Genomic DNA, 144,179 nt, shown 5'->3' with positions numbered 1-144,179 from the left:
ACTTACCCATATATATTTATGGAGTTTAGTTTGCAACTGAGGAGTAACTTTGTGTTCCCAACAAGCTAGGTGAAGGACGGCTTTCAAACACACTTATCTCTCAGAATTGAGCATGTGGAGAGACGTTCGTTCACCTAGCACAAATTGAACCTGTTGCAGGAGAAACTGTTTATCTGGGTTCTGAGTGTGTTTCCTAGTGCCGGTTTGAAGTTCCTGCAGTTTTCACTGTAAAACACATTTGGAATTAGTACAACCCCATATATTTGTATGGAGTGTAGTTTGCAACTGAAAAGAAACTTTGCGTTCTCAACAAGCTAGGTTAAGAATGGCTTTCACACACAATTATCTCTCAGAACTGTGCATGTGGAGAGACGTTCGTTCATGTAGCAAAATGTTGACGGGATGCAGGGGAATCTATTCTCTGGTATCTCAATCTGTTTCCTAGTGCCTGTTTGAAGTTCCTGCATTTTTCACTGTAAACCCGAGTTGGAGCTAGTACCTCCCCATATATATGTATGGAGTGTAGTTTGCAACTGAAAAGAAACTTTGTGTTCCCAACAAGTAAGTGGAAGAGCGGCTTTCACACACAATTATCTCTTAGAACTGAGCATGTGGAGAGACGTTCGTTCACCTAGGACAAATGGAAGGTTTACACGAGAAATTTTACTCTGGGTTCCGAGACTGTTTCCTAGTGCCGGTTTGAAGTTCCTGCAGATTTCATTGTAAAATCGTGTTGGAGCTAGTACCTCCCATATATATTTATGGAGTGTAGTTTGCAAATTAAAAGAAACTTTGTGTTCCCAACAAGCTAGGGGAAGGACAGCTTTCACACAAACTTATATCTCAGAACTGAGCATGTGGAGAGACCTTCGTTCATCCAGCACAATGGGAACTGATAGCAGGGGAAACTGTTACTCTGGGTTCTCAGTCTGTTTCCTAGAGCCGGTCTGAAGTTCCTGCAGTTTTCACTGTAAAACCGAGTTGGAGCTAATACATCCCCTTTTATATCTATGGATTGTGGTTTGCAACTGAATAGAAACTTTGTGTTCCCAACAAGCTAGGTGAAGGACGGCTTTCACACACACTTATCTCTCAGATCTGAGCATCTGGAGAGACGTTAATTCATCTAGAACAAAGGGAAAGTTTGCAGTGGAAACATTTACTCTGGTTTCTCAGTGTGTTTCCTAGTGTCCGTTGGAAATTCCTGCAGTTTTCTCTGTAAAACTGAGTTGGGGCTAGTACCTACCCATATATATTTATGGAGTGTATTTTGCAACTGAGAAGTATCTTTGTGTTCCCATCAAGCAAGGTGAAGGACTGCTTTCACACACTCTTATCTCTCAGAATTGAGCATATGGAGAGGCGTTCATTCAGCTAGCACAAAATGAACGGGTTGCAGGAGAAACTGATTCTTGGGTTCTGAGTCTGTTTCCTAGTGCCGGTTTGACGTTTCTGCAGTTTTCACTGTAAAACTCATTTGGAGCTTGTATCACGCCATATATATTTATGGAGTGTAGTTTGCAACTGAAAAGAAATTTTGTGTTCTCAACAAGCTAGGTGAAGGATGGCTTTCACACACAATTGTCTCTCAGAACTGAGCATGTGGATAGACGTTCGTTCATGTAGCACAAAAGGAACGGTTTGTAGGGGAAACATGTACTCTTGTTTCTCATTCAGTTTCCTAGTGCCAGTTTGAAGTTCCTGCAGTTTTCCCTGTAAAACACAGTCGGAGCTAGTACCTGCCCATATATATGTAAGGAGTGTAGTTTGCAACTGAAAAGAAACTTTGTGTTCCCTAGAAGCTAGGTGAAGGACGGCTTTCACACACACTTACCTCTCAGAACTGAGCATGTGGAGAGAAATTCGTTCACCTAGGTTAAAGGGACGTTTTACAGGTGAAACTTTTACTCTGGGTTCTGAGACTGTTTCCAAGTGCCGGTTTGAAGTTCCTGCAGTTTTCACTTTAAAACAGAGTTGGAAATAGTACCTCCCCTTATATATGTATGGAGTGTAGTTTGCAACTGAAAAGAAACTTTGTGTTCCCAACAAGCTTCGTGATATACGGCTTTCACACACACTTATATCTCAGAATTGATCATGTGGAGAGACGTTCATTCATGTAGCACAAAAGGATCGGTTTGCAGGGGAAAGTATTGTCTGGTTTCTCAATCTGTTTTCTAGTGCCGGTTTGAAGTTCCTGCAGTTTTCACTGTAAAACCCAGTTGGAGCTAGTACCTGCCCATATATATGTATGGACTCTAGTTTGCAACTGAAAAGAAATTTTGTGTTCCCAAGAAGCTAGGTGAAGAACAGCTTTCACACACACTTATCTCTCAGAACTGGGCATGTGGAGAGAAATTCGTTCATCCAGCACAAGTGGAACGGGTGGCAGGGGAAACTGTTACTCTGGGTTTTCAGTCTGTTTCCAAGACCCGGTTTGAAGTTCCTGCAGTTTTCACTGTAAAACTGAGTTGGAGCTAGTACATCCCCATATATATGTATGGAGTGGAGTTTGCAACTGAAAAGAAACTTTGTGTTCCAAACAAGCTAGGTGAAGGACGGCTTTCACACACACTTATCTCTCAGAACTGAGCATGTGGAGAGATTTTCATTAATCTACCACAAAGGGAATGGGATGCACGGGAAACTATTCTCTGGTTTATCAATCTGTTTCCTAGTGCAGGTTTGAAGTTCCTGCAGTTTTAATTGTAAACGCGATTTGGAGCTGTTACCTCCCCTTATATATGTATGGATTGTGGTTTGCAACTGAATAGAAACTTTGTATTCCCAACAAGCTAGTTGAAGTATGGCTTTCACACACATTTATCTCTCAGATCTGAGCATCTGGAGAGACGTTCGTTCATCTAGCTCAAAGGGTACGGTTTGCAGGGGAAACTTTTACTCTGGTTTCTCAGTGTGTTTCCTAGTGTCCGTTGGAAGTTCCTGCAGTTTTCTCTGTAAAACTGAGTTGGATCTAGTACCTACCCATATATATTTATGGAGTTTAGTTTGCAAATGAGGAGTATCTTGGTGTTCCCAACAAGCTAGGTGAAGGACCGCTTTCACACACACTTATCTCTCAGAATTGAGCATGTGGAGAGACGTTCGTTCACCTAGCACAAATTGAACCTGTTGCAGGAGAAACTGTTTATCTGGGTTCTGAGTGTGTTTCCTAGTGCCGGTTTGAAGTTCCTGCAGTTTTCCCTGTAAAACCCATTTGGAATTAGTACAACCCCATATATTTGTATGGAGTGTAGTTTGCAACTGAAAAGAAACTTTGCGTTCTCAACAAGCTAGGTTAAGAATGGCTTTCACACACAATTATCTCTCAGAACTGTGCATGTGGAGAGACGTTCGTTCATGTAGCAAAAAGGTGACGGGATGCAGGGGAATCTATTCTCTGGTATCTCAATCTGTTTCCTAGTGTCTGTTTGAAGTTCCTGCGTTTTTCACTGTAAACCCGAGTTGGAGCTAGTACCTCCCCATATATATGTATGGAGTGTAGTTTGCAAATGAAAAGAAACTTTGTGTTCCCAACAAGCAAGTGGAAGAGCGGCTTTCACACACAATTATCTCTTAGAACTGAGCATGTGGAGAAACGTTCGTTCACCTAGGACAAATGGACGGTTTACACGAGAAACTTTTACTCTGGGTTCTGAGACTGTTTCCTAGTGCCGGTTTGAAGTTCCTGCAGATTTCATTGTAAAATCGTGTTGGAGCTAGCACCTCCCATATATATTTATGGAGTGTAGTTTGCAACTTAAAAGAAACTTTGTGTTCCCAAAAAGCTAGGTGAAGGACGGCTTTCACACACTCTTATCTCTCAGAACTGAGCATGTGGAGAGACGTTCATTCATCTACCACAAAGGGAAATTGTAGCAGGAGAAACTATTCTCTGGTTTCTCAATCTGTTTCCTAGTTCCGGTTTGAATATCCTGCATTTTTCGCTGTAAAACCCAGTTGGAGCTAGTACCTCCCCATATATATGAATGGAGTGTAGTTAGCAACTGAAAAGAAACTTTGTGTTCCCAACCAGCTAGGTGAAGGACGGCTTTCACACACACTTATCTCTCAGAACTGAGCATGCGGAGTGACGTTCGTTCACCTAGCACAAACGGAACGGTTTGCAGGAGAAACTTTTACTCTGGGTTCTGAGTCTGTTTCCTAGTGCCGGTTTGAAGTTCCTGCAGTTTTCACTGTAAAATCGATTTGAGCTAGTACCTCCCCATATATATGTATGGAGTGTAGTTTGCCACTGAAAAGAAACTTTGTGTTCCCGACAAGCTAGGTGAAGCTCGCCTTTCACACACACTTTCCTTTCAGATCTGAGCATGTGGATAGACGTTCATTCATCTAGCACAAAATGAACGGGTTGCAGGAGTAACAATTCTCTGGTTTCTCACTCTGTTTTCTAGTGCCGGTTTGAAGTTCCTTCAGTTTTCACTGTAAACCAGGGTTGGAGCTAGTACATTCCCTTATATATGTATGGTTTGTGGTTTGCAACTTAATAGAAACTTTGTGTTCCCAACATGCTAGTTGAAGTACGGCTTTCACACACATTTATCTCTCAGATCTGAGCATCTGGAGAGTCGTTCATTCATTTAGCACAAAGGGAACAGTTTGCAGGGGAAACTTTTACTCTGGTTTCTCAGATTGTTTCCTAGTGTCCGTTGGAATTTATTGCAGTTTTCTCTGTAAAACCGAGTTGGAGCTAGTACCTACCCATATATATATATGGAGTGTAGTTTGCAACTGAGAAGTATCTTTGTGTTCCCAACAAGCTAGGTGAAGGACGGCTTTCACACACACTTTTCACTCCGAATTGAGCATGTGGAGAGACGTTCGTTCACCTAGCACAAAGTGAACGGGTTGCAGGGGAAACTGTTTCTCTGGGTTCTGAGTCTGTTTCCTAGTGCCGGTTTGATGTTCCTGCTTTTTTCACTTTAAAACCCAGTTGGAGCTAGCACCAACCCATATATATGTATCGAGAGTAGTTTGCAACTGAAAAGAAATTTTTCGTTCTCAACAAGCTAGGTGAAGGATGGCTTTCACACACAATTATCTCTCAGTACTGAGCATGTGGAGAGACGTTCGTTCACCTAGCACAAATAGACGGATTACAGGAGAAATTTTACTCTGTGTTCTGAGACTGTTTCCTAGTTCCGGACTGATGTTCCTGCAGTTTTCACTGTAAAACCCATTTGGAGCTAGTACCTCCCCATATATATGAAAGGAGTGTAGTTTGCAACTGATAAGAAACTTTGTGTTCCCAAGTAGCTAGTTGAAGTACGGCTTTCAAACACACTTATCTCTTAGAACTGAGCAAGTGGAGAGACTTTCGTTCATCCAGCAAATTTGGAACGGGTAGCAGTGGAAAGTTTTACTCCAGGTTCTCAGTCTGTTTCCTAGAGCCAGTTTGAAGTACCTGCAGTTTTAACTGTAAATCCGAGCTGCAGCTAGTACCTCCCCTTATAAATCTATGGAGTGTAGTTTGCAACTGAAAAGAAACTTTGTGTTCCCAACAAGCTAGGTGAAGTACGGTTTCACACACATATATCTCTCAGATCTGAGCATCTGGAGAGACGTTCATTCATCTAGCAGAAAGGGAAAGGGTTGAAGGGGAAACTTTTACTCTGATTTCTCAGTGTGTTTCCTAGTTTCTGTTGGAATTTCCTGCAGTTTTTTCTGTAAAACTGATTTGGAGCTAGTACCTAAACGTATATAATTATGAAGTGTAGTTTTCAACTGAGAAGTATCTTTGTGTTCCCAACAAGCTAGGTGAAGGACGGCTTTCACACACACTTATCTCTCAGAACTGAGCATGTGGAGAGACGTTCGTTCATCCAGCACAATGGGAACGGATAGCAGGGGAATCTGTTACTCTGGGTTCTCAGTCTGTTTCCTAGAGCCGGTCTGACGTTCCTGCAGTTTTCACTGTAAAACTGAGTTGGAGCTAGTACCTCCCCATATATATGTATGGAGAGTATTTCGCAACTGAAAAGAAACTATGTGTTCCAAACAAGCTAGGTGAAGTGCGGCTTTCACACACACTTATCTCTCAGAATTGAGCATGTGGAGAAAAGTTCATTCATCTACCACAAAACGAACGGGATGCACGGGAAAGTATTCTCTGGTTTATCAATCAGTTTCCTAGTGCAGGTTTGAAGTTCCTGCAGTTTTAATTGTAAACGCAGGTTTGAGCTAGTACCTCCCCTTATATATGTATGGATTGTGGTTTGCAACTGAATAGAAACTTTGTATTCCCAACAAGCTAGTTGAAGTATGGCTTTCACACACATTTATCTCTCAGATCTGAGCATCTGTAGAGACGTTCATTCATCTAGCTCAAAGGGAACGGTTTGCAGGGGAAACTTTTACTGTGGTTTCTCAGTGTGTTTCCTAGTGTCCGTTGGAAGTTCCTGCAGTTTTCTCTGTAAAACTGAGTTGGAGCTAGTACCTACCCATATATATTTATGGAGATTAGTTGGCAACTGAGGAGTATCTTTGTGTTCCCAACAAGCTAGGTTAAGGACGGCTTTCAAACACACTTATCTCTCAGAATTGAGCATGTGGAGAGACGTTCGTTCACCTAGCATAAAGTGAACGTTTTGCAGGAGAAACTGGTTTCTTGGTTCTGAGTGTGTTTCCTAGTGCCGGTTTGAAGTTCCTACAGTTTTCACTGTAAAACTCATTTGGAATTAGTACCAACCCATATATTTGTATGGAGTGTAGTTTGCAACTGAAAAGAAACTTTGCGTTCTCAACAAGCGAATTGAAGTACGGCTTTCACACACACTTGTCTCTCAGACCTGCGCATGTGGAGAGACGTTCGTTCATCCAGCACAATGGGAACGGTTAGCAGGTGAAACTGTTACTCCGGTTTCTCAGTCTGTTTCCTAGAGCCGGTTTGAAGTTCCTGCAGTTTTCACTGTAAAACCCATTTGGAATTAGTACCACCCCATATATTTGTATGGAGTGTAGTTTGCAACTGAAAAGAAACTTTGCGTTCTCAACAAGCTAGGTTAAGAATGGCTTTCACACACAATTATCTCTCAGAACTGTGCATGTGGAGAGACCTTCGTTCATGTAGCACAAAGGTGAAGGGATGCAGGGGAATCTATTCTCTGGTATCTCAATCTGTTTCCTAGTGCCTGTTTGAAGTTCCTGCATTTTTCACTGTAAACCCGTGTTGGAGCTAGTACCTCCCCATATATATGTATGGAGTGTAGTTTGCAACTGAAAAGAAACTTTGTGTTCCCAACAAGATAGGTGAAGTACGGCTTTCACACACAATTATCTCTTAGAAATGAGCATGTGGAGAGACGTTCGTTCACCTAGGACAAATGGACGGTTTACATGAGAAACTTTTATTCTGGGTTCTGAGACTGTTTCCTAGTGCTGGTTTGAAGTTAATGCAGATTTCATTGTAAAATCGTGTTGGAGCTAGTATATCCCCATATATATTTATGGAGTGTAGTTTGCAACTTAAAAGAAACTTTGTGTTTCCAACAAGCTTGGTGAAGGACGGCTTTCACACACACTTATCTCTCAGAAGTGAGCATGTGGATAGACATTTGTTCATCTAGCACAAATGGAAACGTCTGAAGAGAAAATTTTACTCAGCATTCTCAGTCTTTTTCCTAGTCCCGGATTGAAATTCCTGTTTTTTCACTGTAAAACCGATTTGAAATTGTACCTCTGCATGTATATGTATGGAGTGTGTTTTGCAACTGAAAATAAACTTTCTGTTCCCAGCAAGCTAGGTGAAGGACGGCTTTCACACACACTTATCTCTCAGAACAGAGCATGTGGAGAGATTTTCGTTCACGTAGCACAAAGGGAACTGGTTGTAGGGGAAACTTTTACTCTGCTTTCTCACTCTGTTTCCTAGTTCCAGTATGAAGTTCCAGCAGTTTTCACTTTAAAACCGAGTTGGATCTAGTAACTCCCCATATATATGTAAGGAGTGTAGTTTGCAACTGAAAAGAAAATTTGTGTTCCCAACAAGCTTGGTGATGGACGGCTTTCACACACACATATCTCTCAGAACTGAGCATGTGGAGAGACATTCGTTCATCTAGCACAAAAGGAACGGGTTGAAGAAAAAATTTTTTTCAGCTTCCTCAGTCTGTTTCCTAGATCCGGATTTAAATTCCTGCTCTTTCACTATAAAACCGATTTGAGCTAGTACTTCCGCATGTATATTTATGGAGTGTATTTTGCAAATGAAAGTAAACTTTGTGTTCCCAGCAAGCTAGGTGAAGGACGGCTTTCACACACACTAATTTCTCAGAAATGAGCATGTGGAGAGACATTCGTTCACTTAGCACAAAGGGAACGGGTTGCAGGAGAAACTTTTAATCTGGTGTCTCAGTCTGTTTCCTAGTGCCAGTATGAAGTTCCAGCAGTTTTCACTTTAAAACCGTGATGGAGCTAGTACATCCCCATAAATATGTATGGAGTGTAGTTTGCAACTGGAAAGAAAATTTGTGTTCCCAACAAGCTAGTTGAAGGACGGCTTTCACACACACTTATCTCTCAGAACTGAGCATGTGGAGAGACGTTCGTTCACCTAGCACAAAATGAACGGTTTGCAGGAGAAACTGTTACTCTGGGATCTGAGACTTATTCCTAGTGCCGGTTTAAAGTTCCCTCAGTTTTCACTGTAAAACCGAGTTGGATCTAGTACCTCCCATATATATTTATGGAGTATAGTTTGCAACTGAAAAGAAAGTATGTGTTCCCAATAAGCTAGGTGAAGTACGTCTTTCACACCCACTTATATCTCAGAACTGAGCATCTGGAGAGACTTTCGTTCATCTAGCACAATGGGAACGGGTAGCAGGAGAAACTGTTACTCTGGATTCTCAGTCTGTATCCTAGAGCGGGTTTGAATTTCCTGCAGTTTTCACTGTAAAACCGATTTGAGCTATTACCTCCGCATATATAATTATGGAGTGTACTTAGCAACTGAAAAGAAACTATGTGTTCCCAACATGCTAGGTGAAGGACGGCTTTCACACACAATTTTCTCTCAGAAATGAGCATGTGGAGAGACGTTCATTCATCTAGCACAAATGGAACGGGTTGTAGGGGAAATTTTACTAAGTTTTCTCAGTCTGTTTCCTAGGGTCGTATTGAAGTTCCTGCAGTTTTCACTGTAAAATCGATTTGAGCTTGTACCTCCCCATATATATGTATGGAATGTAGTTTGCAAATGAAAAGAATCTTTGTGTTCCCAACAAGCTCTTTGAATTTCTACTTTCACACACACTTATCTCTCAGAAATGAGCATTTGGAGAGAGGTTCTTTCATCTAGCACAAAGGGGACGGTTTGAAGGGGAAACTATTACTCTGGTTTCTAAGTCAATTTCCTAGTGCCAGTTTGATGTTCCTGCAGTTTTCACTGTAAAACACAGTTGGAGCTAGGACCTCCCTATATATATGTGTGGAGTGTAGTTTGCAACTGAAAAGAAACTTTGTGTTCCCAGCAAGCTAGTTGAAGGACGGCTTTCACTCACATTTATCTCTCAGAACTGAGCATGTGGAGAGACGTTCGTTCACCTAGGACAAAGGGACGGTTTACCAGAGAAACTTTTACTCTCGGTTCTGAGACTATTTCCTTGTTCCGGTTTTAATTTCCTGCAGTTTTCTCTATAAAACAGAGTTGGAGCTAATACCACCCCATATATATGTATGGATTGTAGTTTGAAACTGGAAGGAAACTTTGTGTGCCCCAAAAGCTAGGTGAAGGACGGCTTTCACACACACTAATCTTTCAGAAATGAGCATGTGGAGAGACATTCGTTCACGTAGCACAAAGGGAAAGGATTGCAGGAGAAACTTTTAATTTGGTTTCTCAGTCTGTTTCCTAGTGCCAGTTTGAAGTTCCAGCAGTTTTCACTTTAAAACAGTGTTGGAGCTAGTACATCCTCATAAATATATACGGAGTGTAGTTTGCAACTGGAAAGAAAATTTGTGTTCCCAACAAGCTAGGTGAAGGACGGCTTTCACACACACTTATCTCTCAGATCAGATCATGTGGAGAGACGTTCATTCATCTACCACAAAGGGAACTGGTTGCAGGAGAAACTATTCTCTGGTTTCTCAATCTGTTTCCAAGTTCCGGTTTGAAGATCCTGCAGTTTTCGCTGTAAACACGAGTTGGAGCTAGTTCCTCCCCTTATATATGTATGGATTGTGGTTTGCAACTGAATAGAAACTTTGTGTTCCCAACCAGCTAGTTGAAGGGCGGCTTTCACACACACTTATCTCTCAGAACTGAGCATGTGGAGAGACGTTCTTTCACCTAGCACAAAATGAACTGGTTGAAGGAAAAACTGTTACTCTGGGATCTGAGTCTTTTTCCTAGTGCTGGTTTAAAGTTCCCTCAGTTTTCACTGTAAAACCAAGTTGGATCTAGTACCTCCCCATATATATTTATGGAGTGTAGTTTGCAACTGAAAAGAAAGTATGTGTTCCCCACAAGCTAGGTGAAGGACGGCTTTCACACCCACTTATCTCTCAGAACTGAGCATGTGGAGAGACGTTCGTTCATCTAGCACAATGGGAACGGGTAGCAGGAGAAATTGTTTCTCTGGATTCTCAGTCTGTATCCTAGACCCGGTTTGAAGTTCCTGCAATTTTCACTGTAAAACCGATTTGAGCTATTACCTCCCCATATATATTTATGGAGTGTAGTTAGCAACTGAAAAGAAACTTTGTGTTCCCAACAAGCTAGGTGAAGGACGGCTTTCACACACACTTATCTCTCAGAACTGAGCATGTGGAGAGACGTTCGTTCATCTAGCACAAAGGGATCGGTTTGCAGGGGATATTTTACTAAGCTTTCTCAGTCTGTTTCCTAGTGTCTTATTGAAATTCCTGCAGTTTTCACTGTAAAATCGATTTGAGCTTGTACCTCCCCATATATATGTATGGAATGTAGTTTGCAACTGAAAAGAAATTTTGTGTTCCCAACAAGTTAGGTGTATGTCGGCATTCACACACATTTATCTCTCAGAAATGAGCATTTGGAGAGACGTTCTTTCATCTAGCACAAAGGGGAAGGTTTGAAGAAGAAACTTTTACTCTGTTTTCTCAGTCTATTTCCTAGTGCCTGATTGAAGTTCCTGCAGTTTTCACTGTAAAATCCAGTTTGAGCTAGGACCTCCCTATATATATGTGTGGAGTGTAGTTTGCAACTGAAAAGAAACTTTGTGTTCCCAACAATCAAAGTGAAGGACGGCTTTCACACACACTTATCTCTCATAACTGAGCATGTGGAGAGACGTTCGTTCACATAGGAAATATGGACGGTTTACAGGAGAAACATTTACTCTGGGTTCTGAGACTCTTTCCTAGTGCCGGTTTGAATTTCCTGCAGTTTTCACTGTATAAAAGATTTGGAACTAGTACCTCCCCATATATATGTATGGAGTGTAGTTTGCAACAGAAAACAAACTTTGTGTTCCCAACAAGCTTGGTGAAGTACGGCTTTCACACACACTTATCTCTCAGAACTGAACATCTGGAGAGACGTTCATTCATCTAGCACAAAGGGAACGGTTTGCAGGGAAACTTTTACTCTGGTATCACAGTCTGTTTCCTAGTGCCGGTTTGAAGTTCCTGCAGTTTTCACTAAAAAACCGAGTTGGAGCTTATAACTACCCATATATATATGGAGTGTAGTTTGCATCTTATAAGAAACTTTGTGTTCCTATCATGCTTGGAGATGGACTGCTTTCACACACACTTATCTCTCAGAACTGATCATGTGGATAGACGTTCGTTCATCTAGCACAAAGGGAAAAGGTTGTAGGGAAAATTTTACTCAGCCATCTCAGTCTGTTTCCTAGTGCCGGATTGAAATTCCTGATATTTTCACTGTAAAACCGATTTGAGCTAGTACTTCAGCATTTATATGTATGGAGTGTATTTTGCAACTGAAAAGAAACTTTGTGTTCCCAACAAGCTTGGAGATGGACTGTTTCACACCCAATTATCTCTCAGAACTGAGCATGTGGAGAGACGTTCGTTCATCTAGCACAAAGGGAACGGGATGCAGGGGAAATTTTACTAAGGTTTCTCAGTCTGTTTCCTAGTGCCTTACTGAAGTTCCTGCAGTTTTCACTATAAAATCGATTTGAGCTAGTACATCCCCATATATATGTATGGATTGTAGTTTGCAACTGAAAAGAAACTTTGTGTTCCCGACATGCTAGGTGAAGGACGCCTTTGACACACAATTTCCTCTAAGAACTGAGCATGTGGAGAGACGTTCATTCATCTTGCACAAAGGTAACGGGTTGCAGGAGAAACTATTCTCTGGTTTCTCAATGTGTTTCCTAGTGCCGGTATGAAGTTCCTGCAGTTTTCACTGTAAACCCGAGTTGGAGCTAGTACCTTCCCTTATATATGTATGGTTTGTGGTTTGCAACTGAATAGAATCTTTGTGTTCCCAACAAGCTATGTGAAGGACGGCTTTCACACACATTTACCTCTCAGATCTGAGCATCTGGAGAGACGTTCATTCATCTAGCACAAAGGGAACGGGTGGCAGTGGAACATTTTACTCTGGTTTCTCAGTGTGTTTCCCACTGTCGGTTTTAAGTTCCTGCAGTTTTCTCTGTAAAACCTTGTTGGAGCTAGTACATACCCATATATATATACGGAGTGTAGTTTGCAACTGAGAAGAATCTTGGTGTTCCCAACAAGATAGGTGAAGGACGGCTTTCACACACACTTATCTCTCAGACCTGAGCATGTGGAGAGACGTTCGTTCACCTAGCACAAAAGGAACCGTTTGCAGGGAAACTTTGACTCTGGTTTCTCAATCTGTTTCCTAGTGCCGGTTTGAAGTTCCTGAAGTTTTCACTGTAAAACCTAGTTGGAGCTTGTACACCCCCATATAATTATGGAGTGTTGTTTGCAACTTAATAGTAACTTTGTGTTTCCAACAAGCTTGTTGATGGACTGCGTTCACACACAATTATCTCTCAGAACTGAGCATGTGGATAAACGTTCGTTCATCTAGCACAAAGGGAACGGGTTGAAGGGAAAATTTTACTCAGCATTCTCAGTTTGTTACCTAGTGCCGGATTGAAATTCCTGCTATTTTCACTGTAAAACCGATTTGAGCTAGTACCTCCGCATGTATATGTATGGAGTGTAATTTGCATCTGAAAAGAAACTTTGTGTTTCCAACGATTAAGATGAAGAACGGCTTTCACCCATGCTTATCTTTCTGAACTGAGCATGTGGAGAGACGTTCGTTCATCTAGCAGAAAGGAACGGGTTGCAGTGAAATTTAACTAAGCTTTATCAGTCGGATTCCTAGTGCCTTATTGAAGTTCCTGCAGTTTTCACTGTAAAACCGAGTTGTAGCTAGAACATCCCCATATATATTTATGGAATGTAATATGCAACTGAAAAGAAATTTTGTGTTCCCAGCAAGCTAGGTGAAGGACGGCTTTCACACACATTTATCTCTCAGAACTGAGCATGTGGAGAGACGTTCGTTCACCTAGGACAAAGGGACGGTTTACCGGAGAAACTTTTACTCTCGGTTCTGAGACTATTTCCTTGTTCCGGTTTTAATTTCCTGCAGTTTTCTCTATAAAACCGATTTGAGCTAATACCTCCCCATATATATGTATGGATTGTAGTTTGCAACTGGAAGGAAACTTTGTGTGCCCCAAAAGCTAGGTGAAGGACGGCTTTCACACACACTAATCTTTCAGAAATGAGCATGTGGAGAGACATTCGTTCACGTAGCAAAAAGTGAAAGGATTGCAGGAGAAACTTTTAATTTGGTTTCTCAGTCTGTTTCCTAGTGCCAGTTTGATGTTCCAGCAGTTTTCACTTTAAAACAGTGTTGGAGCTAGTACATCCTCATAAATATATACGGAGTGTAGTTTGCAACTGGAAAGAAAATTTGTGTTCCCAACAAGCTAGGTGAAGGACGGCTTTCACACACACTTATCTCTCAGATCAGATCATGTGGAGAGACGTTCATTCATCTACCACAAAGGGAACTGGTTGCAGGAGAAACTATTCTCTGGTTTCTCAATCTGTTTCCAAGTTCCGGTTTGAAGATCCTGCAGTTTTCGCTGTAAACACGAGTTGGAGCTAGTTCCTCCCCTTATATATGTATGGATTGTGGTTTGCAACTGAATAGAAACTTTGTGTTCCCAACCAGCTAGTTGAAGGGCGGCTTTCACACACACTTATCTCTCAGAACTGAGCATGTGGAGAGACGTTCTTTCACCTAGCACAAAATGAACTGGTTGAAGGAAAAACTGTTACTCTGGGATCTGAGTCTTTTTCCTAGTGCTGGTTTAAAGTTCCCTCAGTTTTCACTGTAAAACCAAGTTGGATCTAGTACCTCCCCATATATATTTATGGAGTGTAGTTTGCAACTGAAAAGAAAGTATGTGTTCCCCACAAGCTAGGTGAAGGACGGCTTTCACACCCACTTATCTCTCAGAACTGAGCATGTGGAGAGACGTTCGTTCATCTAGCACAATGGGAACGGGTAGCAGGAGAAATTGTTTCTCTGGATTCTCAGTCTGTATCCTAGACCCGGTTTGAAGTTCCTGCAATTTTCACTGTAAAACCGATTTGAGCTATTACCTCCCCATATATATTTATGGAGTGTAGTTAGCAACTGAAAAGAAACTTTGTGTTCCCAACAAGCTAGGTGAAGGACGGCTTTCACACACACTTATCTCTCAGAACTGAGCATGTGGAGAGACGTTCGTTCATCTAGCACAAAGGGATCGGTTTGCAGGGGATATTTTACTAAGCTTTCTCAGTCTGTTTCCTAGTGTCTTATTGAAATTCCTGCAGTTTTCACTGTAAAATCGATTTGAGCTTGTACCTCCCCATATATATGTATTGAATGTAGTTTGCAACTGAAAAGAAGTTTTGTGTTCTCAACAAGTTAGGTGTATGTCGGCTTTCACACACACTTATCTCTCAGAAATGAGCATTTGGAGAGACGTTCTTTCATCTAGCACAAAGGGGAAGGTTTGAAGAAGAAACTTTTACTCTGTTTTCTCAGTCTATTTCCTAGTGCCTGATTGAAGTTCCTGCAGTTTTCACTGTAAAATCCAGTTTGAGCTAGGACCTCCCTATATATATGTGTGGAGTGTAGTTTGCAACTGAAAAGAAACTTTGTGTTCCCTACAATCAAAATGAAGGACGGCTTTCACACACACTTATCTCTCATAACTGAGCATGTGGAGAGACGTTCGTTCACATAGGAAATATGGACGGTTTACAGGAGAAACATTTACTCTGGGTTCTGAGACTCTTTCCTAGTGCCGGTTTGAATTTCCTGCAGTTTTCACTGTATAAAAGATTTGGAACTAGTACCTCCCCATATATATGTATGGAGTGTAGTTTGCAACAGAAAACAAACTTTGTGTTCCCAACAAGCTTGGTGAAGTACGGCTTTCACACACACTTATCTCTCAGAACTGAACATCTGGAGAGACGTTCATTCATCTAGCACAAAGGGAACGGTTTGCAGGGAAACTTTTACTCTGGTATCACAGTCTGTTTCCTAGTGCCGGTTTGAAGTTCCTGCAGTTTTCACTAAAAAACCGAGTTGGAGCTTATAACTACCCATATATATATGGAGTGTAGTTTGCATCTTATAAGAAATTTTGTGTTCCTAACATGCTTGGAGATGGACTGCTTTCACACACACTTATCTCTCAGAACTGATCATGTGGATAGACGTTCGTTCATCTAGCACAAAGGGAAAAGTTTGTAGGGAAAATTTTACTCAGCCATCTCAGTCTGTTTCCTAGTGCCGGATTGAAATTCCTGATATTTTCACTGTAAAACCGATTTGAGCTAGTACTTCAGCATTTATATGTATGGAGTGTATTTTGCAACTGAAAAGAAACTTTGTGTTCCCAACAAGCTTGGAGATGGACTGTTTCACACCCAATTATCTCTCAGAACTGAGCATGTGGAGAGACGTTCGTTCATCTAACACAAAGGGAACGGGATGCAGGGGAAATTTTACTAAGGTTTCTCAGTCTGTTTCCTAGTGCCTTACTGAAGTTCCTGCAGTTTTCACTATAAAATCGATTTGAGCTAGTACATCCCCATATATATGTATGGATTGTAGTTTGCAACTGAAAAGAAACTTTGTATTCCCGACATGCTAGGTGAAGGACGCCTTTGACACACAATTTCCTCTAAGAACTGAGCATGTGGAGAGACGTTCATTCATCTTGCACAAAGGTAACGGGTTGCAGGAGAAACTATTCTCTGGTTTCTCAATGTGTTTCCTAGTGCCGGTATGAAGTTCCTGCAGTTTTCACTGTAAACCCGAGTTGGAGCTAGTACCTTCCCTTATATATGTATGGTTTGTGGTTTGCAACTGAATAGAATCTTTGTGTTCCACACAAGCTATGTGAAGGACGGCTTTCACACACATTTACCTCTCAGATCTGAGCATCTGGAGAGACGTTCATTCATCTAGCACAAAGGGAACGGGTGGCAGTGGAACATTTTACTCTGGTTTCTCAGTGTGTTTCCTACTGTCGGTTTTAAGTTCCTGCAGTTTTCTCTGTAAAACCTTGTTGGAGCTAGTACCTACCCATATATATATACGGAGTGTAGTTTGCAACTGAGAAGAATCTTGGTGTTCCCAACAAGATAGGTGAAGGACGGCTTTCACACACACTTATCTCTCAGACCTGAGCATGTGGAGAGACGTTCGTTCACCTAGCACAAAAGGAACCGTTTGCAGGGAAACTTTGACTCTGGTCTCTCAATCTGTTTCCTAGTGCCGGTTTGAAGTTCCTGCAGTTTTCACTGTAAAACCTAGTTGGAGCTTGTACACCCCCATATAATTATGGAGTGTTGTTTGCAACTTAATAGTAACTTTGTGTTTCCAACAAGCTTGTTGATGGACTGCGTTCACACACAATTATCTCTCAGAACTGAGCATGTGGATAAACGTTCGTTCATCTAGCACAAAGGGAACGGGTTGAAGGGAAAATTTTACTCAGCATTCTCACTCTGTGTCCAAGTGCCGGATTGAAATTCCTGCTATTTTCACTGTAAAACCGATTTGAGCTAGTACCACCGCATGTATATGTATGGAGTGTAATTTGCATCTGAAAAGAAACTTTGTGTTTCCAAGGATTAAGATGAAGAACGGCTTTCACCCATGCTTATCTTTCTGAACTGAGCATGTGGAGAGACGTTCGTTCATCTAGCAGAAAGGAACGGGTTGCAGTGAAATTTAACTAAGCTTTATCAGTCGGATTCCTAGTGCCTTATTGAAGTTCCTGCAATTTTCACTGTTAAACCGAGTTGTAGCTAGAACATCCCCATATATATTTATGGAATGTAATTTGCAAATGAAAAGAAACTTTGTGTTCCCAGCAAGCTAGGTGAAGGACGGCTTTCACACACATTTATCTCTCAGAACTGAGCATGTGTTGAGACATTCGTTCACCTAGCGCAAAAGGAACGGGTTGCAGGAGAAATATTTACTCTGGTTTCTCAGTCTGTTTCCTAGTGCCAGTTTGAAGTTCCTGCAGTTTTCACTATAAAACCGAGTTGGAGCTAGTACCTACCCATATATATATATGGATTGTAGTTTGCAACTGGAAAGCATCTTTGTTTTCCCAACAAGCTATGTGAAGGACGGCTTTCACACACACTTATCTCTCAGAACTGAGCATATGGAGAGACGTTCGTTCATCTAGCACAAAGGGAACGGGTTGCAGTGAAATTTTACTAAGCTTTATCAGTCTGATTCCTAGTGCCTTATTGAAGTTCCTGCAGTTTTCACTGTAAAACCGAGTTGTAGCTAGAACATCCCCATATATATTTATGGAATGTAATTTGCAAATGAAAAGGAACTTTGTGTTTCCAACGAGTTAGGTGAAGGACGGCTTTCACCCACGCTTATCTTTCTGAACTGAGCATGTGGAGAGACGTTCGTTCATCTAGCACAAAGGAAACGGGTTTCAGGAGAAACTTTTACTCTGGTTTCTCAGCCATTTTCCTAGTGCCCTTTTGAAGTTCCTGCATTTTTCCCTGTAAACACGAGTTGGAGCTAGTACCTCCACTTATATATATATGGATTGTGGTATGCAACTGAATAGAATCATTGTGTTCCGAACAAGCTAGTTGAACCATGACTTTCACACACACTTATCTCTCAGATCTGAGCATCTGAAGAGACGGTCATTCATGTAGCACAAATGGAACGGGTTGCAGGGGAACATTTTACTCTGGTTTCTCAGTGTGTTTCCTAGTGTCGGATGGAAGTTCCTGTAGTTTTCTCTGTAAAACCGAGTTGGGGCTAGTACTTACCCGTATATATGTATGGAGTGTACTTTGCAACTGAGAAGAATCTATGTGTTTCCAAAAAGCTAGTTGAAGGACGGCTTTCACCCACAGTTATCTTTCAGAACTGAGCATGTGGAGAGACGTTCATTCATCTAGCACAAAGGGAATGGTTTGCAGGGGAAACTTGTTCTCTGGTTTCTCAGTCAGTTTCCTAGTGCCAGTTTGAAGTTCCTGCAGTTTTCACTGTAAATCCGAGTTTGAGCTTGTACCTCCACATATATATTTATGGAGTGTAGTTTGCAACTGAAAGAAACTTTGTGTTCCCGTCAAGCTAGGTGAATGACGTCTTTCAGACACACATATCTCTCAGAATTAAGCATGCGGTGTTACGTTCGCTCACCTAGCACAAACGGAACGGTTTGCAGGAGAAATTATTACTCTGGGTTCTGAGTCTGTTTCCTAGTGCCGGTTTGAATTTCCTGCAGTTTTCACTGTAAAACCGAGTTGGAGCTTGTACCTCCCCATATATATGAATGGAGTCTAGTTAGCAACTGAAAAGGAACTTTGTGTTCCCAACAAGTTAGGTGAAGGACGGTTTTCACACCCAATTATCTCTCAAAACTGAGCATTTGGAGAGACGTTCGTTTATCTAGCACAAAGTGAACGGGTTGCAGGGGAAATTTTACTAAGCTTTCTCAGTCTGTTTTCTAGTGCCGTATTGAAGTTCATGCAGTTTTCACTGTAAAACCGAAATGAGCTAGTACCTCCCCATATATATTTATGGAGTCTAGTTTGCACCTGAAAAGAAACTTTGTGTTCCCGACAAGCTAGGTGAAGGACGCTTTTCACACATACTTACCTCTCAGAACTGAGCGTGTGGAGAGACGATCATTCATCTAGAACAATGTGAAAGGATTGCAGGGGAACATTTTACTCTGGTTTCTCAGTGTTTTTCCTAGTGTCGGTTGGTAGTTCCTGCAGTTTCCTCTGTAAAACCGAGTTGGTGTTAGTACCTACCCATATAGATGTAAGGAGTGTAGTTTGCAACTGAGAAGAATCTTTGTGTTCCCAACACGCTAGGTGAAGGCGGCTTCCACACACACTTTTCTCTCAGAACTGAGCATGTGGAGAGACGTTCATTCACCTAGCACAAAAGGAACGGGTTGCAGCTGAAACTTTACACTGGTTTCTCTGTCTGTTTCCTAATGCCAGATTGAAGTTCCTGCAGGTTTCACTATGAAACCGAGTTGGAGCTACTACCTCCCCATATATTGTATGTAGTGTAGTTTGCAAGTGGAAAGAAACATTGTTTCCCAACAAGCTAGGTTAAAGACGGCTTTCACACACACTTTACTCTCAGAAATGAGCATGTGGAGAGACGTTCGTTCATCTAGCACAAAGGGAACTGTGTGCAGGGGAAATTTTACTTAGCTTTCTCAGTCTGTTTCCTAGTGTCTTATTGAAGTTCCTGCAGTTTTCACTGTAAAACCGAGTTGGAGCTAGTTCCAACCCATATGTATGTATGGAGTGTAATTTGCAACTGAAAAGAAACTTTGTTTTTCCAACAAGCTAGTTGAAGGATGGCTTTCAACCACAATTATCTTTCAGAACTGAGCATAAGGAGAGACTTTCGTTCATCTAGCACAAAGTAAACCGGTTTCAGGGGAAACTTTTACTCTGCTTTCTCAGGCTTTTTCCTAGTGCCATTTTGAAGTTCCTGCAGTTTTCCCTGTAAAACCCATTTGGAGCTAGTACCACCCATAAATATGTACGGAGTGTAGTTTGCAACTGAAAAGAATCTTTGCGTTCTCAACAAGATATTTGAAGGGCGGCTTTCACACACATTTATCTCTCAGAACTGAGCATGCGGAGTGACGTTCGTTCACATAGCACAAACGGACCGGGTTGCAGGAGAAACTTTTACTCTAGGTTCTGAGTCTGTTTCCTAGTGCCGTATTGAAGTTCCTGCAGTTTTCACTGTAAAATCGATTTGAGATAGTACCTCCCCATATATATGTATGGAGGGTAGTTTGCAACTGAAAAGAAACTTTGTGTTCCCGACAAGCTAGGTGAAGGACAACTTTCACACATACTTACCTCTCAGAACTGAGCATGTGGAGAGACGTTCATTCATCTAGCACAAATGGAACGGGTTGCAGGAAAAACAATTCTCTGGTTTCTCAATCTGTATCCTAGTGCCGGTTTTAAGTTCCTGCAGTTTTCACTGTAAACCCGAGTTGGAGCTAGTACCTCCCCTTATATATGTATGGTTTGTGGTTTGCAACTGAATATAATCATTATGTTCCCAACTAGCTAGGTGAAGGACGGCTTTCACACACTTATCTCTCAGATCTGAGCATCTGGAGAGACTTTCATTAATCTAGCACAAAGGGAACTGTTGGCATGGAAACTTGTTCTCTGGTTTCTCAGTCAGTTTCCTAGTGCGGGTTTGAAGTTCCTGCAGTTTTCACTGTAAAATCGATTTGGAGCTAATTCTTCCTCATATATATTTAGGGAGTGTAGTTTGCAACTGGAAAAAACTTTGTGTTCCCAACAAACTAGGTGAAGAACGGCTTTCACACACATTTATCTCTCAGAACTGAGCATGTGGAGAGACGTTCTTTCATCCAGCACAATGGGAACGGGTAGCAGGGGAAACTGTTACTCTGGTTTCTCAGTCTGTTTCCTAGAGCCGGTTTGAATTCCTGCAGTTTTCACTGAAAAACCTAGTTGGAGATTATACCTCTCCATATATTTATGCAATGTAGTTTGCAACTGAAAGGATCTTTGTGTTCCCAACAAGGTTGGTGATTGACTGTTTTCACACACACTTATCTCTTAGAACTGAGCATGTGGAGAAACGTTCGTTCATCTATCACAAAGGGAAAGGGTGGAAGGGGAAATTTTACTCAGCTTTCGCAGTCCGTTTCCTAGTGGCGGTTTAAAGTTCCTGCAGTTTTCACAGTAACACCGATTTGAGCTAGAACCTCCCCATATATACGTATCGAGTGTGTTTTGCAACTGAAAAGAAACTTTGTGTTCCCGACAAGCTAGGTGAAGGACGCCTTTCACACACACTTACCTCTCAGAACTGAGCATGTGGAGAGACGTTCATTCATCTAGCACAAATGGAACGGTTTGCAGGAGAAACTATTCTCTGGTTTCTCAATCTCTTTCCTAGTGCCGGTTTGAAGTTCCTGTAGATTTCACTGTAAACCCGAGTTGGAGCTAGTACGTCCCCTTATATATGTATGGTTTGTGGTTTGCACCTGAATAGAATCTTTGTGTTCCCATCTAGCTAGTTGAAAGACGGCTTTCACAAACACATATCTCTCCGATCTGAACATCTGGAGAGACGTTCATTCATCTAGCACAAAGGGAACGGGTGTCAGGGGAATATTTACTCTGGTTTCTCAGTGTGTTTCCAAGTGTCGGATGGAAGTTCCTGCAGTTTTCTCTGTAAAACCGAGTTGGAGCTAGTACCTACCCATATATATATATGGAGTGTAGTTTGCAACTGAGAAGAATCTTTGTGTTCCCAACGAGATAGGTGAAGGACGGCTTTCACACACACTTATTTCTCAGATCTGAGCATGTGGAGAGACGTTCGTTCACCTAGCAAAAAGAGAACGGTTTGCAGGGAAACTTTTACTCTGGTATCTCAATCTGTTTCCTAGTGCCGGTTTGAAGTTCCTGCAGTTTTCTCTGTAAAACCGAGTTGGAACTTACACACCCCCATATATTTTTGGAGTGTAGTTTGCAACTTAAAAGAAACTTTCTGTTCCCAACAAGGTTGGTGATTGACTGTTTTCACACACACTTATATCTCAGAACTGAACATGTGGATAGACGTCCGTTCATCTAGCACAAAGGGAACATGTTGAAGGGAAAATTTTACTCAGCATTCTCACTCTGTTTCCAAGTACCGGATTGAAATTCCTGCTTCATTCACTGTAAAACCGATTTGAGCTAGTACCTCCGCATGTATATGTATGGAGTGTAATTTGCAAATGAAAAGAAAGTTTGTGTTCCCAGCAAGCTAGGTGAAGGACTGCTTTCACTCACACTTATCTCTCAGAACTGAGCATGTCGAGAGACTTTCGTTCACCTAGCGGTAAGGGAATGGGTTGCAGGAGAAACTTTTACTCTGGTTTCTCAGTCTTTTTCCTAGTTCCAGTTTGAAGTTACTGCAGTTTTCACTATAAACCCGAGTTGGAGCTAGTACTTCCCCATATATATTTATGGAGTGTAGTTTGCAACTTGAAAGAATCTATGTGTTCCCAACAAGCTAGGTGAAGGACGGCTTTCACATAAACTTAACTCTCAGAACTGAGCATGTGGAGAGACGTTCGTTCATCTAGCACAAAGGAAACGTTTTTCAGGAGAAACTTTTACTCTGGATTCTCAGCATTTTTCCTAGTGCCGTTTTGATGTTCCTGCAGTGTTCACTGTAAAACCCATTTGGAGCTAGTACCACCCCATATATATGTACAGATTGCAGTTTGCAACTGAAAAGAAACTTAGCGTTTTCAACAATCTATGTGAAGAATGGCTTTCACACACACATATATCTCAGAACTGAGCATGTGGAGAGACGTTCATTCATCTAGCACAAATGGAACGGTTTGCAGTAGAAACTATTCTCTGGTTTCTCAATCAGTTTCCTAGTGCCGGTTAGAACTTCCTGTACATTTCACTGTAAACCCGAGTTGGAGCTAGTACGTCCCCTTATATATGTATGGTTTGTGGTTTGCAACTGAATAGAATCTTTGTGTTCCCATCTAGCTAGGTGAAATACGGCTTTCACACACACATATCTCTCCAATCTGAGCATCTGGAGAGACGTTCATTCATCTAGCAAAAAGGGAACGGGTGTCAGGGGAATATATTACTCTGGTTTCTCAGTGTGTTTCCAAGTGTCGGATGGAAGTTCCTGCAGTTTTCTCTGTAAAACCGAGTTGGAGCTAGTACCTACCCATATATATATATGGAGTGTAGATTGCAACTGAGAAGAATCTTTGTGTTCCCAATGAGATAGGTGAAGGACGGCTTTCACACACACTTATCTCTCAGATCTGAGCATGTGGAGAGACGTTCGTTCACCTAGCAAAAAGAGAACGGTTTGCAGGGAAACTTTTACTCTGGTTTCTCAATCTGTTTCCTAGTGCCGGTTTGAAGTTCCTGCAGTTTTCTCTGTAAAACCGAGTTGGAACTTACACACCCCCATATATTTTTGGAGTGTAGTTTGCAACTTAAAAGAAACTTTGTGTTCCCAACAAGGTTGGTGATTGACTGTTTTCACACACACTTATCTCTCAGAACTGAGCATGTGGATAGACGTTCGTTCATCTAGCACAAATGGAACATGTTGAAGGGAAAATTTTACTCAGCATTCTCACTCTGTTTCCAAGTGCCGGATTGAAATTCCTGCTTCATTCACTGTAAAACCGATTTGAGCTAGTACCTCCGCATGTATATGTGTGGAGTGTAATTTGCAAATGAAAAGAAAGTTTGTGTTCCCAGCAAGCTAGGTGAAGGACTGCTTTCACTCACACTTATGTCTCAGAACTGAGCATGTCGAGAGACTTTCGTTCACCTAGCGGTAAGGGAATGGGTTGCAGGAGAAACTTTTACTCTGGTTTCTCAGTCTTTTTCCTAGTTCCAGTTTGAAGTTCCTGCAGTTTTCACTATAAACCCGAGTTGGAGCTAGTACTTCCCCATATATATTTATGGAGTGTAGTTTGCAACTTGAAAGAAACTATGTGTTCCCAACAAGCTAGGTGAAGGACGGCTTTCACATAAACTTAACTCTCAGAACTGAGCATGTGGAGAGACGTTCGTTCATCTAGCACAAAGGAAACGTTTTTCAGGAGAAACTTTTACTCTGGATTCTCAGCATTTTTCCTAGTGCCGTTTTGATGTTCCTGCAGTGTTCACTGTAAAACCCATTTGGAGCTAGTACCACCCCATATATATGTACAGAATGCAGTTTGCAACTGAAAAGAAACTTTGCGTTTTCAACAATCTATGTGAAGAATGGCTTTCACACACACTTATCTCTCTGACCTGAGCATCTGGAGAGACGTTCATTCATCTAGCACAAAGGGAACGTGTTGCAGGGGAACAATTTACTCTGGTTTCTCAGTGTGTTTCCTAGTGTCGGTTGAAAGTTTGTGCAGTTTTCACTGTAAAACCGAGTTGGAGCTAGTACCTAACCATATATATGTACGGATGTAGTTTGCAACTGAGAAGAATCTTTGTGTTCCCGCTAGGTGAAGGACGGCTTTCACACACACTTATCTCTCAGAACTGAGCATGTGGATAGACGTTCGTTTACCTAGCAAATATGGAAGGTGTTGCAGGAGAAACTTTTACTCTGGATTCTCAGGCTGTTTCCTAGTGCCATTTTGAAGTACCTGCAGTTTTCACTGTAAAACCCTGTTGGAGCTATTACCCCCCAATATATATGAATGGAGTGTAGATTGCACGTGAAAAGAAACTTTTTGTTCCCACCAAGCTAGGTGAATGACGGCTTTCACACACACTTATCTCTCAGAACCAACCATGCGGAGAGACTTTCGTTCATCTAGCACAATGGGAACGGGTAGCAGGAGAAACTATTACTCTGGTTTCTCAGTCTGTTTCCTAGAGCCGGTGTGAAGTTCCTGCAGTTTTCACTGTAAAACCGATTTGGAGCTAGTACCTCCCCATATATATTTACGGAGTGTAGTTTGCAACTGAAAAGAAAATTTGTGTTCCCAACAAACTAGCAGAAGAACGTCATTCACACACACTTAACTCTCAGAAATTAGCATGTGGAGAGACGTTCGTTCACCTAGCACAAAATGGTATGTTTTGCAAGAGAAACATTTACTCTGGTTTCTCGGTCTGTTTCCTAGTGCCGGTTTTATGTTCCAGCAGTTTTCACTGTAAGACAGGGTTGGAGCTAGGACATCCCTATATAAATGTATTTAGTGTAGTTTGCAACTGAAAAGAAACTTTGTGTTCCTAACAAGCTAGTTCAAGGACGGCATTTACACACATATCTCTCTCAGATCTCAGCATGTGGAGAGACGTTCATTCACCTAGCACAAAGGGAATGGGTTGATGGAGAAACTTTAACTCTGGGTTCTGAGTCCATTTCCTAGTGCAGGTTTGAAGTTCCATCAGTTTTCACTGTAAAATCGAGTTGGAGCTCGTACCTCCCCATATATATGTATGGAGTGATGTTTGTTACTGAAAAGAAACTTTGTGTTCCCAACAAGCTAGGTGAAGGACGGCTTTCACACACAATTATCTCTCAGAACTGAGCATGTGGCGAGAAGTTCGTTCATCTAGCACAAATGGAACGGGTTGTAGGGGAAATTTTACTAAGCTTTCTCAGTCTGTTTCCTTGTGACGTATTGAAGTTCTTGCAGGTTTCACTGTAAAAGCGATATGAGCTAGTACCTCCCCATATATATGTATGGATTGTAGTTTGCAACTGAAAAGAAACTTTGGGTTCCCAACAAGCTAGGTGAAGGACTGCTTTCACACACACTTATACCTCAGATCTGATCATCTGGAGAGATGTTCATTCATCTAGCACAAAGGTAACTGGTTGCAGGGGAACATTATACTCTGTATTCTCAGTGTGTTTCCTAGTTTCGTTTGGAATTTCCTGCAGATTTCTCTGTAAATACGAGTTGAAGCTTGTACCTTCCCATATATATGTATGGATTGTAGTTTGCAATTGAGAAGAAAATATGTGTTCCCATCAACCTAGGTGACAGATGGCTTCCAGACACACTTATCTCTCAGAACTGAGCATGTGGAAAGACTTTCATTCATCTAGCATAAAGGGAACGTGTTGAAGGAGGAACTATACTCTGATTTCTCATTCTGTTTCCTAGTGCCGGTTTGAAGATCCTGCAGTTTTCACTGTAAAGCCGAGTTGGAGCTAGTACCTCCCCTTATATATGTTTCTATTGTGGTTTGCAACTGAATAGAAACATTGTGTTCCCAAAAAGCTAGGTGAATGGCGGCTTTCACACACATTTATCTCTCAGATCTGAGCATCTGGAGAGACGTTCATTCATCTAGCACAAAGTGAACGGGTTGCAGGTGAACAGTTTACTCTGTTTTCTCAGTGTCTTTCCTAGTGTCGGTTGGAAGTTCCTGCAGTTTTCTCTGTAAACCCTAGTTGGAGCTAGTACCTCCCCATATATATGTATGGCTTGTAGTTTGCAATTGAGAAGAAACTTTGTGTTCCCAACAACCTAGGTGAAGGATGGCTTCCACACACACTTATCTCTCAGAACTGAGCATATGGAGAGACTTTCGTTCACCTAGCAAAATGGGAAGAGGTTGCAGGAGAAACTGTTTCTCTGGGTTCTGAGTTTGTTTCGTAGTGCCGGTTTAAGGTTCCTACAGTTTTCACTGTAAAACCGTGTTGGAGCTAGTACCTCCCCATATATATGTATGGATTGTAGATTGTAACTGAAAAGAAACTTTGTGTTCCCAACAAGTTAAGTGAAGGACGGCTTTCACACACATTTAACTCTCAGAACTGAGCATGTGGAGAGACGTTCATTCACCTAGGACAAAGGAAACTGTTTACAGGAGAAACTTTTACTCTGGGTTCTGAGACTGTTTCCTAGTGACGGTTTGAAGTTCCTGCAGTTTTCCCTGTAAAACCGATTTGGTGCTAGTACCACCCAATCTCTATTTAAGGAGTGTAGTTTGCAACTGAAAAGTAAATTTGTGTTCCCTACAAGCTAGGTGAAGGACGGCTTTCACACACAATTATCTCTCAGAACTGAGCATGTGGATAGACTTTCATTCATCTAGCACAAAGGGAACGTGATGCAGGAGGAACTATTCTCTGGTTTCTCATTCTGTTTCCTAGTGCCGGTTTGAATGTCCTGCAGTTTTCACTGTAAACCTGAGTTGGAGCTAGTACATCCCCTTATATATGTTTGTATTGTGGTTTGCTACTGAATAGAAACATTGTGTTCCCAAAATGCTAGGTGAAGGGCGGCTTTCACACACATTTATCTCTCAGATCTGAGCATCTGGAGAGACGTTCATTCATCTAGCATAAAGGGAACGGGTTACAGGGGATCATTTTACTCTGGTTTCTCAGTGTGTTTCCTAGTGTCGGTTGGAAGTTCCTGCAGTTTTCTCTGTAAAACCGAATTGGAGCTAGTACCTACCCATATATATGTACGGAGTGTAATTTGCAACTGAGAAGAATCTTCGTGTTCCCTACAAGCTAGGTGAAGGGCGGCTTTAACACACACTTATCTCTCAGAACTGAGCATATGGAGAGAATTTCGTTCACCTAACACAAAGGGAACGTGTTGCAGGAGAAACTTTTATTCTGGTTTCTCAGTCGGTTTCCTAGTGCCAGTTTGAAGTTCCTGCAGTTTTCACTGTAAACCCCAGTTGGAGCTAGGACCTCCCCATATATATGTATGGTTTGTGGTTTGTAACTGAGAAGAATCTTCGTGTTCCCAACAAGCAAGTTGAAGGACGGCTTTCACACATATTTATCTCTCTGACCTGAGCATCTGGAGAGACGTTCATTCATCTAGCATAAAGGGAACGGGTTGCAGGGGAACATTTTTCTCTGGTTTCTCAGTGTGTTTCCTAGAGCCGGTTTGAAGTTCCTGCAGTTTTCAATGTAAATCCGATTTGAGCTAGTACCCCCCCTTATATATAAATGGAGGGTAGATAGCAACTGAAAAGAAACTTTGTGTTCCCAACAAGCTAGGTGAAGGACGGCTTTCACACACAATTATCCCTCCGATCTGAGCATGCGGAGTGACGTTCTTTCACATAGCTCAAATGGAACGGAATGCAGGAGCAACTTTTACTCTGGGTTCTGAGTCTGTTTCCTAGTGCCGGTTAGAAGTTCCTGCAGTTTTCACTGTAAAACCGTTTTGAGCTAGTACCTCCCCATATATATGTATGGAGTTTTGTTTGCAACTGAAAAGAAAATTTGTGTTCCCTACAAGCTAGGTGAAGGACGGCTTTCACACACACTTAACTCTCAGAACTGAGCATGTCGAGAGACGTTCATTCACCTAGGACAAAAGAAACTGTTTACAGGAGAAACTTTTACTCTGGGATCTGAGACTGTTTCCTAGTGCCGGTTTGAAGTTCCTGCAGTTTTCACTGTAAAACCGATTTGGAGCTAGAACTTTCCCATCTATATTTATGGAGTGTAGTTTGCAACTGAAAAGAAAATTTGTGTTCCCTGCAAGCTAGGTGAAGTACGGCTTTCACACAAACTTATCTCTCAGAACTGAGCATGTGGAAAGACTTTCATTCATCTAGCACAAAGGGAACGTGATGCAGGAGGAATTATTCTCTGGTTTCTCATTCTGTTTCCTAGTGCCGTTTTGAAGGCCCTGCAGTTTTCACTGTAAACCCGAGTTGGAGCTAGTACATCCCCTTATATATGTTTGTATTGTAGTTTGCAAATTAATAGAAACATTGTTTTCCCAACAAGCTAGGTGAAGGACGGCTTTCACACACAATTATCTCTCAGATTTGAGCATCTGGAGAGACGTTCATTCATCTAGCATAAAGGAAACGGGTTGCAGGGGATCATTTTACTCTGGTTTCTCAGTGTGTTTCCTAGTGTCGGTTGGAAGTTCCTGCAGTTTTGTCTGTAAAACCGAATGGCAGCTAGTACCTACCAATATATATGTACGGAGTGTAGTTTGCAACTGAGAAGAATCTTCGTGTTCCCTACAAGCTAGGTGAAGGGCGGCTTTCACACACAATTATCTCTCAAAACTGAACATGTGGAGAGATGTTCGTTCACCTAACACAAAGGGAACGTGTTGCAGGAGAAACTTTTATTCTGGTTTCTCAGTCGGTTTCCTAGTGCCAGTTTGAAGTTCCTGCAGTTTTCACTGTAAACCCCAGTTGGAGCTAGGACCTCCCCATATATATGTATGGTTTGTGGTTTGTAACTGAGAAGAATCTTCGTGTTCCCAACAAGCAAGTTGAAGGACGGCTTTCACACATATTTATCTCTCTGACCTGAGCATCTGGAGAGACGTTCATTCATCTAGCATAAAGGGAACGGGTTGCAGGGGAACATTTTTCTCTGGTTTCTCAGTGTGTTTCCTAGAGCCGGTTTGAAGTTCCTGCAGTTTTCACTGTAAAACCGATTTGAGCTAGTACCCCCCCTTATATATAAATGGAGTGTAGACAGCAACTGAAAAGAAACTTTGTGTTCCCAACAAGCTAGGTGAAGGACGGCTTTCACACACACTTATCCCTCAGATCTGAGCATGCGGAGTGACGTTCGTTCACATAGCTCAAATGGAACGGAATGCAGGAGCAACTTTTACTCTGGGTTCTGAGTCTGTTTCCTAGTGCCGGTTAGAAGTTCCTGCAGTTTTCACTGTAAAACCGTTTTGAGCTAGTACCTCCCCATATATATGTATGGAGTGTTGGTTCCAACTGAAAGAAACTTAGCGTTCCCAACAAGCTAGGTGAAGGACGCCTTTCATACACACTTATCTTTCAGAAATGAGCATGTGGAGAGACGTTCATTCATCTAGCACAATGTGAACGTGTTGAAGGGGAATATTTTACTCTGGTTTCTCAGTGTGTTTCCTAGAGCCAGTTTGAAGTTCCTGCAGTTTTCACTGTAAAACCGAGTTGGATATTATACCTCCCCATATATGTATGCTGTGTCGTGTGCAACTGAAAGAATCTTTGTGTTCCCAACAATCTGTGTGTAGGACGGATTACACACACAATTATCTCTTAGAACTGAGCATGTGGAGAGACGTTCGTTCATCTAGCACAAAGGGAACGGGTGGAAGGGGAAATTTTACTCAGCTTTCTCAGTCCGTTTCCTAGTGCCGGATTGAATTTCCTGCAGTTTTCACTGTAAAACCGATTTGAGGTAGTACCTCCCCATATACATGAATGGAGTGTAGATAGCAACTGAAAAGAAACTTTGTGTTCCTAACAAGCTAGGGGAAGGACGGCTTTCAAACACACTTATCTCTCAGAACTGAGCATGCGGGTGACGTTCGTTCACCTAGCTCAAATGGAACGGGGTGCAGGAACAACTTTTACTCTGGGTTCTGAGTCTGTTTCCTAGTGCCGGTTTGAAGTTCCTGCAGTTTTCACTGTAAAACCGTTTTGAGCTAGTACCTCCCCATATTTATGTATGGAGTGTTGTTTTCAACTGAAAAGAAACTTTGTGTTCCCGACAAGCTAGGTGAAGGACGCCTTTCATACATATTTTACTTTCAGAAATGAGCATGTGGAGAGACTTTCATTCATCTAGCACAATGTGAACGTGTTGAAGGGGAACATTTTACTCTGGGTTCTGAGTCTGTTTCCTAGTGCCGGTTTGAAGTTCCTGCATTTTTCACTGTAAAACCGAGTTGAAGCTAGTACCTACCAATATATATGTATGGAGTGTAGTTTGCAACTGAAAAGAAACTTTGTGTTCCCAACAAGCTAGGTGAAGTTCGGCTTTCACACACACTTATCTCTCAGATCTGAGCATGTTGGGAGACGTTCGTTCAGCTAGCACAAAGGGAACGGGTTGCAGGAGAAACTTTTACTCTGGTTTCTCAGTGTGTTTCCTAGTGCCGGTTTGAATTTCCTGCATTTTTCACTGTAAAACCGAGTTGGAGATTATACCTCCCCATATATGTAGGCAGTGTAGTTTGCAAATGAAAGAATCATTGTTTTCCCAACAATCTATGTGAAGAACGGCTTACACACACAATTATCTCTTAGAACTGAGCATGTGGAGAGACGTTCGTTCATCTAGCACAATGGGAACGGGTGGAAGTGGAAATTTTACTCAGATTTCTCAGTCCTTTTCCTAGTGCCGTTTTGAATTTCCTGCAGTTTTCACTGTAAAACCGATTTGAGCTAGTACCTCCCCATATATATGAATGGAGTGTAGATAGCAACTGAAAGAAACTTTGTGTTCTAAACAAGCTAGGTGAAGGACGGCTTTCACACACACTTATCTCTCAGAACTGAGCATGCGGAGTGACGTTCGTTCACCTAGCTCAAACGGAACGGGATGCAGGAGCAACTTTTCTCTGGGTTCTGAGTCTGTTTCCTAGTGCCGGTTTGAAGTTCCTGCAGTTTTCACTGTAAAAACGAGTTGGAGCTAGTACCACCCCATATATATGTATGGAGTGTAGTTTGCAACTGAAAAGAAATTTGTGTTCCTAACAAGCTAGTTGAAGAACGGCATTCACACCCAATTATCTCTCAGAATTGAGCATGTGGAGAGACGTTCGTTCATCTAGCACAAAGGGAACGTTTTGCAGGGGAAATTTTACTAAGCTTTCTCAGTCTGTTTCCTAGTGCCGTATTGAAGTTCCTGCAGTTTTCACTGTAAAACCGTTTTGAGCTAGTACCTCCCCATATATATGTATGGAGTTTTGTTTGCAACTGAAAAGAAAATTTGTGTTCCCTACAAGCTAGGTGAAGGACGGCTTTCACACACACTTAACTCTCAGAACTGAGCATGTCGAGAGACGTTCATTCACCTAGGACAAAAGAAACTGTTTACAGGAGAAACTTTTACTCTGGGATCTGAGACTGTTTCCTAGTGCCGGTTTGAAGTTCCTGCAGTTTTCACTGTAAAACCGATTTGGAGCTAGAACCTTCCCATCTATATTTATGGAGTGTAGTTTGCAACTGAAAAGAAAATTTGTGTTCCCTGCAAGCTAGGTGAAGTACGGCTTTCACACAAACTTATCTCTCAGAACTGAGCATGTGGAAAGACTTTCATTCATCTAGCACAAAGGGAACGTGATGCAGGAGGAATTATTCTCTGGTTTCTCATTCTGTTTCCTAGTGCCGTTTTGAAGGCCCTGCAGTTTTCACTGTAAACCCGAGTTGGAGCTAGTACATCCCCTTATATATGTTTGTATTGTAGTTTGCAAATTAATAGAAACATTGTTTTCCCAACAAGCTAGGTGAAGGACGGCTTTCACACACAATTATCTCTCAGATTTGAGCATCTGGAGAGACGTTCATTCATCTAGCATAAAGGAAACGGGTTGCAGGGGATCATTTTACTCTGGTTTCTCAGTGTGTTTCCTTGTGTCGGTTGGAAGTTCCTGCAGTTTTGTCTGTAAAACCGAATGGCAGCTAGTACCTACCAATATATATATACGGAGTGTAGTTTGCAACTGAGAAGAATCTTCGTGTTCCCTACAAGCTAGGTGAAGGGCGGCTTTCACACACAATTATCTCTCAAAACTGAACATGTGGAGAGATGTTCGTTCACCTAACACAAAGGGAACGTTTTGCAGGAGAAACTTTTATTCTGGTTTCTCAGTCGGTTTCCTAGTGCCAGTTTGAAGTTCCTGCAGTTTTCACTGTAAACCCCAGTTGGAGCTAGGACCTCCCCATATATATGTATGGTTTATGGTTTGTAACTGAGAAGAATCTTCGTGTTCCCAAAAAGCAAGTTGAAGGACGGCTTTCACACATATTTATCTCTCTGATCTGAGCATCTGGAGAGACGTTCATTCATCTAGCATAAAGGGAACGGGTTGCAGGGGAACATTTTTCTCTGGTTTCTCAGTGTGTTTCCTAGAGCCGGTTTGAAGTTCCTGCAGTTTTCACTGTAAAACCGAGTTGGATATTATACCTCCCCATATATGTAAGCAGTGTAGTGTGCAACTGAAAGAATCTTTGTGTTCCCAACATTCTATGTGAAGGACGGATTACACACACAATTATCTCTTAGAAATGAGCATGTGGAGAGACGTTCGTTCCCCTAGCACAAAATGGAATGTTTTGCAGGAGAAACTTTTATTCTGGTTTCTCGTTTTGTTTCCTAGTGCCGGTATTAAGTTCCAGCAGTTAACACTGTAAAACATAGTTGGAGCTAGGACCACCCTATATATATTTATGGAATGTAGTTTGCAACTGAAAAGAATCTTTGTGTTCCTAACAAGCTAGTTGAAGGACGGCTTTTACACACACTTATCTCTCAGATCTGAGCATGTGGAGAGACGTTCATTCACCTAGCACAAAGGGAATGGGTTGGAGGAGAAACTTTTACTCTGGGTTCTGAGTCTGTTTCCTAGTGCAGGTTTGAAGGTCCTGCAGTATTCACAGTAAAACCGAGTTGGTGCTAGTACCTCCCAATATATATTTATGGAGTGATGTTTTCTACTGAAAAGAAATTTTGTGTTCCCAACAAGCTAGGTGAAGGACGTCTTTCACACACAATTATCTCTCAGAACTGAGCATGTGGAGAGACGTTCGTTCCTTTAGCACAAATGGAACGGGTTGTACGGGAAATTTTACAAAGCTTTCTCAGTCTGTTTCCTAGTGCCATATTGAAGTTCCTGCAGTATTCACTGTAAAAACGATTGAGCTAGTAACTCCCCATATATATGTATGGAATGTAGTTTGAAATTGTAAAGAAACTTTGTGTTCCCGACAAGCTAGGTGAAGGACGGCTTTCACACACACTTATCTCTCAGATCTGAGCATCTGGAGAGACGTTCATTCATCTAGCACAAAGGGAACGGGTTGCAGGGGAACATTTTACTCTGGTTTCTCAGTGTGTTTCCTAGTGTCTGATGGAATTTCCTGCATTTTTTCTGTAAACACGAGTTGGAGCCAGTACCTCATCATATATATGTATGGATTGTAGTTTGCAATTGAGAAGAAACTTTGTGTTTCCAACAACCTAGGAGAAGGATGGCTTCCACACACACTTAACGCTCAGAACTGAGCATGTGAAGAGACATTCGTTCACCTTGCAAAATGGGAAAATGTTGCAGGAGAAACTGTTTCTATGTGTTCTGAGTCTGTTTCCTAGTGCCGGTTTAAAATTCCTGCAGTTTTCACTGTTAAACCGTGTTGGAGCTAGTATCTCCCCATATATATGTATGGATTGTAGATTGCAACTGAAAAGAAACTTTGTGTTCCCAACAAGTTAAATGAAGGACGGCTTTCACACACACTTATCTCTCAGAACTGAGCATGTGGAAAGAAGTTCGTTCACCTAGCACAAAGGGAAAATGTTGCAGGATAAACTTTTATTCTGGTTCCTCTGTCTGTTTCCTAGTGCCAGTTTGAAGTTCCTGCAGTTTTCACTGAAAAACTCAGTTGGAGCTAGGACACCCCGATATATAGATATGGAGTGTAGATTGCAACTGAATAGAAACCTTGTGTTCCCAACAAGCTAGGTGAAGGACGGCTTTCACACACACATATCTCTCAGAACTGAGCATGTGGAGAGGGTTTCGTTCATGTAGCACAACGGGAACTGGTTGCATCGGAAACTTTTACTCTGGTATCTCAGTAAGTTTCCTAGTGCCTGATTTGAAGTTCCTGCAGTTTTCACTGTAAAACCGATTTGAGCTAGTACCTCCCCATATATATGTATGGAGTGTAGTTTGCAACTGAAAAGAAACTTTGTGTTCCCAACAAGCTAGGTGAAGGACGGCTTTCACACACACTTATCTCTCAGAACTGAACATGTGGAGAGACGATTTTTCACCTAGCACAAAGGGAACATGTTGCAGGAGAAACTTTTATTCTGGTTCCTCTGTCTGTTTCCTAGTGCCAGTTTGAAGTTCCTGCAGTTTTCACTGTAAAACCCAGTTGGAGCTAGGACCCCCCAATATATAGATATGGAGTGTAGATTGCAACTGAAATGAAAATTTGTATTCCCAACAAGCTAAGTGAAGGACGGTTTCACACACACTTATCTCTCAGAACTGAGCATGTGGAGAAAAGTACTTTCACCTAGCAAAATGGGAACGCTTTGAAAGTGTAAAATTTACTCTGGTTTCTCTGTCTGTTTCCTAGTGCCCGTTTGAATTTCCTGCAGTTTTCACTGTAAAACCGTGTTGGAGCTAGGTCCTCCCCATATAAATGTATGGAGTGTAGTTTGCCACTGAAGAGAAACTTTGTGTTCCCAAAAAACAAGGTGAAGTTCGGCTTTTACACACACTAATCTCTCAGAACTGAACATGTGGAGAGACGATCATTCATCTAGCACAAATTGAACGGGTTGCAGGGGAAAGAGTTTTTTTGGTTTCTCAGCCTGTTTCCTAGTGCTGGTTTTAAGTTCCTGCAGTTTTCACTGTAAAACCGATTTGGAGTTACTACCTCCCCATTTACATATATGAAGTGTAGTTTGCAACTTAAATGAAAATTTGTATTACCAACAAGCTAGGTGATGTACGGCTTTCACACACACATATCTCTCAGAACTGAGCATGTGGAGAGACGTTCGTTCATCTAGCAGAAATTGGAACGTTTTGCAGGAAAAACTTTTTCTCTGGTTCTCGGTCTGTTTCCAATGCCGGTTTGAAGTTCCTGCAGTTTTCACTGTGAAACCGATTTGGAGCCAGGACCGCACCAAATATATGTATGGAGTGTAGTGTGCATCTGAAAAGAAACTTTGTGTTCCCAGCAAGATAGTTGAAGATCGGCTTTCAACACACTTATCTCTCAGAACTGAGCATGTGGAGAAATGTTCGTTCACCTAGCAAAATGGGAACACTTTGCAAGAGTAACATTTACTCTGGTTTCTAAGTCTGTTTCCTAGTGCCGGTTTGATTTTCTTGCAATTTTCACTGTAAAAACGTGTTGCAGATTGGACCTCCCCATATAAATATATGGACTGTAGTTTGCAACTGAAAAGGAACTTTGTGTTCACAACAAGCTAGGTGAAGGACGGCTTTCACCCACATTTATCTCTCAGACTGAGCATAAGGGGAGACGTTCGTTCATCTACCAAAAAGGGAATGGGTTGCAGGAGAAACTTTTACTCTGGTTTCTCAGTCTGTTTCCTTGTGCCGATTTGAATTTCCTGCAGTTTTCACTGTAAAAACCAGTTGGAGCTATTACCATCCCATATATATGTATGGAGTGTACTTTGCAACTGAAAAGAAACTATGTGTTCTCAACAAGCTAGGTGAAGGTCGGCATTCACACACAGTTATCTCTCAGAACTGAGCATGTGGAGAGACATACGTTCATGTAGCACAAAGGGAAAGCGTTGCAGGAGAAATTTTACTAACCTTTCTCAGTCTGTTTCCTAGTGCCGGTTTGAATTTCCTGCAGTTTTCACTGTAAAACAGAGTTGGATCTAGTACCTCACCTTTTATTTGTATGGATTGTTGTTTGCAACTGAAAAGAAACATTGTGTTCCCAACAAGCTAGTTGAAGGACGGCTTTCACACACACTTAACTCTCAGATCTGAGCTTCTGGAGAGAAGTTCATTCATCTAGCACAAATGGAACGGGTTGAAGGGGAACATAATACTCTGATTTCTCAGTGTGTGTCCTAGTGTCGTTTGGAAGTTCTTGCAGTTTTGTCTGTAAAACCGAGATGGAGCTATTACGTCCCGATATATATGTATGGATTGTAGTTTGCATTTGAGAAGAATCTTTGTGTTCCCAACAACCTAGGTGAAGGATGGCTTCCACATACACTTATCTCTCGAAATGAGCATGTGGAGAGACGTTCGTTCACCTAGCACAAAGGGAATGGTTTGGAGGAGAAACATTTACTCTGGGTTCTAAGTCTGTTTCCTATTGCAGTTTGGAAGTTCCTGCAGTTTTCACTGTAAAACAGAGTTGGAGCTAGTACCTCCCCATATATATGTACGAATTGTAGTTTGCAATTGAAAAGAAACTTTGCGTTCTCAACAAGCTAGGTGAAGGATGGCTTTCACACACACTTATCTCTCAGAACCTAGCATGTGGACAGACGTTCGTTCATGTAGCACAAAGGGAATGGGTTGAAGGGGAAACTTGTTCTCTGGTTTCTCAGTCAGTTTCCTAGTGCCGGTTTGAAGTTCCTGCAGTTTTCACTGTAAAACCGATTTGGAGATTATACCTCCCCATATATGTTTGAAGTGTATTTTGGAACTGAAAAGAAACTTTGTGTTCCCAACAAGCTAGGTGAAGTACGGCTTTCACACACAATTATCTCTCAGAACTGAGCATGTGGAGAGACGTTCGTTCATCTAGCACAATGGGAACGGGTAGCAGGAGAAACTGTTACTCTGGTTTCTCAGTCTGTTTATTAGAGCCGGTTTGAAGTTCCTGCATTATTCACTATAAAAACGGTTTGGAGATTATACCTCCCCGTATATTTATGCATTGTAGTTTGCAACTCGAAGAATCTTTGTGTTCCCAACAAGCTAGGTGAAGGACGGCTTTCAGACACACTTATCTCTCAGAACTGAGCATGTGGAGAGAATTTCGTTCATCTAGCACAAAGGGAACGGGTGGAAGGGGAAATTTTACTCAGCGTTCTCAGTCCGTTTCCTAGTGCCGCTTTGAAGTTCCTGCAGTTTTCACTGTAAAACCGATATGAGCTATTACCTCCCCATATATATGAATGGAGTGTAGTTATCAACTGAAAAGAAACTTTGTGTTCCAAACAAGCTAGGTGAAGAACGGCTTTCACACGCAATTATTTATCAGAACTGAGCAGGCGGAGTGACGTTTGTTCACCTAGCACAAAGGGAACGGTTTGCAGGAGAAACTTTTACTCTGGGTTCTGAGTCTGTTTCCTAGTTCCGGGTTTAAGTTCCTGCAGTTTTCACTGTAAAATCGAGTTGGAGCTAGTACCTACCCATATATATATATGGAGTGTAGTTGGCAACGGAGAAGAATCTTTGTGTTCCTAACAAGCAAGGTGAAGGACGAATTTCACACACACTTAACTCTCAGAACTGAGCATGTGGAGGGACGTTTGTTCACCTAGCACAAAATGGAATGTTTTGCATGAGAAACTTTTATTCTGGTTTCTCATTTTGTTTCCTAGTGCCGGTATGAAGTTCCAGCAGCTTTCACTGTAAAAATGTGTTGGAGCTAGGACCACACTATATATATTTATGGAGTGTAGTTTGCAACTGAAAAGAATCATTGTGTTCCTTACAAGCTAGTTGAAGTACGGCTTTTACACACACTTATCCCTCAGATCTGAGCATGTGGAGAGACGTTCATTCATCTAGCACAAAGGGAACGGCTTGCAGGGGAACATTTTACTCTGTTTTCTCAGTGTGTTTCCTAGTGTCGGTTGGAATTTCCTGCAGTTTTCTCTGTAAACACGAGTTGGAGCTAGTACCTCCCCATATATATGTATGGATTGTAGTTTGCAATTGAAAAGAATCTTTGTGTTCCCAACAACCTAGGAGATGTATGGCTTCCACACACACTTATCTGTCAGAACTGAGCATGTGGAGAGACTTTCGTTCACCAAGCAAAATGGGAAGAGGTTGAAGGAGAAACTGTTTCTCTGGGTTCTGTGTCTGTTTCGTAGTGCCTGTTTAAAGTTCCTGCAGTTTTCACTGTAAAACCGTGTTGGAGTTAGTACCTCCCCATATATATGTATGGATTGTAGATTGCAACTGAAAAGAAACTTTGAGTTCCCAACAAGTTAAGTGAAGGACGTCTGTCACACACACTTATCTCTCAGAACTGAGCATGTGGAGAGAAGTTGGTTCACCTAGCACAAAGGGAACGTGTTGCAGGAGAAACTTTTATTCTTGTTCCTCAGACTGTTTCCTAGTGCCAGTTTGAAGTTCCTGCAGTTTTCACTGTAAAACCCAGTTGGAGCTAGGACCTACCGATATATAGATATGGAGTGTAGATTGCAACTGAATAGAAACCTTGTGTTCCCAACAACCTAGGTGAAGGACGGGTTTCACACACACATAACTCTCAGAACTGAGCATGTGGAGAGAGTTTCGTTCATGTAGCACAAATTGAAAGGGTTGCAGCGGAAACTTTTACTCTGGTATCTCAGTCAGTTTCCTAGTGCCGGTTTGAAGTTCCTGCAGTTTTCACTGTAAAACCGAGTTGGAGCTAGTACCTCCCCATATATATATATAGATTGTAGTTTGCTCCTGTAAAAGAAACTTTGTTTTCATAACAAGCAAGATGAAGGTCGGCATTCACACACACTTATCTCTCAGAAATTAGCATGTGGCGAGACGTTCGTTCCTCTAGCACAATGGGAACGGGTTGCAGGGGAAACTTTTAATCTGGTTTCTCATTCTGTTTCCTAGTGCCGGTATGAAGTTCCTGCAGTTTTCACTGTAAACAGAGTTGGATCTAGTAACTCCCCATTTATATGTATGAAGTGTAATTTGCAACTGAAATGAAAATCTGTATTCCCAACAAGCTAGGTGAAGGACGGCTTTCACACACACTTATCTCTCAGAACTGAGCATGTGGAGACATGTTCGTTCACCTAGCACAATGGAAACGCTTTGCAAGTGAAAAATTTACTCTGGTTTCTCAGTCTGTTTCCTAGTGCCGCTTTGAAATTCCTGCAGTTTTCACTGTAAAACCGTGTTGGAGCTAGGTCCTCCCCATACAAATGTATGGAGTGTATTTTGCAACTGAAGAGAAACTTTGTGTTCCCAAAAAACAAGTTGAAGTTCGGCTTTTACACACACTAATCTCTCAGAACTGAACATGTGGTGAGACAATCGTTCATCTAGCACAAAGGGAACCGGTTTCAGCGGAAACTTTTTTTTTGATTTCTCAGTCTGTTTCCTAGTGCCGTTTTGAAGTTCCTGCAGTTTTCACTGTAAAACCGATTTGGTGTTAGTACCAACCCATTTACATATATGAAATGTAGTTTGCAACTGAAATGGAAATTTGTATTACCAACAAGCTAGATGATGTACGGCTTTCACACACACATATCTCTCAGAACTCAGCATGTGGAGAGACGTTCGTTCATCTAGCACAAATTGGAACGTTTTGCAGGAGAAACTTTTACTATGGTTCTCGGTGTGTTTCCTAGTGCTGGTTTGAAGTTCCTGCAGTTTTCACTGTGAAACTGATTTTGAGCCAGCACCGCACCAAATATATTTATGGAGTGTAGTTTGCTACTGAAAAGAAACTTTGTTTTCATAACAAGCAAGATGAAGGTCGGCATTCACACACAATTATCTCTCAGAAATTAGCATGTGGCGAGACGTTCTTTCCTCTAGCACAATGGGAACGGGTTGCAGGGGAAACTTTTAATCTGGTTTCTCATTCTGTTTCCTAGTGCCGGTATGAAGTTCCTGCAGTTTTCACTGTAAACAGAGTTGGATCTAGTAACTCCCCTTTTATATGTATGAAGTGTAATTTGCAACTGAAATGAAAATCTGTATTCCCAACAAGCTAGGTGAAGGACGGCTTTCACACACACTTACCTCTCAGAACTGAGCATGTGGAGAAATGTTCGTTCACCTAGCACAATGGGAACGCTTTGCAAGTGAAAAATTTATTCTGGTTTCTCAGTCTGTTTCCTAGTGCCTGTTTGAAATTCCTGAAGTTTTCACTGTAAAACCGTGTTGGAGCTAGGTCCTCCCCATACAAATGTATGGAGTGTATTTTGCAACTGAAGAGAAACTTTGTGTTCCCAAAAAACAAGTTGAAGTTCGGCTTTTACACACACTAATCTCTCAAAACTGAACATGTGGTGAGACAATCGTTCATCTAGCACAAAGGGAACCGGTTTCAGCGGAAATTTTTTTTTTGATTTCTCAGTCTGTTTCCTAGTGCCGGTTTGAAGTTCCTGCAGTTTTCACTATAAAACCGATTTGCTGTTAGTACCAACCCATTTACATATATGAAATGTAGTTTGCAACTGAAATGGAAATTTGTATTACCAACAAGCTAGATGATGTACGGCTTTCACACACACATATCTCTCAGAACTGAGCATGTGGAGAGACGTTCGTTCATCTAGCACAAATTGGAACTTTTTGCAGGAGAAACTTTTACTCTGGTTCTCGGTCTGTTTCGTAGTGACGGTTTGAAGTTCCTGCAGTTTTCACTGTAAAACCCAGTTGGTGCTAGTACTTCCCCATATATATGTATGGATTGTAGTTTGCAATTGAGAAGAATCTTTGTGTTACCAACAACCTAGGTGAAGAATGGCTTCCTCACACACTTATCTCTCAGAACTGAGCATGTGGAGAGACGTTCGTTCACATAGCAAAAAGGGAAGAGGTTGCAGGAGAAACTGTTTCTCTGGGTTCTGAGACTGTTTCCTAGTGCCGGTTTGAAGTTCCTGCAGTTTTCACTGTAAAATCGTGTTGGAGCTAGTACCTCCCCATATATATGTAAGGATTGTAGATTGCAACTGAAAAGAATCTTTGTGTTCCCAACAAGTTAAGTGGAGGACGGCTTTCACACACACTTATCTCTCAGAACTGAGCATGTGGAGAGACATTCGTTCACCTAGCACAAAGGGAATGGTTTGGAGGAGAAACTTTTACTCTGGGTTCTAAGTCTGTTTCCTATTGCAGTTATGAAGTTCCTGCAGTTTTCACTGTAAAACCGAGTTGGAGCTAGTACCTCCCCATATATATGTACGGATTGTAGTTTGCAATTGAAAAGATACTTTGCGTTCTCAACAAGCTAGGTGAAGGATGGCTTTCACACACACTTATCTCTCAGAACTGAGCATGTGGACAGACGTTCGTTCATGTAGCACAAAGGGAAAGGGTTGAAGGGGAAACTTGTTCTCTGGTTTCTCAGTCAGTTTCCGAGTGCCGGTTTGAAGTTCCTGCAGTTTTCACAGTAAAACCGATTTGGAGATTATACCTCCCCATATATGTTTGCAGTGTAGTTTGCAACTGAAAAGAAACTTTGTGTTCCCAACAAGCTAGGTGAAGTACGGCTTTCACACACACTTATCTCTCAGAACTGAGCATGTGGAGAGATGTTCGTTCATCTAGCACAATGGGAACGGGTAGCAGGAGAAACTGTTACTATGGTTTCTCAGTCTGTTTCCTAGAGCCGGTTTGAAGTTCCTGCATTTTTCACTATAAAAACGATTTGGAGATTATACCTCCCCATATATTTATAAGTTGTAGTTTGCAACTAGAAGAATCTTTGTGTTCCCAACAAGCTAGGTGAAGGACGGCATTCAGACACACTTATCTCTCAGAACTGAGCATGTGGAGAGAATTTCGTTCATCTAGCACAATGGGAACGGGTGGAAGGGGAAATTTTACTCAGCTTTCTCAGTCCGTTTCCTAGTGCCGCTTTGAAGTTCCTTCAGCTTTCACTGTAATACCGATATGAGCTATTACCTCCCCATATATATGAATGGAGTGTAGTTATCAACTGAAAAGAAACTTTGTGTTCCAAACAAGCTACGTGAAGAACGGCTTTCACACACACTTATTTATCAGAACTGAGCATGCGGAGTGACTTTCGTTCACCTAGCACAAAGGGAACGGGTTGCAGGAGAAAATTTTACTCTAGGTTCTGAGTCTGTTTCCAAGTTCCGGTTTTGAGTTCCTGCAGTTTTCACTGTAAAACCGAGTTTGAGCTTGTACCTCCCCATATATATGTATGGAGGGATGTTTTCAACTGAAAAGAAACTTTGTTTTCCCAACAAGCTAGGTGAAGGACGGCTTTCACACACAATTATCTCTCAGAACTGAGCATGTGGAGAGACGTTCGTTCCTCTAGCACAAATGGAACGGGTTGTAGGGGAAATTTTACTAAGCTTTCTCAGTCTGTTTCCTAGTGCTGTATTGAAGTTCCTGCAGTTTTCACTGTAAAACAGATATGAGCTAATATCTCCCCATATATATGTATGGATTGTAGTTTGCAATTGAGAAGAAACTTTGTGTTCCCAACAACCTAGTAGAAGTATGGCTTCCACACACACTTATCTGTCAGAAATGAGTATGTGGAGAGACTTTCGTTCACCTAGCAATATGGGAAGAGGTTGCAGCAGAAACTTTTACTCTGGTATCCCAGTCAGTTTCTAAGTGCTGGTTTGAAGTTCCTGCAGTTTTCACTGTAAAACCGATTTGAGCTCTTACCTCCCCATATATATGTATGGAGTGTAGTTTGCAACTGAATAGAAACTTTGTGTTCCCAACAAGCTAGGTGAAGGACGGCTTACACACACACTTATCTCTCAAAACTGAGCATGTGGAGAGACGTTCGTTCATCTAGCTCAAAATGGAACGTTTTGCAGGAGAAACTTTTACTCTGGTTTCTCAGTCTGTTTCCTAGTGCCGGTTTGAAGTTCCTGCAGTTTTCACTGTAAAACCGAGTTGGAGTTAGTACCTCCCCATATATATATATTGAATGTAGTTTGCTACTGTAAAAGAAACTTTGTCTTCATAACAAGCAAGATGAAGGACGGCTTTCACACACACTTATCTCTCAGAACTGAGCATGTGGAGAAAAGTTCGTTCACCTAGCACAAAGGAACGCTTTGCACGTGTAAAATTTACTCTGGTTTCTTAGTCTGTTTCCTAGTGCCGGTTTGAAATTCCTGCAGTTTTCACTGTAAAACCGTGTTCGAGCTAGGTCCTCCCCATATAAATGTATGGAGTGTAGTTTGCAACTGAAGAGAAACTTTGTGTTCCGAAAAAACAAGGTGAAGTTCGGCTTTTACACACTCTAATCTCTCAGAACTGAACATGTGGAGAGACGATCGTTCATCTAGCACAAAGGGAACGGGTTGCAGCGGAAACTGTTTTTTTGGTTTCTCAGTCTGTTTCCTAGTGCCGGTTTGAAGCTCCTGCAGTTTTCACTGTAAAACCCAGTTGGTGCTAGTACCTCCCCATATATATGTATGTATTGTAGTTTGCAATTGAGAAGAATCTTTGTGTTCCCAACAACCTAGGTGAAGAATGGCTTCCTCACACACTTATCTCTCAGAACTGAGCATGTGGAGAGACGTTCGTTCACATAGCAAAAAGGGAAGAGGTTGCAGGAGAAACTGTTACTCTGGGTTCTGAGTCTGTTTCCTAGTGCCGGTTTGAAGTTCCTGCAGGTTTCACTGTAAAATCGTGTTGGAGCTAGTACCTCCCCATATATATATAAGGATTGTAGATTGCAACTGAAAAGAATCTTTGTGTTCCCAGCAAGTTAAGTGGAGGACGGCTTTCACACACACTTGTCTCTCAGAACTGACCATGTGGAGAGACGTTCGTTCACCTAGCACAAAGGGAATGGTTTGGAAGAGAAACTTTTACTCTGGGTTCTAAGTCTGTTTCCTATTGCAGTTATGAAGTTCCTGCAGTTTTCACTGTAAAACCGAGTTGGAGCTAGTACCTCCCCATATATATGTACGGATTGTAGTTTGCAATTGAAAAGATACTTTGCGTTCTCAACAAGCTAGGTGAAGGATGGCTTTCACACACACTTATCTCTCAGAACTGAGCATGTGGACAGACGTTCGTTCATGTAGCACAAAGGGAAAGGGTTGAAGGGGAAACTTGTTCTCTGGTTTCTCAGTCAGTTTCCTAGTGCCGGTTTGAAATTCCTGCAGTTTTCACAGTAAAACCGATTTGGAGATTGTACCTCCCCATATATGTTTGCAGTGTAGTTTGCAACTGAAAAGAAACTTTGTGTTCCCAACAAGCTAGGTGAAGTACGGCTTTCACACACACTTATCTCTCAGAACTGAGCATGTGGAGAGATGTTCGTTCATCTAGCACAATGGGAACGGGTAGCAGGGGAAACTGTTACTATGGTCTCAGTCTTTTTCCTAGAGCCGGTTTGAAGTTCCTGCATTTTTCACTATAAAAACGATTTGGAGATTATACCTCCCCATATATTTATAAATTGTAGTTTGCAACTAGAAGAATCTTTCTGTTCCCAACAAGCTAGGTGAAGGACGGCTTTCAGACACAGTTATCTCTCAGAACTGAGCATGTGGAGAGAATTTCGTTCATCTAGCTCAAAGGGAACGGGTGGAAGGGGAAATTTTACTCAGCTTTCTCAGTCCGTTTCCTAGTGCCGCTTTGAAGTTCCTTCAGCTTTAACTGTAATACCGATATGAGCTATTACCTCCCCATATATATGAATGGAGTGTAGTTATCAACTGAAAAGAAACTTTGTGTTCCAAACAAGCTACATGAAGAACGGCTTTCACACACAATTATTTATCAGAACTGAGCATGCGGAGTGACGTTCGTTCACCTAGCACAAAGGGAACGGGTTGCAGGAGAAAATTTTACTCTGGGTTCTGAGTCTGTTTCCTAGTTCCGGTTTTAAGTTCCTGCAGTTTTCACTGTAAAACCGAGTTGGAGCTAGTACCTACCCATATATATGTATGGAGTGTAGTTGGCAACGGAGAAGAATCTTTGTGTTCCTAACAAGCAAGCTGAAGGACGACTTTCACATACACTTAACTCTCAGAACTGATCATGTGGAGAGACGTTCGTTCACTTAGCAGAAAATGGAATGTTTTGCAGGAGAAACTTTTATTCTGGTTTCTCGTTTTGTTTCCTAGTGCCGGTATGAATTTCCAGCAGTTTACACTGTAAAACAGTGTTGGAGCTAGGACCACCTTATATATATTTATGGAGTGTAGTTTGCAACTGAAAAGAATCTTTGTGTTCCTAACAAGCTAGTTGAAGAACGGCTTTTACACACACTTATCCCTCAGATCTGAGCATGTGGAGAGACGTTCGTTCACCTAGCACAAAGGGAACGGGTTGCAGGAGAAACATTTACTCTGGGTTCTGAGTCTGTTTCCTAGTTCCGGTTTTAAGTTCCTGCAGTTTTCACTGTAAAACCGAGTTGGAGATTATACCTCCCCACATATGTATGCAGTGTAGTATTCAACTGGAAGAATCTTTGTGTTCCCAACAAGCTAGGTGAAGAACGGCTTTCACACATACTTATCTCTCAGAACTGAGCATGCCGAGTGACGTTCTTTCACGTAGCTCAAATGGAACGGGTTGCAGGAGAAACTTTTCTCTGTGTTCTGAGTCTGTTTCCTAGTGCCGGTTTGAATTTCCTTCAGTTTTCAGTGTAAAACCTTGTTGGAGCTAATACCTCCCCTTATATATGTATGGAATGTAGTTTGCAACTGAAATTAAACTTTGTGTTCCCAACAAGCTAGGTGAAGAAAGGCTTTCACACCCACTTATCTCTCAGAACTGAGCATGTGGAGAGACGTTCGTTCATCTAGCACAGAGGGTACGGGTTGAAGGGGAAATTTTACTAAGCTTTCTCAGTCTGTTTCCTTCTGCCGTATTGAAGTTCCTGCAGTTTTCACTGTAAAATCGATTTGAGCAAGTACTACCGCATATATATTTATGGAATGTAGTTTGCAACTGAAAAGAAACTTTGTGTTCCCGCCAAGCTAGTTGAAGAATGGCTTTCATACACAATTATCTTTCAGAACTGAGCAAGTGGAGAGACGTTCATTCATCTAGCACAAAATGGAATCTTCTGCAGGAGAAACTTTTACTCTGGATTCTCAGGCTGTTTCCTGGTGCCGGTATGAAGTTCCTGCATTTTTCACTGTAAAACAGAGTTGGAGCTTGTCCCTCCCCATATATATATATGGAGTGTAGATTGCTTCTGAGAAGAAACTTTGTGTTCTTAAAAAGCAAGTTGAAGGACGGCTTTCACACACACTTATCTCTCAAATCTGAGCATGTGGAGAGACGTTCGTTCACCTATGACAAACGGAATATTTACAGGAGAAACATTTACTCTGTGTACTGAGAATTTTCCTAGTGCTGGTTTGAATTTCCTGCAGTATTCACTGTAAAACCGTGTTGGAGATTATACCTCCCCATATATTTATGCAGTGTAGTTTGCAACTGAGTGAATCTTTGTGTTCCCAACAAGCTAGTTTGAGGACGCCTTCAACCACACTTACCTCTCAGAACTGAGCATGTGGAGAGACGTTCGTTCATGTAGCACAAAGGGAACGGGTTGCAGGGGAAACTTGTTCTCTGGTTTCTCAGTCAGTTTCCTAGTGCTGGTTTGAAGTTAATGCAGTTTTCACTGTAAACCCGAGTTGGAGTTTATACCTCTCCATATATGTATGCCGTGTAGTTTGCAACTGAAAGAATCTTTGTGTTCCCAACAAGCTAGGTGAAGGACGGCTTTCACAAACACTTATCTCTTAGAAGTGAGCATGTGGAGAAACGTTCGTTCATCTAGCACAAATGGAACTGGTGGGAGGGGAAATTATACTCAGCTTTCTCAGTCCGTTTCCTAGAGCCGGTTAGAATTTCTTACAGTTTTCACTGTAAATTCGATTTGAGCTAATACCTCCCCAATATATATGAATGGAGTGTAGTTAGCAACTGAAAAGAAACTTTGTATTCTCAACAAGCTAGGTGAAGGACGGCTTTCACACACACTTATCTCTCATAACAGAGCATGCGGAGTGACGTTCGTTCACCTAGCACAAACGGAATGGGTTGCAGGAGAAACTTTTACTCTGGGTTCTGAGTCTGTTTCCTAGTGCCGGTTTGAAGTTCCTGCAATTTTCACTGTAAAACCGTGTTGGAGCTATTATCTCCCCATATATAAGTATGGAGTTTAGTTTGCAACTGAAAAGAAACTTTGTGTTCCAAACAAGCTAGGTGAAGTCGGCTTTCACACCCACTTATCTCTCAGAACTGAGCATGTGGACAGACGTTCGTTCAGCTAGCACAAAGGGAACGGGTTGCAGGAGAAACTTTTACTCTGGTTTCTCATTCTGTTTCCTAGTGCCGGTATGAAGTTCCTGCAGTTTTCACTGTAAACATAGTTGGAGCTAGTAACTCCCCATTTATATGTATGAAGTGTAATTTGCAACTGAAATGAAAATTTGTATTCCCAACAAGCTAGGTGAAGGACGGATTTCACACACACTTTTCTCTCAGAACAGAGCATGTGGAGAAAAGTTCGTTCACCTAGCACAAAGGAACGCTTTGCAAGTGTAAATTTTACTCTGGTTTCTTAGTCTGTTTCCTAGTGCCGGTTTGAAGTTCCTGCAGTTTTCACTGTAAAATCGTGTTGGAGCTAGTACCTCCCCATATATATGTAAGGATTGTAGATTGCAACTGAAAAGAATCTTTGTGTTCCCAACAAGTTAAGTGGAGGACGGCTTTCACACACACTTGTCTCTCAGAACTGAGCATGTGGAGAGACGTTCGTTCACCTAGCACAAAGGGAATGGTTTGGAGGAGAAAGTTTTACTCTGGGTTCTAAGTCTGTTTCCTATTGCAGTTATGAAGTTCCTGCAGTTTTCACTGTAAAACCGAGTTGGAGCTAGTACCTCCCCATATATATGTACGGATTGTAGTTTGCAATTGAAAAGATACTTTGCGTTCTCAACAAGCTAGGTGAAGGATGGCTTTCACACACACTTATCTCTCAGAACTGAGCATGTGGACAGACGTTCGTTCATGTAGCACAAAGGGAAAGGGTTGAAGGGGAAACTTGTTCTCTGGTTTCTCAGTCAGTTTCCGAGTGCCGGTTTGAAGTTCCTGCAGTTTTCACAGTAAAACCGATTTGGAGATTATACCTCCCCATATATGTTTGCAGTGTAGTTTGCAACTGAAAAGAAACTTTGTGTTCCCAACAAGCTAGGTGAAGTACGGCTTTCACACACACTTATCTCTCAGAACTGAGCATGTGGAGAGATGTTCGTTCACCTAGCACAATTTGAACGGGTAGCAGGAGAAGCTGTTACTATGGTCTCAGTCTGTTTCCTAGAGCCGTTTTGAAGTTCCTGCATTTTTCACTATAAAAACGATTTGGAGATTATACCTCCCCATATATTTATAAATTGTAGTCGGCAACTAGAAGAATCTTTCTGTTCCCAACAAGCTAGGTGAAGGACGGCTTTCAGACACACTTATCTCTCAGAACTGAGCATGTGGAGAGAATTTCGTTCATCTAGCACAAAGGGAACGGGTGGAAGGGGAAATTTTACTCAGCTTTCTCAGTCCGTTTCCTAGTGCCGCTTTGAAGTTCCTGCAGCTTTCACTGTAATACCGATATGAGCTATTACCTCCCCATATATATGAATGGAGTGTAGTTATCAACTGAAAAGAAACTTTGTGTTCCAAACAAGCTACGTGAAGAACGGCTTTCACACACACTTATTTATCAGAACTGAGCATGCGGAGTGACGTTCGTTCACCTAGCACAAAGGGAACGGGTTGCAGGAGAAACTTTTACTCTGGGTTCTGAGTCTGTTTCCTAGTTCCGGTTTTAAGTTCCTGCAGTTTTCACTGTAAAACCGAGTTGGAGCTAGTACCTACCCATATATATGTATGGAGTGTAGTTGGCAACGGAGAAGAATCTTTGTGTTCCTAACAAGCAAGGTGAAGGACGACTTTCACATACACTTAACTCTCAGAACTGATCATGTGGAGAGACGTTCGTTCACTTAGCAGAAAATGGAATGTTTTGCAGGAGAAACTTTTATTCTGGTTTCTCGTTTTGTTTCCTAGTGCCGGTATGAATTTCCAGCAGTTTACACTGTAAAACAGTGTTGGAGCTAGGACCACCCTATATATATTTATGGAGTGTAGTTTGCAACTGAAAAGAATCTTTGTGTTCCTAACAAGCTAGTTTAAGGACGGCTTTTACACACATTTATCCCTCAGATCTGAGCATGTGGAGAGACGTTCATTCACCTAGCACAAAGGGAATGGTTTGGAGGAGAAACTTTTACTCTGGTTTCTCAGTCTGTTTCCGAGAGCCGGTTTGAAATTCCTGCAGTTTTCACTGTAAAACCGAGTTGGAGATTATACCCCCCCACATATGTATGCAGTGTATTATTAAACTGGAAGAATCTTTGTGTTCCCAACAAGCTATGTGAAGGACGGCTTTCACACACACTTATCTCTCAAAACTGAGCATGTGGAGTGACGTTCGTTCATCTAGCTCAAAATGGAACGTTTTGCAGGAGAAACTTTTACTGTGGATTCTCAGTCTGTTTCCTAGTGCCGGTTTGAAGTTCCTGCAGTTTTCACTGTAAAACCGAGTTGGAGCTAGTACCTCCCCATATATATATATGGAATGTAGTTTGCTACTGTAAAAGAAACTTTGTCTTCATAACAAGCAAGATGAAGGACGGCTTTCACACACACTTATCTCTCAGAAATTAGCATGTGGCGAGACGTTCATTCCTCTAGCACAATGGGAACGGGTTGCAGGGGAAACTTTTAATCTGGTTTCTCATTCAGTTTCCTAGTGCCGGTATGAAGTTCCTGCAGTTTTCACTGTAAACAGAGTTGGAGCTAGTAACTCACCATTTATATGTATGAAGTGTAATTTGCAACTGAAATGAAAATTTGTATTCCCAACAAGCTAGGTGAAGGACGGCTTTCACACACACTTATCTCTCAGAACTGAGGATGTGGAGAAAACTTCTTTCACCTAGCACAAAGGAACGCTTTGCAAGTGTAAAATTTACTCTGGTTTCTTTGTCTGTTTATTAGTGCCGGTTTGAAATTCCTGCAGTTTTCACTGTAAAACCGTGTTGGAGCTAGGTCCTCCCCATATAAATGTATGGAGTGTAGTTTGCAACTGAAGAGAAACTTTGTGTTCCCAAAAAACAAGGTGAAGTTCAGCTTTTACACACTCTAATCTCTCAGAACTGAACATGTGGAGAGACGATCGTTCATCTAGCACAAAGGGAACGGGTTGCAGCGGAAACTGTTTTTTTGGTTTCTCAGTCTGTTTCCTAGTGCCGGTTTTAAGTTCCTGCAGTTTTCACTGTAAAACCGATTTGGAGCTAGTACCTCCCCATTTACATATATGAAGTGTAGTTTGCAACTGAAATGAAAATTTGTATTACCAACAAGCTAGGTGATGTACGGCTTTCACACACACATATCTCTAAGAACTGAGCATGTGGAGAGACGTTCGTTCACCTAGCACAAAGGGAACGGGTTGCAGGAGAAACTTTTACTCTGGGTTCTGAGTCTGTTTCCTAGTTCCGGTTTTAAGTTCCTGCAGTTTTCACTGTAAAACCGAGTTGGAGATTATACCTCCCCATATATATATATGGAGTGTAGATTGCTTCTGAGAAGAAACTTTGTGTTCTTAAAAAGCAAGTTGAAGGACGGCTTTCACACACACTTATCTCTCAAATCTGAGCATGTGGAGAGACGTTCGTTCACCTATGACAAAGGGAATATTTACAGGAGAAACATTTACTCTGTGTACTGAGAATTTTCCTAGTGCTGGTTTGAATTTCCTGCAGTATTCACTGTAAAACCGTGTTGGAGATTATACCTCCCCATATATTTATGCAGTGTAGTTTGCAACTGAGTGAATCTTTGTGTTCCCAACAAGCTAGTTTGAGGACGCCTTCAACCACACTTACCTCTCAGAACTGAGCATGTGGAGAGACGTTCGTTCATGTAGCACAAAGGGAACGGGTTGCAGGGGAAACTTGTTCTCTGGTTTCTCAGTCAGTTTCCTAGTGCCGGTTTGAAGTTAATTCAGTTTTCACTGTAAACCCGAGTTGGAGTTTATACCTCTCCATATATGTATGCAGTGTAGTTTGCAACTGAAAGAATCTTTGTGTTCCCAACAAGCTAGGTGAAGGACGGCTTTCACAAACACTTATCTCTTAGAAGTGAGCATGTGGAGAAACGTTCGTTCATCTAGCACAAATGGAACTGGTGGGAGGGGAAATTATACTCAGCTTTCTCAGTCCGTTTCCTAGAGCCGGTTAGAATTTCTTACAGTTTTCACTGTAAATTCGATTTGAGCTAATACCTCCCCAATATATATGAATGGAGTGTAGTTAGCAACTGAAAAGAAACTTTGTATTCTCAACAAGCTAGGTGAAGGACGGCTTTCACACACACTTATCTCTCATAACAGAGCATGCGGAGTGACGTTCGTTCACCTAGCACAAACGGAATGGGTTGCAGGAGAAACTTTTACTCTGGGTTCTGAGTCTGTTTCCTAGTGCCGGTTTGAAGTTCCTGCAATTTTCACTGTAAAACCGTGTTGGAGCTATTATCTCCCCATATATAAGTATGGAGTTTAGTTTGCAACTGAAAAGAAACTTTGTGTTCCAAACAAGCTAGGTGAAGTCGGCTTTCACACCCACTTATCTCTCAGAACTGAGCATGTGGACAGACGTTCGTTCAGCTAGCACAAAGGGAACGGGTTGCAGGAGAAACTTTTACTCTGGTTTCTCATTCTGTTTCCTAGTGCCGGTATGAAGTTCCTGCAGTTTTCACTGTAAACATAGTTGGAGCTAGTAACTCCCCATTTATATGTATGAAGTGTAATTTGCAACTGAAATGAAAATTTGTATTCCCAACAAGCTAGGTGAAGGACGGATTTCACACACACTTTTCTCTCAGAACAGAGCATGTGGAGAAAAGTTCGTTCACCTAGCACAAAGGAACGCTTTGCAAGTGTAAAATTTACTCTGGTTTCTTAGTCTGTTTCCTAGTGCCGGTTTGAAGTTCCTGCAGTTTTCACTGTAAAATCGTGTTGGAGCTAGTACCTCCCCATATATATGTAAGGATTGTAGATTGCAACTGAAAAGAATCTTTGTGTTCCCAACAAGTTAAGTGGAGGACGGCTTTCACACACACTTGTCTCTCAGAACTGAGCATGTGGAGAGACGTTCGTTCACCTAGCACAAAGGGAATGGTTTGGAGGAGAAAGTTTTACTCTGGGTTCTAAGTCTGTTTCCTATTGCAGTTATGAAGTTCCTGCAGTTTTCACTGTAAAACCGAGTTGGAGCTAGTACCTCCCCATATATATGTACGGATTGTAGTTTGCAATTGAAAAGATACTTTGCGTTCTCAACAAGCTAGGTGAAGGATGGCTTTCACACACACTTATCTCTCAGAACTGAGCATGTGGACAGACGTTCGTTCATGTAGCACAAAGGGAAAGGGTTGAAGGGGAAACTTGTTCTCTGGTTTCTCAGTCAGTTTCCGAGTGCCGGTTTGAAGTTCCTGCAGTTTTCACAGTAAAACCGATTTGGAGATTATACCTCCCCATATATGTTTGCAGTGTAGTTTGCAACTGAAAAGAAAGTTTGTGTTCCCAACAAGCTAGGTGAAGTACGGCTTTCACACACAATTATCTCTCAGAACTGAGCATGTGGAGAGATGTTCGTTCACCTAGCACAATTTGAACGGTTAGCAGGTGAAACTGTTACCATGGTCTCAGTCTGTTTCCTAGAGCCGGTTTGAAGTTCCTGCATTTTTCACTATAAAAACGATTTGGAGATTATACCTCCCCATATATTTATAAATTGTAGTCGGCAACTAGAAGAATCTTTCTGTTCCCAACAAGCTAGGTGAAGGACGGCTTTCAGACACACTTATCTCTCAGAACTGAGCATGTGGAGAGAATTTCGTTCATCTAGCACAAAGGGAACGGGTGGAAGGGGAAATTTTACTCAGCTTTCTCAGTCCGTTTCCTAGTGCCGCTTTGAAGTTCCTGCAGCTTTCACTGTAATACCGATATGAGCTATTACCTCCCCATATATATGAATGGAGTGTAGTTATCAACTGAAAAGAAACTTTGTGTTCCAAACAAGCTACGTGAAGAACGGCTTTCACACACACTTATTTATCAGAACTGAGCATGCGGAGTGACGTTTGTTCACCTAGCACAAAGGGAACGGGTTGCAGGAGAAACTTTTACTCTGGGTTCTGAGTCTGTTTCCTAGTTCCGGTTTTAAGTTCCTGCAGTTTTCACTGTAAAACCGAGTTGGAGCTAGTACCTACCCATATATATGTATGGAGTGTAGTTGGCAACGTAGAAGAATCTTTGTGTTCCTAACAAGCAAGGTGAAGGACGACTTTCACATACACTTAATTCTCAGAACTGATTATGTGGAGAGACGTTCGTTCACTTAGCAGAAAATGGAATGTTTTGCAGGAGAAACTTTTATTCTGGTTTCTCGTTTTGTTTCCTAGTGCCGGTATGAAATTCCAGCAGTTTACACTGTAAAACAGTGTTGGAGCTAGGACCACCCTATATATATTTATGGAGTGTAGTTTGCAACTGAAAAGAATCTTTGTGTTCCTAACAAGCTAGTTGAAGGACGGCTTTTACACACACTTATCCCTCAGATCTGAGCATGTGGAGAGACGTTCGTTCACCTAGCACAAAGGGAACGGATTGCAGGAAAAACTTTTTCTCTGGGTTCTGAGTCTGTTTCCTAGTTCCGGTTTTAAGTTCCTGCAGTTTTCACTGTAAAACCGAGTTGGAGCTAGTACCTACCCATATATATGTATGGAGTGTAGTTGGCAACGGAGTAGAATCTTTGTGTTCCTAACAAGCAAGGTGAAGGACGACTTTCACATACACTTAACTCTCAGAACTGATCATGTGGAGAGACGTTCATTCACTTAGCAAAAAATGGAATGTTTTGCAGGAGAAACTTTTATTCTGGTTTCTCATTCTGTTTCCTAGTGCCGGTTGGAAGTTCCTGCAGTTTTTACTCTAAACCCGAGTTGTAGCTAGTACCTCCCCTTATATATGTATGGATTGTGGTTTGCAACTGAATAGAAACTTTCTGTTCCCAACAAGCTAGGTGAAGGAAGGCTTTCACACTCATTTATCTCTCAGATCTGAGCATCTGGAGAGACGTTCATTCATCTAGCACAAAGGGAACTGGTTGCAGGGGAATATTTTACTCTGGTTTCTCAGTGTGTTTCCTAGTGTCGGTTGGAAGTTCCTGCCGTTTTCTCTGTAAAACCGAGTTGGAGCTAGAACCTACCCATATATATGTACGGAGTGTAGTTTGCAACTGAGAAGAATCTTGGTGTTCCCAACAACCTAGGTGAAGGATTTCTTTCACAAAAAATTATCTCTCATAACTGAGCATGTGGAGAGACTTTCGTTCATGTAGCATAAAGGGAACGAGTTGCAGGGGAAAATTATTCTCTGGTTTCTCAGTCAGTTTCCTAGTGCCAGTTTGAAGTTCCTGCAGTTTTCACTGTAAAACCGATTTTGAGCTAGTACCTACCCATATATATTTATGGAGTGTAATTTGCAACTGAAAATACATTTTGTGTTCCCAACAAGGTAGGTGAAGGACGGCTTTCACACCCACTTTTCTCTCAGAACTGAGAATGTGAAGAGACTTTCATTCATCTAGCACAAAGGTAACGGTTTGCAGGGGAAATTTTACTAAACTTTCTCAGTCTCTTTCCTAATGCGGTATTGTATTTCCTGCAGTTTTGACTGTAAAACCGAAATGAGCTACTCCCTTCCCATATATATGTATGGAGTGTATTTTGCAACTGGAAAGAAACTTTGTGTTCTCAACAAGCTAGGTGAAGGACGGCTTTCACACACACTTATCTCTGTGAAATGAGCATGTGGAGAGACTTTCGTTCATGTAGCACAAAGGGAACGGGTTGAAGGGGAAACTTGTACCCTGGTTTCTCAGTCAGTTTCCTAGTGCCGGTTTGACGTTCCTGCAGTTTTCACTGTAAAACCCAGTTGGAGCTAGTACCTGCCCATATATATGTATGGAGAGTAGTTTGCAACTGAAAAGAAACTTTGTGTTCCCAAGAACCTAGGTGAAGCACAGCTTTTACAAACACATATCTCTCAGAACTGAGCATGTGGAGAGACGTTCGTTCATCCAGCACAAGTGGAACGGGTGGCAGGTGAAACTGTTACTGTGGGTTTTCAGTCTGTTTCCTAGAGCCGGTTTGAATTTCCTGCAGTTTTCACTGTAAAACCGAGTTGGAGCTAGTACCACCCCATATAAATGTATGAAGTGTAGTTTGCAACTGAAAAGAAACTTTGTGTTCCCAACAAGCTATGTGAAGTGCGGCTTTCACACACACTTATCTCTCAGAACTGAGCATTTGGAGAGACCTTCTTTCACCTAGGAAAAAGGGAACGCTTTACAGCAGAAACTTTTACTCTTGGTTCTGAGAAGGTTTCCTAGTGCCGGTTTCAAGTTCCTGCAGTTTTCACTGTAAAACCGAATTGGAGCTAGAACCTCCCCATATATATTTATGGAATGTAGTTTGCAACTGAAAAGAATCTTTGTGTTCCCAACAAGATTAGTGATGTACGGCTTTCACACACACTTATCTCTCAGAACTGAGAATGTGGAGAGACGTCCATTCGTCTAGCACAAAGGGAACGGGTTCCAGGGGAAAGTATTGTCTGGTTTCTCAATCTGTTTTCTAGTGCCGGTTTGAAGTTCCTGCATTTTTCACTGTAAACCCGGTTGGAGCTAGTACCTCCCCTTATATATGTATTGATCGTGGTTTGCAACTTAATAGAAACTTTGTGTTCCCAACAAGCTAGGTGAAGTAAGGTTTTCACACACATATATCTCTCAGATCTGAGCATCTGGAGAGACGTTCATTCATCTAGCACAAAGGGAACGGGTTGCAGGGGAAACTTTTACTCTGATTTCTCAGTGTGTTTCCTAGTGTCCGTTGGAATTTCCTGCAGTTTTCTCTGTAAAACTGAGTTTGAGCTAGTACCTAACCGTATATATTTATGGAGTGTAGTTTGCAACTGAGAAGTATCTTTGTGTTCCCAACAAGCTAGGTGAAGGACGGCTTTCACACACACTTATCTCTCAGAACTGAGCATGTGGAGAGACGTTCGTTCATCCAGCACAATGGGAACGGATAGCAGGGGAAACTGTTACTCTGGGTTCTCAGTCTGTTTCCTAGAGCCGGTCTGAAGTTCCTGCAGTTTTCACTGTAAAACCGAGTTGGAGCAAGTACCTCCCCTTATATATGTATGGAGTGTATTTCGCAACTGAAAAGAAACTTTGTGTTCCCAACAAGCTAGGTGAAGTGCGGCTTTCACACACACTTATCTCTCAGAAATGAGCATGTTGAGAGACATTCGTTCACCTAGGACAAAGGGAAAGGTTTACAGGAGAAAGTATTACTCTGTGTTCTGAGAATATTTCCTAGTGCCGGTTTCAAGTTCCTGCAGTTTTCACTCTAAAATCGAATTGGAGCTAGTATCTCCACATATATATTTATTGAGTGAAGTTTGCAACTGAAAAGAAACTTTGTGTTCCAAACAAGCTAGGTGAAGGACGGCTTTCACACACACTTATCTCTCAGAACTGAGCATGTGGAGAGAAGTTCATTCATCTACCACAAAGGGAACGGGATGCAGGGGAAACTATTCTCTGGTTTATCAATCTCTTTCCTAGTGCAGGTTGGAAGTTCCTGCAGTTTTAATTGTAAACGTGAGTTGGAGCTAGTATCTCCCCTTATATTTGTATGGATTGTGGTTTGCAACTGAATAGAAACTTTGTATTCCCTACAAGCTAATTGAAGTAAGGCTTTCACACACATATATTTCTCAGATCTGAGCATCTGGAGAGACGTTCATTCATTTAGCACAACGGGAAAGGTTTGCAGGGGAACATTTTACTCTGGTTTCTCAGTGTGTTTCCTAGTGTCGTTTGGAAGTTCCTGCAGTTTTGTCTGTAAAACCGAGTTGGAGCTAGTACGTCCCCATATATATGTATGGATTGTAGTTTGCAATTGAGAAGAATCTTTGTGTTCCCAACAACCTAGGTGAAGAATGGCTTCAACACACACTTACCTCTCAGAACTGAGTATGTGGAGAAACTTTCGTTCACATAGCAAAAAGGGAAGAGGTTGCAGGAGAAACTGTTTCTCTGGGTTCTGAGTCTGTTTCCTAGTGCCGGTTTGAAGTTCCTGCAGTTTTCACTGTAAAACCGAGTTGGAGCTAGTACCTATCCATATATATGTATGAAGTGTAGATTGCAACTGAAAGGAAACTTTGTGTTCCCAAAAAGCTATGTGAAGCACGGCTTTCACATACATATATCTCTCAGAAATTAGCATGAGGAGAGACGATCATTCACCTAGGACAAAGAAAAGCTTTACAGGTGAAACTTTTATTCTGGGTTCTGAGACTTTTTCCTAGTGCCGGTTTGAAGTTCCTGCAGTTTTCACTGTAAAACCGATTTTTTAGCTAGTACCACCCCATCTATATTTTTGGAGTGTAGTTTGCAAATGAAAAGAAACTTTGTGTTCCCAACAAGCTAGATGAAGGACGGCTTTCACACACACTTATCTCTTAGAACTGAGCATGTGGAGAGACGTTCATTCATCTAGCACAAATGGAACGGGTTGCAGGAAGAACTATTCTCTGGTTTCTCATTCTGTTTCCTAGTGCCGGTTGGAAGTTCCTGCAGTTTTGACTCTAAACCCGAGTTGTAGCTAGTACCTCCCCTTATATATGTATGGATTGTGGTTTGCAACTGAATAGAAACTTTCTGTTCCCAACAAGCTAGGTGAAGGAAGGCTTTCACACTCATTTATCTCTCAGATCTGAGCATCTGGAGAGACGTTCATTCATCTAGCACAAAGGGAACTGGTTGCAGCGGAATATTATACTCTGGTTTCTCAGTGTGTTTCCTAGTGTCGGTTGGAAGTTCCTGCCGTTTTCTCTGTAAAACCGAGTTGGAGCTAGAACCTACCCATATATATGTACTGAGTGTAGTTTGCAACTGAGAAGAATTTTGGTGTTCCCAACAAGCTAGGTGAAGGACGGCTTTCACACACAATTATCTCTCAGAACTGAGCATGTGGAGAGACTTTCGTTCATGTAGCATAAAGGGAACGAGTTTCAGGGGAAACTTGTTCTCTGGTTTCTCAGGCAGTTTTCTAGTGCCGGTTTGAAGTTCCTGCAGTTTTCACTGTAAAACCGAGTTGGAGCTAGTACCTCCCCATATATATATATTTATTGTAGTTTGCAACTGAAAAGAAAGTTTGTGTTCCCAACAAGCTAGGTGAAGGACGGCTTTTACACCCACTTATCTCTCAGAACTGAGCATGTGGAGAGACGTTCGTTCATCTAGCACAAAGGGAACGGGTTGCAGGGGAAATTTTACGAAGCTATCTCAGTTTGTTTCCTAGTGCCGTATACAAGTTCCTGCAGTTTTCACTGTACAATCGATTTGTGTTTTACCTCCCCATATATATGTATGGAGTGTAGTTTGCAACTGAAAGAATCTTTGGTTTAACGACAAGCTAGGTGAAGGACGCCTTTCACACACACTTACTTCTCAGAACTGAGCATGGGGAGAGACGTTCATTCATCTAGCATAAAGGAAACGGGTTGCAGGAGAAACTATTCTCTGGTTTCTCAATCTGTTTCCTAGTGCCGGTTTGAATTTCCTGCAGTTTTCACTGTAAAACCGATTTTGAGCTAGTACCTACCCATATATATATATGGAGTGCAGTTTGCAACTTAAAAGAAACTTTGTGTTCCCAACAAGCTTGATGATGGAATGTATCACACACATTTATCTCTGAGAACTGAGCATGTGGATAGACGTTCGTTCATCTAGCACAAAGGGAACGGGTTGAACGGAATATTTTATTCAGCATTCTCAATTTGTTTCCTTGTGCCGGATTGAAATTCCTGCTATTTTCTCTGTAAAACCGATTTGAGCTTGTACCTCCGCATGTATATTTATGGAGTGTATTTTGCAACTGAAAAGAAAATTTGTGTTCCCAGCATGCTATGTGAAGGACGGCTTTAACACACACTTATCTCTCAGAACTGAGCATTTGGAGAGACATTCGTTCATCTAACAGTTTGCAGTGAAATTTAACTAAGCTTTCTCAGTCTGTTTCCTAGTGCCTTATTGAAGTTCCTGCAGTTATCACTGTAAAACCGAGTTTGAGCTAGAACCTCCCCATTATATACATGGACTGTAATTTGCAACTGAAAAGAAACTTTGTGTTTCCAACAAGCTCTGTGAAGAATGGCTTTCACACACACTTATGTCTCAGAACTTAGCACTTGGAGAGACGTTCGTTCATTTAGAACAAAGGGAACGGGTTGCAGGAGAAACTTTTACTCTGGTATCTCAGTCTGTTTCCTAGTGGTGAATTGTATTTTCTGCAGTTTCTCTGTAAAACATTGTTGGAGCTAGTACGTCCCAATATATAGGTATGGAGTGGAGTTTGCAACTGAAAAGAAATTTTGTGTTTCCAACAAGCTAAGCAAAGGACGGCTTTCACCCTCAGTTATATTTCTGAACTGAGCATGTGGAGAGACGTTCGTTCGTCTAGCACAAAGTAAACGGTTTTCAGGATAAACTTTTACTCTGGTTTCTCAGCCTTTTTCCTAGTGCCGTTTTGAAGTTCCTGCAGTTTTCACTGTGAAACCCATTTGGAGCTAGTACAACCCCATATATATGTACGGATTGTAGTTTTCAAATGAAAAGAAACTTTGCGTTCTCAAAAAGTTAGGTGAAGGGCGGCTTTCACACACACTTGCCTCTCAGAACTAAGCATGTGGATAGACGTTCGTTCATGTAGCACAAAGGGAACGGGATGCAGGGGAAACTTGTTCTCTGGTTTCTCAGTCAGTTTCCTAGTGCCAGTTTGAAGTTCCTGCAGTTTTCACTGTAAAACCGATTTTGAGCTAGTACCTACCCATATATATTTATGGATTGTAGTTTGCAGCTGAAAATAAATTTTGTGTTCCCAACAAGGTAGGTGAAGGATGGCTTTCACACCCACTTTTCTCTCAGATCTGAGAAAATGGAGAGACTTTCATTCATCTAGCACAAAGGTAACGGTTTGCAGGGGAAATTTTACTAAATTTTCTCAGTCTCTTTTCTAATGCTGTATTGTATTTCCTGCAGTTTTGACTGTAAAACCGAAATGAGCTACTCCCTTCCCATATATATGTATGGAGTGTATTTTGCAACTGGAAAGAAACTTTGTGTTCTCAACAAGCTAGGTGAAGGACGGCTTTCACACACATTTATTTCTGAGAAATGAGCATGTGGAGAGACGTTCATTCATGTAGCAAAAAGGGAACGGGTTGCAGGGGAAACTTGTACCCTGGTTTCTCAGTCAGTTTCCTAGTGCCGGTTTGACGTTCCTGCAGTTTTCACTGTAAAACCCAGTTGGAGCTAGTACATGCCCATATATATGTATGGAGAGTAGTTTGCAACTGAAAAGAAACTTTGTGTTCCCAAGAAGCTAGGTGAATCACAGCTTTCACACACACTTATCTCTCAGAACTGAGCATGTGGAGAGACGTTCGTTCATCCAGCACAAGTGGAACGGGTGGCAGGTGAAACTGTTACTGTGGGTTTTCAGTCTGTTTCCTAGAGCCGGTTTGAATTTCCTGCAGTTTTCACTGTAAAACCGAGTTGGAGCTAGTACCACCCCATATAAATGTATGGAGTGTAGTTTGCAACTGAAAAGAAACTTTGTGTTCCCAACAAGCTAGGTGAAGTGCGGCTTTCACACACACTTATCTCTCAGAACTGAGCATGTGTAGAGACCTTCTTTCACCTAGGAAAAAGGGAACGCTTTACAGGAGAAACTTTTACTCTTGGTTCTGAGAATATTTCCTAGTGCCGGTTTCAAGTTCCTGCAGTTTTCACTGTAAAACCGAATTGGAGCTAGAACCTACCCATATATATTTATGGAATGTAGTTTGCAACTGAAAAGAATCTTTGTGATCCAAACAAGATTAGTGATGTACGGCTTTCACACACACTTATCTCTCAGAACTGAGAATGTGGAGAGACGTTCATTCGTCTAGCACAAAGGGAGCGGGTTGCAGGGGAAAGTATTGTCTGGTTTCTCAATCTGTTTTCTAGTGCCGGTTTGAAGTTCCTACATTTTTCACTGTAAACCCGGTTGGAGCTAGTACATCCCCTTATATATGTATTGATTGTGGTTTGCAACTTAATAGAAACTTTGTGTTCCCAACAAGCTAGCTGAAGTAAGGCTTTCACACACATATATCTCTCAGATCTGAGCATCTGGAGAGACGTTCATTCATCTAGCACAAAGGGAACGGGTTGCAGGGGAAACTTTTACTATGGTTTCTCAGTGTGTTTCCTAGTGTCCGTTGGAATTTCCTGCAGTTTTCTCTGCAAAACTGTGTTGGAGCTAGTACCTAACTGTATATATTTATGGAGTGTAGTTTGCAACTGATAAGTATCTTTGTGTTCCCAACAAGCTAGTTGAAGGACGGCTTTCACACACACTTATTTCTCAGAACTGAGCATGTGGAGAGACCTTCGTTCATCCAGCACAATGGGAACGGATAGCAGGGAAACTGTTACTCTGGGTTCTCAGTCTGTTTCCTAGAGCCGGTCTGAAGTTCCTGCAGTTTTCACTGTAAAACCGAGTTGGAGCTAGTACCTCCCCTTATATATGTATGGAGTGTATTTCGCAACTGAAAAGAAACTTTGTGTTCCCAACAAGCTAGGTGAAGTGCGGCTTTCACACACACTTATCTCTCAGATGAGCATGTTGAGAGACGTTCGTTCACCTAGGACAAAGGGAAAGGTTTACAGGAGAAACTATTACTCTGTGTTCTGAGAATGTTTCCAAGTGCCGGTTTCAAGTTCCTGCAGTTTTCACTCTAAAATCGAATTGGAGCTAGTATCTCCACATATATATTTATGGAGTGAAGTTTGCAACTGAAAAGAAACTTTGTGTTCCAAAAAAGCTAGGTGAAGCACGGCTTTCACACACACTTTTCTCTCAGAACAGAGCATGTGGAGAGAAATTCATTCATCTACCACAAAGGGAATGGGATGCAGGGGAAACTATTCTCAGGTTTATCAATCTGTTTCCTAGTGCAGGATAGAAGTTCCTGCAGTTTTAATTGTAAACGTGAGTTGGAGCTAGTACCTCCCCTTATATATGTATGGATTGTGGTTTGCAACTGAATAGAAACTTTGTATTCCCTACAAGCTAATTGAAGTAAGGCTTTCACACACATATATCTCTCAGATCTGAGCATCTGGAGAGACGTTCATTCATCTAGCACAAAGGGAACGGTTTGCAGGGGAAACTTTAACTCTGGTTTCTCAGTGTTTTTCCTAGTGTGTGTTGGAAGTTCCTGCAGGTTTCTCTGTAAACTGATTTGGAGCTAGTACCTACCCATATATTTTTATGGAGTGTAGTTTGCATCTGAGGAGTATCTTTGTGTTTCCAACAAGCTAGGTGAAGGAAGGCTTTCAAACACACTTATCTCTCAGAATTGAGCATGGGGAGAGACTTTCGTTCACCTAGAACAAAATGAACGTGTTGCAGGAGAAACTGTTTATCTGGGTTCTGAGTGTGTTTCCTAGTGCCAGTTTGAAGTTCCTGCAGTTTTCACTGTAAAACCCATTTGGAACTATTACCACCCCATATAATTGTATGGAGTGTAGTTTGCTACTGAAAAGAAACTTTGCATTCTCAACAAGCTAGGTTAAGGATGGCTTTCACACACAATTATCTCTCAGAACTGTGCATGTGGAGAGACGTTCGTTCATGTAGCACAAAAGTGACGGGATGCAGGGGATACTATTCTCTGGTATCTCAATCTGTTTCCTAGTGCCTGTTTGAAGTTCCTGCATTTTTCACTGTAAAACCGCGATGGAGCTAGTACCAACCCATATATTTGTATGGATTGTAGTTGGCAACTTAAAAGAAATTTTGTGTTCCCAACAAGCAATTTGAAGTGCGGCTTTCACACAAACTTATCTCTCAGAACTGAGCATGTGGAGAGACGTACGTTCACCTAGGACAAATGGACGGTTTACAGGAGAAACTTTTACTCTGGGTTCTGAGATTCTTTCCTAGTGCCGGATTGAAGTTCCTGCAGTTTTCACTGTAAAGCCGACTTGGAGCTAGTACCTCCCCATATATACGTAAGGAATGTAGTTTGCAACTGAAAAGAAACTGTGTGTTCCCAAAAAGCTAGTTGAAGGACGGCTTTCACTCACACTTATCTCTCAGAACTGAGCAAGTGGAGAGACTTTCTTTCATCCAGCACAATGTTAACGGGTAGCTGGGGAAAGTGTTACTCCGGGTTCTCAGTCTGTTTCCTAGAGCCCGTTTGAAGTTCCTGCAGTTTTCACTGTAAATCCGAGTTGCAGCTAGTATCTCCCCATATGTATGTATGGAGTGTAATTTGCAACTGAAAAGAAACTTTGTGTTCCCAACAAGCAAGGTGAAGGGCGGCTTTCACACACACTTATCTCTCAGACCTGAGCATGTGGAGAGACGTTCGTTCACCTAGGACAAATGGACGGTTTACAGGAAAATCTTTTACTCTGGGTTCTGAGACTGCTTCCTAGTGCCAGTTTGAAGTTCCTGCAGTTTTCAGTGTAAAACCGTGTTGGAGCTAGTACCTCCCCATATATATTTATGGAGTGTAGTTTGCAACTTAAAAGAAACGTTGTGTTCCCAACAAGCTATGTGAAGGACGGCTTTCACACACACTTACCTCTTAGATCTGAGCATGTGGAGAGACGTTCGTTCATCCAGCACAAGTGGAACGGGTGGCAGGGGAAACTGTTACTGTGAATTTTCAGTCTGTTTCCTAGAGCCGGTTTGAATTTCCTGCAGTTTTCACTGTAAAACCGAGTTGGAGCTTGTACCACCCCATATAAATATATGGAGTGTAGTTTGCAACTGAAAAGAAACTTTGTGTTCCCAGCAAGCTATGTGAAGTGCGGCTTTCACACACACTTACCTCTCAGAACTGAGCATGTGGAGAGAACTTCGTTCACCTAGGAAAAATTGAACGGTTAACAGGAGAAATTTTTCCTCTTGGTTCTGAGAATGTTTCCTAGTGCCGGTTTCAAGTTCCTGCAGTTTTCACTGTAAAACCGAATTGGAGCTAGAACCTACCCATATATATTTATGGAATGTAGTTTGTAACTGAAAAGTATCTTTGTGTTCCCAACAAGATTAGTGAAGTACGGATTTCACACACACTTATCTCTCAGAACTGAGCATGTGGAGAGACGTTCATTCATCTACCACAACGGGAGAGTGCTGCAGGGGAAAGTATTGTCTGGCTTCTCAATCTGTTTTCTAGTGCCGGTTTGAAGTTCCTGCATTTTTCACTGTAAACCCGGTTGGAGCTAGTACCTCCCCTTATATATGTATGGATTGTGGTTTGCAACTTAATAGAAACTTTGTGTTCCCAACAAGCTAGGTGAAGTACGGCTTTCAAACACATATATCTCTCAGATCTGAGCATCTGGAGAGACGTTCATTCATCTAGCACAATGGGAACGGGTTGCAGGGGAAACTTTTACTATGGTTTCTCAGTGTGTTTCCTAGTGTCCGTTGGAATTTCCTGCAGTTTTCTCTGTAAAACTGAGTTTGAGCTAGAACCTAACCGTATATATTTATGGAGTGTATTTTGCAACTGAGAAGTATCTTTGTGTTCCCAACAAGCTAGTTGAAGGACGGCTTTCACACACACTTATCTCTCACAACTGAGCATGTGGAGAGTCCTTCATTCATCCAGCACAATGGGAACGGATAGCAGGGGAAACTGTTACTCTGGGTTCTCAGTCTGTTTCCTAGAGCCGGTCTGAAGTTCCTGCAGTTTTCACTGTAAAACCGAGTTGAAGCTAGTACCTCCCCATATATATGTTTGGAGTGTATTTTGCAACTGAAAAGAATCTTTGTGTTCCCAACAAGCTAGGTGAAGTGCGGCTTTCACACACACTTATCTCTCAGAACTGAGCATGTGGAGAGAATTTCGTTCATCTAGCACAAAGGGAACGGGTGGAAGGGGAAATTTTACTCAGCTTTCTCAGTCCGTTTCCTAGTGCCGCTTTGAAGTTCCTGCAGCTTTCACTGTAATACCGATATGAGCTATTACCTCCCCATATATATGAATGGAGTGTAGTTATCAACTGAAAAGAAACTTTGTGTTCCAAACAAGCTACGTGAAGAACGGCTTTCACACACACTTATTTATCAGAACTGAGCATGCGGAGTGACGTTTGTTCACCTAGCACAAAGGGAACGGGTTGCAGGGGAAACTTTTACTCTGGGTTCTGAGTCTGTTTCCTAGTTCCGGTTTTAAGTTCCTGCAGTTTTCACTGTAAAACCGAGTTGGAGCTAGTACCTACCCATATATATGTATGGAGTGTAGTTGGCAACGTAGAAGAATCTTTGTGTTCCTAACAAGCAAGGTGAAGGACGACTTTCACATACACTTAATTCTCAGAACTGATTATGTGGAGAGACGTTCGTTCACTTAGCAGAAAATGGAATGTTTTGCAGGAGAAACTTTTATTCTGGTTTCTCGATTTGTTTCCTAGTGCCGGTATGAAATTCCAGCAGTTTACACTGTAAAACAGTGTTGGAGCTAGGACCACCCTATATATATTTATGGAGTGTAGTTTGCAACTGAAAAGAATCTTTGTGTTCCTAACAAGCTAGTTGAAGGACGGCTTTTACACACACTTATCCCTCAGATCTGAGCATGTGGAGAGACGTTCGTTCACCTAGCACAAAGGGAACGGATTGCAGGAAAAAATTTTTCTCTGGGTTCTGAGTCTGTTTCCTAGTTCCGGTTTTAAGTTCCTGCAGTTTTCACTGTAAAACCGAGTTGGAGCTAGTACCTACCCATATATATGTATGGAGTGTAGTTGGCAACGGAGTAGAATCTTTGTGTTCCTAACAAGCAAGGTGAAGGACGACTTTCACATACACTTAACTCTCAGAACTGATCATGTGGAGAGACGTTCATTCACTTAGCAAAAAATGGAATGTTTTGCAGGAGAAACTTTTATTCTGGTTTCTCATTCTGTTTCCTAGTGCCGGTTGGAAGTTCCTGCAGTTTTTACTCTAAACCCGAGTTGTAGCTAGTACCTCCCCTTATATATGTATGGATTGTGGTTTGCAACTGAATAGAAACTTTCTGTTCCCAACAAGCTAGGTGAAGGAAGGCTTTCACACTCATTTATCTCTCAGATCTGAGCATCTGGAGAGACGTTCATTCATCTAGCACAAAGGGAACTGGTTGCAGGGGAATATTTTACTCTGGTTTCTCAGTGTGTTTCCTAGTGTCGGTTGGAAGTTCCTGCCGTTTTCTCTGTAAAACCGAGTTGGAGCTAGAACCTACCCATATATATGTACGGAGTGTAGTTTGCAACTGAGAAGAATCTTGGTGTTCCCAACAACCTAGGTGAAGGATTTCTTTCACAAAAAATTATCTCTCATAACTGAGCATGTGGAGAGACTTTCGTTCATGTAGCATAAAGGGAACGAGTTGCAGGGGAAAATTATTCTCTGGTTTCTCAGTCAGTTTCCTAGTGCCAGTTTGAAGTTCCTGCAGTTTTCACTGTAAAACCGATTTTGAGCTAGTACCTACCCATATATATTTATGGAGTGTAATTTGCAACTGAAAATACATTTTGTGTTCCCAACAAGGTAGGTGAAGGACGGCTTTCACACCCACTTTTCTCTCAGAACTGAGAATGTGAAGAGACTTTCATTCATCTAGCACAAAGGTAACGGTTTGCAGGGGAAATTTTACTAAACTTTCTCAGTCTCTTTCCTAATGCGGTATTGTATTTCCTGCAGTTTTGACTGTAAAACCGAAATGAGCTACTCCCTTCCCATATATATGTATGGAGTGTATTTTGCAACTGGAAAGAAACTTTGTGTTCTCAACAAGCTAGGTGAAGGACGGCTTTCACACACACTTATCTCTGTGAAATGAGCATGTGGAGAGACTTTCGTTCATGTAGCACAAAGGGAACGGGTTGAAGGGGAAACTTGTACCCTGGTTTCTCAGTCAGTTTCCTAGTGCCGGTTTGACGTTCCTGCAGTTTTCACTGTAAAACCCAGTTGGAGCTAGTACCTGCCCATATATATGTATGGAGAGTAGTTTGCAACTGAAAAGAAACTTTGTGTTCCCAAGAACCTAGGTGAAGCACAGCTTTTACAAACACATATCTCTCAGAACTGAGCATGTGGAGAGACGTTCGTTCATCCAGCACAAGTGGAACGGGTGGCAGGTGAAACTGTTACTGTGGGTTTTCAGTCTGTTTCCTAGAGCCGGTTTGAATTTCCTGCAGTTTTCACTGTAAAACCGAGTTGGAGCTAGTACCACCCCATATAAATGTATGAAGTGTAGTTTGCAACTGAAAAGAAACTTTGTGTTCCCAACAAGCTATGTGAAGTGCGGCTTTCACACACACTTATCTCTCAGAACTGAGCATTTGGAGAGACCTTCTTTCACCTAGGAAAAAGGGAACGCTTTACAGCAGAAACTTTTACTCTTGGTTCTGAGAAGGTTTCCTAGTGCCGGTTTCAAGTTCCTGCAGTTTTCACTGTAAAACCGAATTGGAGCTAGAACCTCCCCATATATATTTATGGAATGTAGTTTGCAACTGAAAAGAATCTTTGTGTTCCCAACAAGATTAGTGATGTACGGCTTTCACACACACTTATCTCTCAGAACTGAGAATGTGGAGAGACGTCCATTCGTCTAGCACAAAGGGAACGGGTTCCAGGGGAAAGTATTGTCTGGTTTCTCAATCTGTTTTCTAGTGCCGGTTTGAAGTTCCTGCATTTTTCACTGTAAACCCGGTTGGAGCTAGTACCTCCCCTTATATATGTATTGATCGTGGTTTGCAACTTAATAGAAACTTTGTGTTCCCAACAAGCTAGGTGAAGTAAGGTTTTCACACACATATATCTCTCAGATCTGAGCATCTGGAGAGACGTTCATTCATCTAGCACAAAGGGAACGGGTTGCAGGGGAAACTTTTACTCTGATTTCTCAGTGTGTTTCCTAGTGTCCGTTGGAATTTCCTGCAGTTTTCTCTGTAAAACTGAGTTTGAGCTAGTACCTAACCGTATATATTTATGGAGTGTAGTTTGCAACTGAGAAGTATCTTTGTGTTCCCAACAAGCTAGGTGAAGGACGGCTTTCACACACACTTATCTCTCAGAACTGAGCATGTGGAGAGACGTTCGTTCATCCAGCACAATGGGAACGGATAGCAGGGGAAACTGTTACTCTGGGTTCTCAGTCTGTTTCCTAGAGCCGGTCTGAAGTTCCTGCAGTTTTCACTGTAAAACCGAGTTGGAGCAAGTACCTCCCCTTATATATGTATGGAGTGTATTTCGCAACTGAAAAGAAACTTTGTGTTCCCAACAAGCTAGGTGAAGTGCGGCTTTCACACACACTTATCTCTCAGAAATGAGCATGTTGAGAGACATTCGTTCACCTAGGACAAAGGGAAAGGTTTACAGGAGAAAGTATTACTCTGTGTTCTGAGAATATTTCCTAGTGCCGGTTTCAAGTTCCTGCAGTTTTCACTCTAAAATCGAATTGGAGCTAGTATCTCCACATATATATTTATTGAGTGAAGTTTGCAACTGAAAAGAAACTTTGTGTTCCAAACAAGCTAGGTGAAGGACGGCTTTCACACACACTTATCTCTCAGAACTGAGCATGTGGAGAGAAGTTCATTCATCTACCACAAAGGGAACGGGATGCAGGGGAAACTATTCTCTGGTTTATCAATCTCTTTCCTAGTGCAGGTTGGAAGTTCCTGCAGTTTTAATTGTAAACGTGAGTTGGAGCTAGTATCTCCCCTTATATTTGTATGGATTGTGGTTTGCAACTGAATAGAAACTTTGTATTCCCTACAAGCTAATTGAAGTAAGGCTTTCACACACATATATTTCTCAGATCTGAGCATCTGGAGAGACGTTCATTCATTTAGCACAACGGGAAAGGTTTGCAGGGGAACATTTTACTCTGGTTTCTCAGTGTGTTTCCTAGTGTCGTTTGGAAGTTCCTGCAGTTTTGTCTGTAAAACCGAGTTGGAGCTAGTACGTCCCCATATATATGTATGGATTGTAGTTTGCAATTGAGAAGAATCTTTGTGTTCCCAACAACCTAGGTGAAGAATGGCTTCAACACACACTTACCTCTCAGAACTGAGTATGTGGAGAAACTTTCGTTCACATAGCAAAAAGGGAAGAGGTTGCAGGAGAAACTGTTTCTCTGGGTTCTGAGTCTGTTTCCTAGTGCCGGTTTGAAGTTCCTGCAGTTTTCACTGTAAAACCGAGTTGGAGCTAGTACCTATCCATATATATGTATGAAGTGTAGATTGCAACTGAAAGGAAACTTTGTGTTCCCAAAAAGCTATGTGAAGCACGGCTTTCACATACATATATCTCTCAGAAATTAGCATGAGGAGAGACGATCATTCACCTAGGACAAAGAAAAGCTTTACAGGTGAAACTTTTATTCTGGGTTCTGAGACTTTTTCCTAGTGCCGGTTTGAAGTTCCTGCAGTTTTCACTGTAAAACCGATTTTTTAGCTAGTACCACCCCATCTATATTTTTGGAGTGTAGTTTGCAAATGAAAAGAAACTTTGTGTTCCCAACAAGCTAGATGAAGGACGGCTTTCACACACACTTATCTCTTAGAACTGAGCATGTGGAGAGACGTTCATTCATCTAGCACAAATGGAACGGGTTGCAGGAAGAACTATTCTCTGGTTTCTCATTCTGTTTCCTAGTGCCGGTTGGAAGTTCCTGCAGTTTTGACTCTAAACCCGAGTTGTAGCTAGTACCTCCCCTTATATATGTATGGATTGTGGTTTGCAACTGAATAGAAACTTTCTGTTCCCAACAAGCTAGGTGAAGGAAGGCTTTCACACTCATTTATCTCTCAGATCTGAGCATCTGGAGAGACGTTCATTCATCTAGCACAAAGGGAACTGGTTGCAGCGGAATATTATACTCTGGTTTCTCAGTGTGTTTCCTAGTGTCGGTTGGAAGTTCCTGCCGTTTTCTCTGTAAAACCGAGTTGGAGCTAGAACCTACCCATATATATGTACTGAGTGTAGTTTGCAACTGAGAAGAATTTTGGTGTTCCCAACAAGCTAGGTGAAGGACGGCTTTCACACACAATTATCTCTCAGAACTGAGCATGTGGAGAGACTTTCGTTCATGTAGCATAAAGGGAACGAGTTTCAGGGGAAACTTGTTCTCTGGTTTCTCAGGCAGTTTTCTAGTGCCGGTTTGAAGTTCCTGCAGTTTTCACTGTAAAACCGAGTTGGAGCTAGTACCTCCCCATATATATATATTTATTGTAGTTTGCAACTGAAAAGAAAGTTTGTGTTCCCAACAAGCTAGGTGAAGGACGGCTTTTACACCCACTTATCTCTCAGAACTGAGCATGTGGAGAGACGTTCGTTCATCTAGCACAAAGGGAACGGGTTGCAGGGGAAATTTTACGAAGCTATCTCAGTTTGTTTCCTAGTGCCGTATACAAGTTCCTGCAGTTTTCACTGTACAATCGATTTGTGTTTTACCTCCCCATATATATGTATGGAGTGTAGTTTGCAACTGAAAGAATCTTTGGTTTAACGACAAGCTAGGTGAAGGACGCCTTTCACACACACTTACTTCTCAGAACTGAGCATGGGGAGAGACGTTCATTCATCTAGCATAAAGGAAACGGGTTGCAGGAGAAACTATTCTCTGGTTTCTCAATCTGTTTCCTAGTGCCGGTTTGAATTTCCTGCAGTTTTCACTGTAAAACCGATTTTGAGCTAGTACCTACCCATATATATATATGGAGTGCAGTTTGCAACTTAAAAGAAACTTTGTGTTCCCAACAAGCTTGATGATGGAATGTATCACACACATTTATCTCTGAGAACTGAGCATGTGGATAGACGTTCGTTCATCTAGCACAAAGGGAACGGGTTGAACGGAATATTTTATTCAGCATTCTCAATTTGTTTCCTTGTGCCGGATTGAAATTCCTGCTATTTTCTCTGTAAAACCGATTTGAGCTTGTACCTCCGCATGTATATTTATGGAGTGTATTTTGCAACTGAAAAGAAAATTTGTGTTCCCAGCATGCTATGTGAAGGACGGCTTTAACACACACTTATCTCTCAGAACTGAGCATTTGGAGAGACATTCGTTCATCTAACAGTTTGCAGTGAAATTTAACTAAGCTTTCTCAGTCTGTTTCCTAGTGCCTTATTGAAGTTCCTGCAGTTATCACTGTAAAACCGAGTTTGAGCTAGAACCTCCCCATTATATACATGGACTGTAATTTGCAACTGAAAAGAAACTTTGTGTTTCCAACAAGCTCTGTGAAGAATGGCTTTCACACACACTTATGTCTCAGAACTTAGCACTTGGAGAGACGTTCGTTCATTTAGAACAAAGGGAACGGGTTGCAGGAGAAACTTTTACTCTGGTATCTCAGTCTGTTTCCTAGTGGTGAATTGTATTTTCTGCAGTTTCTCTGTAAAACATTGTTGGAGCTAGTACGTCCCAATATATAGGTATGGAGTGGAGTTTGCAACTGAAAAGAAATTTTGTGTTTCCAACAAGCTAAGCAAAGGACGGCTTTCACCCTCAGTTATATTTCTGAACTGAGCATGTGGAGAGACGTTCGTTCGTCTAGCACAAAGTAAACGGTTTTCAGGATAAACTTTTACTCTGGTTTCTCAGCCTTTTTCCTAGTGCCGTTTTGAAGTTCCTGCAGTTTTCACTGTGAAACCCATTTGGAGCTAGTACAACCCCATATATATGTACGGATTGTAGTTTTCAAATGAAAAGAAACTTTGCGTTCTCAAAAAGTTAGGTGAAGGGCGGCTTTCACACACACTTGCCTCTCAGAACTAAGCATGTGGATAGACGTTCGTTCATGTAGCACAAAGGGAACGGGATGCAGGGGAAACTTGTTCTCTGGTTTCTCAGTCAGTTTCCTAGTGCCAGTTTGAAGTTCCTGCAGTTTTCACTGTAAAACCGATTTTGAGCTAGTACCTACCCATATATATTTATGGATTGTAGTTTGCAGCTGAAAATAAATTTTGTGTTCCCAACAAGGTAGGTGAAGGATGGCTTTCACACCCACTTTTCTCTCAGATCTGAGAAAATGGAGAGACTTTCATTCATCTAGCACAAAGGTAACGGTTTGCAGGGGAAATTTTACTAAATTTTCTCAGTCTCTTTTCTAATGCTGTATTGTATTTCCTGCAGTTTTGACTGTAAAACCGAAATGAGCTACTCCCTTCCCATATATATGTATGGAGTGTATTTTGCAACTGGAAAGAAACTTTGTGTTCTCAACAAGCTAGGTGAAGGACGGCTTTCACACACATTTATTTCTGAGAAATGAGCATGTGGAGAGACGTTCATTCATGTAGCAAAAAGGGAACGGGTTGCAGGGGAAACTTGTACCCTGGTTTCTCAGTCAGTTTCCTAGTGCCGGTTTGACGTTCCTGCAGTTTTCACTGTAAAACCCAGTTGGAGCTAGTACATGCCCATATATATGTATGGAGAGTAGTTTGCAACTGAAAAGAAACTTTGTGTTCCCAAGAAGCTAGGTGAATCACAGCTTTCACACACACTTATCTCTCAGAACTGAGCATGTGGAGAGACGTTCGTTCATCCAGCACAAGTGGAACGGGTGGCAGGTGAAACTGTTACTGTGGGTTTTCAGTCTGTTTCCTAGAGCCGGTTTGAATTTCCTGCAGTTTTCACTGTAAAACCGAGTTGGAGCTAGTACCACCCCATATAAATGTATGGAGTGTAGTTTGCAACTGAAAAGAAACTTTGTGTTCCCAACAAGCTAGGTGAAGTGCGGCTTTCACACACACTTATCTCTCAGAACTGAGCATGTGTAGAGACCTTCTTTCACCTAGGAAAAAGGGAACGCTTTACAGGAGAAACTTTTACTCTTGGTTCTGAGAATATTTCCTAGTGCCGGTTTCAAGTTCCTGCAGTTTTCACTGTAAAACCGAATTGGAGCTAGAACCTACCCATATATATTTATGGAATGTAGTTTGCAACTGAAAAGAATCTTTGTGATCCAAACAAGATTAGTGATGTACGGCTTTCACACACACTTATCTCTCAGAACTGAGAATGTGGAGAGACGTTCATTCGTCTAGCACAAAGGGAGCGGGTTGCAGGGGAAAGTATTGTCTGGTTTCTCAATCTGTTTTCTAGTGCCGGTTTGAAGTTCCTACATTTTTCACTGTAAACCCGGTTGGAGCTAGTACATCCCCTTATATATGTATTGATTGTGGTTTGCAACTTAATAGAAACTTTGTGTTCCCAACAAGCTAGCTGAAGTAAGGCTTTCACACACATATATCTCTCAGATCTGAGCATCTGGAGAGACGTTCATTCATCTAGCACAAAGGGAACGGGTTGCAGGGGAAACTTTTACTATGGTTTCTCAGTGTGTTTCCTAGTGTCCGTTGGAATTTCCTGCAGTTTTCTCTGCAAAACTGTGTTGGAGCTAGTACCTAACTGTATATATTTATGGAGTGTAGTTTGCAACTGATAAGTATCTTTGTGTTCCCAACAAGCTAGTTGAAGGACGGCTTTCACACACACTTATTTCTCAGAACTGAGCATGTGGAGAGACCTTCGTTCATCCAGCACAATGGGAACGGATAGCAGGGAAACTGTTACTCTGGGTTCTCAGTCTGTTTCCTAGAGCCGGTCTGAAGTTCCTGCAGTTTTCACTGTAAAACCGAGTTGGAGCTAGTACCTCCCCTTATATATGTATGGAGTGTATTTCGCAACTGAAAAGAAACTTTGTGTTCCCAACAAGCTAGGTGAAGTGCGGCTTTCACACACACTTATCTCTCAGATGAGCATGTTGAGAGACGTTCGTTCACCTAGGACAAAGGGAAAGGTTTACAGGAGAAACTATTACTCTGTGTTCTGAGAATGTTTCCAAGTGCCGGTTTCAAGTTCCTGCAGTTTTCACTCTAAAATCGAATTGGAGCTAGTATCTCCACATATATATTTATGGAGTGAAGTTTGCAACTGAAAAGAAACTTTGTGTTCCAAAAAAGCTAGGTGAAGCACGGCTTTCACACACACTTTTCTCTCAGAACAGAGCATGTGGAGAGAAATTCATTCATCTACCACAAAGGGAATGGGATGCAGGGGAAACTATTCTCAGGTTTATCAATCTGTTTCCTAGTGCAGGATAGAAGTTCCTGCAGTTTTAATTGTAAACGTGAGTTGGAGCTAGTACCTCCCCTTATATATGTATGGATTGTGGTTTGCAACTGAATAGAAACTTTGTATTCCCTACAAGCTAATTGAAGTAAGGCTTTCACACACATATATCTCTCAGATCTGAGCATCTGGAGAGACGTTCATTCATCTAGCACAAAGGGAACGGTTTGCAGGGGAAACTTTAACTCTGGTTTCTCAGTGTTTTTCCTAGTGTGTGTTGGAAGTTCCTGCAGGGTTCTCTGTAAACTGATTTGGAGCTAGTACCTACCCATATATTTTTATGGAGTGTAGTTTGCATCTGAGGAGTATCTTTGTGTTTCCAACAAGCTAGGTGAAGGAAGGCTTTCAAACACACTTATCTCTCAGAATTGAGCATGGGGAGAGACTTTCGTTCACCTAGAACAAAATGAACGTGTTGCAGGAGAAACTGTTTATCTGGGTTCTGAGTGTGTTTCCTAGTGCCAGTTTGAAGTTCCTGCAGTTTTCACTGTAAAACCCATTTGGAACTATTACCACCCCATATAATTGTATGGAGTGTAGTTTGCTACTGAAAAGAAACTTTGCATTCTCAACAAGCTAGGTTAAGGATGGCTTTCACACACAATTATCTCTCAGAACTGTGCATGTGGAGAGACGTTCGTTCATGTAGCACAAAAGTGACGGGATGCAGGGGATACTATTCTCTGGTATCTCAATCTGTTTCCTAGTGCCTGTTTGAAGTTCCTGCATTTTTCACTGTAAAACCGCGATGGAGCTAGTACCAACCCATATATTTGTATGGATTGTAGTTGGCAACTTAAAAGAAATTTTGTGTTCCCAACAAGCAATTTGAAGTGCGGCTTTCACACAAACTTATCTCTCAGAACTGAGCATGTGGAGAGACGTACGTTCACCTAGGACAAATGGACGGTTTACAGGAGAAACTTTTACTCTGGGTTCTGAGATTCTTTCCTAGTGCCGGATTGAAGTTCCTGCAGTTTTCACTGTAAACCCGACTTGGAGCTAGTACCTCCCCATATATACGTAAGGAATGTAGTTTGCAACTGAAAAGAAACTTTGTGTTCCCAAAAAGCTAGTTGAAGGACGGCTTTCACTCACACTTATCTCTCAGAACTGAGCAAGTGGAGAGACTTTCTTTCATCCAGCACAATGTTAACGGGTAGCTGGGGAAAGTGTTACTCCGGGTTCTCAGTCTGTTTCCTAGAGCCCGTTTGAAGTTCCTGCAGTTTTCACTGTAAATCCGAGTTGCAGCTAGTATCTCCCCATATGTATGTATGGAGTGTAATTTGCAACTGAAAAGAAACTTTGTGTTCCCAACAAGCAAGGTGAAGGGCGGCTTTCACACACACTTATCTCTCAGACCTGAGCATGTGGAGAGACGTTCGTTCACCTAGGACAAATGGACGGTTTACAGGAAAATCTTTTACTCTGGGTTCTGAGACTGCTTCCTAGTGCCAGTTTGAAGTTCCTGCAGTTTTCAGTGTAAAACCGTGTTGGAGCTAGTACCTCCCCATATATATTTATGGAGTGTAGTTTGCAACTTAAAAGAAACGTTGTGTTCCCAACAAGCTATGTGAAGGACGGCTTTCACACACACTTACCTCTTAGATCTGAGCATGTGGAGAGACGTTCGTTCATCCAGCACAAGTGGAACGGGTGGCAGGGGAAACTGTTACTGTGAATTTTCAGTCTGTTTCCTAGAGCCGGTTTGAATTTCCTGCAGTTTTCACTGTAAAACCGAGTTGGAGCTTGTACCACCCCATATAAATGTATGGAGTGTAGTTTGCAACTGAAAAGAAACTTTGTGTTCCCAGCAAGCTATGTGAAGTGCGGCTTTCACACACACTTACCTCTCAGAACTGAGCATGTGGAGAGAACTTCGTTCACCTAGGAAAAATTGAACGGTTAACAGGAGAAATTTTTCCTCTTGGTTCTGAGAATGTTTCCTAGTGCCGGTTTCAAGTTCCTGCAGTTTTCACTGTAAAACAGAATTGGAGCTAGAACCTCCCCATATATATTTATGGAATGTAGTTTGTAACTGAAAAGTATCTTTGTGTTCCCAACAAGATTAGTGAAGTACGGATTTCACACACACTTATCTCTCAGAACTGAGCATGTGGAGAGACGTTCATTCATCTACCACAACGGGAGAGTGCTGCAGGGGAAAGTATTGTCTGGCTTCTCAATCTGTTTTCTAGTGCCGGTTTGAAGTTCCTGCATTTTTCACTGTAAACCCGGTTGGAGCTAGTACCTCCCCTTATATATGTATGGATTGTGGTTTGCAACTTAATAGAAACTTTGTGTTCCCAACAAGCTAGGTGAAGTACGGCTTTCAAACACATATATCTCTCAGATCTGAGCATCTGGAGAGACGTTCATTCATCTAGCACAATGGGAACGGGTTGCAGGGGAAACTTTTACTATGGTTTCTCAGTGTGTTTCCTAGTGTCCGTTGGAATTTCCTGCAGTTTTCTCTGTAAAACTGAGTTTGAGCTAGAACCTAACCGTATATATTTATGGAGTGTATTTTGCAACTGAGAAGTATCTTTGTGTTCCCAACAAGCTAGTTGAAGGACGGCTTTCACACACACTTATCTCTCACAACTGAGCATGTGGAGAGTCCTTCATTCATCCAGCACAATGGGAACGGATAGCAGGGGAAACTGTTACTCTGGGTTCTCAGTCTGTTTCCTAGAGCCGGTCTGAAGTTCCTGCAGTTTTCACTGTAAAACCGAGTTGAAGCTAGTACCTCCCCATATATATGTTTGGAGTGTATTTTGCAACTGAAAAGAATCTTTGTGTTCCCAACAAGCTAGGTGAAGTGCGGCTTTCACACACACTTATCTCTCAGAACTGAGCATGTGGAGAGAATTTCATTCATCTACCACAAAGGGAACGGGATGCAGGGGAAACTATTCTCTGGTTTATCAATCTGTTTCCTAGTCCAGGTTTGAAGTTCCTGCAGTTTTAATTGTAAACGGGAGTTTTAGCTAGTACCTCCCCTTATATATGTATGGATTGTGGTTTGCAACTGAATAGAAACTTTGTATTACCAACAAGCTAGATGAAGTATGGCTTTCACACACATTTATCTCTCAGATCTGAGCATCTGGAGATACGTTCATTCATCTAGCACAAAGGGAACGATTTGAAGGGGAAACTTTTACTCTGGTTTCTCAGTGTGTTTCCTAGTGTCCGTTGGAATTTCCTGCAGTTTTCTGTGTAAAACTGAGTTGAAGCTAGTACCTACCCAAATATATTTATGGAGTGTAGTTTGCAGCTGAGGAGTATCTTAGTGTTCCCAACAAGCTAGGTGAAGGACGGCTTTCAAACACATTTATCTCTCAGAATTGAGCATATGGAGAGACGTTCGTTCACCTAGCACAAAGTGAACGTGTTGCAGGAGAAACTGTTTATCTGGGTTCTGAGTTTGTTTCCTAGTGCCGGTTTGAAGTTCCTGCAGTTTCCACTGTAAAACCCATTTGGAACTAGTACCACCCCATATATTTTTATGGAGTGTAGTTTGCAACTGAAAAGAAACTTTGCGTTCTCAACAAGTTAGGTTAAGGATGGCTTTCACACACAATTATCTCTCAGAACTGTGCATGTGGAGAGACTTCCGTTTATGTAGCACAAAGGTGACGGGATGCAGGGGAAACTATTCTCTGGTATCTCAATCTGTTTCCTAGTGCCTGTTTGAAGTTCCAGCATTTTTCACTGTAAAACCGCGATGGAGCTAGTACCTCCCCATATATTTGTATGGATTGTAGTTGGCAACTTAAAAGAAATTTTGTGTTCCCAACAAGCAAGTTGAAGTGCGGCTTTCACACAAACTTATCTCTCAGTACTGAGCATGTGGAGAGACGTTCGTTCACCTAGGACAAATGGACGGTTTACAGGAGAAACTTTTACTCTGGGTTCTGAGATTCTTTCCTAGTGCCGGATTGAAGTTCCTGCAGTTTTCACTGTAAACCCGACTTTGAGCTTGCACCTCCCCATATATACGTAAGGAATGTAGTTTGCAACTGAAAAGAAACTTTGTGTTCCCAAAAAGCTAGGTGAAGAACGGCTTTCACTCACACTTATCTCTCAGAACTGAGCAAGTGGAGAGACGTTCTTTTATCCAGCACAATGTTAACGGGTAGCTGGGGAAAGTGTTACTCCGGGTTCTCAGTCTGTTTCCTAGACCCCGTTTGAATTTCCTGCAGTTTTCACTGTAAATCCGAGTTGGAGCTAGTATCTCCCCATATGAATGTATGGAGTGTAATTTGCAACTGAAAAGAAACTTTGTGTTCCCAACAAGCTAGGTGAAGGATGGCTTTCATGCACACTAATCTCTCAGAAGTGAGCATGTGGATAGACGTTCGTTCATCTAGCACAAAGGGAACGGTTTGAATAGAAAATTTTACTCAGCATTCTCAGTCTGTTTCCTATTCCCGGATTGATATTCCTGCTTTTTTCACTGTAAAACCGATTTGAGCTTGTACCTCCACATGTAATAATATGGAGTGTGTTTTGCAACTGAAAATAAACTTTGTGTTCCCAGGAAGCTAGGTGAAGGACGGGTTTCACACACACTTATCTCTCAGAACTGAGCATGTGGAGAGATTTTCGTTCACGTAGCACAAAGGGAACGGGTTGTAGGAGAAACATTTACTCTGGTTTCTCACTCTGTTTCCTAGTGCCAGTATGAAGTTCCAGCCGATTTAACTTTAAAACCGTGTTGGAGCTAGTAACTCCCCATATATATGTATGGATTGTAGTTTGCAACTGAAAAGAAACTTTGTGTTCCCAACAAGCTTGGTGATGGACGGCTTACACACACAATTATCTCTCAGAACTGAGTATGTGGATAGACGTTCGTTCATTTAGCACAAAAGGAACGGGTTGAAGAGAAAATTATTTTCAGCTTTCTCAGTCTGTTTCCTAGTGCCGGATTGAAATTCCTGCTATTTCACTATAAAATCGATTTGAGCTAGTACTTCCGCATGTATATGTATGGAGTGTATTTTGCAAGTGAAAAGAAACTTTGTGTTCCCAGCAAGCTAGGTGAAAGACGGCTTTCACACACACTAATTTCTCTGCAATGAGCATGTGGAGAGACATTCGTTCACGTAGCACAAATGGAACGGGTTGCAGGAGAAACTTTTAATCTGGTTTCTCAGTCTGTTTCCTAGTGCCAGTATGAAGTTCCAGCAGCTTTCACTTTAAATCCGTGTTGGAGCTAGTACATCCCCATAAATATGTATGGAGATTAGTTTGCAACTGGAAAATAAATTTGTATTCCCAACAAGCTAGGTGAAGGACGGCTTTCACACACAATTATCTCTCAGAACTGAGCATGTGGAGAGACGTTCATTCATCTACCACAAAGGGAAATGGTTGCAGGAGAAACTATTCTCTAGTATATCAATCTGTATCCTAGTTCCGGTTTGAAGATCCTGCAGTTTTCGCTGTAAACCCGAGTTGGAGCTAGTACCTCCCCTTATATATGTTTTGATTGTGGTTTGCAACTGAATAGAAATTTGTGTTCCCAACAATCTAGATGAAGGTCTGCTTTCACACACATTTATCTCTCAGAACTGAGCATGTGGAGAAACTTTCGTTCACCTAGCACAAAATGAACGGGTTGCAGGAGAAACTGTTACTCTGGGTTCTGATTCTTTTTCCTAGTGCTTGTTTAAAGTTCCCTCAGTTTTCACTGTAAAACCGAGTTGGATCTAGTACCTCCCCATATATATATATGGAGTGTAGTTTGTAAGTGAAAAGAAAGTATGTGTTCCCAACAAGCTAGTTGAAGGACGGCATTCACACCCATTTATCTCTCAAAACTGAGCATGTGGAGAGACGTTCTTTCATGTTGCACAATGGGAACGGGTAGCAGGAGAAACTGTTACTCTGGATTCTCAGTCTGTTTCCTAGAGCTGGTTTGAAGTTCCTGCAGTTTTCACTGTAAAACCGATTTGAGCTTTTAACTACCCATATATATTTATGGAGTGTAGTTAGCAACTGAAAAGAAAATTTGTGTTCCCATCAAGCTAGTTGAAGGACAGCTTTCACACACACTTATAACTAAGACCTGAGCATGTGGAGAGACGTTCGTTCATCTAGCACAAATGGAACCGGTTGCAGGGGAAATTTTACTAAGCTTTCTCAGTCTGTTTCCTAGTGTCGTATTGAAGTTCCTGCAGTTTTAACTGTAAAATCGATTTGAGCTGTTACCTCCCCATATATATGTATAGAATGTAGTTTGCAACTGAAACGAAATTTGTGTTCCAACAAGCTAGTTGAAGGTCGGCTTTCACACACACTTATCTCTCAGAAATGAGCATTTGGAGAGACGTTCTTTCATCTAGCACAAAAGGGACGGTTTGAAGGAGGAACATTTACTCTGGGTTCTCAGACTATTTCCTAGTGCCGGTTTGAATTTCCTGCAGTTTTCACTATAAAACAGAGTTGGGGCTAATTCCTCCCTATATATATGTATGGAGTGTATTTTGCAACTGAAAACAAACTTTGTGTTCCCAACAAGCTTCGTGAAGGATGGCTTTCACACACACTTATCTCTCAGAACTGAGCATGTGGAGACACATTCGTTCACCTAGGACAAAGGGACGGTTTACAGGAGAAACTTTTACTCTGGGTTCTGAGACTCTTTCCTAGTGCCGGATTGAATTTCCTGCAGTTTTCACTGTAAAACCCAGTTGGAGCTAGTACCTCCCCATATATAAGTAAGGAGTGTAGTTTGCAACTGAAAAGAAACTTTGTGTTCCCAATTATCTAGGTGAAGGACGGCTTTCACACACACTTATCTCTCAGAACTGAGCAAGTGGAGAGACTTTCGTTCATCCAGCACAATGTTAACCGGTAGCTGGGGAAAGTTTTACTCCGGGTTCCCAGTCTGTTTCCTAGATCCGGTTTGAAGTTCCTGCAGTTTACATTGTAAATCGGAGTTGGAGCTAGTCAATCCCCATATGTATGTATGGAGTGTAATTTGCAACTGAAAAGAAACTTTGTGTTCCCAACAAGCAAGTTGAAGTGCGGCTTTCACACACACTTATCTCTCAGAACAGACCATGTGGAAAGACGTTCGTTCACCTAGGACAAATTGACGGTTTGCAGGAGAAACTTTTACTCTGGGTTCTGAGACTGTTTCCTAATGCCGGATTGAAGTTCCTGCAGATTTCATTGTAAAACCGTGTTGGAACTAGTACCTCCCCATATATATTTATGGAGTGTAGTTTGCAACTTAAAAGAAACTTTGTGTTCCCAACAAGCTAGGTGAAGGACGGCTTTCACACACACTTATCGCTCAGAAGTGAGCATGTGGATAGACGTTCGTTAATTTAGCACAAATGGAACGGTTTGAAGAGAAAATTTTACTCAGTATTCTCAGTCTGTTTCCTAGTCCCGGATTGAAATTCCTGCTTTTTTCACTGTAAAACTGATTTGAGATTGTACCTCCGCATGTGTATGTATGGAGTGTGTTTTGCAACTGAAAATAAACTTTTTGTTCCCAACAAGCTTGGTGAAGGACGGCTTTCACACACAGTTATCTCTCAGAACTGAGCATCTGGAGCGACGTTCATTCATCTAGCACACAGGGAACGGTTTGCAGGGAAAATTTTACTCTGGTTTCACAGTCTGTTTCCTAGTGCCAGTTTGAAGTTCCAGCAATTTTCACTTTAAACCGTGTTGGAGCTAGTACATCCCCATAAATATGTATGGAGTGTAGTTTGCAACTGGAAAGAAAATTTGTGTTCCCAAAAAGCTAGGTGAAGGACGGCTTTCACACACACTTATCTCTCAGAACTGAGCATGTGGAGAGACGTTCATTCATCTACCAAAAAGGGAACTTGTTGCAGGAGAAAGTATACTCTGGTTTCTCAATTTGTTTCCTAGTTCCAGTTTGAAGATCCTGCAGTTTTCGCTGTAAACCAGAGTTGGATCTAGTACCTCCCCTTATATATGTATGGATTGTGGTTTGCAACTGAATAGAATCTTTGTGTTCCCAACCAGCTAGGTGAAGGGCGGCTTTCACACACACTTATCTCTCAGAACTGAGCATGTGGAGAGACGTTCTTTCACCTAGCACAAAATGAATGGGTTGAAGGAAAAACTGTTACTCTGGGTTCTGAGTCTTTTCCTAGTGCTGGTTTAAAGTTCCCTCAGTTTTCACTGTAAATCCAAGTTGGATCTAATACCTCCCTACATATATTTATGTAGTGTAGTTTGCAACTGAAAATAAACTTTGTGTTCCCAACAAGCTAGGTGAAGGACGGCTTTCACACACACATATCTCTCAGAACTGAGCATGTGGAGAGACTTTCGTTCATCTAGCACAAAGGGAACGGGTTGCAGGAGAAACTTTTACTCTGGTTTCTCAATGTGTTTCCTAGTGCCTGTTTGAAGTTCCTGCAGTTTTCATTGTAAACCCGAGTTGGAGCTAGTCCCTTCCCTTATATATGTATGGTTTGTGGTTTGCAACTGAATAGAATCTTTTTGTTCCCAACAAGCTATGTGAAGGACGGCTTTCACACACACTTACCTCTCAGATCTGAGCATCTGGAGAGACGTTCATTCATCTAGCACAAAGGGAACGGGTGGCAGGGGAACATTTTACTCTGGTTTCTCAGTGTTTTTCCTGCTGTCGGTTTTAAGTTCCTGCAATTTTCTCTGTAAAACCTTGTTGGAGCTATTACCTACCCATATATATATATGGAGTGTAGTTTGCAACTGAGAAGAATCTTGGTGTTCCCAACAATATAGGTGAAGGACGGCTTTCACACACACTTTTCTCTCAGACCTGAGCATGTGGAGAGACGTTCGTTCACCTAGCACAAAAGGAACGGTTTGCAGGTAAACTTTTACTCTGGTTTCTCAATCTGTTTCCTAGTGCCGGTTTGAAGTTCCTGCAGTTTTCACTGTAAAACCGAGTTGTAGCTTATACACCCCCATATAATTATGGAGTGTTGTTTGCAACTTAAAAGAAACTTTGTGTTTCCAACGAGTTAGGTGAAGGACGGCTTTCACCCACACTTATCTTTCTGGACTGAGCATGTGGAGAGACTTTCGTTCATTTAGCACAAAGGAAACGGGTTTCAGGAGAAACTTTTACTCTGGTCTCTCAGCCATTTTCCTAGTGCCCTTTTGAAGTTCCTGCATTTTTCACTGTAAACACGAGTTGGAGCTAGTACCTCCACTTATATATATATGGATTGTGGTATGCAACTGAATAGAATCATTGTGTTCCGAACAAGCTAGTTGAACAATGGCTTTCACACACACTTACCTCTCAGATATGAGCATCTGAAGAGACGGTCATTCATGAAGCACAAATGGAACGGGTTGCAAGGGAACATTTTACTCTGGTTTCTCAGTGTGTTTCCTAGTGTCGGATGGAAGTTCATGTAGTTTTCTCTGTAAAACCGAGTTGGGGCTAGTACTTACCCGTATATATGTATGGAGTGTACTTTGCAACTGAGAAGAAACTATGTGTTTCCAAAAAGCTAGTTGAAGTACGGCTTTCACCCACAGTTTACTTTCAGAACTGAGCATGTGGAGAGACGTTCATTCATCTAGCACAAAGTAAACGGGTTTCAGGAGAAACTTTTACTCTGGTTTCTCAGTCTTTTTCCTAGTGCCGTTATGAAGTTCCTGCAGTTTACACTAAAAAACTCATTTGGAACTAGTCCACCCCATATATATGTACGGAGTGCAGTTTGCAACTGAAAAGAAACTTTGCGTTCTCAACAAGCTAGGTGAAGGATGGCTTTCACACACAATTATCTCTCAGAACTGAGCATGTGGAGAGACGTTCGTTCATGTAGCACAAAGGGAACGGGTTGCAGGGGAAACTTGTTCTCTGGTTTCTCAGTCAGTTTCCTCGTGCCAGTTTGAAGTTCCTGCAGTTTTCACTGTAAATCCGAGTTTGAGCTTGTACCTCCCCATATATATTTATGGAGTGTAGTTTGCAACTGAAAGAAACTTTGTGTTCCCGTCAAGCTAGGTGAATGACGCCTTTCACACACACTTATCTCTCAGAATTGAGCATGCGGAGTTACGTTCGCTCACCTAGCACAAACGGAACGGGTTGCAGGAGAAATTATTACTCTGGGTTCTGAGTCTGTTTCCTAGTGCCGGTTTGAATTTCCTGCAGTTTTCACTGTAAAACCGAGTTGGAGCTAGTACCTCCCCATATATATGAATGGAGTGTAGTTAGCACCTGAAAAGGAACTATGTGTTCCCAACAAGTTAGGTGAAGGACGGTTTTCACACCCAATTATCTCTCAAAACTGAGCATTTGGAGAGACGTTCGTTTATCTAGCACAAAATGAACGGGCTGCAGGTGAAATATTAAAGCTTTCTCAGTCTGTTTTCTAGTGCCGTATTGAAGTTCATGCAGTTTTCACTGTAAAACCGAAATGAGCTAGTAGCTCCCCATATATATGTATGGAGTCTAGTTTGCACCTGAAAAGAAACTTTGTGTTCCCGACATGCTAGTTGAAGTACGCTTTTCACACATACTTACCTCTCAGAACTGAGCATGTGGAGAGACGATCATTCATCTAGCACAATGTGAAAGGGTTGCAGGGGAACATTTTACTCTGGTTTCTCAGTGTTTTTCCTAGTGTCGGTAGGTAGTTCCTGCAGTTTCCTCTGTAAAACCGAGTTGGTGTTAGTACATACCCGTATAGATGTAAGGAGTGTAGTTTGCAACTGAGAAGAATCTTTGTGTTCCCAACAAGCTAGGTGAAAGCGGCTTCCACACACACTTTTCTCTCAGAACTGAGCATGTGGAGAGACGTTCGTTCAACTAGCACAAAGGGAACGGGTTGCAGGGAAAATTTTACTCATCATTCTCAGTCTGTTTCCTAGTGCCGAATTGAAATTCCTGCTATATTCAGTGTAAAACCGATTTGAGCTGGTAACTCCGCATGTATATGTATGGAGTTTATTTTGCAACTAAAAAGAAACTTTGTGTTGCCAGCAAGCTAGGTGAAGGATGGATTTCACACACACTTAGCTCTCAGAACTGAGCATGTGGAGAGACTTTCGTTCACCTAGCACAAAAGGAACAGGTTGCAGGTGAAACTTTACAATGGTTTCTCTGTCTGTTTCGTAATGCCAGATTGAAGTTCCTGCAGGTTTCACTATGAAACCGAGTTGGAGCTACTACCTCCCCATATATAGTATGTAGTGTAGTTTGCAAGTGGAAAGAAACTTTGTTTCCCAACAAGCTAGGTGAAAGACGGCTTTCACAGACACTTTTCTCTCAGAACTGAGCATGTGGAGAGACGTTCGTTCATCTAGCACAAAGGGAACTGTGTGCAGGGGAAATTTTACTTAGCTTTCTCAGTCTGTTTCCTAGTGTCTTATTGAAGTTCCTGCAGTTTTCACTGTAAAACCGAGTTGGAGCTAGTTCCAACCCATATATATGTATGGAGTGTAATTTGCAACTGAAAAGAAACATTGATTTTCCAACAAGCTAGTTGAAGTACGGCTTTCAACCACAATTATCTTTCAGAACTGAGCATAAGGAGAGATTTCGTTCATCTAGCACAAAGTAAACCGGTTTCAGGGGAAACTTTTACTCTGGTTTCTCAGGCTTTTTCCTAGTGCCATTTTGAAGTTCCTGCAGTTTTCACTGTAAAACCCATTTGGAGCTAGTACCACCCATAAATATGTACGGAGTGTTGTTTTCAACTGAAAGAATCTTTGTGTTCCCAACAAGCTAGTTGAAGGAAGTCTTCAACCACACTTACCTCTCAGATCTGAGCATGTGGAGAGACGTTCGTTCATCTAGCAAATAGGAATGGGTGGAAGTTAAAATTTTACTCAGCTTTCTCAGTCCGTTTCCTAGTGCCGGTATAAAGTTCCTGCAGTTTTCGCTGTAAAACCGATTTGAGCTAGTACCTCCCATTATATATGTATGGAGTGTAGTTTGCAACTGAAAAGAAACATTGTGTTCCGGACAAGCTAGGTGAAGGACGACTTTCACACACACTTACCTCTCAGAACTGAGCATGTGGAGAGACGTTCTTTCATCTAGCACAAAAGGAACTGTTGGCATGGAAACTTGTTCTCTGGTTTCTCAGTCAGTTTCCTAGTGCGGGTTTGAAGTTCCTGCAGTTTTCACTGTAAAATCGATTTGGCGCTAATTCTTCCTCATATATATTTATGGAGTGTAGTTTGCAACTGAAAAGAAACTTTGTGTTCCCAACAAACTAGGTGAAGAACGGCTTTCACACACATTTATCTCTCAGAACTGAGCATGTGGAGAGAATTTCTTTCATCCAGCACAATGGGAACGGGTAGCAGGGGAAACTGTTACTCTGGTTTCTCAGGCTTTTTCCTACTGCCATTTTGAAGTTCCTGCAGTTTTCACTGTAAAACCCATTTGGAGCTAGTACCACCCATAAATATGTACGGAGTGTAGTTTGCAACTGAAAAGAATCTTTGCGTTCTCAACAAGATATTTGAAGGACGGCTTTCACACACATTTATCTCTCAGAACTGAGCATGTGGAGAGACTTTCTTTCATGTAGAACAAAGGGAACGGGTTGCAGGGGAAACTTGCTCTCTGGATTCTCAGTCAGTTTCCCAGTGCCGGTTTGAATTTCCTGCAGTTTTCACTGTAAAACCGAGTTGGAGATTATACCTCCCCATATATTTATGCAGTGTAGTTTGCAACAGAAAGAATCCTTGTGTTCCCAACAAGCTAGGAGAAGGACGGCTTTCACACACACTTATCTCTCAGAACTGAGCATGCGGAGTGACTTTCGTTCACATAGCACAAACGGAACGGTTTGCAGGAGAAACTTTTACTTTAGGTTCTGAGTCTTTTTCCTAGTGCCGTATTGAAGTTCCTGCAGTTTTCACTGTAAAATCGATTTGAGATAGTACCTCCCCATATATATGTATGGATTGTAGTTTGCAACTGAAAAGAAACTTTGTGTTCCCGACAAGCTAGGTGAAGGACGCCTTCACCCACACTTAACTCTCAGAACTGCGTATGTGGAGAGACGTTCATTCATCTAGCACAATGGGAACGGGTTGCAGGAGAAACTATTCTCTGGTCTCTCAATCTGTTTCCTAGTCCTGGTTTGAAGTTCATGCAGTTTTCACTGTAAACCCGAGTTGGAGCTAGTATCTCCCCTTATATATGTATGGTTTGTAGTTTGCAACTGAATAGAATATTTGTGTTCCCAACAAGCTAGGTGAAGGACGGCTATCACACACACTTATCTCTCAGATCTGAGCATGTGGAGAGACGTTCGTTCACCTATGACAAAGGGACGGTTTACAGAATAAATATTTACTCTGTGTTCTGAGAATTTTTCCTAGTGCCGGTTTGAATTTCCTGCAGTATTCACTGTAAAACCGTGTTGGAGATTATACCTCCCCATATATTTATGCAGTGTTGTTTTCAACTGAAAGAATCTTTGTGTTCCCAACAAGCTAGTTGAAGGAAGTCTTCAACCACACTTACCTCTCAGATCTGAGCATGTGGAGAGACATTCGTTCATCTAGCAAATAGGAACGGGGGGAAGTTAAAATTTTACTCAGCTTTCTCAGTCCGTTTCCTAGTGCCGGTATAATGTTCCTGCAGTTTTCGCTGTAAAACCGATTTGAGCTAGTACCTCCCATTATATATGTATGGAGTGTAGTTTGCAACTGAAAAGAAACATTGTGTTCCGGACAAGCTAGGTGAAGGACGACTTTCACACACACTTACCTCTCAGAACTGAGCATGTGGAGAGACGTTCATTCATTTAGCACAAAGGGAACTGTTGGCATGGAAACTTGTTCTCTGGTTTCTCAGTCAGTTTCCTAGTGCGGGTTTGAAGTTCCTGCAGTTTTCACTGTAAAATCGATTTGGAGCTAATTCTTCCTCATATATATTTATGGAGTGTAGTTTGCAACTGAAAAGAAACTTTGTGTTCCCAACAAACTAGGTGAAGAACGGCTTTCACACACATTTATCTCTCAGAACTGAGCATGTGGAGAGAATTTCTTTCATCCAGCACAATGGGAACGGGTAGCAGGGGAAACTGTTACTCTGGTTTCTCAGGCTTTTTCCTACTGCCATTTTGAAGTTCCTGCAGTTTTCACTGTAAAACCCATTTGGAGCTAGTACCACCCATAAATATGTACGGAGTGTAGTTTGCAACTGAAAAGAATCTTTGCGTTCTCAACAAGATATTTGAAGGACGGCTTTCACACACATTTATCTCTCAGAATTGAGCATGTGGAGAGACTTTCTTTCATGTAGAACAAAGGGAACGGTTTGCAGGGCAAACTTGCTCTCTGGATTCTCAGTCAGTTTCCCAGTGCCGGTTTGAATTTCCTGCAGTTTTCACTGTAAAACCGAGTTGGAGATTATACCTCCCCATATATTTATGCAGTGTAGTTGCAACAGAAAGAATCCTTGTGTTCCCAACAAGCTAGGAGAAGGACGGCTTTCACACACACTTATCTCTCAGAACTGAGCATGCGGAGTGACTTTCGTTCACATAGCACAAACGGAACGGGTTGCAGGAGAAACTTTTACTCTAGGTTCTGAGTCTGTTTCCTAGTGCCGTATTGAAGTTCCTGCAGTTTTCACTGTAAAATCGATTTGAGATAGTACCTCCCCATATATATGTATGGATTGTAGTTTGCAACTGAAAAGAAACATTGTGTTCCGGACAAGCGAGGTGAAGGACGACTTTCACACACACTTAACTCTCAGAACTGCGTATGTGGAGAGACGTTCTTTCATCTAGCACAATGGGAACGGGTTGCAGGAGAAACTATTCTCTGGTCTCTCAATCTGTTTCCTAGTCCTGGTTTGAAGTTCATGCAGTTTTCACTGTAAACCCGAGTTGGAGCTAATATCTCCCCTTATATATGTATGGTTTGTAGTTTGCAACTGAATAGAATATTTGTGTTCCCAACAAGCTAGGTGAAGGACGGCTATCACACACACTTATCTCTCAGATCTGAGCATGTGGAGAGACGTTCGTTCACCTATGACAAAGGGACGGTTTACAGGATAAATATTTACTCTGTGTTCTGAGAATTTTTCCTAGTGCCGGTTTGAATTTCCTGCTGTATTCACTGTAAAACCGTGTTGGAGATTATACCTCCCCATATATTTATGCAGTGTTGTTTGCAACTGAAATAATCTTTGTGTTCCCAACAAGCTAGTTGAAGGACGTCTTCAACCACACTTACCTCTCAAATCTGAGCATGTGGAGAGACGTTCGTTCATCTAGCAAATAGGAACGGGTGGAAGTTAAAATTTTACTCAGCTTTCTCAGTCCGTTTCGAAATGCCGGTATAAAGTTCCTGCAGTTTTCGCTGTAAAACCGATTTGAGCTAGTACCTCCCATTATATATGTATGGAGTGTAGTTTGCAACTGAAAAGAAACATTGTGTTCCGGACAAGCGAGGTGAAGGACGACTTTCACACACACTTACCTCTCAGAACTGAGCATGTGGAGAGACGTTCATTCATCTGGCACAAAGGGAAATGTTGGCATGGAAACTTGTTCTCTGGTTTCTCAGTCAGTTTCCTAGTGCGGGTTTGAAGTTCCTGCAGTTTTCACTGTAAAATCGATTTGGAGCTAATTCATCCTCATATATATTTATGGAGTGTAGTTTGCAACTGAAAAGAAACTTTGTGTTCCCAACAAACTAGGTGAAGAACGGCTTTCACACACATTTATCTCTCAGAACTGAGCATGTGGAGAGACTTTCTTTCATCCAGCACAATGGAAACGGGTAGCAGGGGAAACTGTTACTCTGGTTTCTCAGTCTGTTTCCTAGAGCCGGTTTGAAGTTCCTGCAGTTTTCACTGAAAAACATAGTTGGAGATTATACCTCCCCATATATTTATGCAGTGTAGTTTGCAACTGAAAGAATCTTTGTGTTCCCAACAAGCTAGGTTAAGGACGACTTTCAGACACACTTATCTCTTAGAACTGAGCATGTGGAGAAACGTTCGTTCATCTATCACAAAGGGAAAGGGTGGAAGGGGAAATTTTACTCAGCTTTCGCAGTCCGTTTCCTAGTGGCAGTTTAAAGTTCCTGCATTTTTCACAGTAACACCGATTTGAGCTAGAACCTCCCCATATATATGTATCGAGTGAGTTTTGCCACTGAAAAGAAACTTTGTGTTCCCGACAAGCTAGGTGAAGGACGCCTTTCACACACACTTACCTCTCAGAACTGAGCATGTGGAGAGACGTTCATTCATCTAGCACAAATGGAACGGTTCGCAGGAGAAACTATTCTCTGGTTACTCAATCTGTTTCCTAGTGCCGGTTTGAATTTCCTGTAGATTTCACTGTAAACCCGAGTTGGAGCTAGTACGTCCCCTTATATATGTATGGTTTGTGGTTTGAAAGTGAATAGAATCTTTGTGTTCCCATCTAGCTAGGTGAAAAACGGCTTTCACACACACATATCTCACCGATCTTAACATCTGGAGAGACGTTCATTCATCTAGCACAAAGGGAACGGTTGTCAGGGGAACATTTTACTCTTGTTTCTCAGTGTGATTCCAAGTGTCGGATGGAAGTTCCTGCCGTTTTCTCTGTAAAACCGAGTTGGAGCTAGTACCTACCCATATATATATATGGAGTGTAGATTGCTACTGAGAAGAATCTTTGTGTTCCCAACGAGATAGGTGAAGGACGGCTTTCACACACACTTATCTCTCAGATCTGAGCATGTGGAGAGACGTTCGTTCACCTAGCAAAAAGAGAACGGTTTGCAGGGAAACTTTTACTGTGGTTTCTCAATCTGTTTCCTAGTGCCGGTTTGAAGTTCCTGCAGTTTTCTCTGTAAAACCGAGTTGGAACTAACACACCCCCATATATTTTTGGAGTGTAGTTTGCAACTTAAAAGAAACTTGTGTTCCCAAAAAGGTTGGTGATTGACTGTTTTCACACACACTTATATCTCAGAACTGAACATGTGGATAGACGTCCGTTCATCTAGCACAATGGGAACATGTTGAAGGGAAAATTTTACTCAGCATTCTCACTTTGTTTCCAAGTACCGGATTGAAATTCCTGCTTCTTTCACTGTAAAACCGATTTGAGCTAGTACCTCCGCATGTATATCTATGGAGTGTAATTGGCAAATGAAAAGAAACTTTGTGTTCCCAGCAAGCTAGTTGAAGGACTGCTTTCACTCACACTTATCTCTCAGAACTGAGCATGTCGAGAGAATTTCGTTCACCTAGCGGTAAGGGAATAGGTTGCAGGAGAAACTTTTACTCTGGTTTCTCAGTCTTTTTCCTAGTTCCAGTTTGAAGTTCCTGCAGTTTTCACTATAAACCCGAGTTGGAGCTAGTACTTCCCCATATATATTTATGGAGTGTAGTTTGCAACTGGAAAGAAACTATGTGTTCCCAACAAGCTAGGTGAAGGACGGCTTTCACATAAACTTAACTCTCAGAACTGAGCATGTGGAGAGACGTTCGTTCATCTAGCACAAAGGAAAGGTTTTTCAAGTGAAACATTTACTCTGGATTCTCAGCATTTTTCCTAGTGCCGTTTTGAAGTTCCTGCAGTGTTCACTGTAAAACCCATTTGGAGCTAGTACCACCCCATATATATGTACAGATTGCAGTTTGCAACTGAAAAGAAACTTTGCGTTTTCAACAATCTATGTGAAGAATGGCTTTCACACACACTTATCTCTCAGAACTGAGCATGTGGAAAGACGTTCATTCATCTAGCACAAATGGAACGGTTTGCAGTAGAAAATATTCTCTGGTTACTCAATCTGTTTCCTAGTGCCTGTTAGAAGTTCCTGTACATTTCACTGTAAACCCGATTTGGAGCTAGTATGTCCCCTTATATATGTATGGTTTGTGGTTTGCAACTGAATAGAATCTTTGTGTTCCCATCTAGCCAGGTGAAAGACGGCTTTCACACACACATATCTCACCGATCTGAGCATCTGGAGAGACGTTCATTCATCTAGCACAAAGGGAACGGGTGTCAGGGGAACATTTTACTCTGGTTTCTCAGTGTGTTTCCAAGTGTCGGATGGAAGTTCCTGCAGTTTTCTCTGTAAAACCGTGTTGGAGCTAGTACCTACCCATATATATATATGGAGTGTAGATTGCAACTGAGAAGAATCTTTGTGTTCCCAACGAGATAGGTGAAGGACGGCTTTCACACACACTTATCTCTCAGATCTGAGCATGTGGAGAGACGTTCGTTCACCTAGCAAAAAGAGAACGGTTTGCAGGGAAACTTTTACTCTGGTTTCTCAATCTGTTTCCTAGTGCCGGTTTGAAGTTCCTGCAGTTTTCTCTGTAAAACCGAGTTGGAACTAACACACCCCCATATATTTTTGGAGTGTAGCTTGCAACTTAAAAGAAACTTTGTGTTACCAACAAGGTTGGTGATTGACTGTTTTCACACACACTTATCTCTCAGAACTGAGCATGTGGATAGACGTCCGTTCATCTAGCACAAAGGGAATATTTTGAAGGGAAAATTTTACTCAGCATTCTCACTCTGTGTCCAAGTGCCGGATTGAAATTCCTGCTTCTTTCACTGTAAAACTGATTTGAGCTAATACCTCCGCATGTATATGTATGGAGTGTAATTTGCAAATAAATAGAAACTTTGTGTTCCCAGCTAGCTAGGTGAAGGACTGCTTTCACTCACACTTATCTCTCAGAACTGAGCATTTCGAGAGACTTTCGTTCACCTAGCGGTAAGGGAATAGGTTGCAGGAGAAACTTTTACTCTGGTTTCTCAGTCTTTTTCCTAGTTCCAGTTTGAAGTTCCTGCAGTTTTCACTATAAACCCGAGTTGGAGCTAGTACTTCCCCATATATATTTATGGAGTGTAGTTTGCAACTGGAAAGAAACTATGTGTTCCCAACAAGCTAGGTGAAGGACGGCTTTCACATAAACTTAACTCTCAGAACTGAGCATGTGGAGAGACGTTCGTTCATCTAGCACAAAGGAAAGGTTTTTCAAGTGAAACATTTACTCTGGATTCTCAGCATTTTTCCTAGTGCCGTTTTGAAGTTCCTGCAGTGTTCACTGTAAAACCCATTTGGAGCTAGTACCACCCCATATATATGTACAGATTGCAGTTTGCAACTGAAAAGAAACTTTGCGTTTTCAACAATCTATGTGAAGAATGGCTTTCACACACACTTATCTCTCAGAACTGAGCATGTGGAAAGACGTTCATTCATCTAGCACAAATGGAACGGTTTGCAGTAGAAAATATTCTCTGGTTACTCAATCTGTTTCCTAGTGCCTGTTAGAAGTTCCTGTACATTTCACTGTAAACCCGATTTGGAGCTAGTATGTCCCCTTATATATGTATGGTTTGTGGTTTGCAACTGAATAGAATCTTTGTGTTCCCATCTAGCCAGGTGAAAGACGGCTTTCACACACACATATCTCACCGATCTGAGCATCTGGAGAGACGTTCATTCATCTAGCACAAAGGGAACGGGTGTCAGGGGAACATTTTACTCTGGTTTCTCAGTGTGTTTCCAAGTGTCGGATGGAAGTTCCTGCAGTTTTCTCTGTAAAACCGTGTTGGAGCTAGTACCTACCCATATATATATATGGAGTGTAGATTGCAACTGAGAAGAATCTTTGTGTTCCCAACGAGATAGGTGAAGGACGGCTTTCACACACACTTATCTCTCAGATCTGAGCATGTGGAGAGACGTTCGTTCACCTAGCAAAAAGAGAACGGTTTGCAGGGAAACTTTTACTCTGGTTTCTCAATCTGTTTCCTAGTGCCGGTTTGAAGTTCCTGCAGTTTTCTCTGTAAAACCGAGTTGGAACTAACACACCCCCATATATTTTTGGAGTGTAGTTTGCAACTTAAAAGAAACTTTGTGTTACCAACAAGGTTGGTGATTGACTGTTTTCACACACACTTATCTCTCAGAACTGAGCATGTGGATAGACGTCCGTTCATCTAGCACAAAGGGAATATTTTGAAGGGAAAATTTTACTCAGCATTCTCACTCTGTTTCCAAGTACCGGATTGAAATTCCTGCTTCTTTCACTGTAAAACCGATTTGAGCTAGTACCTCCGCATGTATATCTATGGAGTGTAATTGGCAAATGAAAAGAAACTTTGTGTTCCCAGCAAGCTAGGTGAAGGACTGCTTTCACTCACACTTATCTCTCAGAACTGAGCATGTCGAGAGAATTTCGTTCACCTAGCGGTAAGGGAATAGGTTGCAGGAGAAACTTTTACTCTGGTTTCTCAGTCTTTTTCCTAGTTCCAGTTTGAAGTTCCTGCAGTTTTCACTATAAACCCGAGTTGGAGCTAGTACTTCCCCATATATATTTATGGAGTGTAGTTTGCAACTGGAAAGAAACTATGTGTTCCCAACAAGCTAGGTGAAGGACGGCTTTCACATAAACTTAACTCTCAGAACTGAGCATGTGGAGAGACGTTCGTTCATCTAGCACAAAAGAAAGGTTTTTCAAGTGAAACATTTACTCTGGATTCTCAGCATTTTTCCTAGTGCCGTTTTGAAGTTCCTGCAGTGTTCACTGTAAAACCCATTTGGAGCTAGTACCACCCCATATATATGTACAGATTGCAGTTTGCAACTGAAAAGAAACTTTGCGTTTTCAACAATCTATGTGAAGAATGGCTTTCACACACACTTATCTCTCAGAACTGAGCATGTGGAAAGACGTTCATTCATCTAGCACAAATGGAACGGTTTGCAGTAGAAAATATTCTCTGGTTACTCAATCTGTTTCCTAGTGCCTGTTAGAAGTTCCTGTACATTTCACTGTAAACCCGATTTGGAGCTAGTATGTCCCCTTATATATGTATGGTTTGTGGTTTGCAACTGAATAGAATCTTTGTGTTCCCATCTAGCCAGGTGAAAGACGGCTTTCACACACACATATCTCACCGATCTGAGCATCTGGAGAGACGTTCATTCATCTAGCACAAAGGGAACGGGTGTCAGGGGAACATTTTACTCTGGTTTCTCAGTGTGTTTCCAAGTGTCGGATGGAAGTTCCTGCAGTTTTCTCTGTAAAACCGTGTTGGAGCTAGTACCTACCCATATATATATATGGAGTGTAGATTGCAACTGAGAAGAATCTTTGTGTTCCCAACGAGATAGGTGAAGGACGGCTTTCACACACACTTATCTCTCAGATCTGAGCATGTGGAGAGACGTTCGTTCACCTAGCAAAAAGAGAACGGTTTGCAGGGAAACTTTTACTCTGGTTTCTCAATCTGTTTCCTAGTGCCGGTTTGAAGTTCCTGCAGTTTTCTCTGTAAAACCGAGTTGGAACTAACACACCCCCATATATTTTTGGAGTGTAGTTTGCAACTTAAAAGAAACTTTGTGTTACCAACAAGGTTGGTGATTGACTGTTTTCACACACACTTATCTCTCAGAACTGAGCATGTGGATAGACGTCCGTTCATCTAGCACAAAGGGAATATTTTGAAGGGAAAATTTTACTCAGCATTCTCACTCTGTTTCCAAGTGCCGGATTGAAATTCCTGCTTCTTTCACTGTAAAACCGATTTGAGCTAATACCTCCGCATGTATATGTATGGAGTGTAATTTGCAAATAAATAGAAACTTTGTGTTCCCAGCAAGCTAGGTGAAGGACTGCTTTCACTCACACTTATCTCTCAGATCTGAGCATTTCGAGAGACTTTCGTTCACCTAGCGGTAAGGGAATGGGTTGCAGGAGAAACTTTTACTCTGTTTTCTCAGTCTTTTTCCTAGTTCCACTTTGAAGTTCCTGCAGTTTTCACTATAAACCCGAGTTGGAGCTAGTACTTCCCCATATATATTTATGGAGTGTAGTTTGCAACTGTAAAGAAACTATGTGTTCCCAACAAGCTAGCTGAAGGACGGCTTTCACATAAACTTAACTCTCAGAACTGAGCATGTGGAGAGAAGTTCGTTCATGTAGCACAAGAAACGTTTTCAGGAGAAACTTTTACTCTGGATTCTCAGCATTTTTCCTAGTGCCGTTTTGAAGTTCCTGCAGTGTTCACTGTAAAACCCATTTGGAGCTTGTACCACCCCATGTATATGTACAGATTGCAGTTTGCAACTGAAAAGAAACTTTGCGTTTTCAACAATCTATGTGAAGAATGGCTTTCATACACTCTTATCTCTCAGAACTGAGCATGTGGAGAGACGTTCGTTCATCTAGCAAAAAGGGAACTGGTGGGAGGGGAAATTATACTCAGCCTTCTCAGTCCGTTTCCTAGAGCCGATTTGAATTTCTTACAGTTTTCACTGTAAAACCGATTTGAGCTAGTACCTCCCCAATATATATGAATGGAGTGTAGTTAGCAACTGAAAAGAAACTTTGTATTCTCAAAAAGCTAGGTGAAGGACGGCTTTCACACACATATATCTCTCATAACTGAGCATGCGGAGTGACGTTCGTTCACCTAGCACAAACGGAATGGGTTGCAGGAGAAACTTTTACTCTGGGTTCTGAGTCTGTTTCCTAGTGCCGGTTTGAAGTTCCTGCAATTTTCACTGTAAAACCGAGTTGGAGCTAGTATCTCCCCATATAAAATATGGAGTGTAATTTGCAACTGAAAAGAAACATTTTGTTCCCAACAAGCTTGGTGAAGTCGGCATTCACACCCACTTATATCTCAGAACAGAACATGTGGAGAGACGTTCGTTCATCTAACACAAATGGAACGGGTTGCAGGGGAAATTTGACTAAGCTTTCTCCGTTTGTTTCCTAGTGCCGTATTGAAGTTCCTGCAGTTTTCACTGTAAAAACTAGTTGGAGCCTGGACCTCCCCATATATATGTATGGTTTGTTGTTTGCAACTGAATAGAATCTTTGTGTTCCCAACAAGCTAGGTGTAGGACCGCTTTCATCCACAATTATCTTTCAGAACTGAGCATGTGGAGAGACGTTCGTTCATCTAGCACAAATTAATCGGGTTTCAGGAGAAACTTTTACCCTGGTTTCTCAGTATTTTTCCTGTTGCCGGTTTGAAGTTCCTGCAGATTTCACTGTAAAACCGATTTTGAGCTAGTACCTCCCCATATATATTTATGGAGTGTAGTTTGCAAATGAAAAGAAACTTTGTGTTCCCAACAAGCTAGTTGAAGTACGGCTTTCACACACACTTATTACTCAGAACAGAGAATGTGGAGAGACGTTCATTCATCTAGCACAAATGGAACGGATTGCAGGTGGAACTATTCTCTGGTTTCTCATTCTGTTTCCTAGTGCCGGTTTGAAGTACCTGCAGTTTTCACTGTAAACTCGAGTTGGAGCTATTACCTACCCTTATATATGTATGGTTTGTGGTTTGCAACTGAATTGAATCTTTTTATTCCGAACAAGCTATGTGAAGGACGGCTTTCACACACATTTTTCTCTCAGATCTGAGCATCTGGTGAGACGTTCATTCATCTAGCACAAAGGGAACGTGTTGCAGGGGAACATTTTACTCTGGTTTCTCAGTGTGTTTCCTAGTGTCGGTTGAAAGTTTGTGCAGTTTTCACTGTAAAACCGAGTTGGAGCTAGTACCTAACCATATATATGTATGGAGTGCAGTTTGCAACTGAGAAGAATCTTTGTGTTCCCAACAAGCTAGGTGAAGGACGGCTTTCACACACACTTATCTCTCAGAACTGAGCATGTGGAGAGACGTTCGTTTACCTAGCAAATATGGAACGTGTTGTAGGAGAAACTTTTACTCTGGATTCTCAGGGTGTTTCCTAGTGCCAGTTTGAAGTACCTGCAGTTTTCACTGTAAAACCCAGTTGGAGCTAGTACCTCCCAATATATATGAATGGAGTGTAGATTGCACGTGAAAAGAAACTTTTTGTTCCCAACAAGCTAGGTGAATGACGTCTTTCACACACACTTATCTCTCAGAACCGAGCATGCGGAGAGACTTTCGTTCATCTAGCACAATGGGAACGGGTAGCAGGAGAAACTATTACTCTGGTTTCTCAGTCTGTTTCCTAGAGCCGGTTTGAAGTTCCTGCAGTTTTCAATGTAAAACCTAGTTGGAGATTATACCTCCCCTATATGTATGCAGTGTAGTTTGCAACTGAAAGAATCTTTGTGTTCCCAACAATCTATGTGAAGGACGGCATTCACACACCATTATCTCTTTGAACTGAGCATGTGGAGAGACGTTCGTTCATCTAGCAAAATGAGAACGGGTGGAAGTGGAAATTTTACTCAGCTTTCTCAGTCCGTTTCCTAGTGCCGGTTGGAATTTCCAGCAGTTTTCAATGTAAAACCGATTTCAGCTAGTACCTCCCCATATATATGAATGGAGTGTAGATAGCAACTGAAAAGAAACTTTGTGTTCCCAACAAGCTAGGTGAAGGACGCCTTTCACACACACATATCTCTCAGAAATGAGCATGCGGAGTGACGTTCGTTCACCTAGCTCAAACGGAACGGGTTGCAAGAGAAAGTTTTACTCTGGGTTCTGAGTCTGTTTCCTAGTGCCGGTTTGAAGTTCCTGCTGTTTTCCCTGTAAAACCCATTTGGAGCTAGTACCTACCCATATATATGTATGGAGAGTTTATTGCAACTGAAAAGAAACTTTGTGTTCCCGACAAGCTAGGTGAAGGACGCCTTTCATACACACTTACCTCTCAGAAATGAGCATGTGGAGAGACGTTCATTCATCTTGCAAAATGTGAACGTGTTGCAGGGGAATATTTTACTCTGGTTTCTCAGTGTGTTTCCTAGAGTCGGATGGAAGTTCCTGCTGTTTTCTCTGTAAATCCGAGTTGGAACTAGTACCTACCCATATATATGTATGGATTGCAGTTTGCAACTGAAAAGAAACTTTGTGTTCCCAACAAGCTAGGTGAAGGACGGCTTTCACACACACATATCTCTCAGAACTGAGCATATGGAGAGACGTTCATTTACCTAGCAAATATGGAACGTGTTGCAGGAGAAACTTTTACTCTGGATTCTCAGTGTGTTTCCTAGTGCCAGTTTGAAGTACCTGCAGTTTTCACTGTAAAACCCTGTTGGAGCTAGTACCCCCAATATATATGAATGGAGTGTAGATTAGACGTGAAAAGAAACTTTTTGTTCCCAACAAGCTAGGTGAATGACGGCTTTCAGACACACTTATCTCTCAGAAACGAGCATGCGGAGAGACTTTCGTTCATCTAGCACAATGGGAACGGGTAGCAGGAGAAACTATTACTCTGGTTTCTCAGTCTGTTTCCTAGAGCCGGTTTGAAGTTCCTGCAGTTTTCAATGTAAAACCTAGTTGGAGATTATACCTCCCCTATATTTATGCAGTGTAGTTTGCAACTGAAAGAATCTTTGTGTTCCCAACAATCTATGTGAAGGACGGCATTCACACACAATTATCTCTTTGAACTGAGCATGTGGAGAGACGTTCGTTCATCTAGCAAAATGGGAACGGGTGGAAGTGGAAATTTTACTCAGCTTTCTCAGTCCGTTTCCTAGTGCCGGTTTGAATTTCAAGCAGTTTTCACTGTAAAACCGATTTGAGCTAGTACCTCCCCATATATATGAATGGAGTGTAGATAGCAACTGAAAAGAAACTTTGTATTCCCAACAAGCTAGGTGAAGGACGCCTTTCACACACACTTATCTCTCAGAACTGAGCATGCGGAGTGACGTTCGTTCACCTAGCTCAAACGGAACGGGTTGCAGGAGAAAGTTTTACTCTGGGTTCTGAGTCTGTTTCCTAGTGCCGGTTTGAAGTTCCTGCAGTTTTCCCTGTAAAACCCAGTTGGAGCTAGTAATTACCCATATACATGTTTCGAGTGTTTTTTGCAACTGAAAAGAAACTTTGTGTTCCCGTCAAGCTAGGTGAAGCACGCCTTTCATACACACTTATCTCTTAGAACTGAGCATGTGGAGAGACGTTCGTTCAGCTAGCACAAAGGGAACGGTTTGCAGGAGAAACTTTTACTCTGGTTTCTCAGTTTGTTTCCTAGTGCCGGTTTGAAGTTCCTGCAGTTTTCACTGTAAAACCGAGTTGGATGTAGTCACACCGCATATATATGTATGGATTGTAGTTTGCCACTGAAAAGTAATTACGTGTTCCCAACAAGCTAGGTGAAGGACGGCTTTCACACACACTTATCTCTCAGAACTGAGCAGGTGGAGAGACGTTCTTTCAAGTAGCACAAAGGGAACGGTTTACAGGAGTAACATTTACTCTGGTTTCTCAGTGTGTTTCCAAGTACCGGTTTGAAGTTCGTGCAGTTTTCACTGTAAAACCGATTTGGAGCTTCTACCCCCCCTTATATTGATGGAGTGTAGTTTCCAACTTAAAGAAATTTGTTATCCCAACAAGCTTGGTGGTGGACTGCTTTCTCACACACTTATCTCTCAGAACTGAGCATGTGGAAAGACGTTCGTTCATCTAGCTCAAATGGAACGGTTGAAAGGGGAAATTTTACTCAGATTTCTCAGTCCGTTTCATAATGCCGGTTTGAAGTTCCTGTAGTTTTCACTGTAAAACCGATTTGGAGCTAGTACCACCCCATATAAATGTATGGAATGTAGTTTGCAACTGAAAAGAAACTTTGTGTTTCAAACAAGCTAGGTGAAGAACGGCTTTCACACACACTTATCTCTCAGAACTGAGCATGTGGAGAGACGTTCGTTGACCTAGCACAAAGGGAATTGGTTGGAGGAGAAACTTTTACTCTGGGTTCTAAGTCTGTTTCCAATTGCAGGTTTGAATTTCCTGCACTTTTCACTGTAAAACCGAGTTGGAGGTAGTACCTACCCATTATATGTAAGGATTGTAGTTTGCAACTGGAAAGAAACTATGTGTTCCCAACAAGCTAGGTGAAGGACGGCTTTCACATAAACTTAACTCTCAGAACTGAGCATGTGGAGAGACGTTCGTTCATCTAGCACAAAGGAAAGGTTTTTCAAGTGAAACATTTACTCTGGATTCTCAGCATTTTTCCTAGTGCCGTTTTGAAGTTCCTGCAGTGTTCACTGTAAAACCCATTTGGAGCTAGTACCACCCCATATATATGTACAGATTGCAGTTTGCAACTGAAAAGAAACTTTGCGTTTTCAACAATCTATGTGAAGAATGGCTTTCACACACACTTATCTCTCAGAACTGAGCATGTGGAAAGACGTTCATTCATCTAGCACAAATGGAACGGTTTCCAGTAGAAAATATTCTCTGGTTACTCAATCTGTTTCCTAGTGCCTGTTAGAAGTTCCTGTACATTTCACTGTAAACCCGATTTGGAGCTAGTATGTCCCCTTATATATGTATGGTTTGTGGTTTGCAACTGAATAGAATCTTTGTGTTCCCATCTAGCCAGGTGAAAGACGGCTTTCACACACACATATCTCACCGATCTGAGCATCTGGAGAGACGTTCATTCATCTAGCACAAAGGGAACGGGTGTCAGGGGAACATTTTACTCTGGTTTCTCAGTGTGTTTCCAAGTGTCGGATGGAAGTTCCTGCAGTTTTCTCTGTAAAACCGTGTTGGAGCTAGTACCTACCCATATATATATATGGAGTGTAGATTGCAACTGAGAAGAATCTTTGTGTTCCCAACGAGATAGGTGAAGGACGGCTTTCACACACACTTATCTCTCAGATCTGAGCATGTGGAGAGACGTTCGTTCACCTAGCAAAAAGAGAACGGTTTGCAGGGAAACTTTTACTCTGGTTTCTCAATCTGTTTCCTAGTGCCGGTTTGAAGTTCCTGCAGTTTTCTCTGTAAAACCGAGTTGGAACTAACACACCCCCATATATTTTTGGAGTGTAGTTTGCAACTTAAAAGAAACTTTGTGTTACCAACAAGGTTGGTGATTGACTGTTTTCACACACACTTATCTCTCAGAACTGAGCATGTGGATAGACGTCCGTTCATCTAGCACAAAGGGAATATTTTGAAGGGAAAATTTTACTCAGCATTCTCACTCTGTTTCCAAGTGCCGGATTGAAATTCCTGCTTCTTTCACTGTAAAACCGATTTGAGCTAATACCTCCGCATGTATATGTATGGAGTGTAATTTGCAAATAAATAGAAACTTTGTGTTCCCAGCAAGCTAGGTGAAGGACTGCTTTCACTCACACTTATCTCTCAGATCTGAGCATTTCGAGAGACTTTCGTTCACCTAGCGGTAAGGGAATAGGTTGCAGGAGAAACTTTTACTCTGGTTTCTCAGTTTGTTTCCTAGTGCCGGTTTGAAGTTCCTGCAGTTTTCACTGTAAAACCGAGTTGGATGTAGTCACACCGCATATATATGTATGGATTGTAGTTTGCCACTGAAAAGTAATTACGTGTTCCCAACAAGCTAGGTGAAGGACGGCTTTCACACACACTTATCTCTCAGAACTGAGCAGGTGGAGAGACGTTCTTTCAAGTAGCACAAAGGGAACGGTTTACAGGTGTAACATTTACTCTGGTTTCTCAGTGTGTTTCCTAGTACCGGTTTGAAGTTCGTGCAGTTTTCACTGTAAAACCGATTTGGAGCTTCTACCCCCCCTTATATTGATGGAGTGTAGTTTCCAACTTAAAGAAATTTGTTATCCCAACAAGCTTGGTGGTGGACTGCTTTCTCACACACTTATCTCTCAGAACTGAGCATGTGGAAAGACGTTCGTTCATCTAGCTCAAATGGAACGGTTGAAAGGGGAAATTTTACTCAGATTTCTCAGTCCGTTTCATAATGCCGGTTTGAAGTTCCTGTAGTTTTCACTGTAAAACCGATTTGGAGCTAGTACCACCCCATATAAATGTATGGAATGTAGTTTGCAACTGAAAAGAAACTTTGTGTTTCAAACAAGCTAGGTGAAGAACGGCTTTCACACACACTTATCTCTCAGAACTGAGCATGTGGAGAGACGTTCGTTGACCTAGCACAAAGGGAATTGGTTGGAGGAGAAACTTTTACTCTGGGTTCTAAGTCTGTTTCCAATTGCAGGTTTGAATTTCCTGCACTTTTCACTGTAAAACCGAGTTGGAGGTAGTACCTACCCATTATATGTAAGGATTGTAGTTTGCAACTGGAAAGAAACTATGTGTTCCCAACAAGCTAGGTGAAGGACGGCTTTCACATAAACTTAACTCTCAGAACTGAGCATGTGGAGAGACGTTCGTTCATCTAGCACAAAGGAAAGGTTTTTCAAGTGAAACATTTACTCTGGATTCTCAGCATTTTTCCTAGTGCCGTTTTGAAGTTCCTGCAGTGTTCACTGTAAAACCCATTTGGAGCTAGTACCACCCCATATATATGTACAGATTGCAGTTTGCAACTGAAAAGAAACTTTGCGTTTTCAACAATCTATGTGAAGAATGGCTTTCACACACACTTATCTCTCAGAACTGAGCATGTGGAAAGACGTTCATTCATCTAGCACAAATGGAACGGTTTCCAGTAGAAAATATTCTCTGGTTACTCAATCTGTTTCCTAGTGCCTGTTAGAAGTTCCTGTACATTTCACTGTAAACCCGATTTGGAGCTAGTATGTCCCCTTATATATGTATGGTTTGTGGTTTGCAACTGAATAGAATCTTTGTGTTCCCATCTAGCCAGGTGAAAGACGGCTTTCACACACACATATCTCACCGATCTGAGCATCTGGAGAGACGTTCATTCATCTAGCACAAAGGGAACGGGTGTCAGGGGAACATTTTACTCTGGTTTCTCAGTGTGTTTCCAAGTGTCGGATGGAAGTTCCTGCAGTTTTCTCTGTAAAACCGTGTTGGAGCTAGTACCTACCCATATATATATATGGAGTGTAGATTGCAACTGAGAAGAATCTTTGTGTTCCCAACGAGATAGGTGAAGGACGGCTTTCACACACACTTATCTCTCAGATCTGAGCATGTGGAGAGACGTTCGTTCACCTAGCAAAAAGAGAACGGTTTGCAGGGAAACTTTTACTCTGGTTTCTCAATCTGTTTCCTAGTGCCGGTTTGAAGTTCCTGCAGTTTTCTCTGTAAAACCGAGTTGGAACTAACACACCCCCATATATTTTTGGAGTGTAGTTTGCAACTTAAAAGAAACTTTGTGTTACCAACAAGGTTGGTGATTGACTGTTTTCACACACACTTATCTCTCAGAACTGAGCATGTGGATAGACGTCCGTTCATCTAGCACAAAGGGAATATTTTGAAGGGAAAATTTTACTCAGCATTCTCACTCTGTTTCCAAGTGCCGGATTGAAATTCCTGCTTCTTTCACTGTAAAACCGATTTGAGCTAATACTTCCGCATGTATATGTATGGAGTGTAATTTGCAAATAAATAGAAACTTTGTGTTCCCAGCAAGCTAGGTGAAGGACTGCTTTCACTCACACTTATCTCTCAGAACTGAGCATTTCGAGAGACTTTCGTTCACCTAGCGGTAAGGGAATGGGTTGCAGGAGAAACTTTTACTCTGTTTTCTCAGTCTTTTTCCTAGTTCCACTTTGAAGTTCCTGCAGTTTTCACTATAAACCCGAGTTGGAGCTAGTACTTCCCCATATATATTTATGGAGTGTAGTTTGCAACTGTAAAGAAACTATGTGTTCCCAACAAGCTAGCTGAAGGACGGCTTTCACATAAACTTAACTCTCAGAACTGAGCATGTGGAGAGAAGTTCGTTCATGTAGCACAAAGAAACGTTTTCAGGAGAAACTTTTACTCTGGATTCTCAGCATTTTTCCTAGTGCCGTTTTGAAGTTCCTGCAGTGTTCACTGTAAAACCCATTTGGAGCTTGTACCACCCCATGTATATGTACAGATTGCAGTTTGCAACTGAAAAGAAACTTTCCGTTTTCAACAATCTATGTGAAGAATGGCTTTCATACACACTTATCTCTCAGAAATGAGCATGTGGAGAGACGTTCGTTCATCTAGCAAAAAGGGAACTGGTGGGAGGGGAAATTATACTCAGCCTTCTCAGTCCGTTTCCTAGAGCCGATTTGAATTTCTTACAGTTTTCACTGTAAAACCGATTTGAGCTAGTACCTCCCCAATATATATGAATGGAGTGTAGTTAGCAACTGAAAAGAAACTTTGTATTCTCAAAAAGCTAGGTGAAGGACGGCTTTCACACACATATATCTCTCATAACTGAGCATGCGGAGTGACGTTCGTTCACCTAGCACAAACGGAATGGGTTGCAGGTGAAACTTTTACTCTGGGTTCTGAGTCTGTTTCCTAGTGCCGGTTTGAAGTTCCTGCAATTTTCACTGTAAAACCGAGTTGGAGCTAGTATCTCCCCATATAAAATATGGAGTGTAATTTGCAACTGAAAAGAAACATTTTGTTCCCAACAAGCTTGGTGAAGTCGGCATTCACACCCACTTATATCTCAGAACAGAACATGTGGAGAGACGTTCGTTCATCTAACACAAATGGAACGGGTTGCAGGGGAAATTTGACTAAGCTTTCTCCGTTTGTTTCCTAGTGCCGTATTGAAGTACCTGCAGTTTTCACTGTAAAAACTAGTTGGAGCCTGGACCTCCCCATATATATGTATGGTTTGTTGTTTGCAACTGAATAGAATCTTTGTGTTCCCAACAAGCTAGGTGTAGGACCGCTTTCATCCACAATTATCTTTCAGAACTGAGCATGTGGAGAGACGTTCGTTCATCTAGCACAAATTAATCGGGTTTCAGGAGAAACTTTTACCCTGGTTTCTCAGTATTTTTCCTGTTGCCGGTTTGAAGTTCCTGCAGATTTCACTGTAAAACCGATTTTGAGCTAGTACCTCCCCATATATATTTATGGAGTGTAGTTTGCAAATGAAAAGAAACTTTGTGTTCCCAACAAGCTAGTTGAAGTACGGCTTTCACACACACTTATTACTCAGAACAGAGAATGTGGAGAGACGTTCATTCATCTAGCACAAATGGAACGGATTGCAGGAGGAACTATTCTCTGGTTTCTCATTCTGTTTCCTAGTGCCGGTTTGAAGTACCTGCAGTTTTCACTGTAAACTCGAGTTGGAGCTATTACCTACCCTTATATATGTATGGTTTGTGGTTTGCAACTGAATTGAATCTTTTTATTCCGAACAAGCTATGTGAAGGACGGCTTTCACACACATTTTTCTCTCAGATCTGAGCATCTGGTGAGACGTTCATTCATCTAGCACAAAGGGAACGTGTTGCAGGGGAACATTTTACTCTGGTTTCTCAGTGTGTTTCCTAGTGTCGGTTGAAAGTTTGTGCAGTTTTCACTGTAAAACCGAGTTGGAGCTAGTACCTAACCATATATATGTATGGAGTGCAGTTTGCAACTGAGAAGAATCTTTGTGTTCCCAACAAGCTAGGTGAAGGACGGCTTTCACACACACTTATCTCTCAGAACTGAGCATGTGGAGAGACGTTCGTTTACCTAGCAAATATGGAACGTGTTGTAGGAGAAACTTTTACTCTGGATTCTCAGGGTGTTTCCTAGTGCCAGTTTGAAGTACCTGCAGTTTTCACTGTAAAACCCAGTTGGAGCTAGTACCTCCCAATATATATGAATGGAGTGTAGATTGCACGTGAAAAGAAACTTTTTGTTCCCAACAAGCTAGGTGAATGACGTCTTTCACACACACTTATCTCTCAGAACCGAGCATGCGGAGAGACTTTCGTTCATCTAGCACAATGGGAACGGGTAGCAGGAGAAACTATTACTCTGGTTTCTCAGTCTGTTTCATAGAGCAGGTTTGAAGTTCCTGCAGTTTTCAATGTAAAACCTAGTTGGAGATTATACCTCCCCTATATGTATGCAGTGTAGTTTGCAACTGAAAGAATCTTTGTGTTCCCAACAATCTATGTGAAGGACGGCATTCACACACCATTATCTCTTTGAACTGAGCATGTGGAGAGACGTTCGTTCATCTAGCAAAATGAGAACGGGTGGAAGTGGAAATTTTACTCAGCTTTCTCAGTCCGTTTCCTAGTGCCGGTTGGAATTTCCAGCAGTTTTCAATGTAAAACCGATTTCAGCTAGTACCTCCCCATATATATGAATGGAGTGTAGATAGCAACTGAAAAGAAACTTTGTGTTCCCAACAAGCTAGGTGAAGGACGCCTTTCACACACACATATCTCTCAGAAATGAGCATGCGGAGTGACGTTCGTTCACCTAGCTCAAACGGAACGGGTTGCAAGAGAAAGTTTTACTCTGGGTTCTGAGTCTGTTTCCTAGTGCCGGTTTGAAGTTCCTGCTGTTTTCCCTGTAAAACCCATTTGGAGCTAGTACCTACCCATATATATGTATGGAGAGTTTATTGCAACTGAAAAGAAACTTTGTGTTCCCGACAAGCTAGGTGAAGGACGCCTTTCATACACACTTACCTCTCAGAAATGAGCATGTGGAGAGACGTTCATTCATCTTGCAAAATGTGAACGTGTTGCAGGGGAATATTTTACTCTGGTTTCTCAGTGTGTTTCCTAGAGTCGGATGGAAGTTCCTGCTGTTTTCTCTGTAAATCCGAGTTGGAACTAGTACCTACCCATATATATGTATGGATTGCAGTTTGCAACTGAAAAGAAACTTTGTGTTCCCAACAAGCTAGGTGAAGGACGGCTTTCACACACACATATCTCTCAGAACTGAGCATATGGAGAGACGTTCATTTACCTAGCAAATATGGAACGTGTTGCAGGAGAAACTTTTACTCTGGATTCTCAGTGTGTTTCCTAGTGCCAGTTTGAAGTACCTGCAGTTTTCACTGTAAAACCCTGTTGGAGCTAGTACCCCCAATATATATGAATGGAGTGTAGATTAGACGTGAAAAGAAACTTTTTGTTCCCAACAAGCTAGGTGAATGACGGCTTTCAGACACACTTATCTCTCAGAAACGAGCATGCGGAGAGACTTTCGTTCATCTAGCACAATGGGAACGGGTAGCAGGAGAAACTATTACTCTGGTTTCTCAGTCTGTTTCCTAGAGCCGGTTTGAAGTTCCTGCAGTTTTCAATGTAAAACCTAGTTGGAGATTATACCTCCCCTATATTTATGCAGTGTAGTTTGCAACTGAAAGAATCTTTGTGTTCCCAACAATCTATGTGAAGGACGGCATTCACACACAATTATCTCTTTGAACTGAGCATGTGGAGAGACGTTCGTTCATCTAGCAAAATGGGAACGGGTGGAAGTGGAAATTTTACTCAGCTTTCTCAGTCCGTTTCCTAGTGCCGGTTTGAATTTCAAGCAGTTTTCACTGTAAAACCGATTTGAGCTAGTACCTCCCCATATATATGAATGGAGTGTAGATAGCAACTGAAAAGAAACTTTGTATTCCCAACAAGCTAGGTGAAGGACGCCTTTCACACACACTTATCTCTCAGAACTGAGCATGCGGAGTGACGTTCGTTCACCTAGCTCAAACGGAACGGGTTGCAGGAGAAAGTTTTACTCTGGGTTCTGAGTCTGTTTCCTAGTGCCGGTTTGAAGTTCCTGCAGTTTTCCCTGTAAAACCCAGTTGGAGCTAGTAATTACCCATATACATGTTTGGAGTGTTTTTTGCAACTGAAAAGAAACTTTGTGTTCCCGTCAAGCTAGGTGAAGCACGCCTTTCATACACACTTATCTCTTAGAACTGAGCATGTGGAGAGACGTTCGTTCAGCTAGCACAAAGGGAACGGTTTGCAGGAGAAACTTTTACTCTGGTTTCTCAGTTTGTTTCCTAGTGCCGGTTTGAAGTTCCTGCAGTTTTCACTGTAAAACCGAGTTGGATGTAGTCACACCGCATATATATGTATGGATTGTAGTTTGCCACTGAAAAGTAATTACGTGTTCCCAACAAGCTAGGTGAAGGACGGCTTTCACACACACTTATCTCTCAGAACTGAGCAGGTGGAGAGACGTTCTTTCAAGTAGCACAAAGGGAACGGTTTACAGGAGTAACATTTACTCTGGTTTCTCAGTGTGTTTCCTAGTACCGGTTTGAAGTTCGTGCAGTTTTCACTGTAAAACCGATTTGGAGCTTCTACCCCCCCTTATATTGATGGAGTGTAGTTTCCAACTTAAAGAAATTTGTTATCCCAACAAGCTTGGTGGTGGACTGCTTTCTCACACACTTATCTCTCAGAACTGAGCATGTGGAAAGACGTTCGTTCATCTAGCTCAAATGGAACGGTTGAAAGGGGAAATTTTACTCAGATTTCTCAGTCCGTTTCATAATGCCGGTTTGAAGTTCCTGTAGTTTTCACTGTAAAACCGATTTGGAGCTAGTACCACCCCATATAAATGTATGGAATGTAGTTTGCAACTGAAAAGAAACTTTGTGTTTCAAACAAGCTAGGTGAAGAACGGCTTTCACACACACTTATCTCTCAGAACTGAGCATGTGGAGAGACGTTCGTTGACCTAGCACAAAGGGAATTGGTTGGAGGAGAAACTTTTACTCTGGGTTCTAAGTCTGTTTCCAATTGCAGGTTTGAATTTCCTGCACTTTTCACTGTAAAACCGAGTTGGAGGTAGTACCTACCCATTATATGTAAGGATTGTAGTTTGCAACTGAAAAGAAACTTTGCGTTCTCAACAAGATAGGTGAAGGATGGCTTTCACACACACTTATATCTCAGAACTGAGCATGTGGACAGACGTTCATTCATGTAGCACAAAGGGAAAGGGTTGAAGGGGAAACTTTTTCTCTGTTTTCTCATTTTGTTTCCTAGTGCCGGATTGAATTTCCTGCAGTTTTAACTGTAAAACCGATTTGGAGCTAGTACCTCCCCATATATATTTACGGAGTGTAGTTTGCAACTGAAAAGAAAATTTGTGTTCCCAACAAACTAGCAGAAGGACGGCATTCACACACACTTAACTCTCAGAAATTAGCATGTGGAGAGACGTTCGTTCACCTAGCCCAAAATGGTATGTTTTGCAAGAGAAACCTTTACTCTGGTTTCTCGGTCTTTTTCCTAGTGCCGGTTTTAAGTTCCAGCAGTTTTAACTGTAAAACAGTGTTGGAGCTAGGACCTCCCTATATATATGTATGGAGTGTAGTTTGCAACTGAAAAGAAACTTTGTGTTCCTAACAAGCTAGTTGAAGGACGGCATTTACACACATATATCTCTCAGATCTCAGCATGTGGAGAGACGTTCATTCACCTGGCACAAAGGGAATGCTTTGGAGGAGAAATTTTTACTCTGGATTCTGAGTCCATTTCCTAGTGCAGGTTTGAAGTTCCATCAGTTTTCAGTGTAAAATCGAGTTGGAGCTCATACCTCCCCATATATATGTATGGAGTGATGTTTGTAACTGAAAAGAAACTTTGTGTTCCCAACAAGCTAGGTGAAGGACGGCTTTCACACACAATTATCTCTCAGAACAGAGCATGTGGCGAGAAGTTTGTTCATCTAGCACAAATGGAACGGGTTGTAGGGGAAATTTTACTAAGCTTTCTCAGTCTGTTTCCTAGTGACGTATTGAAGTTCCTGCAGGTTTCACTGTAAAAGCGATATGAGCTAGTACCTCCCCTTATATATGTATGGATTGTAGTTTGCAACTGAAAAGAAACTTTGTGTTCCCGACAAGCTAGTTGAAGGACTGCTTTCACACACACTTATCTCTCAGATCTGAGCATCTGGAGAGATGTTCATTCATCTAGCACAAAGGGAACAGGTTGCAGGGGAACATTATACTCTGTATTCTCAGTGTGTTTCCTAGTTTCGTTTGGAATTTCCTGCAGATTTCTCTGTAAATATGAGTTGAAGCTTGTACCTCCCCATATATATGTATGGATTGTAGTTTGCAATTGAGAAGAAAGTTTGTGTTCCCATCAACCTAGGTGACGGATGGCTTCCACACACACTTATCTCTCAGAACTGAGCATGTGGAAAGACTTTCATTCATCTAGCACAAAGGGAACGTGTTGAAGGAGGAACTATACTCTGGTTTCTCATTCTGTTTCCTAGTGCCGGTTTGAAGATCCTGCAGTTTTCACTGTAAACCCGAGTTGGAGCTAGTACCTCCCCTTATATATGTTTCTATTGTGGTTTGCAACTGAATAGAAACATTGTGTTCCCAACAAGCTAGGTGAAGGACGGCTTTCACACACATTTATTTCTCAGATCTGAGCATCTGGAGAGACGTTCATTCATCTAGCACAAAGTGAACGGGTTGCAGGGGAACAGTTTACTCTGTTTTCTCAGTGTCTTTCCTAGTGTCGGTTGGAAGTTCCTGCAGTTTTCTCTGTAAACCCTATTTGGAGCTAGTACCTCCCCATATACATGTATGGATTGTAGTTTGCAATTGAGAAGAAACTTTGTGTTCCCAACAACCTAGGTGAAGGATGGCTTCACACACACTTATCTCTCAGAACTGAGCATATGGAGAGACTTTCGTTCACCTAGCAAAATGGGAAGAGGTTGCAGGAGAAACTGTTTCTCTGGGTTCTGAGTTTGTATCGTAGTTCCGGTTTAAAGTTCCTGCAGTTTTCACTGTAAAACCGTGTTGGAGCTCGTACCTCCCCATATATATGTATGGATTGTAGATGGCAACTGAAAAGAACTTTGTGTTCCGAACAAGTTAAGTGAAGGACGGCTTTCACACACACTTAACTCTCAGAACTGAGCATGTGGAGAGACGTTCATTCACCTAGGACAAAGGAAACTTTTTACAGGAGAAACTTTTACTCTGGGTTCTGAGACTGTTTCCTAGTGACGATTTGAAGTTCCTGCAGTTTTCCCTGTAAAACCGATTTGGAGCTAGTACCATCCCATCTCTATTTATGGAGTGTAGTTTGCAACTGAAAAGTAAATTTGTGTTCCCTACAAGCTAGGTGAAGGACGGCTTTCACACACAATTATCTCTCAGAACTAAGCATGTGGAAAGACTTTCATTCATCTAGCACAAAGGGAACGTGATGCAGGAGGAACTATTCTCTGGTTTCTCATTCTGTTTGCTAGTGTCGGTTTGAATGTCCTGCAGTTTTCACTGTAAACCCGAGTTGGAGCTTGTACATCCCCTTATATATGTTTGTATTGTGGTTTGCAACTGAATAGAAACATTGTGTTCCCAAACATCTAGGTGAAGGGCGGCTTTCACACACATTTATCTCTCAGATCTGAGCATCTGGAGAGACGTTCATTCATCTAGCATAAAGGGAACGGGTTGCAGGGTATCATTTTACTCTGGTTTCTCAGTGTGTTTCCTAGTGTCGGTTGGAAGTTCCTGCAGTTTTCTCTGTAAAACCGAATTGGAGCTAGTACCTACCCATATATATGTACGGAGTGTAATTTGCAACTGAGAAGAATCTTCGTGTTCCCTACAAGCTAGGTGAAGGGTGGCTTTAACACACACTTATCTCTCAGAACTGAGCATATGGACAGAAGTTCGTTCACCTAACACAAAGGGAACGTGTTGCAGGAGAAACTTTTATTCTGGTTTCTCAGTCGGTTTCCTAGTGCCAGTTTGAAGTTCCTGCAGTTTTCACTGTAAAACCCATTTGGAGCTAGGACCTCCCCATATATATGTATGGTTTGTGGTTTGTAACTGAGAAGAATCTTCGTGTTCCCAACAAGCTAGTTGAAGGACGGCTTTCAAACATATTTATCTCTCTGACCTGAGCATCTGGAGAGACGTTCATTCATGTAGCATAAAGGGAACGGGTTGCAGGGGAACATTTTTCTCTGGTTTCTCAGTGTGTTTCCTAGAGCCAGTTTGAAGTTCCTGCAGTTTTCACTGTAAAACCGAGTTGGATATTATACCTCCCCATATCTGTATGCAGTCTAGTGTGCAACTGAAAGAATCTTTGTGTTCCCAACAAGCTAGTTGAAGGACGGATTACACACACAATTATCTCTTAGAACTGAGCATGTGGAGAGACGTTCGTTCATCTAGCACAAAGGGAAAGGGTGGAAGGGGAAATTTTACTCAGATTTCTCAGTCCGTTTCCTAGTGCCGGTTTGAATTTCCTGCAGTTTTCACTGTAAAACCGATTTGAGCTAGAACCTCCCCATATAAATGAGTGGAGTGTAGATAGCAACTGAAAAGAAACTTTGTGTTCCTAACAAGCTAAGGGAAGGACGGCTTTCAAACACACTTATCTCTCAGATCTGAGCATGCGGAGTGACGTTCGTTCACCTAGCTCAAACGGAACGGGATGCAGGAACAACTTTTACTCTGGGTTCTGAGTCTGTTTCATAGTGCCGGTTTGAAGTTCCTGCAGTTTTCACTGTAAAACCGTTTTGAGCTATTACCTCCCCATATATATGTATGGAGTGTTGTTTCCAACTTAAAAGAAACTTTGTGTTCCCAACAAGCTAGGTGAAGGACGCCTTTCATACACACTTTACTTTCAGAACTGAGCATGTGGAGAGACTTTCATTCATCTAGCACAATGTGAATGTTTTGAAGGGGAACATTTTACTCTGGGTTCTGAGTCTGTTTCCTAGTGCCGGTTTGAAGTTCCTGCAGTTTTCACTGTAAAACCGAGTTGAAGCTAGTACCTACCAATATATATGTATGGAGTGTAGTTTGCAACTGAAAAGAAACTTTGTGTTCCCAACAAGCTAGGTGAAGGACGGCTTTCACACACAATTATCTCTCAGAACTGAGCATGTGGAGAGACGTTCGTTCATCTAGCACAAAGGAATGGTTTCTAGGGGAAATTTTACTAAGCTTTCTCAGTCTGTTCCCTAGTGCCTTATTGAAGTTCCTGCAGTTTTCACTGTAAAAGCGATATGAGCTTGTACCTCCCCATATATATGTATGGAGTGTAGTTTGCAACTCAAAAGAAACTTTGTGTTCCCTACAAGCTAGGTGAAGGTCGGCTTTCACACAAACTTATATCTCAGAGCTGAGCATGTGGAGAGAAGTTCATTCATCTAGCACAAAGGGTAAGGTTTGCAGGAGAAACTTTTCTCTGGTTTCTCAATCTGTTTCCAAGTGCCGGTTAGAAGTTCCTGCAGTTTTCACTGTAAACATGAGTTGGAGCTAGTACCTCCCCTTATATATTTATGGATTGTGGTTTGCAACTGAAATGAATCTTTGTGTTCCCAACAAGCTAGGTGAAGGATGGATTTCACACACACTTAAATCTCAGATCTGAGCATCTGGAGAGACTTTCATTCATGTAGCACAAAGGGAACGGGTTGCAGGGGAACATTTTACTCTGGTTTCTCAGTGTGTTCCCTAGTGTCGTTTGGAAGTTCCTGCCGTTTTCTCTGTAAATCCGATTTGGAGCTAGTACCTCCCCATATATATGTATGGATTGTAGTTTGCAATTGAGAAGAAACTTTGTGTTCCCAAAAACCAAGGTGAAGAATGGCTTCCTCACACACATTTCTCTCAGAACTGAGCATGTGGACAGACGTTCGTTCACATAGCAAAAAGGAAAGTGGTTGCAGGAGAAACTGTTTCTCTGATTTCTGAGTCTGTTTCCTAGTGCCGGTTTGAAGTTCCTGCAGTTTTCACTGTAAAACAGTGTTGGAGCTATGTCCTCCCCATATAAATGTATGGAGTGTAATTTGCAACTGAAGAGAAACTTTGTGTTCCCAACAAACAAGGTGAAGGACGGCTTTTACACACACTAAACTCTCAGAACAGAGCATGTGGAGAGACGATCGTTCATGTAGCACAAAAGGAACGGATTGCAGGAGGAACTGTTTTTTTTGGTTTCTCAGTCTGTTTCCTAGTGCCGGTTTGAAGTTCCTGCAGTTTTCACTGTAAAACCGAGTTGGAGCTTATACCTCCCCATATATGTATGCTGTGTAGTTTGCAACTTAAAGAAACTTTGTGTTCCCAACAAGCTAGGTGAAGGACGGCATTTGCACACACATATCTCTCAGAACTTAGCATGTGGAGAGACGTTCATTAATCTAGCAAAAAGGGAACTATTTGCAGGGGAAACTTTTACTCTGGTTTCTCAGTCTGTTTCCTAGTGCCGGTATTATGTTCCTGCATTTTTCACTGTAAATCCGAGTTGGAGCTAGTACCTACCCATTTACATGTATGAAGTGTAGTTTGCAACTGAAATGAAAATTTGTATTACCAACAATCTAGTTGAACTACGGCTTTCACACAGACTTATCTCTCAGAACTGAGCAGGTGGAGAAAAGTTCGTTCACCTAACAAAATATGAACGCTTTGCAAGTGTAACATTTACTCTGGATTCACAGTCTGTTTCCTAGTGCCGGTTTGAAGTTCTTCCAATTTTCACTGTAAAACCGTGTTGCTGCTTGAACCTCCCCATATAAATGTATGGACTGTAGTTTGCAACTGAAAAGGAACTTTGTGTTCACAACAAGAAAAGTGAAGGACGGCTTTCACCCACAATTATCTCTCAGACTGAGCATAAGGAGAGACGTTCGTTCACCTAGCACAAAAGGAACGGGTTGCAGTAGGAACAATTACTCTGGTTTCTTAGTCTGTTTCCTAGTGCCGATTTGAAGTTCCTGCAGTTTTCACTGTAAAACCCAGTTGGAGCTATTACCATCCTATATATATGTATGGAGTGTATTTTGCAACTGAAAAGAAACTTTGCGTTCTGAACAAGCTAGTTGAAGTTCGGCTTTCACACATAGTTATCTCTCAGAACTGAGCATGTGGAGAGACTTTTGTACATGTAGCACAAAGGGAAAGGATTGCAGAAAAAATTTTACTAACCTTTCTCAGTCTGTTTCCTGGTGCCGTATTGAAGTTCCTGCTGTTTTCACTGTAAAACACAGTTGGAGCTAGGACCTCCCTATATATATGTATGGAGTGTAGTTTGCAACTGAAAAGAAACTTTGTGTTCCTAACTAGCTAGGTGAAGGACGTCTTTCACAAAAATTTATCTCTCAGAAATGGGTATGATGAGAGACGTTCATTCACCTAGCACAAATGGAGTGGGTTTAAGGAGAAACTTTTACTCTGGGTTTTGAGTCTGTTTCCTAGTGCAGGTTTGAAGTTCCTGCATTTTTCACTCTAAAACCGAGTTGGACTTAGTACCTCCCCATATATATGTATGGAGTGTATTTTGCAACTGAAAAGAAACTTTGTGTTCCTAACTAGCTAGGTGAAGGACGTCTTTCACAAAAATTTATCTCTCAGAAATGGGTATGATGAGAGACGTTCATTCACCTAGCACAAATGGAGTGGGTTTAAGGAGAAACTTTTACTCTGGGTTTTGAGTCTGTTTCCTAGTGCAGGTTTGAAGTTCCTGCATTTTTCACTCTAAAACCGAGTTGGACTTAGTACCTCCCCATATATATGTATGGAGTGTATTTTGCAACTGAAAAGGTACTTTGTGTTCCCAAGAAGCTAGTTGAAGGACGGCTTTCAAACACAATTATCTCTCAGAACTGAGCATGTGGAAAGACGTTCGTTCACCTAGCAAAAAGGGAACGGGTTGTAGGGGAAATTTTACTAAGCTTTCTCAGTCTGTTTCCTAGTGCCGTATTGAAGGTCCTGCAGTTTTCACTGTAATACCGATTTGGAGCTAGTACCTCCCCATCTATATTTATGGAGTGTAGTTTGCAAATGAAAAGAAACTTTGTGTTCCCTACAAGCTAGTTGAAGGACGGCTTTCACACACACTTACTTCTCAGAACTGAGCATGTTGAGAGACGTTCATTCATCTAGCACAAATGGAACGGGTTGCAGGAGGAACTAATCCCTGGTTTCTCATTCTGTTTCCTAGTGCCGATTTGAATTTCCTGCAGTTTTCACTGTAAACCCGAGTTGGATCTAGTACCTCCCCTTATATATCTATTCATTGTGGTTTGCAACTGAAAGAAACTTTGTGTTCCCAACAAGCTAGGTGAAGGACGGCTTTCAGACACATTTATTTCTCAGATCTGAGCATCTGGAGAGACGTTCATTCATCTAGCACAAAGGGAAATGGTGGCAGGTGAATATTTTACTCTGGTTTCTCCATTTGCTTCCTAGTTTTGGTTGGAAGTTCCTGCAGTTTTCTCTTTAAAACCGAGTTGGAGCTAGTACCTACCCATATATATGTACGTAGTGTAGTTTGCAACTGAGAAGAATCTTTGTGTTCCCAACAAGCTAGGTGAAGGACGGCTTTCACACACACTTATCTCTCAGAACTGAGCATGTTGAGAGACTTTTGTTTACCTAGCACAAAGGAAACGTGTTGCAGGAGAAACTTTTACTCTGGTTTCTCAGGCTGTTTCCTAGTGCCAGTTTGAAGTTCCTGCAATTTTCACTGTAAAACCCAGTTGAAGCTAGGACCTCCCCATATATATGTATGGAGTGTGCATTGCACCTGAAAAGAAACTTTGTGTTCCCAAAAAGCTAGGTGAAGGACGGCTTTCACACACAATTATCTCTCAGAACTGAGCATGTGGAGAGACGTTCGTTCATGTAGCACAAAAGGAACGGTTTGCAGCAGAAAATTTTACTCTGGTTTCTCAGTCAGTTCCCTAGTGCCGGTTTGAAGTTCCTGCATTTTTCACAGTAAAACCGTGTTGGAGGTTGGACATCCCCATATAAATTTATGGAGTGAAGTTTGCAACTAAAAAGAAAATTTGTATTCCCAATAAGGTAGGTGAAGGTCGGCTTTCACACACACTTATCTCTCAGAACTGAGTATGTGGAGAGACGTTCGTTCATCAAGCACAAATGGAACGGATTTAAGTGGAAATTATACTCAGCTTTCTCAGTCCGTTTCCTAGTGCCTGTTTGAAGTTCCTGTAGTTTTCACTGTAAAACCGATTTGAGCTAGTACCTCCCGATATATATGTATGGAGTGTAGTTTGCAACTGGAAAGAATCTTTGTGTTCCCAACAAGCTAGGTGAAGGACAGCTTTCACACACAGTTATCTCTCAGAACTTAGCATGTGGAGAAAATTCGTTCACCTAGCAGAATGGGAACGCATTGCAAGTGTAACATTTACTCTGGTTTCTCATTCTTTTTTTTAGTGCTGGTTTGAATTCCAGTAGTTTTCACTGTAAAACCGTTTTAGGGCTTATAACACCCCATATATGTAAGAAGTGTAGTTTGCAACTAAAAAACTTTGTGTTCCCAACAAGCTAGGTGAAGGACGGCTTTCACACACACTTATCTCTCAGAACTGAGCATGTGGAGAGACGTTCTTTCATCTAGCACAAAAAGAACGGGTTGCAGGGGAATCTGTTACTCTGGTTTCTCAGTCTGTTTTTTGCCGGTATTAAGTTCCTGCATTTTTCACTGTAAAACCGAATTGGAGCTAGTACATACCCATTTTTATGTATGAACTCTAGTTTGCAAATGAATTGAAAATTTGTATTACCAACAAGCTAAGTGAAGGACGGCTTTCACTCACACATATCTTTCAGAAATGAGCATGTGGAGAGACGTTCGTTCATCTAGCACAAAATGGAACGTTCTGCAGGAGAAATTTTACTCTGGATTCTCAGTTTGTTTCCTTGTGCCGTTTTGAAGTTCATGCCGTTTTCATGGTAAAAGCGTATTTGAGCTATGTCCTCCCCATATAAATGTATGGAGTGTAGTTTGCAACTGAAGAGAAACTTTGTGTTCCCAACAAACAAGGTGAAGGACGGCTTTTACACACAATAGTCTCTCAGAACTGAGCATGTGGAGAGAAATTTGTTCAACTAGAACAAAGGGAATGGGTTTAAGGGGAAACTTTAACTCTGGGTTCTGAGTCTGTTTCCTAGTGCAGGTTTGAAGTTCCTGCAGTTTTTACTGTAAAACCGAGTTGGAGCTAGTACATCCCCATATATATTTATGGAGTGTAGTTTGCAACTGAAAAGATACATTGTGTTCCCTTCAAGCTAGGTGAAGGACGGCATTCACACACAATTATCTCTCAGAACTGAGCATGTGGAGAGACGTTCGTTCATCTAGCAAAAAGGGAACGGGTTGTAGGGGAAATTTTACTAAGCATTCTCAGTCTGTTTCCTAGTGCCTTATTGAAGTTCCTGCAGTTTTCACTGTAAAAACGATATGAGCTAGTACCTCCCCATATATATGTATGGAGTGTAGTTTGCAACTGAAAAGAAACTTCGTGTTCCCGACAAGCTAGGTGAAGGTCGGCTTACACACACACTTATATCTAAGAGCTGAGCATGTGGAGAGACGTTCATTCATCTAGCACAATGGGTAAGGTTTGCAGGAGAAACTTTTCTCTGGTTTCTCAATCTGTTTCCAAGTGCCAGTTAGAAGTTCCTGCAGTTTTCACTGTAAACCCGAGTTGGAGCTAGTACCTCACCTTATATATGTATGGATTGTCGTTTGCAATTGAGAAGAATCTTTGTGTTCCCAACAACCAAGGTGAAGTATGGCTTCCACTCAAACTTATCTCTCATAACTGAGCATGTGGAGAGACGTTCGTTCACCTAGCAAAAAGGGAAGAGGTTGCAGGAGAAACTGTTTCTCTGATTTCTGTGTCTGTTTCCTAGTGCCAGTTTGAAGTTCCTGCAGTTTTCACTGTAAAACCGAGTTGGAGCTAGTACCTCCCCATTTATATGTATGAAGTGTAGTTTGCAACTGAAATGAAAACTTGTATTCCCAACAAGCTAGCTGAAGGAAGGCTATCAAACACACTAATTTCTCAGAAAAGAGCATGTGGGTTAAATTTCGTTCACCTATCACAAAAAGAAAGCTTTGAATGTGTAAAATTTACTCTGGTTTCTCAGTCTGTTTCCTAGTGCCGGTTTGGAGTTCCTGCAGTTTTCACTGTAAACCGTGTTGGAGCTAGGTCCTCCCCATATAAATGTATGGAGTGTAACTTGCAACTGAAGAGAATCTTTGTGTTCCCAACAAACAAGTTGAAGGACGGCTTTTACACACACTAAACTCTCAGAAATGAGCATGTGGATAGACGATCGTTCATCTAGCACAAAGGGAACGGGTTGCAGGGGAAACTGTTTTTTTGGTTTCTCAGTCTGTTTCCTAGTGCCGGTTTGAAGTTCCTGCAGTTTTCACTGTAAAACCGAGTTGGAGCTTCTACCTCCCCATATATGTATGCAGTGTAGTTTGCAACTGAAAGAAACTTTGTGTTCCCAACAAGCTAGGTGAAAGACAGCCTTTGCACACACTTATCTCTCAGAACTGAGCATGTGGAGAGACCTTCATTCATCTAGCACAAAGGGAAAAGTTTGCAGGCGAAAATGTTACTCTGGTTTCTCAGTCTGTTTCCTAGTGCCGGTATTATGTTCCTGCATTTTTCACTGTAAAACCGAGTTGGAGCTAGTACCTCCCCATTTACATGTATGAAGTGTAGTTTGCAACTGAAATGAAAATTTGTATTACCAACAAACTAGTTGAAGTACGGCTTTCACACACACTTATCTCTCAGAACTGAGCATGTGGAGAGACGTTCGTTCATCTAGCACAAAATGGAACGTTTTGCAGGCGAAACTTTTACTCTGGTTCTCGGTCTGTTTCCTAGTGCCGGTTTGAAGCTCCTGCAGTTTTCACTGTAAAACAGATTTGGAGCCAGGCCCGACCCATATATATGTATGGAGTGTAGTTTGCAAATGAAAAGAAACTTTGTGTTCCCAACAAGATAGGTGAAGGTCGGCTTTCACACACACTTTTCTCTCAGAACTAAGCATGTGGAGAAAAGTTCGTTCACCTAACAATATGTGAACGCTTTGCAAGTGTAACATTTACTCTTTTTTCTCAGTCAGTTTCCTACTGCCGGTTTGAAGTTCTTGCAATTTTCACTGTAAAACCGTGTTGCTGCTTGAACCTCCCCATATAAATATATGGACTGTAGTTTGCAACTGAAAAGGAACTTTGTGTTCACAACATGATAAGTGAAGGACGGCTTTCACCCACACTTATCTCTCAGACTGAGCATAAGGAGAGAAGTTCGTTCACTTAGCACAAAGGGAATGGGTTGCAGGAGGAAAATTTACTCTGGTTTCTCATTCTGTTTCCTAGTGCCGATTTGAAGTACCTGCAGTTTTCACTGTAAAACACAGTTGGAGCTATTACCATCCCATATATATGTATGGAGTGTAGTTTGCAACTGAAAAGAAACTTTGCGTTCTCAACAAGCTATGTGAAGGTCGGCTTTCACACACAGTTATCTCTCAGAACTGAGCATGTGGAGAGACGTTCGTACATGTAGCACAAAGGGAAAGGTTTGCAGGAAAAATTTTACTAACATTTCTCAGTCTGTTTCCTCGTGCCTTATTGAAGTTCCTGCTGTTTTCACTGTAAAACACAGTTGGAGCTAGGAAATCCCTATATATATGTATGGAATGTAGTTTGAAACTGAAAAGAAACTATGTGTTCCTAACAAGCTAGGTGAAGGACGTCTTTCAAACAAAATTATCTCTCAGAAATGAGAATGTTGAGAGATGTTCGTTCACCTAGCACAAAGGGAATGGGTTTAAGGGGAAACTTTTACTCTGGGTTCTGAGTCTGTTTCCTAGTGCAGGTTTGAAGTTCCTGCATTTTTCACTATAAAACCGAGTTGGAGCTAGTAACTCCCCATATATATGTATGGAGAGTAGTTTGCAAATGAAAAGATATTTTGTGTTCCCAACAAGCTAGTTAAAGGACAGCTTTGACACACAATTATCTCTCAGAACTGAGCATGTGGAGAGACATTCGTTCATTTAGCACAAAGGGATTGGGTTGTAGGGGAAATTTTACTAAGCTTTCTCAGTTTGTTTCCTAGTGCCATATTGATTATCCTGCAGTTTTCACTGTAAAACGGATTTGGAGCTAGTACTTCCCCATCTATATTTATGGAGTGAAGTTTGCAAATGAAAAGAAACTTTGTGTTCCCAACAAGCTAGATGAAGGACGGCTTTCACACACACTTACTTCTCAGAGCTGAGCATGTGGAGAGACGTTCATTCATCTAGCACAAAGGGTAATTTTTGCAGGAGAAACTATTCTCTCGTTTCTCAATCTGTTTCCAAGTGCCGGTTAGAAGTTCCTGCAGTTTTCACTGTAAACCCGATTTGGAGCTAGTACCTCACCTTATATATGTATGTATTGTGGTTTGCAACTGAAAAGAATCTTTGTGTTCCCAACAAGCTCGGTGAAGGACGGATTTCACACACAATTAAATCTCAGATCTGTGCATCTGGAGAGACGTTCATTCATCTAGCACAAAAGGAACGGGTTGCAAGGGAACAATTTACTCTGGTTTATCAGTGTGTTTAATAGTGTCGTTTGGAAGTTCCTGCAGTTTTCTCTGTAAAACCGAGTTGGAGCTAGTACCTCCCCATATATATGTATGGATTGTAGTTTGCAATTGAGAAGAATCTTTGTGTTCCCAAAAACCAAGTTGGAAGATGGCTTCCAAACACACTTATCTCTCAGAACTGAGCATGTGGAGAGACGTTCGTTCACCTAGCAAAAAGGGAAGAGGTTGCAGGAGAAACTGTTTCTCTGATTTCTGAGTCTGTTTCCTAGTGCCGGTTGGAAGTTCCTTCAGTTTTAACTGTAAAATCGATTTGGAGCTAGTGCCACCCCATTTATATGTATGAAGTGTAGTTTGAAACTGAAATGAAAACTTGTATTCCCAACAAGCTAGCTGAAGGACGGCTTTCACACACACTAATTTCTCAGAACAGAGCATGTGGGGAAAATTTCGTTCACCTAGCACAATAAGAAAGCTTTGAAAGTGTAAAATTTACTCTGGTTTCTCAGTCTGTTTCCTAGTGCCGGTTTGAAGTTCCTGCAGTTTTCACAGTAAAACCGTGTTGGAGCTAGGTCCTCCCCATATAAATGTATGGAGTGTAATTTGCAACTGAATAGAAACTTTGTGTTCCCAACAAAAAAGATGAAGGACGGCTTTTACACACACTATTCTCTCAGAACTGAGCATGTGGAGAGACGATTTTTCATCTAGCACAAAGGGAACGGTTTGCAGTGGAAACTGTTTTTTTGGCTTCTCAGTCTGTTTCCTAGTGCCGGTTTGAAGTTCCTGCAGTTTTCACTGTAAAACCGAGTTGGAGCTTCTACCTCCCCATATATGTATCCAGTGTAGTTTGCAACTGAAAGAAACTTTCTGTTACCAACAAGCTATGTGAAGGACGTCATTTGCACATACTTATCTCTGAGAACTTAGCATGTGAAGAGACGTTCATTCATCTAGCACAAAGGGAATTTTTTGCAGGGGAAACTGTTACTGTGGTTTCTCAGTCTGTTTCCTAGTGCCGGTATTATGTTCCTGCATTTTTCACTGTAAAACCGAGTTGGAGCTAGTACCTCCCCATTTATATGTATGAATTGTAGTTTGCAACTGAAATGAAAATTTGTATTACCAACAAACTAGGTGAAGTACGGCTTTCACACACACTTATCTCTCAGAACTGAGCAAGTGGAGAGACGATCGTTCATCTAGCACAAATTGGAACGTTTTGCAGGCGAAACTTTTACTCTGGTTCTCGGTCTGTTTCCTAGTGCCGGTTTGAAGCTCCTGCAGTTTTCACTGTAAAACAGAGTTGGAGCCAGGACCGACCCATATATATGTATGGGGTGTAATTTACAACTGAAAAGAAACTTTGTGTTCCCAACAAGATAGGTGAAGGTCGGCTTTCACACACACTTATCTCTCAGAAGTGAGCATGTTGATAAAAGTTCGTTCACCTAACAAAATGTGAACGCTTTGCAAGTGTAACATTTACTCTGGTTTCTCAGTCTGTTTCCTACTGCCGGTTTGAAGTTCTTGCAATTTTCACTGTAAAACCGTGTTGCTGCTTGATCCTCCCCATATAAATGTATGGACTGTAGTTTGCAACTGAAAGTAACATTGTGTTCACAACAAGATAGTTGAAGGACGGCTTTCACCCTCACTTATCTCTCAGAGTGAGAATAAGGAGAGGCGTTCATTCACCTAGCACAAGTGAATGGGTTGCAAGAGGAACATTTACTCTGGTTTCTCAGTCTGTTTCCTAGTGCCGATTTGAAGTACCTGCAGTTTTCACTGTAAAACCCAGTTGGAGCTATTACCTTCCCATATATATGTATGGAGTGTAGTTTGCAACTGAAAAGAAATTTGCGTTCTCAACAAGCTATGTGAAGGTCGGCTTTCACACACAGTTATCTCTCAACTGAGCATGTGGAGAGACGTTCGTACATGTAGCACAAAGGGAAAGGTTTGCAGGAATAATTTTATTAACTTTTCTCTGTCTGTTTCCTGGTGCCGTATTGAAGTTCCTGCTGTTTTCACTTTAAAACCCAGTTGGAGCTTGGACCTCCCTATATATATGTATGGAGTGTAGTTTGGAACTGAAAAGAAACTTTGTGTTCCTAACAAGCTAGGTTAAGGACGTCTTTCACACAAATTTATCTCTCAGAAAAGAGCATGTTGAAGAGACTTTCGTTCACCTAGCACAAAGGGAATTGGTTTAAGGAGAAATTTTTACTCTGTGTTCTGAGTCTGTTTCCTAGTGCAGGTTTGAAGTTCCTGCAGTTTTCACTGTAAAACCGAGTTGGAGCTAGTACCTCCCCATATATATGTATGGATTGTAGTTTGCAAATGAAAAGATATTTTGTGTTCCCAACAAGCTATTTGAAGGACGGCTTTCACACACAATTATCTCTCAGAACTGAGCATGTGGAGAGACGTTCGTTCATCTAGCACAAAGGGAACGGGTTGTAGTGGAAATTTTACTTAGCTTTCTCAGTCTGTTTCCCAGTGCCGTATTGAAGATCCTGCAGTTTTCACTGTAAAACCGATTTGGACCTAGTACCTCCCCATCTATATTTATGGAGTGTAGTTTGCAAATTAGAAGAAACATTGTGTTCCCAACAAGCTAGTTGAAGGACGGCTTTCACACACACTTACTTCTCATAGCTGAGCATGTGGAGTGACGTTCATTCATCTAGCTCAAATGGAACGGGTTGCAGGAGGAACTAATCTCTGGTTTCTCATTCTGTTTCCTAGTGCCAGTTTGAAGATCCTGCAGTTTTCACTGTAACCCCAAGTTGGATCTAGTTCCTCCCCTTATATATCTATGGATTGTGGTTTGCAACTGAAAAGAAACTTTGTGTTCCCAACAAGCTAGGTGAAGGACGGCTTTCACACACATTTATTTCTCAGATCTGAGCATCTGGAGAGACGTTCATTCATCTAGCACAAAGGGAAATGGTTGAAGGTGAACATTTTACTCAGGTTTCTCCATGTGTTTCCTAGTTTCGGTTGGAATTTCCTGCAGTTTTCTCTTTAAAACCGAGTTGGAGCTAGTACCTACCCATATATATGTACGTAGTGTAGTTTGCAACTGAGAAGAATCTTTGTGTTCCGAACAAGCTAGGTGAAGAACGGCTTTCACACACACATATCTCTCAGAACTGAGCATGTGGAGAGACGTTTGTTTACCTAGCACAAAGGGAACGTTTTGCAAGAGAAATTTTTACTCTGGTTTTTCAGGCTGTTACCTAGTTCCAGTTTGAAGTTCCTGCAGTTTTCACTGTAAAAACCAGTTGCAAGTAGGACCTCCCCATATATATGTATGGAGTGTAGATTGCACCTGAATAGAAAATTTGTGTTCCCAACAAGCTAGGTGAAGGACGGCTTTCACACACAATTATCTCTCAGAACTGAGCATGTGGAGAGACGTTCGTTCATGTAACACAAAGGGAATGGTTTGCAGCGGAATCTTTTACTCTGGTTTCTCAGTCAGTTTCCTAGTGCCGGTTTGAAGTTCCTGCATTTTTCACTGTAAAACCGATTTGAGCTAGTACCTCCCCATATATATGTATGGAGTGTAGTTTGCAACTGAAAAGAATCTTTGTGTTCCCAACAAGCTAGGTGAAGGACGGCTTTCACACACACTTATCTTTCAGAACTGAGCATGTGGAGAAAATTCGTTCACCTAGCAGAATGGGAACAATTTGCAAGTGTAACATTTACTCTGGTTTCTCATTATTTTTTCTGGTGCCGGTTTGAATTCCTGCAGTTTTCAATGTAAAACCGTTTTGGAACTTATAACTCCCCATATATGTAAGCAGTGTAGTTTGCAACTTAAAAAACTTTGTGTTCCCAACAAGCTAGGTGAAGGACGGCTTTCACACACACTTATCTCTCAGTACTGAGCATGTGGAGAGACGTTCTTTCATCTAGCACAAAAAGAACGGGTTGCAGGGGAATCTGTTACTCTGGTTTCTCAGTCTGTTTTATTGCCGGTATTAAGTTCCAGCATTTTTCACTGTAAAACCGAGTTGGAGCTAGTACATCCCCATTTATATGTATGAACTGTAGTTTGCAAATGAAATGAAAATTTGTATTACCAACAAACTAGGTGAAGGACAGCATTCACACACACATATATTTCAGAATTGAGTATGTGGAAAGACGTTCGTTCATCTAGCACAAAATGGAACGTTCTGAAGGAGAAAATTTTACTCTGGATTCTCAGTGTGTTTCCTTGTGCCGTTTTGAAATTCATGCAGTTTTCACGGTAAAACCGTTTTGGAGCTATATATTCCCCATATAAATATATGGAGTGTAGTTTGCAAATGAAGAGAAATTTTGTGTTCCCAACAAACAAGGTGAAGACGCCTTTTACACAAACTAATCTCTCAGAACTGAGCATGTGGAGAGACGTTTGTTCAACTAGCACAAAGGGTAAAGGTTGCAGGAGAAACTTTTCTCTGGTTTCTCAATCTGTTTCCAAGTGCCGGTTAGAAGTTCCTGCAGTTTTCACTGTAAACACGAGTTGGAGCTATTACCTCACCTTATATATGTATGGATTGTGGTTTGCAACTGAAAAGAATCTTTGTGTTCCCAACAAGCTCGGTGAAGGACGGATTTCACACACAATTAAATCTCAGATCTGAGCATCTGGAGAGACTTTCATTCATCTAGCACAAAGGGAACGGGTTGCAGGGGAACATCTTACTCTGGTTTCTCAGTGTGTTTCCTAGTGTCGTTTGGAAGCTCCTGCAGTTTTCTCTGTAAAACCGATTTGGAGCTAGTACCTCCCCATATATATGTATGGATTGTAGTTTGCAATTGAGAAGAATCTTTGTTTTCCCAACAACCAAGGTGAAGGACGGCTTCCACACACACTTATCTCTCAGAACTGAGCATGTGGAGAGACGTTCGTTCACCTAGCAAAAAGGGAAGAGGTTGCAGGAGAAACTGTTTCTCTGATTTCTGAGTATGTTTCCTAGTGCCGGTTTGAAGTTCCTGCAGTTTTCACTGTAAAACCGAGTTGGAGCTAGTACCTCCCCATTTATATGTATGAAGTGTAGTTTGCAACTGAAATGAAAACTTGTATTCCCAACAAGCTAGCTGAAGGACGGCTTTCACACACACTTATTTCTCAGAACAGAGCATGTGAGGAAATTTTCGTTCACATAGCACAATAAGAAAGCTTTGAATGTGTAAAATTTACTCAGTTTTCTCAGTCTGTTTCCTAGTGCCGGTTTGAACTTCCTGCAGTTTTCACTGTAAAACCGTGTTGGAGCTAGGTCCTCCCCATATAAATGTATGGAGTGTAATTTGCAAATGAATAGAAACTTTGTGTTCCCAACAAACAAGGTGAAGGACGGCTTTTACACACACTAAACTCTCAGAACTGAGCATGTGGAGAGACGATCGTTCATCTAGCACAAAGGGAACGGGTTGCAGGGGAAACGGTTTTTTTTTGTTTCTCAGTGTGTTTCCTAGTGCCGGTTTGAAGTTCCTGCAGTTTTCACTGTAAAACCGAGTTGGAGCTTCTACCTCCCCATATATGTATGCAGTGTAGTTTGCAACTGAAAGAAACTTTGTGTTCCCAACAAGCTAGGTGTAGGACCGCTTTCATCCACAATTATCTTTCAGAACTGAGCATGTGGAGAGACGTTCGTTCATCTAGCACAAATTAATCGGGTTTCAGGAGAAACTTTTACCCTGGTTTCTCAGTATTTTTCCTGTTGCCGGTTTGAAGTTCCTGCAGATTTCACTGTAAAACCGATTTTGAGCTAGTACCTCCCCATATATATTTATGGAGTGTAGTTTGCAAATGAAAAGAAACTTTGTGTTCCCAACAAGCTAGTTGAAGTACGGCTTTCACACACACTTATTACTCAGAACAGAGAATGTGGAGAGACGTTCATTCATCTAGCACAAATGGAACGGATTGCAGGTGGAACTATTCTCTGGTTTCTCATTCTGTTTCCTAGTGCCGGTTTGAAGTACCTGCAGTTTTCACTGTAAACTCGAGTTGGAGCTATTACCTACCCTTATATATGTATGGTTTGTGGTTTGCAACTGAATTGAATCTTTTTATTCCGAACAAGCTATGTGAAGGACGGCTTTCACACACATTTTTCTCTCAGATCTGAGCATCTGGTGAGACGTTCATTCATCTAGCACAAAGGGAACGTGTTGCAGGGGAACATTTTACTCTGGTTTCTCAGTGTGTTTCCTAGTGTCGGTTGAAAGTTTGTGCAGTTTTCACTGTAAAACCGAGTTGGAGCTAGTACCTAACCATATATATGTATGGAGTGCAGTTTGCAACTGAGAAGAATCTTTGTGTTCCCAACAAGCTAGGTGAAGGACGGCTTTCACACACACTTATCTCTCAGAACTGAGCATGTGGAGAGACGTTCGTTTACCTAGCAAATATGGAACGTGTTGTAGGAGAAACTTTTACTCTGGATTCTCAGGGTGTTTCCTAGTGCCAGTTTGAAGTACCTGCAGTTTTCACTGTAAAACCCAGTTGGAGCTAGTACCTCCCAATATATATGAATGGAGTGTAGATTGCACGTGAAAAGAAACTTTTTGTTCCCAACAAGCTAGGTGAATGACGTCTTTCACACACACTTATCTCTCAGAACCGAGCATGCGGAGAGACTTTCGTTCATCTAGCACAATGGGAACGGGTAGCAGGAGAAACTATTACTCTGGTTTCTCAGTCTGTTTCATAGAGCAGGTTTGAAGTTCCTGCAGTTTTCAATGTAAAACCTAGTTGGAGATTATACCTCCCCTATATGTATGCAGTGTAGTTTGCAACTGAAAGAATCTTTGTGTTCCCAACAATCTATGTGAAGGACGGCATTCACACACCATTATCTCTTTGAACTGAGCATGTGGAGAGACGTTCGTTCATCTAGCAAAATGAGAACGGGTGGAAGTGGAAATTTTACTCAGCTTTCTCAGTCCGTTTCCTAGTGCCGGTTGGAATTTCCAGCAGTTTTCAATGTAAAACCGATTTCAGCTAGTACCTCCCCATATATATGAATGGAGTGTAGATAGCAACTGAAAAGAAACTTTGTGTTCCCAACAAGCTAGGTGAAGGACGCCTTTCACACACACATATCTCTCAGAAATGAGCATGCGGAGTGACGTTCGTTCACCTAGCTCAAACGGAACGGGTTGCAAGAGAAAGTTTTACTCTGGGTTCTGAGTCTGTTTCCTAGTGCCGGTTTGAAGTTCCTGCTGTTTTCCCTGTAAAACCCATTTGGAGCTAGTACCTACCCATATATATGTATGGAGAGTTTATTGCAACTGAAAAGAAACTTTGTGTTCCCGACAAGCTAGGTGAAGGACGCCTTTCATACACACTTACCTCTCAGAAATGAGCATGTGGAGAGACGTTCATTCATCTTGCAAAATGTGAACGTGTTGCAGGGGAATATTTTACTCTGGTTTCTCAGTGTGTTTCCTAGAGTCGGATGGAAGTTCCTGCTGTTTTCTCTGTAAATCCGAGTTGGAACTAGTACCTACCCATATATATGTATGGATTGCAGTTTGCAACTGAAAAGAAACTTTGTGTTCCCAACAAGCTAGGTGAAGGACGGCTTTCACACACACATATCTCTCAGAACTGAGCATATGGAGAGACGTTCATTTACCTAGCAAATATGGAACGTGTTGCAGGAGAAACTTTTACTCTGGATTCTCAGTGTGTTTCCTAGTGCCAGTTTGAAGTACCTGCAGTTTTCACTGTAAAACCCTGTTGGAGCTAGTACCCCCAATATATATGAATGGAGTGTAGATTAGACGTGAAAAGAAACTTTTTGTTCCCAACAAGCTAGGTGAATGACGGCTTTCAGACACACTTATCTCTCAGAAACGAGCATGCGGAGAGACTTTCGTTCATCTAGCACAATGGGAACGGGTAGCAGGAGAAACTATTACTCTGGTTTCTCAGTCTGTTTCCTAGAGCCGGTTTGAAGTTCCTGCAGTTTTCAATGTAAAACCTAGTTGGAGATTATACCTCCCCTATATTTATGCAGTGTAGTTTGCAACTGAAAGAATCTTTGTGTTCCCAACAATCTATGTGAAGGACGGCATTCACACACAATTATCTCTTTGAACTGAGCATGTGGAGAGACGTTCGTTCATCTAGCAAAATGGGAACGGGTGGAAGTGGAAATTTTACTCAGCTTTCTCAGTCCGTTTCCTAGTGCCGGTTTGAATTTCAAGCAGTTTTCACTGTAAAACCGATTTGAGCTAGTACCTCCCCATATATATGAATGGAGTGTAGATAGCAACTGAAAAGAAACTTTGTATTCCCAACAAGCTAGGTGAAGGACGCCTTTCACACACACTTATCTCTCAGAACTGAGCATGCGGAGTGACGTTCGTTCACCTAGCTCAAACGGAACGGGTTGCAGGAGAAAGTTTTACTCTGGGTTCTGAGTCTGTTTCCTAGTGCCGGTTTGAAGTTCCTGCAGTTTTCCCTGTAAAACCCAGTTGGAGCTAGTAATTACCCATATACATGTTTGGAGTGTTTTTTGCAACTGAAAAGAAACTTTGTGTTCCCGTCAAGCTAGGTGAAGCACGCCTTTCATACACACTTATCTCTTAGAACTGAGCATGTGGAGAGACGTTCGTTCAGCTAGCACAAAGGGAACGGTTTGCAGGAGAAACTTTTACTCTGGTTTCTCAGTTTGTTTCCTAGTGCCGGTTTGAAGTTCCTGCAGTTTTCACTGTAAAACCGAGTTGGATGTAGTCACACCGCATATATATGTATGGATTGTAGTTTGCCACTGAAAAGTAATTACGTGTTCCCAACAAGCTAGGTGAAGGACGGCTTTCACACACACTTATCTCTCAGAACTGAGCAGGTGGAGAGACGTTCTTTCAAGTAGCACAAAGGGAACGGTTTACAGGAGTAACATTTACTCTGGTTTCTCAGTGTGTTTCCTAGTACCGGTTTGAAGTTCGTGCAGTTTTCACTGTAAAACCGATTTGGAGCTTCTACCCCCCCTTATATTGATGGAGTGTAGTTTCCAACTTAAAGAAATTTGTTATCCCAACAAGCTTGGTGGTGGACTGCTTTCTCACACACTTATCTCTCAGAACTGAGCATGTGGAAAGACGTTCGTTCATCTAGCTCAAATGGAACGGTTGAAAGGGGAAATTTTACTCAGATTTCTCAGTCCGTTTCATAATGCCGGTTTGAAGTTCCTGTAGTTTTCACTGTAAAACCGATTTGGAGCTAGTACCACCCCATATAAATGTATGGAATGTAGTTTGCAACTGAAAAGAAACTTTGTGTTTCAAACAAGCTAGGTGAAGAACGGCTTTCACACACACTTATCTCTCAGAACTGAGCATGTGGAGAGACGTTCGTTGACCTAGCACAAAGGGAATTGGTTGGAGGAGAAACTTTTACTCTGGGTTCTAAGTCTGTTTCCAATTGCAGGTTTGAATTTCCTGCACTTTTCACTGTAAAACCGAGTTGGAGGTAGTACCTACCCATTATATGTAAGGATTGTAGTTTGCAACTGGAAAGAAACTATGTGTTCCCAACAAGCTAGGTGAAGGACGGCTTTCACATAAACTTAACTCTCAGAACTGAGCATGTGGAGAGACGTTCGTTCATCTAGCACAAAGGAAAGGTTTTTCAAGTGAAACATTTACTCTGGATTCTCAGCATTTTTCCTAGTGCCGTTTTGAAGTTCCTGCAGTGTTCACTGTAAAACCCATTTGGAGCTAGTACCACCCCATATATATGTACAGATTGCAGTTTGCAACTGAAAAGAAACTTTGTGTTTTCAACAATCTATGTGAAGAATGGCTTTCACACACACTTATCTCTCAGAACTGAGCATGTGGAAAGACGTTCATTCATCTAGCACAAATGGAACGGTTTGCAGTAGAAAATATTCTCTGGTTACTCAATCTGTTTCCTAGTGCCTGTTAGAAGTTCCTGTACATTTCACTGTAAACCCGATTTGGAGCTAGTATGTCCCCTTATATATGTATGGTTTGTGGTTTGCAACTGAATAGAATCTTTGTGTTCCCATCTAGCCAGGTGAAAGACGGCTTTCACACACACATATCTCACCGATCTGAGCATCTGGAGAGACGTTCATTCATCTAGCACAAAGGGAACGGGTGTCAGGGGAACATTTTACTCTGGTTTCTCAGTGTGTTTCCAAGTGTCGGATGGAAGTTCCTGCAGTTTTCTCTGTAAAACCGTGTTGGAGCTAGTACCTACCCATATATATATATGGAGTGTAGATTGCAACTGAGAAGAATCTTTGTGTTCCCAACGAGATAGGTGAAGGACGGCTTTCACACACACTTATCTCTCAGATCTGAGCATGTGGAGAGACGTTCGTTCACCTAGCAAAAAGAGAACGGTTTGCAGGGAAACTTTTACTCTGGTTTCTCAATCTGTTTCCTAGTGCCGGTTTGAAGTTCCTGCAGTTTTCTCTGTAAAACCGAGTTGGAACTAACACACCCCCATATATTTTTGGAGTGTAGTTTGCAACTTAAAAGAAACTTTGTGTTACCAACAAGGTTGGTGATTGACTGTTTTCACACACACTTATCTCTCAGAACTGAGCATGTGGATAGACGTCCGTTCATCTAGCACAAAGGGAATATTTTGAAGGGAAAATTTTACTCAGCATTCTCACTCTGTTTCCAAGTGCCGGATTGAAATTCCTGCTTCTTTCACTGTAAAACCGATTTGAGCTAATACCTCCGCATGTATATGTATGGAGTGTAATTTGCAAATAAATAGAAACTTTGTGTTCCCAGCAAGCTAGGTGAAGGACTGCTTTCACTCACACTTATCTCTCAGATCTGAGCATTTCGAGAGACTTTCGTTCACCTAGCGGTAAGGGAATAGGTTGCAGGAGAAACTTTTACTCTGTTTTCTCAGTCTTTTTCCTAGTTCCACTTTGAAGTTCCTGCAGTTTTCACTATAAACCCGAGTTGGAGCTAGTACTTCCCCATATATATTTATGGAGTGTAGTTTGCAACTGTAAAGAAACTATGTGTTCCCAACAAGCTAGCTGAAGGACGGCTTTCACATAAACTTAACTCTCAGAACTGAGCATGTGGAGAGAAGTTCGTTCATGTAGCACAAAGAAACGTTTTCAGGAGAAACTTTTACTCTGGATTCTCAGCATTTTTCCTAGTGCCGTTTTGAAGTTCCTGCAGTGTTCACTGTAAAACCCATTTGGAGCTTGTACCACCCCATGTATATGTACAGATTGCAGTTTGCAACTGAAAAGAAACTTTGCGTTTTCAACAATCTATGTGAAGAATGGCTTTCATACACACTTATCTCTCAGAACTGAGCATGTGGAGAGACGTTCGTTCATCTAGCAAAAAGGGAACTGGTGGGAGGGGAAATTATACTCAGCCTTCTCAGTCCGTTTCCTAGTGCCGGTTTGAATTTCAAGCAGTTTTCACTGTAAAACCGATTTGAGCTTGTACCTCCCCATATATATGAATGGAGTGTAGATAGCAACTGAAAAGAAACTTTGTGTTCCCAACAAGCTAGGTGAAGGACGCCTTTCACACACACATATCTCTCAGAAATGAGCATGCGGAGTGACGTTCGTTCACCTAGCTCAAACGGAACGGGTTGCAAGAGAAAGTTTTACTCTGGGTTCTGAGTCTGTTTCCTAGTGCCGGTTTGAAGTTCCTGCTGTTTTCCCTGTAAAACCCATTTGGAGCTAGTACCTACCCATATATATGTATGGAGAGTTTATTGCAACTGAAAAGAAACTTTGTGTTCCCGACAAGCTAGGTGAAGGACGCCTTTCATACACACTTACCTCTCAGAAATGAGCATGTGGAGAGACGTTCATTCATCTTGCAAAATGTGAACGTGTTGCAGGGGAATATTTTACTCTGGTTTCTCAGTGTGTTTCCTAGAGTCGGATGGAAGTTCCTGCTGTTTTCTCTGTAAATCCGAGTTGGAACTAGTACCTACCCATATATATGTATGGATTGCAGTTTGCAACTGAAAAGAAACTTTGTGTTCCCAACAAGCTAGGTGAAGGACGGCTTTCACACACACATATCTCTCAGAACTGAGCATATGGAGAGACGTTCATTTACCTAGCAAATATGGAACGTGTTGCAGGAGAAACTTTTACTCTGGATTCTCAGTGTGTTTCCTAGTGCCAGTTTGAAGTACCTGCAGTTTTCACTGTAAAACCCTGTTGGAGCTAGTACCCCCAATATATATGAATGGAGTGTAGATTAGACGTGAAAAGAAACTTTTTGTTCCCAACAAGCTAGGTGAATGACGGCTTTCAGACACACTTATCTCTCAGAAACGAGCATGCGGAGAGACTTTCGTTCATCTAGCACAATGGGAACGGGTAGCAGGAGAAACTATTACTCTGGTTTCTCAGTCTGTTTCCTAGAGCCGGTTTGAAGTTCCTGCAGTTTTCAATGTAAAACCTAGTTGGAGATTATACCTCCCCTATATTTATGCAGTGTAGTTTGCAACTGAAAGAATCTTTGTGTTCCCAACAATCTATGTGAAGGACGGCATTCACACACAATTATCTCTTTGAACTGAGCATGTGGAGAGACGTTCGTTCATCTAGCAAAATGGGAACGGGTGGAAGTGGAAATTTTACTCAGCTTTCTCAGTCCGTTTCCTAGTGCCGGTTTGAATTTCAAGCAGTTTTCACTGTAAAACCGATTTGAGCTAGTACCTCCCCATATATATGAATGGAGTGTAGATAGCAACTGAAAAGAAACTTTGTATTCCCAACAAGCTAGGTGAAGGACGCCTTTCACACACACTTATCTCTCAGAACTGAGCATGCGGAGTGACGTTCGTTCACCTAGCTCAAACGGAACGGGTTGCAGGAGAAAGTTTTACTCTGGGTTCTGAGTCTGTTTCCTAGTGCCGGTTTGAAGTTCCTGCAGTTTTCCCTGTAAAACCCAGTTGGAGCTAGTAATTACCCATATACATGTTTGGAGTGTTTTTTGCAACTGAAAAGAAACTTTGTGTTCCCGTCAAGCTAGGTGAAGCACGCCTTTCATACACACTTATCTCTTAGAACTGAGCATGTGGAGAGACGTTCGTTCAGCTAGCACAAAGGGAACGGTTTGCAGGAGAAACTTTTACTCTGGTTTCTCAGTTTGTTTCCTAGTGCCGGTTTGAAGTTCCTGCAGTTTTCACTGTAAAACCGAGTTGGATGTAGTCACACCGCATATATATGTATGGATTGTAGTTTGCCACTGAAAAGTAATTACGTGTTCCCAACAAGCTAGGTGAAGGACGGCTTTCACACACACTTATCTCTCAGAACTGAGCAGGTGGAGAGACGTTCTTTCAAGTAGCACAAAGGGAACGGTTTACAGGAGTAACATTTACTCTGGTTTCTCAGTGTGTTTCCTAGTACCGGTTTGAAGTTCGTGCAGTTTTCACTGTAAAACCGATTTGGAGCTTCTACCCCCCCTTATATTGATGGAGTGTAGTTTCCAACTTAAAGAAATTTGTTATCCCAACAAGCTTGGTGGTGGACTGCTTTCTCACACACTTATCTCTCAGAACTGAGCATGTGGAAAGACGTTCGTTCATCTAGCTCAAATGGAACGGTTGAAAGGGGAAATTTTACTCAGATTTCTCAGTCCGTTTCATAATGCCGGTTTGAAGTTCCTGTAGTTTTCACTGTAAAACCGATTTGGAGCTAGTACCACCCCATATAAATGTATGGAATGTAGTTTGCAACTGAAAAGAAACTTTGTGTTTCAAACAAGCTAGGTGAAGAACGGCTTTCACACACACTTATCTCTCAGAACTGAGCATGTGGAGAGACGTTCGTTGACCTAGCACAAAGGGAATTGGTTGGAGGAGAAACTTTTACTCTGGGTTCTAAGTCTGTTTCCAATTGCAGGTTTGAATTTCCTGCACTTTTCACTGTAAAACCGAGTTGGAGGTAGTACCTACCCATTATATGTAAGGATTGTAGTTTGCAACTGGAAAGAAACTATGTGTTCCCAACAAGCTAGGTGAAGGACGGCTTTCACATAAACTTAACTCTCAGAACTGAGCATGTGGAGAGACGTTCGTTCATCTAGCACAAAGGAAAGGTTTTTCAAGTGAAACATTTACTCTGGATTCTCAGCATTTTTCCTAGTGCCGTTTTGAAGTTCCTGCAGTGTTCACTGTAAAACCCATTTGGAGCTAGTACCACCCCATATATATGTACAGATTGCAGTTTGCAACTGAAAAGAAACTTTGCGTTTTCAACAATCTATGTGAAGAATGGCTTTCACACACACTTATCTCTCAGAACTGAGCATGTGGAAAGACGTTCATTCATCTAGCACAAATGGAACGGTTTGCAGTAGAAAATATTCTCTGGTTACTCAATCTGTTTCCTAGTGCCTGTTAGAAGTTACTGTACATTTCACTGTAAACCCGATTTGGAGCTAGTATGTCCCCTTATATATGTATGGTTTGTGGTTTGCAACTGAATAGAATCTTTGTGTTCCCATCTAGCCAGGTGAAAGACGGCTTTCACACACACATATCTCACCGATCTGAGCATCTGGAGAGACGTTCATTCATCTAGCACAAAGGGAACGGGTGTCAGGGGAACATTTTACTCTGGTTTCTCAGTGTGTTTCCAAGTGTCGGATGGAAGTTCCTGCAGTTTTCTCTGTAAAACCGTGTTGGAGCTAGTACCTACCCATATATATATATGGAGTGTAGATTGCAACTGAGAAGAATCTTTGTGTTCCCAACGAGATAGGTGAAGGACGGCTTTCACACACACTTATCTCTCAGATCTGAGCATGTGGAGAGACGTTCGTTCACCTAGCAAAAAGAGAACGGTTTGCAGGGAAACTTTTACTCTGGTTTCTCAATCTGTTTCCTAGTGCCGGTTTGAAGTTCCTGCAGTTTTCTCTGTAAAACCGAGTTGGAACTAACACACCCCCATATATTTTTGGAGTGTAGTTTGCAACTTAAAAGAAACTTTGTGTTACCAACAAGGTTGGTGATTGACTGTTTTCACACACACTTATCTCTCAGAACTGAGCATGTGGATAGACGTCCGTTCATCTAGCACAAAGGGAATATTTTGAAGGGAAAATTTTACTCAGCATTCTCACTCTGTTTCCAAGTGCCGGATTGAAATTCCTGCTTCTTTCACTGTAAAACCGATTTGAGCTAATACCTCCGCATGTATATGTATGGAGTGTAATTTGCAAATAAATAGAAACTTTGTGTTCCCAGCAAGCTAGGTGAAGGACTGCTTTCACTCACACTTATCTCTCAGATCTGAGCATTTCGAGAGACTTTCGTTCACCTAGCGGTAAGGGAATGGGTTGCAGGAGAAACTTTTACTCTGTTTTCTCAGTCTTTTTCCTAGTTCCACTTTGAAGTTCCTGCAGTTTTCACTATAAACCCGAGTTGGAGCTAGTACTTCCCCATATATATTTATGGAGTGTAGTTTGCAACTGTAAAGAAACTATGTGTTCCCAACAAGCTAGCTGAAGGACGGCTTTCACATAAACTTAACTCTCAGAACTGAGCATGTGGAGAGAAGTTCGTTCATGTAGCACAAGAAACGTTTTCAGGAGAAACTTTTACTCTGGATTCTCAGCATTTTTCCTAGTGCCGTTTTGAAGTTCCTGCAGTGTTCACTGTAAAACCCATTTGGAGCTTGTACCACCCCATGTATATGTACAGATTGCAGTTTGCAACTGAAAAGAAACTTTGCGTTTTCAACAATCTATGTGAAGAATGGCTTTCATACACACTTATCTCTCAGAACTGAGCATGTGGAGAGACGTTCGTTCATCTAGCAAAAAGGGAACTGGTGGGAGGGGAAATTATACTCAGCCTTCTCAGTCCGTTTCCTAGAGCCGATTTGAATTTCTTACAGTTTTCACTGTAAAACCGATTTGAGCTAGTACCTCCCCAATATATATGAATGGAGTGTAGTTAGCAACTGAAAAGAAACTTTGTATTCTCAAAAAGCTAGGTGAAGGACGGCTTTCACACACATATATCTCTCATAACTGAGCATGCGGAGTGACGTTCGTTCACCTAGCACAAACGGAATGGGTTGCAGGAGAAACTTTTACTCTGGGTTCTGAGTCTGTTTCCTAGTGCCGGTTTGAAGTTCCTGCAATTTTCACTGTAAAACCGAGTTGGAGCTAGTATCTCCCCATATAAAATATGGAGTGTAATTTGCAACTGAAAAGAAACATTTTGTTCCCAACAAGCTTGGTGAAGTCGGCATTCACACCCACTTATATCTCAGAACAGAACATGTGGAGAGACGTTCGTTCATCTAACACAAATGGAACGGGTTGCAGGGGAAATTTGACTAAGCTTTCTCCGTTTGTTTCCTAGTGCCGTATTGAAGTTCCTGCAGTTTTCACTGTAAAAACTTGTTGGAGCCTGGACCTCCCCATATATATGTATGGTTTGTTGTTTGCAACTGAATAGAATCTTTGTGTTCCCAACAAGCTAGGTGTAGGACCGCTTTCATCCACAATTATCTTTCAGAACTGAGCATGTGGAGAGACGTTCGTTCATCTAGCACAAATTAATCGGGTTTCAGGAGAAACTTTTACCCTGGTTTCTCAGTATTTTTCCTGTTGCCGGTTTGAAGTTCCTGCAGATTTCACTGTAAAACCGATTTTGAGCTAGTACCTCCCCATATATATTTATGGAGTGTAGTTTGCAAATGAAAAGAAACTTTGTGTTCCCAACAAGCTAGTTGAAGTACGGCTTTCACACACACTTATTACTCAGAACAGAGAATGTGGAGAGACGTTCATTCATCTAGCACAAATGGAACGGATTGCAGGTGGAACTATTCTCTGGTTTCTCATTCTGTTTCCTAGTGCCGGTTTGAAGTACCTGCAGTTTTCACTGTAAACTCGAGTTGGAGCTATTACCTACCCTTATATATGTATGGTTTGTGGTTTGCAACTGAATTGAATCTTTTTATTCCGAACAAGCTATGTGAAGGACGGCTTTCACACACATTTTTCTCTCAGATCTGAGCATCTGGTGAGACGTTCATTCATCTAGCACAAAGGGAACGTGTTGCAGGGGAACATTTTACTCTGGTTTCTCAGTGTGTTTCCTAGTGTCGGTTGAAAGTTTGTGCAGTTTTCACTGTAAAACCGAGTTGGAGCTAGTACCTAACCATATATATGTATGGAGTGCAGTTTGCAACTGAGAAGAATCTTTGTGTTCCCAACAAGCTAGGTGAAGGACGGCTTTCACACACACTTATCTCTCAGAACTGAGCATGTGGAGAGACGTTCGTTTACCTAGCAAATATGGAACGTGTTGTAGGAGAAACTTTTACTCTGGATTCTCAGGGTGTTTCCTAGTGCCAGTTTGAAGTACCTGCAGTTTTCACTGTAAAACCCAGTTGGAGCTAGTACCTCCCAATATATATGAATGGAGTGTAGATTGCACGTGAAAAGAAACTTTTTGTTCCCAACAAGCTAGGTGAATGACGTCTTTCACACACACTTATCTCTCAGAACCGAGCATGCGGAGAGACTTTCGTTCATCTAGCACAATGGGAACGGGTAGCAGGAGAAACTATTACTCTGGTTTCTCAGTCTGTTTCATAGAGCAGGTTTGAAGTTCCTGCAGTTTTCAATGTAAAACCTAGTTGGAGATTATACCTCCCCTATATGTATGCAGTGTAGTTTGCAACTGAAAGAATCTTTGTGTTCCCAACAATCTATGTGAAGGACGGCATTCACACACCATTATCTCTTTGAACTGAGCATGTGGAGAGACGTTCGTTCATCTAGCAAAATGAGAACGGGTGGAAGTGGAAATTTTACTCAGCTTTCTCAGTCCGTTTCCTAGTGCCGGTTGGAATTTCCAGCAGTTTTCAATGTAAAACCGATTTCAGCTAGTACCTCCCCATATATATGAATGGAGTGTAGATAGCAACTGAAAAGAAACTTTGTGTTCCCAACAAGCTAGGTGAAGGACGCCTTTCACACACACATATCTCTCAGAAATGAGCATGCGGAGTGACGTTCGTTCACCTAGCTCAAACGGAACGGGTTGCAAGAGAAAGTTTTACTCTGGGTTCTGAGTCTGTTTCCTAGTGCCGGTTTGAAGTTCCTGCTGTTTTCCCTGTAAAACCCATTTGGAGCTAGTACCTACCCATATATATGTATGGAGAGTTTATTGCAACTGAAAAGAAACTTTGTGTTCCCGACAAGCTAGGTGAAGGACGCCTTTCATACACACTTACCTCTCAGAAATGAGCATGTGGAGAGACGTTCATTCATCTTGCAAAATGTGAACGTGTTGCAGGGGAATATTTTACTCTGGTTTCTCAGTGTGTTTCCTAGAGTCGGATGGAAGTTCCTGCTGTTTTCTCTGTAAATCCGAGTTGGAACTAGTACCTACCCATATATATGTATGGATTGCAGTTTGCAACTGAAAAGAAACTTTGTGTTCCCAACAAGCTAGGTGAAGGACGGCTTTCACACACACATATCTCTCAGAACTGAGCATATGGAGAGACGTTCATTTACCTAGCAAATATGGAACGTGTTGCAGGAGAAACTTTTACTCTGGATTCTCAGTGTGTTTCCTAGTGCCAGTTTGAAGTACCTGCAGTTTTCACTGTAAAACCCTGTTGGAGCTAGTACCCCCAATATATATGAATGGAGTGTAGATTAGACGTGAAAAGAAACTTTTTGTTCCCAACAAGCTAGGTGAATGACGGCTTTCAGACACACTTATCTCTCAGAAACGAGCATGCGGAGAGACTTTCGTTCATCTAGCACAATGGGAACGGGTAGCAGGAGAAACTATTACTCTGGTTTCTCAGTCTGTTTCCTAGAGCCGGTTTGAAGTTCCTGCAGTTTTCAATGTAAAACCTAGTTGGAGATTATACCTCCCCTATATTTATGCAGTGTAGTTTGCAACTGAAAGAATCTTTGTGTTCCCAACAATCTATGTGAAGGACGGCATTCACACACAATTATCTCTTTGAACTGAGCATGTGGAGAGACGTTCGTTCATCTAGCAAAATGGGAACGGGTGGAAGTGGAAATTTTACTCAGCTTTCTCAGTCCGTTTCCTAGTGCCGGTTTGAATTTCAAGCAGTTTTCACTGTAAAACCGATTTGAGCTAGTACCTCCCCATATATATGAATGGAGTGTAGATAGCAACTGAAAAGAAACTTTGTATTCCCAACAAGCTAGGTGAAGGACGCCTTTCACACACACTTATCTCTCAGAACTGAGCATGCGGAGTGACGTTCGTTCACCTAGCTCAAACGGAACGGGTTGCAGGAGAAAGTTTTACTCTGGGTTCTGAGTCTGTTTCCTAGTGCCGGTTTGAAGTTCCTGCAGTTTTCCCTGTAAAACCCAGTTGGAGCTAGTAATTACCCATATACATGTTTCGAGTGTTTTTTGCAACTGAAAAGAAACTTTGTGTTCCCGTCAAGCTAGGTGAAGCACGCCTTTCATACACACTTATCTCTTAGAACTGAGCATGTGGAGAGACGTTCGTTCAGCTAGCACAAAGGGAACGGTTTGCAGGAGAAACTTTTACTCTGGTTTCTCAGTTTGTTTCCTAGTGCCGGTTTGAAGTTCCTGCAGTTTTCACTGTAAAACCGAGTTGGATGTAGTCACACCGCATATATATGTATGGATTGTAGTTTGCCACTGAAAAGTAATTACGTGTTCCCAACAAGCTAGGTGAAGGACGGCTTTCACACACACTTATCTCTCAGAACTGAGCAGGTGGAGAGACGTTCTTTCAAGTAGCACAAAGGGAACGGTTTACAGGAGTAACATTTACTCTGGTTTCTCAGTGTGTTTCCTAGTACCGGTTTGAAGTTCGTGCAGTTTTCACTGTAAAACCGATTTGGAGCTTCTACCCCCCCTTATATTGATGGAGTGTAGTTTCCAACTTAAAGAAATTTGTTATCCCAACAAGCTTGGTGGTGGACTGCTTTCTCACACACTTATCTCTCAGAACTGAGCATGTGGAAAGACGTTCGTTCATCTAGCTCAAATGGAACGGTTGAAAGGGGAAATTTTACTCAGATTTCTCAGTCCGTTTCATAATGCCGGTTTGAAGTTCCTGTAGTTTTCACTGTAAAACCGATTTGGAGCTAGTACCACCCCATATAAATGTATGGAATGTAGTTTGCAACTGAAAAGAAACTTTGTGTTTCAAACAAGCTAGGTGAAGAACGGCTTTCACACACACTTATCTCTCAGAACTGAGCATGTGGAGAGACGTTCGTTGACCTAGCACAAAGGGAATTGGTTGGAGGAGAAACTTTTACTCTGGGTTCTAAGTCTGTTTCCAATTGCAGGTTTGAATTTCCTGCACTTTTCACTGTAAAACCGAGTTGGAGGTAGTACCTACCCATTATATGTAAGGATTGTAGTTTGCAACTGGAAAGAAACTATGTGTTCCCAACAAGCTAGGTGAAGGACGGCTTTCACATAAACTTAACTCTCAGAACTGAGCATGTGGAGAGACGTTCGTTCATCTAGCACAAAGGAAAGGTTTTTCAAGTGAAACATTTACTCTGGATTCTCAGCATTTTTCCTAGTGCCGTTTTGAAGTTCCTGCAGTGTTCACTGTAAAACCCATTTGGAGCTAGTACCACCCCATATATATGTACAGATTGCAGTTTGCAACTGAAAAGAAACTTTGCGTTTTCAACAATCTATGTGAAGAATGGCTTTCACACACACTTATCTCTCAGAACTGAGCATGTGGAAAGACGTTCATTCATCTAGCACAAATGGAACGGTTTGCAGTAGAAAATATTCTCTGGTTACTCAATCTGTTTCCTAGTGCCTGTTAGAAGTTACTGTACATTTCACTGTAAACCCGATTTGGAGCTAGTATGTCCCCTTATATATGTATGGTTTGTGGTTTGCAACTGAATAGAATCTTTGTGTTCCCATCTAGCCAGGTGAAAGACGGCTTTCACACACACATATCTCACCGATCTGAGCATCTGGAGAGACGTTCATTCATCTAGCACAAAGGGAACGGGTGTCAGGGGAACATTTTACTCTGGTTTCTCAGTGTGTTTCCAAGTGTCGGATGGAAGTTCCTGCAGTTTTCTCTGTAAAACCGTGTTGGAGCTAGTACCTACCCATATATATATATGGAGTGTAGATTGCAACTGAGAAGAATCTTTGTGTTCCCAACGAGATAGGTGAAGGACGGCTTTCACACACACTTATCTCTCAGATCTGAGCATGTGGAGAGACGTTCGTTCACCTAGCAAAAAGAGAACGGTT

This window comes from Camelus bactrianus, unplaced genomic scaffold, assembly GCF_048773025.1.
Source record: "Camelus bactrianus isolate YW-2024 breed Bactrian camel unplaced genomic scaffold, ASM4877302v1 HiC_scaffold_45, whole genome shotgun sequence".
NCBI classification, from domain to species: Eukaryota; Metazoa; Chordata; class Mammalia; order Artiodactyla; family Camelidae; genus Camelus; species Camelus bactrianus.
This window is presented reverse-complemented; position numbering follows the sequence as displayed.